Source organism: Centropristis striata, chromosome 8 (genome assembly GCF_030273125.1).
Source record: "Centropristis striata isolate RG_2023a ecotype Rhode Island chromosome 8, C.striata_1.0, whole genome shotgun sequence".
NCBI lineage: Eukaryota > Metazoa > Chordata > Actinopteri > Perciformes > Serranidae > Centropristis > Centropristis striata.
Window position 1 is genome coordinate 5,351,623 of NC_081524.1, and position 121,325 is coordinate 5,472,947.

Below are 121,325 nucleotides of genomic sequence, written 5' to 3' on the forward strand. Positions count from 1 at the left end.
CGGGTTAAGGTTATTTAATAGTCAGCAGCGTGCAAAGGACTCAGGAAGAGGATGCCTGAGTGTTCAACCTCAGGATATGAGGTCAGGAAAGACAAATGATAAGCTAGCAGGGATAAAAAATAGCAAATTAACGTCACAGGAGATCCGACACGGCACAAAGACACGTGCTGCCACAGGTTTGGAACACTGGAAAATTCCTATTATAGCTTTTGTTAAATGCATTTCACTCTACAGTCATGAAAAATGTATAAGACCACCCTTTTTATTCAATTTCTTGTTCATTTTAATGTCTGGTACAACTAAAGGTACATTTGTTTGGACAAATATAATGATAACAACAAAAAAGCTCATAAGAGTTTAATTTAAGAGCTGATATCTAGACATTTTCCATGGTTTTCTTGATAATAACCAAAATCATTATCAAGAAAATCATGGAAAATGTCTATCGATTGACACAAATTGACCAAAAATAGATGTAAAAATGACCAAAAAGGACACAAAATTATCGAAATAGAAACACATTGATCAAAAATACAGTGATGGAAAAAAATGATTAGGCCATTTTTTCTTCATTTTCTTGTTCATTTTAATGCCTGGTACAACTAAAGGTACATTTGTTTTGACAAATATAATGATAACAACAAAAATAGTTCATAAGAGTTTTATTTAAAAGCTGATTCCTAGACATTTTGATAGTGATTTTGGTTATTATCAAGAAAACCATGGAAAATGTCTAGATATCAGCTCTTAAATTAAACTCTTATCAGCTATTTTGCTGCTATCATTATATTTATTCAAACAAATGAACCTTTAGTTGTACCAGGCATTAAAATGAACAAGAAAGTGAAGACAACAAGGGTGGGCTAATATTTTTTCCATGACTGTAGATATATTAGGATATTATTTGGAACTAAATAGGCAGAAAAAAGCTTGTATTTAATGCTGTAAACTACAAGTTGTAACATACGGAATTTATACTATTTTTTTTCAGGTTTTCCACCCAAAACCACCATATGGTGTCTTGATTCTTGAAGAATTCTCACTTCTATGGCAGAGCAGTTGGTGTGAATGCTCCCACCAGGCAGCAGTTCCCCAAAAAGTGCAGTTTAGAGTGTGAGAAGTGAAGTGAGAAGCTTTGTTTGTTTGTTTGTTTGATTTTTGCCAAAGTGCATGCTCCTAGCCAGATTGACAAATCACTAAATGCCATTTGGAATTTGGTTTGTTCTGTTTGCTTTCCTTTAAAAAAAAAAAAGCCTCTTTGGTTGGGTGCCTTAATCTGTTGCTTTCATTAACAACATTTACCAGGCAGTTTATAATGCAACTTCAGTTTAAACCTCTAAAGTCCAGGAGATTTTGGTTCAAATGTGTCAACTTCCTATGCATTAATTTCTGTCTCTGTTCAGCATCTTTCAGTCTGTCCTTACATCACATGCATGGCTCCTTTTTCTACACACAAACTTGGCTACCAGTCAGATTTTTCATTTTATTTTAATCAACAAAGTATAAAGCTGCCAGGAACCCAAAATACAAACAAAAGAGACAGGTTTCTATGGAAATGTACCATTTTAAAAAAACATTTATACACACAAAAACATCAGAAATAATAAATAAATAACAAAACTACAAAACAGTCTATCTGCATGTAAATTAAAAATAGTAATAGTTTTCATTGTAGAAAGAAAATTCACATTTTAAAAATGGTCTAGAAACATAAATGTCACACTGTGAAAGCTCCTATGATTGAACTTTCAACTGGCTTTCTCAGCTTGTCTATATATCAGATATAAATAAGGTTATTACTGTAAATAAAACGTGTATTTTCAATAATAGATGGACTCCAGAGGGTTAAGTGAAACATGATGGGACAAAATGAAACATTAAATTGCTAATGCATGACTTATTTGTTATAAGTGAGGGCTCATTTCCAAGGCTGTAGGGAAGGGCAACATCTGCAAAAGAAAAGCAAATTGGGTCACTTGGAGAAAATGACTGAAAGTTGAGTCATGGGATATTACATAGCTGCAGAGAACAAGGTCTGTTAATAATTTCCTTCATGAGGTAAAACACAAACACAACAAAACAACAGGGCAGGATAATTAGTGTTTAGATGGGCTTTAAACAGGTCTCCAGTCGTCATTAACTACCAGTAACAGATGCCTGGGACCTGATGAAGCTCAGGTTTGCTGCATTCCAGTGTGAGAAGAGGCCAGTTACTGTACTGGTGTCCAGTCATTAACTCTGACCTTGGCTGGAGGAGCCACTGGAGTCATCCGAGCCCTTCACTTTATTACACTCTGAGAAAATAAAGTACAGGATTGTACCTTTAGGGGTACAATGGCTTGTCACTGGGGCAGAAGGTACAGTTTTGTACCCTTGTGGTTTGTAGCTACCTTACAAAGACCAATCTTGTACCTCTGGTGGCAATTTTGTACCCTTATTTTGAAGTACAAAAAATGGACCTTTAAAAAGGGTACAACATTGGCCTTTAAAGGGTACAGTATCGTACCATTATTTATTATTAGGGCCAGGACTCGATAAAAAAAAAAAATCTAATTAATTAGAGGCTTTGTAATTAATTGATCGAAATTAATCGCATTTTAATCGCATATAAATATTTGACCTGAGAAAACTATAATACTTTGGTTTTTAAGTAAAACACAATCCACGCTAGCTACCACACTAGTCTATTGTACCACAGCATGTAGAGGAAAAGGTACACATATGCACCTTTTACCACTTGGGTAGGAGGGATGTTACACATGTCCTTATTCTCGCGACATAGCCTTTATTTTTTAACTTTTTTATAGTGATTTTTCTATTTAAATAAATGAATAAACGTTTCATGTAGCCCTTATTTAGTTGTTTTTGTCCCACTAATGAATTAATTGCTGACTCATCTATATTTAACACATTTAACACAGATTTATTACATCCTTTAAAATCAACTGGGCTTCGCGACCCCTAGTGGATCTTTGGCGCCCCACTGGGGGGGTCGGGCCCCCCCTGTTGGGAATCACTGCTGTAGGGTACAAAAAAAGGACTCGTACTGTACCCCTATTTCTGAGAGTGTTCCCTTGAGACAAAAACAAAATCCCTCCGTGAAAGCCCCACGCTCTCCAGGTCTGCTTGGATAATGATGGATAGATTCCATTAGTAGGGGGGGATTAGGCTCGGCGGGAGGGAGGAGATGAACTTGTTCATAATTGAAAAGAAAGGAAGGAAGCTGGACAGGAAGACGGTGCGTAGGTCCATCCTCGTGGCGCTCTGCAGAAACAAAAGACCCATCGTCGTCTGGCTCCCGTGGGGACGCACGCGGGGGTGGCCTGGAACGCCCGCTGCCATGGCGACCGCTCTGTCACTTAGCCCCGAGCGCTGTCTCGGTCAGGCGCTCTGTAGTGTACATAGGATCTGCCAAGAGTCAGCAAGATCTAAATCTGCCCTGGAAAGCACAGAGGCTCTGTTAAACCAACTACAGCTGGCAGAGGAGCTGTTTCTCCTAAACAGGGCTACAAGTTAGAGAAGTTCACAGCAAAGCATTTTTCACAGCTCAGATCCCCCACCTGGCATCTTAAACACTAACAGCACATTATAGGCCTTTTTTACCCCGTAAAGGAAAGTGATGCTGGGGCTGGTGTTGTGGGATTTCAGGCAGATTGTTTTGCTTTCAGCTGCGAGAGATGTAAAGGATCTTTGGAGTAGCAGGAAAACTTTAGATTTATGTCTCATTAAACTAGTTTGAGGTGTTTTCCTCCTCTTATTCTCCATTCATACAGCAAAAGATAGCATTGTTTAAAAGTGACTGAAATTTGAATTCTCCTTAGTTTTTGTATTAGTACATACACTGCAAAAAAGGTGTGTCCAAAAACAAGATAAAAACACTAAATCTGAGGGAAATGATCTTGCTGCATGGACAGATCATTTCACTTGACAAGATTTCTTAAATGAAGATTATTAAATCTAGAAATAAACAGGTTGAACGCTTAAAATAAGAAATTAACTCTTAAAACAAGATAAATTAAAGCTGCAAGCAGCGATGAAATGGCTTCATTATTTGTTTCTTACCAAGATTAAAAAAACAAAAAGACTTAAGATTTAGAAGTGTTATATAATTTATCTTGTTGTAAGAGTTATTTCTTATTTAATTAATTAATTAATTATTTTAATAAGTGTTCAACGTGCTTATTTCTATTATTTATTTCTCTTAATGTGTTGTAGTCTTTTTGGTCATTTAATGTCTTTTATTGGTCATTTTGTGTCTTTTTTTTGGTCATTTTGTGTCTTTTTTTGGTCATTTTGTGTCTTTTTTTAGTCATTTGTGTCTTTTCTGGTTATTTTGTGTCTTTTTTTGATCATTTTGTGCTTCATTATTTGTCCAAAATTTGTCGTATCAACTGAGTTTGTATGATCTGAACTGTGAGATTCTGTTCAGTGAGTCAACATGCATGTTAAATTGGGGGTCGCAACTCAAAAAGGTTGAGAACTACTGCCCTAATATATGGCTTGTGTCTGTTGTATTGAATTGTATTAAAGTGCACCTTATAAAGTGGCCAGGAAGGGGCACATTCCTGTGTTTTTTGCGGTATGTGCATTTTACCCTGTGCAGGCTCAAGACAGCACAGTTGAACCAGTGAAAAGTGAAAAGCCTGCCTCTAGTCTCCTGCTGGAGCGTGTATCCTGCAATAGGCCCGTCACTGTTTGCATTGCAGACGCCTCACTGAGTTTGGATCTAATGTGGCTTGACGTCTGTGTGTGTGTGTGTGTGTGTCTGTCTCTGTCTGTGTGTGTGTTTGCTCTTGTCTCAGGGTGGCCAAATGAACTGTTTAGCCTGAGGACCAAAGATCACGGGCCCCGATCCAGCTGCAAGGGAGAGAAAGAGAGAAGTGTGATCGTTTTGCATCCATTCTCCGACTTCTCACTGCACTATGAGCTGGGAGTGAGGACGTGCTTCACAGATTCATTTTGTGGTAAGTTTAATCTGTACGCCACTTTGTGTTTACTTGTGCTTTTACAGGGGAATGTTTGCTGTGTTTTAAAGTTCATTAGTGAGCCACATTACATGTGGTTTGCATGTGTGTGGTTTTATACTTGAATTTTACTAAAAAAGAGTCATAAAAGAAGCACAATTGCTGCATAAATCAGAGAGTTATTCACATGATACAAATTAGGCACTGAAGTTATCAATTACTAAAAAAAATACATAAAATTACCTAAAAAAGACACAAAATGACCAAAAAAGACACAAAATTACCAAAAAAGACACAAAATGACCAAAAAAAACACACAAAATGACCAAAAAAGACGCTAAATTACCAAAAAAGACACAAAATTACAAAAAAGACACAAAATTACCAAAAAAGACACAAAATTACTAAAAAAAGACACAAAATTACAAAAAAGACACAAAATTACTAAAAAAGACACAAAATTACTAAAAAAAGACACAAAATTACTAAAAAAGACACAAAATTACTAAAAAAAAGACACAAAATTACTAAAAAAACACACAAAATTACCAAAAAAGACACAAAATTGCTAAAAAAAGACACGAAATTACCAAAAAAGACACAAAATTACCAAAAAAGACACAAAATTACTAAAAAAAAAGACACAAAATTACTAAAAAAACACACAAAATGACTAAAAAACACACAAAATGACAGGAAAAAAAGACACAAAATGACTGAAAAAACACTAATTTACCAAAAAAGACGCAATTTCTTTTTAAAAAGACACAAAATTCCTAAAACATACCCCACTAAATTACCCCAAAAATACACAAAATTAACAAGAAAGACACAAAATTAACAAAAAAGACACAAAATTAACAAAAGAAAACAAATTACTGAAAAAGACACAAAATGACCAAAAAAGACACAAAATTACAAAAAAAGCCACTTTGTGTTTACTTGTGCTTTTACAGGGGAATGTTTGCTGTGTTTCAAAGTTCATTAGTGAACCACATTACATATGGTTTACATGTGTGTGGTTTTATACTGGTATTTTACTAAAAAGTGTGTCGTAAAAGAAGCACAAATGCTGCATAAATCACAGAGGTATTCACATGATACAAATCAGGCAGTAAAGTTATCAGTGGGGGCAATTTGGAGGTAAATGCAAACACAAACATGTGGATTGTGCAATTTGAGGACATGCACATGATCCATGTGTAGGCATTGCGACATGTGGTTCGACTTAGAGAAAAGTGTGCACACGTAAGAGAGGGACGGCTTCAGAGTTCATCATCATTTCACATGAACAGGGTTTTGTTTTTTTTCCCACAGCCAGCCACAACACAAAGCACATGTTAAAGGGGGCTGGCGCTAACATTTAGCAGGAAAGGATTAAAGGGAGCTCCTTTTTATTTTGAACTGGTTTCTCCTCTGTTGCCATCAACACTCTAATGTGTCTCGTGGTGCATCACCATGATGTCATCGAGCCAGGGAGATGGAAAATGTGCACAAAATGGCAAAGCAAAGGGAGGAAAACCAGATTCAGCAGGAAAGAGCTGCAGAGTGGAGGAGGAGGGGGCTGAGGGAGGTGAATGGAGGGAACACAGGAGACCCAGCAGCACAACATGACCTTGGTTTGGTGTCCCATGCAGGCAAAAAAAAAATGAGATGAGAAACAGGCTTGTGTCTCCAGAAGACAAAGGCTAGTGAGTAAAGAGGTAATATGAAGGTAACACAGAGGATGTAGATCAGGGGTCTCAAACTGAAATTAGCTGTAGGCCGCTGGAGGACACAAAAGACACAAAATTACAAAACAAAAGACACAAAATGACAGAAAAAAACACTAAATTACCAAAAAAGGCACAACATTATTTAAAAAAGACACAAAAATACCAAAAAAGACACAAAGTTACTAAAAAAAGACACAAAATTACAGAAAAAACTAAATTACTGAAAAAGACACAAAATGACCAAAATAGACACAACATTACTAAAAAAAGACAAAATTACCAAAAAAGACACAAAATCACTGAAAAAACACTAAATCACCAAAAAAAGACACAAAATTACAAAAAAAGACACAAAATGACCAAAAAAAGACACACAATTACTAAAAAAGACACAAAATGACCAAAAAAAGACACAAAATGACCAAAAAAGACACAAAATTACTAAAAAAGACACAAAATGACCAAAAAAAGACACAAAATGACCAAAAAATTACAGAGAATTACCAAAAAAGACACAAAATTGTTTAGAAAAGACACAAAATTATTTTTAAAAAGACAAAATTATTTAAAAAAGTAATTAAAGGGACCTTCCACACACAACACAGTAAAGTGCCATTCATATAAAACTCACATTAAACTTTCATATCAAGGTGGGGGCCACAAAATATCGTCACGAGGGCCGCAATTGGCCCGCGGGCCGCGAGTTTGCGACCCCTGATGTGGATAATTGCTGAAAAACAAAAAACAGACTGTGGTGGAGAATAAACTTAAGTTTCACTTTAACAAAGACTTCTTTGGGAGTTTTAGGAGTCACGACCGCACACAGGAGTGAGCGGTTAAAAACACAATAGAGGTCCTCAGAGTGACAGGAAGCCAGGAGGACAGACAGCTTCAATGTCAGGGACACAGAGTCCAAAAACACATAAGTCAACAACACACTGCTCTTTTTTTTCTCTTCACAAATTGATGTGGGAGTCCCGTCAGGCAGGAAGGAGTCCTTTGTGGCTTGTTGTGAAATTGACTCCTGACCTCCTTTCTAGAGGCCAGTCATGGTTCACAGTAAATGGCGGTGGCAGAGTGCCATGTGCCAAATGCGTTATGATGATCCCAGATGAAACCGGTACTTTAGGAGGACACAGAGGAGCTTTTGTTTGACACTTGGAGGCCTCACCAACCCACCCAAAGGCACATGAAGAAGAACTGTGGTCAGTGGGTTTGACATCCAGAATGTGACCGTGGAGGAAGTGAGCTGGGGAAATGTTTCAGAGACTTTTAGCACCAGGAGTTACATTCATATGGTGTCTTGAATTATACATCTAAATCAGACGTGTCATATGTTTGTTGTTTTGTTGTTTTGTTGTGTTTCAGGTGTGGATAATCAGAGTCAGCATCATCATGGATGTGAAGAAGAAAGAGATGGACCTCCTGAGCAACAGCATCGCTGCATACGCACACATCAAAGGTGAGTCAAAGGCCAAGTTCAACATGAGTTCTCCTCCTGCTACTCTTCCTCCTCCTCCTCCTCCTCCTCCTCCTCTCGTCTCTCTCCTCCTCTCCTCCTCCTCTTCCTCCTCCTCTCCTCCTCTTCCTCCTCCTCCTATCTCTCTCCCCTCCTCTTCCTCCTCCTCTCCTCTCCTCTCCTCTCCTCTCATCTTATCTCATCCTCCTCTCCTCCTCCTCCTCCTCCTCCTCCTCCTCCTCCTCCTCCTCCTCCTCCTCCTCCTCTCTCTCTCTCCTAGTTGTAGTCTTGTAAATAGTTACCCTGCAATATTCTCAGTCTGTCTAAGATCTCAGTCTGAGACTAAAAACTCTAAACACTTTAAACGTCTTTAGATGTGAGCTGATAGTTTCCCAGAAGTCTTTTCCAAACCTCTCTCTCTCTCCTCCTCCTCCTCCTCCTCCTCCTCCTCCTCTCTTCCAAATCTTCTCCAAGTCTTCTGATGTCCAGGCAGCATTATTGATCTCTATCCAACAAAACAAAAACCACTCTGACATTCTCCTCCTCTTCCTGTCCTCAGCCAACCCGGAGAGCTTCGGCCTCTACTTCGTGCTTGGCGTGTGCTTCGGCCTGGTGCTGACGCTCTGCCTCCTCGTCATCCGCATCTCCTGCAAGCCGCGCACCAACGTGGCGCCCTCCACGCCCGAGAAGAAACAGCTGAAGGACATCAGCGAGGAGGACGAGGAGAGCGAGGAGGACGAGGACGAAGACGACGTGGAGGCTCCGATCCCTTTACCCAGCACGGAGATCCCCGTTGGAAACCACCACACCAGCCAATCAGACGGGACGCTGAGCGTTAATGTCTTCACTTCGGCGGAGGAGCTGGAGCGGGCGCAGCGTCTGGAGGAGAGGGAGCGCATCATACGGGAGATCTGGAGGAACGGGCAGCCTGATATCCTGGGCTCGGGGACGGGGACCATCGGGAGAGTGCATTACTACTAAAAATACACACAAGGCTTCAAGGGAAGGACAGACATGGACCTCTGGGTGGGCCTGATGTCCCTGAAGCCTGTCAGACTTCTGTTATGTACAAAGCAGCATCATCAGCGTAAGCAGTGATGTGCCAATACTCAGCTGTGACTGAGATGAACTCTGTGAGATTGCACTTCTCATGTAGCAATGTGTATTTTACAACTGACTACATGGAATTTAAACCAAGAGGTGTTTTAAAGACTGATTCATCTGAATGGAAAAGTATGAATGTGGGAGTTGATGGACACTTGAAGAAATCAGTCTTTTAAAATGTATGGCGCTTAAAAAACAAAAATGCACACAAAAAACTTTATACACTACAGGTGAGAAGTTTGGAAGCAGCTTAAGTTTTCTGTTCACAATGGCTTTCTTAAGAACCAGTATGGATTCATGATCAGACTTTACTTTCATTGAATTGAACCATTTTCCTCAATTTACCTTTAGGTATACATTGATGTTACCCAGGGCCGGCTCTAGTCCATTTGTTGCCCTAGGCGAGATCCATTCGTGTTGAACAGCTCTGCTTGCTGTTTCACGAAGGGGGAACTCCCGTTTTTGTTTGCCCATGGTGCCAACCGGGCTATAATACAACTGTCTGTCTATATAATTATTAACTTACAAGTAAATTTGCAAAGAATTAACAGCTGGAGACCGCAAAGAAAGTTAGAGACAATAGAGACAATGAAAGTGCAAACCCCGCGAAAAATGTGCTTAACTGTGTTAAGCTAGCATTGCTTTATTTCAACCTAGCTAACAAGCTATTACAAATTAAACGTCTTCACACAAAACAGCATTTAAAAAAAGATTGGGACTTCTTCTCCTTCTCCTCTTTTCTTCTCTTTCGATACTGCTCACCGGAGAGCTTTGACCGCCGTTTTATCTTGTGAGATTTATCCAAACATAACGTGTCTGTCACTTGATGTGACCTGACCTCTGTGACAGCGATCTGACCGTCTAAAGGAGGGGCAAGACAATGATCTGTGACACCGATCTGATCGTCTAAAGGGGGGCAAGGCAATGGTCTGTGACACCGATCTGACCGTCTAAAGGGGGGCAAGGCAATGATCTGTGACAGCGATCTGACCATCTAAAGGGGGGCAAGGCAATGACCACACGTCACACACCACAAGTGACAAAAAGTAATTGTTTATTTTGTCAATATTTATTATTTTCATGATAGAACACGAAGCGAGGGCGACAATGGGCATCGAAAATTATTATTATTTTGTTTTTTTCTCCCTCGAGGGTGACTGGCGGCGCCCCTCCAGCAGATAGCGCTCTAGGCGACCGTCTATGTCGCCTATGCCTAGAGCCGGCCCTGATGTTACCAGCCCATTGACTAAATGCTAACAAAAGAAAATAAGTTTTAGGGTTGAGAAGGTTTGCAAGAGTCACAACTTCAGTGCAAAAATTAAAAACAAATCACAGTTTGCATTTGTCACTCTCTGACTTTTAAAAGATTGGATACAAAAATCCCAACTCAACTGTGTTATTATATCTGACAAAAGAAACAAGAGTACTAATTTCCACATTAAGGAAAGAAGGATACACAAAATCTAAGCAATAAAAAACAAAAGACCTGATAATTATAGTAAAAATGAGTAACACTTTACAATAACAACTAAGTAATGTTTATAGATGGTTTATAAACCAATTATTAACCATTTACAAATTGCTATATACATATATAATCGGTAAATGTTTTCAATCAATTTCATGAAGGTATATGAATGATTTCAAAATCATTAACATACTTAATATGGTGTTAAAAATGTTATAATGAGTGCAACTAAAACTATTAATAAACTATTAGTTTGTTAATGGTAAAGTAACTATAAACTTACATTAATATACCATCTATTTGCCATTTATATATGATTTAGTTAATTAAACATTAATAAATTATGTATTTACCATTCTAAATGGCCTATATATGGTTTATAAATGATGATTAAACATTAATAAATCTGTTAACCATTTATAAATGATGGTTATTGTAAAGTGTTACCTAAAAATGTGTTCTAATAAGTGACTCTTTATAAAATAATCACGTTTATTTTGTTGCAAAGTATATCAATGATGATCTTTTTTTCTACAAATTTGATCCAAACTTCCAAACTTTTGGCCTGTAGTGTATATGTAATAAGTGAAAAATGGATGCATATATGTACTGTATGTTGCAATGAAGATTATGAGTTTGTGGGGGAAATAAAACACTCTCAGGAGTTCTGTTAAAGAAAATTACATTGTTTGAACAAGAACATATCAGTCAATTCTGGGGATTCAGATTACACAGTAATTAAAATCTTTCATTCATGAGTACATTAAATCCATGTCTGTGTTTTCAGGGATAATTCCACCAAAGGAAATGACAGAATTAAAGTATTAAGCTGAAATCATTTCTGTTGACTTTCTTAGTAATGCTCACAAATATACAGCAGAGCTCATTGTCTTTATACCTTTAGGCTGTGGGTTTATAATCAAGATAAAGAGAGGGAAGGATAAAATCTGCTAATAATATTAATAATGGAAAGGTCATTCTTTGTCATTTGTTGTTTCTGCTTAATGTCTCCCTTATGTGCCTTTAAAAGGTTAGAAATACACTTTTCTAATAAAAAAAATTCTGGGAACTCCAAGATGACAGTAATTGTTTTTACAAGGCTCTGGTTGAGTCAGACATTAAGGCTGTGAAAAAATGCTCTGATAAGAGAAAGAAAGAGGAAAGCTAGAATGAAAGTCATTTCCTTTCCTTTTTTAACCCTCTGGAGGACATGAGAGGGCAGGAGCATGATTTCTTCATGACGTCACCCGTTGGTTTGTGGCCCGTTGGAAGCATCGAGTTCAGCGTTATACTCGTCGCCTTCTTGTTTCCGATACAGGAAGCAGACCATATTTGGACTGTGGAGGAGGAGAGGGATCTGATCACTGACTACAGCCTCTCTACACCTCAACCTGACTTTGAGAAGCTGCTGCTAATTCATGTTAGCATTAGCTGGAGCATTAACTGGATGTTTGTTTTGGCTAGCAAAAAACATAAACAAAATGTTCGTTACTGACCTCAGAAAACTGAGCAGCGACTCCTTGGAGTGTCTGTTAGTCCAACCAAACGCTGAACAAGACATTTTTACTGAACAAATCGTTCAAATAAACTGTCATTAAGTGAAAAATACAGTGAAAGGGTCAAAGTTATGAGACCAAACCACTAAACGTCCTTTTTGATATCTATATAACGTTATATATAACTTTATTGACACGTTGCCGTGGATACGCATTGTTCTGCTTCTCTCCTGATGACGGCTCGTCTTGTTAGTGACCTGTCAATCAAAGGTAGCCCCGCCCCAAATCATACGATTCTTTATCTTCTATTTTCTTCTAAATGGGGCCATTATTTACACTATTAACATCAGATTGTCTTGAAGAAGATTTTTTACTAGAGATTGAGACCATAGTGTTGTCCTGAAATTTTTTTCTGAGGTAAAAAATCAAGTCAGAAGTTTTCAAATTTTGCACTGAAATGAATGGGCAGATTTTTTTTGCAGCCAAACTTAGCGCCCCCTGCTGGAATTTTCGGTGGATTGCAGGCTTAAGGCACTTCCTGGTTGTCCTCCATGCTCAGACCAGGAGGTTACCGCCTGAGTAAGAGTCACTAGGCCTGCAGCAGCAGCAGCACTCTGTTGAAATAAAATTGTGTTTTTGTACAATAATGTATCTTTGATCATATAGAAAGCATCACTCATACATGCAAAATATTAAACAAAATATATACATATTTTTTTGTTAATTGCTCTTGGGGGCCCCCTAGTGGCCACGGGGCCATAAACAGTCGCTTAGTTCGCTTATGCCTTGAGCCGGCTCTGAGACAGAATACTGACGGAAACATTTTTCAGCAAGGCAGCATAAATCGACACAACACCAGCTGTGACGTCAAGTATATCACGCGCACCTTTTGTGTCCATTTAACTTGCAACACCTGCTCACTCTATGGCAGCTTCTACTGCTGCACCTGGAGTATTCCCCGGACAGATTCATCGGGAAAATGTCTAACATTGCTACTCAAGTGACGGTTTAGTGGATTAAAATGAGGTAAAATAAAACGCGAGTCATGTCAGCTGTACACGCAAGCAGGTATGCTAGCAGGTAGCTCTAAACAGGGATGCTCAGTGCTCTTAGACTGAAATATTTCAAAGTGTTTTTGATGGATTGCTATGAAAGTTTCTTCAGATATGCAAAGATCCCAGAGGAAACATTTTCATGACTTATCATCCATCACCATCAGCAGGTCTTGCACCACATATTGTATGACTGACACATAAATTCCTGGTTCCAAGAGGACCATGCATCATAATAACTCCAGATACTTTCCTCTAGTGACACCAGTAGTTTGTGATTTTGGGTGAAATGTCATATTTTTCAGACACTCATCTATTTTAGACAGTGAATCCCAATAACTTTGGTGATCCCCTTTATTAATTTTTTTGTTAATCTTAATTTAAGAAATCTTGTCAAGTGAAATTATCTGTCCATGCAGCAAGATCATTTCCCTCAGATTTAGTGTTTTTATTTATTTTTTAGACACACCTTTTTTGCAGTGTAAGCATGCAAACATGCATACTAATCTAAGAAAGTAAGCATGGTAAATTTTGAAAATACATCAAAATGCACATTGATATTGTGATGTTACCTCTCTGATATTTACATTTAGCAGCATATATATATATATATATATATATATATATCTAGCGAGGCTATAAAGTTTAGTCTGTTGACCTGCTGTCTCTTTGGCTGCTCATTCCTGCTGCTATTGTCTGCTGATGCTGTTATTTCTGTGTGTGCTGCTGCTAATCTCTGCTCTTCTGCTGTTTCTCTTCTGCTGGCTTGATTTTGCTGTGCATGTTGCTGATTTCTGCTCTCACGCTGCTACAAAGTGCTGCTTATTAATTTCTCCTCTGATGCTTTCGACATATGCTGGCTGCCAATTTTTTTGCTCTAATGCTGTTGATGATTATGTGCAGGATGTTTGCATTGGTAGTTGTTGTGAATAACTGTGAATTTCTTCCCTGTTGAGTTGATTTTCCCTCTCGGTTTGCTTGGCATGTACATTAAGACGCTTTGATGCTTTTTATAGCGGCTTAATTGCTTTTGCGGCTTGTTTCCGTATTATTATGTTGACATTGTTTTTCAAGGGGCTTCTGGCATGTAAACATGACTGCTGTCCTGCACATTTTCTTCCGACACTTCATATTCGGCATAGTTTGGGAAAAGTTACAGCTGGATTTATGTCAGAGCTTTCTTCTTCTTCTGTGCTGCTGCTGCTAGTTACACTGAACTGATGCTAATCTGCTGCTCTGCTGCATCACATTTTATTATCAGAAGAGTCATCTTAGTTTGCTGGATTGTCTATGTGCTGCAAGTGCTTCTCACTCGTATATTCTCATTGTTTTCTTGTAGGAAAATGGGCCACACATGGGGTCTAGATAATACCTGGTGTCAGGCTCTGTGTGTTTTTTTCTGCATTCACATAATAAATGTGTTCCATGTCTGCCAATAAAGACTTACAGAACATTGATGTCTTACACTGGGTGAATGTTTGTACTGGACATTATCACAAGTCAATCTTTAGTGGTTTGGTGATTTGAATTCTTGGCGTATCATTAAAGCCATACAAAGTGGAAAATCTATCTATAAAAGCTGTGTGTGTGTGTGTGTGTGTGTGTGTGTGTGTGATATCAGAAGCTGCTAATCCAAAAAAAGTTGGCACAGCTGATGTTTTAAGAACTGTAGGGCCTAAATAATTATATTTTATTACATGATTTCAACACAAAATTATCAGAAACAGTCAGAAAAGTCGTCTTCCCGTTACATGTTACAGGGGTGATCCCCTTTATTAAAATGTGTTTCTCTAAGTGACATTTTTTCACAATAATTGGATTACTTTCTTTGCATTTTGGGGCCTTCATTAACTTTTCATCTAATGCCTAATGTCTTCATGTCAAATTCAGAGTTTATATCATACACTTGTACCAAATTTGTGACGTGTGTGTGTGTGTGTGTGTGTGTGTGTGTGTGTGTGTGTGTGTGTGTCTAGTTCATATCTCTCTGTCCGTTAGTCAGACTGACCTCAGATTTCGTATTTTTCAAAATATCATTATTTACGTATGGGCCACACACGGGGTCTAGATAATACCTGGTGTCAGCTCTGTGTGGTTTTTGGGGGAATGTATTATCGTCACTCTGCTGTTCTGACTTTGGTGCTTTAGGTGGCCAATATCAACTCTACTTTCACATAATAAATGTGTTCCATGTCTGCCAATAAAGACTTGCAGAACATTGATGTCTTACACTGGGTGAATGTTTGTACTGGACATTATCACAAGTCAATCTTTAGTGGTTTGGTGGTTTGCAAGATGTGAAAGTATGAATTCTTGGCGTATGATTAAAGCCATACAAAGTGGAAAATATACTAACTACTCATCAGTTTATGGCATGTGGCCACATTCTTTCTGCTGGCCAGAAACTTAGGAACGCTCCGGTTTGAGATGCCAATAGCTTCCGCTGAGTCGTCTTCACAGTCCGGACTGTGCTGGAGGAGCGGACGGCTGCAGGTTTGCATTGGGCCCCGCTATGTTTTCAGACGGAGCCACACTGGAGTCGTCTCTGTTGAGGTTTAGGGGAAGCCTCTCATGTGGTCACGGCCTTTCAGAAATCAGTGGCGTTGATGGCGTGGACTCTTTGAAGGAGCTGTGTAATTATGTTTGTTTAAACCTCTCGTCAAACCACATGGAGCCAAAATATGTTTTAATAGACCCACCATTCAATATTTTGAATAGGGTCTTTTTCATTTTTATAGGATGCAATCACATGTAATGATATGCAACATATCTTAGCCACGTTCTAACTAAAGCATGGGGCTCAAACTCGCGGCCCGCGGGCCAATTGTGGCCCTCGTGACGATATTTTGTGGCCCTCACCTTGATATGAAAGTTTAATGTGAGTTTTATATGAAAGGCACTTTATGTGTTGTGTGTGGAAGGTCCCTTTAATTACTTTTTGGGTAATTTGTGTCTTTTTTTTGGTAATTTTGTCTCTTTTTAATTTGTGTCTTTTTTGGTAATTCTGTGCCTTTTTTGGGTAATTTTGTGTCTTTTTAATAATTTTGTGTCTTTTTTGTCATTTTATGTCTTTTTTAAAATAATTTTGTCTTTTTTGGTAATTCTGTGTCTTTTTGGTCATTTTGTTTCTTTTTAATGTAATTTATTTTTTTTCTGTCATTTTGTGTCTTTTTTTGGTCATTGTGTCTATTTTTGGGTAATTTTGTGTCTTTTTAATAATTTTGTCTTAAGTAATTTAGTGTTTTTTCAGTGATTTTGTGTCTTTTTTGTAATTTTGTGTCATTTTATTTTTAGTAATTTTGTGTCCTTTTGGTCATTTTGATTCTGTCTCCAGCGGCCCCCATGTAATTTGAGTTTGAGACCCCTGAACTATAGTTATGAAACAATACATCAATGAAATGAAGTGAACATCATCATGAGGGAAATCCCGTTATGGAACGCTGTAAATCTGAACCACAACACAGCGTGGGAAAGATTTCCACAAAGATGAACATAGTACGACTCTCTTCTGTGGTTCTTCCACAAACCAGCCTTGATAGATAATTACATGTGTGGCTACATTTAACCACCGCTTTAATTAATCACATTTTATTATCATGGCCAAGTTTGAAACTTTTTTTTTTGGGTCATTTACTTTTTATTGGTTTTTGATTTTACATGTAAATGAACAAACAATCAACATGAAGACCTATAGACAAATACAGAAAATATCAAGGGAAAAGTAAAAGTGTACAAAAGGGGGATTGGAAAACCAACATTCTGTCTGATTGGAATATGATCTCTTTTGAAATGGAGTACAGCAATAGCGAATGAGATTTTTCCATTAATATTTTCTCCAAAGTGAGAATTTGTTGTTTTCCATTTGTTGTTTGATGTCCTTCCAGTTCTCCTGTGAGATGATGATGTTGCCTTCAGTTTCCCATCTTGATTTTACATTAGATACATCTTCTTAAGAGATTGAAGACTGGTGTATAATTTTGAAATTGTCTTCTTAAAAGGTTCATCTTTATAAGCTTTTACAAATACTTGTAGAATATCGTTTTCAGGTTCATAATTTTTTATATTTTTTTGTTCAGGAAGAACTCAGGACGGTCAAAGTGAAGTCGGATCAATGATAGGTATTATGGTTTTGCCAAAAATGCTTTCTGTTCGAGGCCAAAAATTCTATTCTGTCCACCTCTGGCTGCTGTCACTGTTCCGGGACATTGGCAGTTGGTGCCAGTTAATTCTGTTGATTGCTCTGATTGCCTTTGATCTTTGATGTGATTCCAGTTACAGATACACGCACATGCGCGTAAGCGCGCACACTCCTCCAGATACACATGCTTCAAACACACACGCACACACGCACGCACACACACACACAGGTAACTTGCGATACGATTTTCGTCACACACACACACACACACACACACACAAATGCGCACGTAGGCGCGCACACTCCTCCAGATACACATGTTACACACACACACACACACACACACACACACACACACACACACACACACACACTTTACTTGAAAAGGAATGCTTGTTGTAGGTGTGCTCCTTGTATATTATATAGTATCATAACATTACTAGTATTAATTGTTTGAAATCTCTGAAGAATCTCATCATAGTGTACACACACCGGCAGTAGCCCCCGTGGCCCTTTCAGAATTTCCCCAAAGGAAATTTTCTAGTTAGTGAATAGTATGTTGTAAGCCCTAAGGAGGTTCATTCCTTGAATCTATGGTTTGAAACTTTTTTTTAAGTCTCAAATTGCACAACCAATATGATTATGATCCCCCGGAGTAGAACGCCCCAGATATAAAAAAATCTTTCTTAATATGCGGCAGATTTATTGACATTTCCCATGAGGTCATGAATATAATTAGTTTCTGCTCCGGTCTTTGACAGAGGCCATTGCTCTTTGTCAGCTCAGCTCCTTTATTCTCTCATTATTACATTACATGTCATTTAGCAGACGCTTTTGTCCAAAGCGACTTACAATAAGTGCATTCAACCTGAAGGTACTAGACATAGACCACAGGAATCAAGTAAGTACATAAGTTTAAGAGCTAACTGTCATTGCTACAGGAGTGCTATATGTTAAAGAAGAAAAGAAGAGAAAAGAATAAGAATTTTTTTTTTTTTTTTTTTTTTTTTTTTTTTTAATTAAATATATATCTGTTAGGTGACCATGACTTAACCGAGGTATTGTTGGAAGAGATAGGTCTTCAGCCTGCGGCGGAAGATGTACAGGCTGTCTGAGGTCCTGATGTCGGTGGGGAGCTCGTTCCACCATTTGGGAGCCAAGACAGAGAAGAGTCTGGAAGTGGTTTTGAGGCGAGTTGACCCACGCAGGGTGGGAGTCGCCAGCTGTTTGGCTGATGCAGAGCGGAGAGGACGGGCAGGAGTGTAGAGTTTGACAAGGTCTTGGATGTAAGTAGGACCTGAACCGTTAGCAGCAGAGTACGCCAGAGCTAGAGTCTTGAAGCGTATCCGCGCAGCCACTGGTAGCCAGTGGAGGGAGCGGAGGAGGGGTGTTGTGTGTGAAAATTTGGGAAGATTGAAGACCAATCGAGCAGCTGCATTCTGGATGAGTTGTAGAGGTCGGATGGCTTTGGCAGGCAGACCTGCCATGAGGGAGTTGCAGTAGTCCAGGCGTGAGATGACCAGTGCCTGGACCAGGACCTGAGCTGCCTTCTGGGTGAGAAACGGGCGGATTCTCCTGATGTTATGCAGCAGGAATCTGCAAGATCTGGTAGTGGCGGTGATGTTTGTTGAGAGGGACAGTTGGTTGTCAAGAGTTACGCCAAGGTTTTTGGCGGTTTCTGTGGAGGCAACCACTGTGTCCTGGACAGTGATGTGGAAGTCAGTGGTGGGAGAGCCCTTCCCTGGGAGGTAAAGTAGCTCAGTCTTTCCCAGGTTGAGTTTGAGGTGGTGCGAGGACATCCACTGGGAGATGTCGGCCAGACATGCAGAGATACGTGCTGCTGCACGTGTTTCAGACTGGGGAAATGAGAAGATTAGCTGGGTGTCGTCGGCATAGCTATGATAGGAGAAGCCATGAGAGTGGATGAGGGAGCCAAGAGAGTTGGTGTAAATCGAGAAGAGGAGCGGACCAAGGACCGAGCCTTGAGGGACCCCTGTGGTGAGTAGACAGGGTTCTGAAACAGAACCCCTCCAAGTTACACGGAAGGTGCGGTCCTTGAGGTAGGATTTGAGCAGAGAGAGGGCGGAGCCAGATACTCCCAGGAGGTGAAGGGTGGAGATGAGGATCTGGTGATCCACAGTGTCAAAAGCTGCAGAAAGGTCCAGTAGAACCACAACAGATGAGAGAGAGGCCGCCTTCGCCTTGTGAAGCTGTTCAGTCACAGCGAGAAGGGCGGTCTCTGTTGAGTGGCCCTTCTTGAAACCAGACTGGTGAGGGTCAAGGAGGTTGTTCACATGCAGATAGGAGGACAGCTGATTGAAGATAGCCCGTTCCAGAGTTTTGGAGAGGAACGGCAGGAGAGAGACGGGTCTGTAATTGTCCACTAAGGATGGGTCGAGGGTGGATTTCTTTAGGAGAGGATTCACCCTTGCTTCCTTCAGAGAGTTAGGAAAGCAGCCAGTAGTCAAGGAAGTGTTGACAAGATGGGAGAGGAACGGGAGGAGATCCGGAGCAATAGACTGAAACAGGTGGGAGGGAATAGGATCCAGCTGACAAGTGGTAGGACGGGCAGAGGTTACCAGGCTGAGCACTTGAGGAGGAGACAGTGGAGTGAATGCTGAGAGGGAGGAAGACACTGATGGGGAGGGAGGAGAGGCAGGTTGTGAGACTGGATGGGTAAATGACGAGCGTATGTCCTCAATCTTTTTCAGGAAATGGTTGACAAAGTGGGTTGGTAGGAGGGAGGAGGTAGGAGGGGGAGTTGGAGGGACCAGGAGGTTTGTAAATATGGAGTAGAGCTTCTTGGGATTGGAGAATGAGGATTGGATTTTGGTCTGATAGAAAGAGCTTTTTTCAGCTGAGATTAAAGATGAGAAGGCAGCAAGAAGAGATTGGTAGTTGCGTAGGTCCTCAGGGTGTTTAGTTTTCTGCCACTTCCGTTCTGCTGCCCGTAGGGGAGCTCTGGTGGCACGCACAGAGTCCCACAGCCACGGGGCAGGGGAGGACTTGCGCACTTTCCGAGGAGTGAGAGGACAGAGTGAGTCAAGAGAGGAGGAGAGGGTGGCAAGGAGAGTGTCGGTTGCAGAGTTGGGCTGCAGAAGTGAGAAAGAGTCCGATGAAGGGAGGGATGAGAGAACAGTTGAGGCCAGAGCAGGAGGAGAGAGAGAGCGAATGTTGCGGCGGACCAGTGCAGTATCTGTCGGTGAGGGCAGACAGTCCGATCGGGAGAGTGGGAGGGAGAACTTGACAAAGAAATGGTCAGAGATGTGAAGTGGGGTTACAGAGAGATTGGTAGTCGAGCAACTCCTGGTGAAAATGAGATCGAGGAGGTTGCCAGCTTTGTGAGTAGGGGGTGATGGAGTGAGCAAAAGAGCGAAGGAGGAGAGTAGAAGTAGTAGGTCAGCTGACTTCTCGGGCTGGATGTTGAAGTCCCCGAGAAGGACAAGTGGTGGACCATCTTCAGGGAAGTTTGACAGTAGGACGTCAAGCTCCTCCAGAAATTCTCCAAGGGGACCAGGTGGGCGGTAGAGAACAACAATGGTTATTGGTGAGGGAGAGGTTATGGAGACAGCGTGGAATTCAAAGAACCGTGGAGAGAACTGTGGGAGTGGATGGAGGGAGAACTTCCAGTTACGGTTGATAAGAAGACCTGTTCCTCCACCCCTACCAGTGTGTCTAGGAGTGTGGGAGAAGGAGAAGGCAGCAGAAAGAGCTGCAGGAGTGGAGGAGTTGGTTGGTGTTAACCATGTCTCAGTGAGGGCAAGGAAGTCCAGTGATTGCTGAGCAGCAAAGCCAGAGATGAACTCAGACTTGCGACATGCAGACTGACAGTTCCAGAGTCCACCCTTGACGAGGCACTGAGTGTGCTTGGAGCGAGCAGGGTGCACAAGGTTGTGATAAGTGCGACAGGTTGTGCGAGGTCTGAAGAATCTTCTAGTTGAAACTCGAACTGGGATTGAGTACGTTGTCATGGTCAGGGCAGGAGGTACAAAGATGGTGCAAGGGGCCAAGCCACCAGCAGCCCCAACTGCTGGTTTGAAATTTTTTTTCCCAATCTTAAATCAACAATACATTACCAGAGACTAGGAGCTAGGTTAAGTCCAAACAAGATAAATGCACTAAAAGAATCCAGCTAAATTTCACAGTTTTTAAGTGGGGAGGCCACTCCCAGATACTTGAAGACAAAAGCCTCTAAATAGCCAATCAACAGATAAAGTAGAGCTCTGAAAACTGACCTTAACTTTAAACTTAAACCAAGCAAATAAAGCAGAAAGCCCAGCAGCAGAGACACTAACTTAGGCAGAGACAATAACAACCTTAAGTAGAAGAACACTAAGCAGCCTTTAAGCACAACAATTAAAATCTTAAATCAGAAATACATTACCAGAGACTAGGAGCTAGGTTAAGTCCAAACAAGATAAATGCACTCTTTCTATTCTCTCTTTCTAATTTTAACTCTGACATTTTGTTGTGCGTTTGACCCCTGAGCTCCAAAATATTTTAGTTCTCAACACTCCCAACAGTTCCTCTAACTTCTCATACATTCCTCCTATGTTACTGTGCAATGAGTCAAACTGGTGCAAGTGCAGTGCAAGCAGCAGCCATCATCACTGACATTACTGAATATTCTAGAGTTCCCCCAGGGGGAAAAGTAAAATATTCACTTGTGTTTGCAGGATTTTACAACACAGTACATTCATTTTTAAACTCTTGTGATTATTCAGTTATTTCAACTGACCTTTGCTTGTCTAGTTTCATTTATTTTCTCCTTGTCCAAGAGGGAATCTGCCCTTAATGACTTTTATTCAACACCGATTTTAAAAATAGTATGTTCCCATGGAGGTTCCAGGAGCAGCCGGTCCCTGATGAGCTCCAGATGAGCGCCAGATGTTCCTCTACGGTGGGCAACAGGAGCACACCGCCACCACCGCCGCCACCATTTGGAGCAGAATCTATACGCCTTATTCTGGAGATTGCGAGGTTAAAAAGCTCTCTCTCTCGATAGTGGGTGCAAAGAATTTCTCATTAATTCTCTTCCCACGTCTCTGCATCCACTGCGATGAGTCACTGTGTTCAGAGTTTTCAGAGTGAGTCAGTTTTTCTCTGAGTGACACGGGATGCTTTTTCTGCTCAACTGCAAAAAAAAATGCAACTGACCACAAGCTCCATTTAACTCAGGGGTCTCAAACTCAAATTACCTGGGGGCCGCAGGAGGCAGTATCAAAATGACCAAAAAAAGACACAAAATTACTAAAAAAAGACACAAAATGACCAAAAAAAGACACAAAATGACCAAAAAAGACACAAAATGGACAAAAAAAGTAATTAAAAGGACCTTCCACACACAAAACTCACATTAAACTTTCATATCAAGGTGGGGGCCACAAAATATCGTCACGAGGGCCACGTTTGGCCCATGGGCCGTGGGTTTGAGACCCCTGATTTAATTCCTTAAGCATTTCAGAAACAACCATTTTCTTTCATAAATGCAGTCATTTGCTTAAATGTTAACACATTTACTCTTTAAAATGTGTTTTCTTTTCTACTGTGAGGTCATTATTGTCACTTCCACCTATCCAGCATTCACTAAACCAGGGATGGGCAACTGGAGGCCCGGGGGCCACATACGGCCTGCACCCTCACTTGAAGTGGCCCTCAGTACAACTACATGTATTTGAGCATGAAATCTTAAAAGTGCAGTGTAAAAATGCACAAAATTACTTCTTGCTATTAATGTTGGTCTGCTGTTCTTGCACTGGAAAAAAAGAAATCACAGTAAGTGGTTATTTTTTATTTGCTTCAAACCTTTTGTATTCCTATTTATACTGTTCTACATGCATTTGAGCATGAAATATGTTAAGTTACTGCACTGTAAACATATTTAAAATTGCAGTTTCATCATATCTGGTTAAGTGCACGTTCCTATATGTGGCCAGCATTTAAGTTGCCCATCTCTGCTTTAAAAAACTGTAACCCTCCTCTTTATGTAGACTACTCATGCAGTGCCCCCTAGTGGATGAATGCAGCATTACAGTGGTGCAGAAAGCTGCATGTCAGCCCATGTTTTTGACAGTAATACTTCAACAATCAAGTAACAATAAAGGTTATTATAGTTAACAAAAAAAAACAAAATTACTAAAACCAGAACATTTAAATAATTTTGTCTTTTTTTTCAGTCATTTTGAGTCTTTTTTAAAAATTATTTTATGTCTTTTTTGGTCATTTTGTGTCTTTTGGTCATTTAATTTTCGTTTAATGTAAAAAAAATAAAAATTAGGTTTTTTAAAAAAAATGATCTAACTGAAACTGTATTTTGTGAACTAAAATTATAGTGAAAATGTCCTTCGTTTTCCTCTTTGTCAACTTTTTTCATACGTAAACCTTTTTGGTTGATATGAAATCTATATAATCTATCTGGTTTTATGACTTAATAAACTTACTGGGGCTGAGATGGATCAGACAACGGAAATAAAGGAAACATTTATTGTGACCTTATTGAATCTGGCACCCAACAAATGCCCCATTACAAAAACACTAAAACTAATAAAAACTAAACTGAAACTAAGCATTTTCCCCAAAAAATAAAAACAAATTAAAACTAGCAAACTCACTCTAAAAACTCATTAAAACTAACTGAATTTGAAAACGAAAAATCACAATGAAATTAAAACTAAAGAAAAATCCAAAACCATTATAACTTTGGTAACAATGCACCTTTAATTGACTCCAAAGTATATTTCAGGTCTTTGCAAAAGACATCACAATATTTCCTCCTATGTACAGCTGCATATATTACAAATTCTTTGTGTAAATGTTAAAAGTAAAGTAAAACCTATGATAAAAGGAATAAAGGCGACAGATGAAACAGAACATTGTAAAACATTAATTTGCAACCAAGTCACCAAGAGCCAACATTTGTGATTTCCAGCATTCAAATATGTCAAAAAAATGTAATCAATAAAAGTCTTTCTCAGGTCCAGTGCAGGAGTTTGATCCTTTGTCCAACTTTACTTCTGCAGAAGGAGAGTTCGTTCGTCTTCTCCGTCTCCTTTCCATGTCACAAAATTGTTCATCTTATTTAAATTTCCGGTCTCAGTCTGTGTTGGGATTAATGCTTCATCCTCAAACTGTGTATTTCCTCCTGTAGGGGAAAGACAGTAAATTAAACCACAGTCATGCTCTCAGGACCACAGCTTGAAGTTTGAAGTTTTTTTATTTTGCACAAATAATAAGACAAAAGACAAGGATGAAGAGATAACAACAAAAGGAAGGTGCAAGGTAGCGGCAAGAAACCCAAAAAGGCTTCTACAGGCCTCTACCTATAATAAAATTCACAAGTTAAATTAAAACAAGTAACTATGAAATACAAAATGTCTCTACACTGTCAATCAATATGTGCTGTGTGTGAGTCTGTTTTGAGTGTGTGTGTGTGTGTGTGTGTGTGTGTGTGTGTGTGTGTGTGCGTGTTTGTGTATGTGTACATACAGATGTGTATGTGGGGATGGAAGGGGTGGGTTTTGTCATTTTTATTGTCTGTTTTTATTCTTATTTTTTGTAAAGCACTTTGTGTTGCATTTATATGTATGAAAAGTGCTATATACATAGTTTGATTAAAAAAATAATGACATAAAAATGATGCAAAATTATAATATTAAAAGTAAAAGTGTGTGTGTGTGTGTGTGTGTGTGTGTGCGTGTGCGTGCATGCCTGTGTATGAGTGTGTGTGCTACTTAGTGACCTGAGCAATCAGAGCCACTGAACTGCCCTTGTTTGGTTTTTGTGTATTTTTTTGGTCATTTTGTGTATTTTTTTGTCATTTTGTGTCTTTTTTGTCATTTTGTGTCTTTTTTTAGTCATTTTGTGTCTTTTTTTTTGTCATTTTGTGTCTTTTTTAGTCCTTTAGTCCAACATAAAATGAGCATGATAGTGTTTTGAAAGTAAAAAGAAGATTCAAAATCACATTTTATGTTGGACTAAAGGACAAAAAAAGACACAAAATGACAAAAAAAAAGACACAAAATTACTAAAAGAATACACAAAATTACTAAAAAAAAAAAAAAAAGACACAAAATGACCAAAAAAGACACAAAATGAGAAGACAGAATGACCAAAAAAACCCACAGGAGACACAAAATTACAAAAAAAGACACAAATTACCAAAAAAAGACACAAAATGACTTACAAAGACAAGAAAAGGATTAAAAAATGGACAAAATAGCCCTATAAGACTCCAGAGGGCTAAAGTAGAAATTCATGCAAAACTGGAGGCATGCCTCACTGACCTGCAGTGCCACTCGTTTGTTTCTCTCCTCCTTCAGTTCTTCTTTCACTTCCTGCATGTCTCGGCTGATCAAAAGAGACAAAAACAAAAAGATCAGTTTGCAGACATGGGTATGTCGAAATAGGTCAAGAAGAAGTACACTTCCACTCAGTCGAATGAGTAAAAGAAAGAATTTAAAACGTTGATGAACGAGATCACAACATGCCTTAAATCACTTTAATGAAGCACCAGCAGCAAAAACAATCCTTGTTAACCTACTTTCGTGGCTGTAATCAGTATTTTTTTATATTAATAATGTATCAAAATGTGTTGCTTGGACTAAATGAGTTTCAGTTCATTTTTGAGGTGTTTGCTGTGTGATTTTTCTGTTTGTGCAGACAGGAAGTCTGGAGGATTGTCTTATGGGTCAGGTGGCGTCTCACAAAGATTTATTGAGCCAATAAAACAGGATAAAGAGGCTGAGAACTTGATATTTTTTTCATTAAGATGAAATTACACTAAAACTTGTGTTTAGAAATGGGACACCTACACTGTAAAAAAAAAAAAAAAAAAATCTGTTTAATTTACGGTAAAATACTGGCAGCTGTGGTTGCCAGAATTTAAAAAATACGATGAGTGGGTTTCCTATTGTAACTTTTAATGTAAATATTTGCAAAAACTGTATGTAGGGTAATTGTGTCTTTGTGACATTATGGTATTTCTCCATTCATTTTACATACATTTTTTATATAATATTTACAGTTTAAGTTTTGTACTATTCCTTTATTTACGCTAATTAAGTGTCTACTACGGTGATATACAGTTTTTTATTTTACATCCCATTTCTGATGCTATTTGCCAGTGTTTTACTGTAATTTCTACTATGTTTTTATATGTCTATGTATAAATAAAACACACTCACAGAGGTGGTTTTAGGTGGTTTTTTTAGACATCCTGTCAGGTTAAAGCTCGGTGGATCTATACTTAGAATCACATGATGTCACAGAACTCTCTGCACCAATAAGAACTCTTACAGAGTAAGTTGTGACATTTTAGGTTAAAGTTAAACCCCCAAAAAATCTGATGCAGTTGAAGTTAAAGTTGTGTTTTAGCCACGTGCTAAACAAGCACATTTTTAGAAACGTTAACATGTTATCTTTAAATAGAAGCCTCTTACACACATCTTGGCTTTTACAGTTCTTCAGCTGATGGGTGCAACAGAACTAACAGCAGTGATGGAGATGTCAGTTAAGCCCAGTTTGAACACATCTAATCTAAGTGGTAAAATCAGGCATGATCAGTGAATGCAACAGTGTTGGTGGACTCCATATGGGTGTGTAAGGGCTTGAAGTGAATGTAGATCGATGTTTTGTTTTTTACATACCATGCTGTCTAACAAATGTTAAAATGTGCATAACCCTACAGATTCAGGTTTTATTACTTTTTTTTCCTCTTGAAATGAGGCCTAATTTTGTATATTTGACTAAAATTGACCAATAATAATGAAAAAAAATATGAAAATGATATATCAATGTGTTGGCCATGAGTTGCCTTAAAGGTGAAGAAAAAAAGTTGTTAATATTTTTTTTCGACATGTCCTAAAACCAGTCTAATGTCATGGGGTCCTTTTTGATCCCTGATTTCCATGGGTGTGATTCTTGTTTAATTTTTGCTGACATCCAAAATTAACAATGTTTTCAAAACATAAGTTTGACTAAAAGTTGACATAACCTACTCTGTGCATTCCTATTAAGAAATGTTTTTCCACTATTACTATCGGAAAAAATATTCAGGTTTTATTACTTTTTTTCCCTCTTGAAATAGGGCCTAATTTTGTATATTTGACTAAAATTGACCAATAATAACGAAAAAAAAATATGAAAATGATATATCAATGTGTTGGTCATGAGTTGCCTTAAAAGGTGAAGAAAAAAAGTTGTTAATAATTTTTTTCTACATGTCCTAAAACCAGTCTAATGTCATGGGGTCCTTTTTGACCCCTGAGGACCATGACTGTGATTCTTTTTTTATTTATTTTTGCTGACATGCAAAAATGAACAATGTTTTCAAAACATAAGTTTGACTAAAAGTTGACATGACCTACTCTGTGCATTCCTATTAAGAAATGTTTTTCCACTATTACTATTGGAAAAAAAATATTCAGGTTTTATTACTTTTTTTTCCTCGTGAAATGGGGCATAATTTTGTATATTTGACTAAAATTGACCAATAATAATGAAAATAAGTATGAAAATGATATATCAATGTGTTGGTCATGAGTTGCCTTAAAAGGTGAAGAAAAAAAAGTTGTTAATAATTTTTTTCTACATGTCCTAAAACCAGTCTAATGTCATGGGGTCCTTTTTGACCCCTGAGGACCATGAGTGTGATTTTTTATTTTATTTTTGCTGACATCCAAAAATGAAATGTTTTTCCACTATTACTATTGGAAAAAAATATTCAGGTTTTATTACTTTTTTTTCCTCTTGAAATGGGGCCTAATTTTGTATATTTGACTAAAATTGACCAATAATAATGAAAAAATATGAAAATTATATATCAGAGTTGAGGCCTCTGTGGTGTTTCATATCAAAGCAAATCAGTTTTTTTTTTGTTTTAGATGGAGCACTTGTAATCAGTATACTGTTTGTATTGCTAGCCCCTTAGTTAGTGTTAGTAAAAAAGGAATATTATGGAGTCCCTCTTTGAGATTGAGAATGAAAAGACACCCAGCAGTTAAAGTGAATCAGTAGTTCAGGTTTTAAACATGGCCACATTATAATGAGTGGTACTCACTCGTGCTGTGTCTGCAGCAGCTCCACAGCCATCCTCAGCTCTCTGATCTCAGCATGCAGGCTCTCCACAGTGGGTTGGTCTTTATGGGTCACAGTTCTGCCGTCCACCACTACTCTGGGTGGTGCTGGTCGGACTGGGGGGGGCGTCCTGGGTGGCTGATCGGGCTTTGCAGGCGATGTCAGGAAATTTTCTGCACCCTGCAGAGAATTTAGGTGGCTTTGCATGACTGAACTCCATTGGTTTTATGCTAGAACACTGACTCATCCACAATTAAATGTAGAATGAGTAGTGCATGATATCATATATATTATCATATATAGTATCAGGCATGGTGTTGCTGCAGAAATCCAAATATACATTCCATATATATATATATATATATATATATATATATATACACACACACTACTGGTCAAAAGTTTTAGAACACCCCAATTTTTCCAGTTTTTTATTGGTGTTGTTGGGTTAACAACTTAACTCTATGGAGTCTTGGGCTATTTTGTCCATTTTTGAATTCTTTTCATGTCTTTGTAAGTCATTTTGTGTCTTTTTGTGTCTTTTTTGGTCATTTTGTGTCTTTTTTTAAGTCATTTTGTGTCTTTTGTGTCTTTTGGTGTCTTTTTTGTCATTTTGTGTCTTTTTTTAGTCCTTTAGTCCAACATAAAATGTGATTTTGAATCTTTTTTTACTTTCAAAACACTATCATGCTTAATAAAGAATTTTAAATGTTGCAAATGTGCATTAATTTCAGAGTACAGTGAGACATTAAACTGCATAATTTTCAATTAAATTCTGGAAAAGTTGGTGCATTCTAAAACTCTAAAACTTTTGACCAGTAGTGTGTATATATATATATATATATATATATATATATATATATATATATATATATATATATACACACACACATGCCACTGTATCTTACCTACCAACTTATCTTCTTTTTAACTTAAGTGTCCTTGTTCTATTCCGTTTTTTTTTGTTCTATTGTTTTTATTTATTCTACCTCAGTATTTTTATTCTATTGTATTTTATTGTACTTAAATACCAGACTGCTGTGACAACCGAATTTCCGTTCGGCGATGAATAAAGTAATCTATCTATCCATCTGTCCATCCATCTATCTATCTGTCAACAACATAATAGTTATTGTTTACTTGAAAGAAGAAGAATGTGTTACTTCCTCTGTCAAAAGTGCCAAAGCATGCAAAACACACTGCAGCATTCTGCCCTACAGCAAACATTACTGAAGGTAACCAGCCCACACAGCTTAAAGTAGTAACAGTAACAATCACAATTGGATATTTTTTTCCAAATTATTCCACCATATTGTACATGTTTTTTTACTGAATCAGAGCTCAAAACTAGTAAAGGTTTATTTTTATATAAAAAGAGTGTGCTTTAAATGTTTTTGTTCAGGGAGGCATTTTTAGGTTGTCCCTAGATGTTTTTATTATAGTCTCTGCACCTTAATCTATAATAATAATAATAATAATAATACATTTTATTTGTGAAGCACTTTTCATAAAGAAATCTCAAAGTGCTACAGAAACCAGAAACAAAATAAACAAAAGACGAAGAGAAAACTCAGACACATTAAAATCAGCAGTAGATAAAAAAGACACAGGAAGTAAAGTACATTATTAAGAGATTAAGGTGCAGAGACAATAATAAAAACATCTAGGGACAATTTAAAAGTGCCTCCCTGAACAAAAACAATCTCTTAACAATGTACTTTACTACCTGTGTCTTTTTTATCTACTGCTGATTTTAATGTGTCTGATTTTTCTCTTAGTCTTTTGTTTATTTTGTTTCTGGTTTCTGTAGCACTTTGAGATTTCTTTATGAAAAGTGCTTCACAAATAAAATGTATTATTATTATTATTATTATTATTATTATTATTATTGTGTATAGAAAGTAGCATGTCAGTGTCACAAACCTTCTGCAGTCCTGTCTGGAACTTCTTCGGCGATAGTTCTGGCTCTGTTTGTTCACTGGCACCCTGGGCAGGAAGAGCATATAATCCGTGCTTTAAAGGCAATTATTGCTAATTATCATTTCCCACAACCTGCCTTAAGAGCTCCCATTCTCTCACAAAGCCAACTTAACACCTCGCCAGTCCCTGAGCAGCCAAGTTCAAGCCATAAAAAGGAAACTTTAGGGAAAGAATTCCTTAATTTCCCAGAATGACTCTTGATAAACCCCTAGAGATCAGGCTCTAACTTGTTGAGAGTGGGCAAAACTTTCCTCCTGTTCAAACACATCTGAAGTATTGGAAATGCAGAAATGGTTGTGTACGATACAGTGATTTCTACCAGTAAAATGCTGCTGAAAGTTAGTGCAAACTGGGTGAATCTAGGAAATGAGTAGAGCATAGAAACATTTTCTGTTAATGAATTGCAAGGTGTGCAGAAAAGCAAATCACTAAAGAACAAATTATAGGCCTAGAAATGCACTAAATGTCTTAAAGGAGCAGTGTGTAAGATTTAGGGCAATCTATTGGCATAAATGGAATATAATGTTAATTATATTCTCTATCATGTGTAGTCACCTAAAACTAATAATCGTAGTGTTTTTGTTAGCTTAGCATGAGCCCTTCATAATTACATATGGAGCAGGTTTTGTTTCCATGTTGCTCTAGAATTGATTTATTTTATACAGTAGCCCTGAATAGACAAATCAAAGAGTCGCCGTGTTTCCATTAAAGCAAATTTGAAGTGAAATGTTGAAATGTCGCGTTTAAGAAAATGCAAATTTGGGACATTTCTAAATTAATTTTTCAAAATATCATTATTTATGTAGGACGTGTTGCGGCATTGCACTGTTTTTCCGATCGGACGCCTTTTAGGGGAGCTCCGCCCCCTTTTAGGGGAGCTCCGCCCCATTGTGTGATAGGCCTACACCTGGTCAGTAACACAATTCACTCTGCATTTCCACCCTGACTCATCTCATCTGTAAGTCTATTTAGCCTACCTATCTTTAGGAGTTTTAAAGTGGTTACAAGGTTTGATTTTTTCCAATAATATTCTAATAGTTTCCAGCGAATATCAATGTTCAATGTGTATGTGCTGGATGGTGTGGTACCTTATGAAAAGTAAGTGTTTTATGGAGTTGCAGAAGTTGTAGTGGTCTGCATGTAATGTGCAAATTCTGTTATTAGCTATTAGCATGCTAAGCGGAGATTTAGCTTTATTCACTTCTTGACAACAACATGATATTCATGTTGCTTAGCATAATGCCCATAATCATTTGATATGAGATACTTGCATGCAATATAGTATATCAGCTAATTGGGTTCATGTTAATGTACTTTTAGTGCAGCATACTGCGTAATGTGCTATCTAATGATTAGCATGCTAAGCGGAGATTTAAGCCCTTTCTTCTGCATCAGTTTAATCCATTAAAACAGTAAAAACAAAACGTTATTAACTGACAGCTAAGCATGATACGGACAGAAAGATAGCGTTTCTGTGTTATTTAAGGTTACACTAGCGAAAGGCATAATCTCCCACTATACAAATACATATACTTTTAGTGCAGCATACTGTGTAATGTGCTATCTCACCATTAGCATGCTAACGAATATGTACAGGCACTGCACTAGTGCTTCAAAAAGGAAAGGGTGAGGTTTGGGGTTTTCAGTTGTTTGCAATCTGCAACCTCACTGCTAGATGCCACTAAATCCTCCACACTGCTCCTTTTATCACATCAGTACATCCAACACACATGTATGCACAAGATAAAGTGTGGCGTTGACTCTTTGTTGTAGTGATAATCTCAAGTTACAAAGGTCTTCTGCAGAAACTGTGGCTAGCACTACCAATGTGGTTCAGCAGGTTGTGTGTGCTTCCGGCCTCGGTTTAGAGTTAATTGTGTAACACCTGCATGTTCAAGGTGAAGGTTTCGATTAGAAAAAGGTGTTAAATCAAGATTAGTGTGTCACTGAGGTGGACATACTTGTGCTGCTGTAGCCAGGCCTGATGGGGGTCTCCTCTGCGGGGGTTTGGCTCTGTTTGCTGTAGGATGGCACAGCTTTTCAGTCTGCACATCCAGTCCGTCAAACTGGTCCGTCTCCTTCTCCTCCGGTTGTTTTGTTGAAACGGCAGCCACATCGCCATTGGTTCTACTGCAAGTAAGAGTCAGATTTTAGGTGATTAAAATGGATTAGGGTTGTCAAAAGTATCGATACTCAAAAAAGTATCAATACTAAAACGTATCTGGATACGATACTCATTTTCAAAAGTATCGATACCACTTTTACCCCCTAAACTTTTCGTTTCAAACTAACCTATTACTGATGTTATCGTAGCATTAATGTTGGCCGTGTTATTATTAGCCATTAGCCGCAGCTAGCAATTAAAGGCTGACGTCACGTTAATGATTATAAACAATGTAAATAAATAAATCAGACATGTAGTATGCCCATATTACGTTAATTGACACAGTGTCAGTATACATAAGCACAGAGTTAATAAGTTTACATAAATGTTGGTGACTGAAAAGTGTTATTTTCTCTCTTGAAGTCTCAGAATGAAGCAGAGAAAAGTCGACTTATCAAGCTTTCCTAATATTGTGCACAGCATCCAACCTCAAAATATTGTTCTAATTGTTATTGTTTATTGCATTTATTTATTTTGTGCACTACCTCAGACCTGAAGCTTGTTAATATAGTTGCAGTTTGTTTCTGCACAACTGTTTTTTATTATAAATATTTAACATGTGGTTCTGTTCATTTTTACATGTTGCATTTTTCTTGTTAATAATTTTGGGGTCTTTGTTTTTATCCTTGTGGTATCGAGTATGTAATATTTTCCTGAGTATCGGTATTGAGTTGAACATTTTAGTATCATGACAACCCTAAAATGGATGCAGTAAACAGGGCGAGGGAATCAGAGTCTCTCTCGAAACAAATCTCTCATAACATCTTTAGTGCAAGAAAACTGGTGCACGGGCTGTGAATGTGCTTTGAATGTGGTTTCAAGTTTCCTAAACTCTGATGGCTGCAGGTGCAGAGCACAGTAGCAGACGTCTTAAAGTCTCTCTGTGGGTCTTATGTTGTCCTGGCACATGTTTCACTTTCAGAGCTCGTATGCAATGATGCAAGAGTCACAACTCAACTTCAATAACATTTATACGTTGGTTAGATCTGATATAAGGTTTAAAAGTAATCAGTCTCGAGTTAAAGGCCTGTAAGATTGAGACTTAAAAAAAGTAAGAATGACTGAAAGAAACTAGAAAGGTAAAATAATATTGAGGAAAACTTTGTCCTTCATTAGCAGCCCCCTTAAGACAGGGCTGTTTTTGTTTTCTCAGTTTTTTTCGTGTGTGTGTGCCAGTTTGTGTGTGTTTTGCTCAGGAAACAGGAAATGGGCTGCTCTCGTCTGTTTAGGCCCGATCTGACTCATCCCAGAGTTTCCACTGAGCTGCTAAAGGTCGGGCATCCTGGCATTCTTCTTTAAGGACACCATGGCAACCGGTTGGCGGCAACCAAAACCTTTTAACATCTAAAGTCCCCGCTCCCGGTGCCAGACCAGAGAGGAGAAAGTGTTCCTGACATTTCCTTAAAGGCCTTTTGCTTCAGAAAGGTTGCAAATGAATCACTGTTCACGTCCCTGAGCTGGAAGACATATGTCTCCATTAAGTCTTTGGTGGTTTTGCGCGGAGATTAGTCAACATCACGGACGCTTCGGCATCACTCACTTGGGTAAAACCTTGTTGGGTTTGTCTTTGACTGGAGGCGGGCTGGGCTTGTTGATGGATGGCAGCTTGACTTTGGTCGGAGGATTGCTTCTCAAGTCCTTCACGTCTGGTTTTTCATCTGTGGAGCAAATTCGTCACATGACTCAACATCGTAATTCGTCTTTTAAAGAAACGTGTCAGAATAATGTCAAGTCATTGATACCTTTTATCTTTGCTGGACCACCTTTCTCCATCGCTGACGCCTCTGTCTTGACTGAAAAAAAGCAGTGGTGAAAGAACCGTTACCACAAAGTTGCATTTGGTATTTAAATACACAGCTGCACTTGAGATAAATATTAAAAGTATTTCATTTGCTGCACACAGGAAGCAGTAAAATCCTAAATTGAGGTTTCGTCAGACAAATGTTGTCACTTTGAGTCCATTGGCCAACTCAAAGTGTTTGCCTAGCAACTACTTTGAAGGTCCCAATCTGCAGGGCGCCATTGTGTGCAACAAAATGAATATAAAGCAGGTTGATGCTAAAAAGAGACATGCATGCTCGGCAAATAAATCATAGCTTATACACCTCATGCAGATGAGGTTTTACTGCATACATGTAAGTGTTGGTGCACTCTATCCATTCTGCTCATATTGCCATCACCGCTTGTGTTTTCAGAGTCATCACTTAGACCAGAGATGGGCAACTTAAATGCTGCAGGGGGCCACAATTTTTCATGTTTACTACCACAGGGCCACATATAGGACCGTGCACTTAACCAGATATGATGAAACTGCAATTTTAAATATGTTTACAGTGCAGCAACATATTTCATGCTCAAATGCATGTATAATTTTGTGCATTTCTACACTGCACTTTAAGGATTTCATGTTTTTGATCAATGTGTGTCTTTTTTGGTCATTAATAGGAATACAAAAGGTTTGAAGCAAATAAAAAATAACCACTTACTGTGATTTCTTTTTTTTTCAGTGCAAGAACAGCAGACCAACATTAATTGCAAGAAGTAATTTTGTGCATTTTTACACTGCACTTTTAAGATTTCATGTTTTGGTCATTTTGTGTCTTTTCTGGTCATTGTGTGTCTTTTTTGGTAATTTTGTGTCTTTTTTGGTCATTTTGTGTCTATTTGTTTATTTTGTGTCTATTTGTTTACAGTGCAGTAACTCAACATATTTCATGCTCAAATGCATGTATAACAGTATAAATAGGAATACAAAAAAACCCCACTTACTGTGATTTTTTTTCAGTGCAATAACAGCATACCAACATTAATTGCAAGAAGAAATTTTGTGCATTTTTACACTGCACTTTTAAGATTTCATGCTCAAATGCATGTAGTTGCACTTAGGGCCACTTCAAGTGAGGGTGCGGGCCGTATGCGGCCCCCGGGCCTCCAGTTGCCCATCCCTGACTTAGAATTTATACCCGCCGGTTAAAAGCTGCGGGTGTATTTTATTAGTCTAAGAATTTGCTAGAATTGTTTACCCCAGAGGAGAAAAATGCTACTGGTCTTTTAATCAAAGTGTAATCGAGTTTATGAGCGGTTGCACGGGAAGGCAAAGACGTGCACATCACTGGAGCAGAGCAGGTCACAGCTGCAACCAACAGCACTGCAGTAACAGCTCCCAGGGGTCCCAACAAGTTCTTCAGGGACAGCCAGCTCATAGAAAAAAATACGGCCCCTGAGAGGACTTTGCCTTGGAGACTGTGAGAATGGATGCTTTAATTATGCAGCCTCGGTGAACTGTGAGAGATTCCTGTTTGAGTCAACTGCTTATTTCAAACAGGATATGTTGAGGAACCTAGAAGTACTGCTGCCTCCTATAGTTAAATATTTTCTTTAAATTAAAGTACATATTTTTTTAAAAGCTTGTAATGTTCGTTATTCTTTTCTCATATTAATATATTTATTTCAGAAAAAGATTGGCCTATTTTATATCATAGGCTATTTTTACTTAAGATATTTTACTTTGAAAAACCAGCCTTGTCCTGGGTTTCTTGCTAAGGTAGTACAGTTATTTCTCAGGCTTTTTTGGATTGTACTAAACTGGGAAATAACTGCACAGAATATAGTGCTGTGGACGCCACATTTGTTTGTTAGATCAGACACAAACAAAAACAAAACAAAGTTGCAGTTTTTGTCAATTGAGTCTGTTGGCTGAGAAGAGATGATATGTCCTGCTGTGGACAGGGGTGCAGTAAAATGTATTTCAGACACTTTATTTAAAAAAATCAATATTGGATAAAGTGGACGTTATATTTAGAACATTTTCGGCCCTTTATCTTATCTTGTTTTTCTTGTCAGAAAGCTCTTTACTACGGGGAATTCCTGTTTGCCATGCCGAGTCAACTGCTTATTTCTAACAGAATATGTTGAGGGACCTGCTTACAGCTCTGCTAAATACAAACAAACACATCTTAAGAAGTAAATTTGCTGCAAAGGCATAGGCCTTAAAAAAAGAGAACAATACTTTGCAAAAACGCTTCGACTCAGTGATGAATAACAGAGCGAATGACAACACAGGAAGCCTACCTTGAGTGCTCAACGCATTGTGCAACATTCCCTCTCAAGCAAAGCATCCACACAGCAGTAGTGCTGCTTCTTGTGCTGGTTGTGAAAATCTCTGTGACAGAGCTCTCCTCCGCCCCCCCTTGTTTCCTCCAAGACTCCTGAACTGGGTCACATGACCAGTCTAACCATCCCCCATCTAGCTATAGTCTGAGACTTCCTGTCAAATTCTTGTGAGTGATACTGTGTGGAAAAAAATGCTGTAATGAGTGTAATGTGCACTGCAAAAAAAAAGAAAAGTAGGGTGAACTCAATGGTTCAAGGCAACAAACTTGGATAAAAATTTAAGTTGGACAATTAAACTAAGATAAACAATAGCTACTCAATAAAATTGAGGCAACAGATTGCACGCAATATTATTTATTAAATCAAACTACGTTACAAGTTGAGTTAATAACTTAACAGGAAGTGCCTGTCAATTACAAACTAAAGACTAATTCTATTGTGTTGGATTCATTCAAAATTCTCTTGATTTAGAATTACATACACATAAAGATTATATTTAATGTGCTCAAAATAAGTAGATTCTATCTCAAACATTTTATATTAAAGTTACTTAAACAACTGCCACAAAATCAAGGATGTATTTATATTTAATACATTTTATCAAATATATTAAGTAAAATGAAATGACTACAGAACTCAGCTGTAAGTTGTATTAACTTATAATTTTACATTGTAATAACTTTTAATCCTTACTTCTGCTAACTTCTGCAATGTGCTGAATTGGCACGATTGTAACGCCGCTATGAAATGTCAGCTAATGTTGTGACCACAATTTTGAGTTAGCATTGATACGCTAATGGCTACTCTTGTAGCTGTAACAAGCAGCGCCGCTAGCATCAGTTAGCCGCTAGCATCAGTTAGCCGCTAGCATCAGTTAGCCGCTAGCTTTCGCTAATGAATTTCACCGCTTTCCCGCATTTCACAACAAAGAAATAAGAGTTATCAGAACTATTGTCCCTTGTTGTGAACCCCAACTTAAAGATATAAGTAACAACAACTCACAAACTTGTTTTTGAGCAGACAACTGGCTTCCTTTGTTGTGCTAACTTACATTATTGCCCTAAATGTCAATAATTTATATTTCCAAGTTTTACCAAATTAAATCACTGTTTTAGGCCAAAAAATACAAGTTGGCTTTTTTTTACAGTGTGGTGGCAGGGCAAATAATGAGACGGTGCTGTAATTCAGTTAGTTCAGGTTAGGGGTGGGTGATACGGCCCTAAAAGATTATCACGATATTTCAGGGCATTTTTTTGCGATAACGATATTCTTGACAATATTAAAAAATACTGAAAAATATAAAGAAAATATGTTTTTTTTAGTCTGTATAAATAAATAAAAAACATGGAACAAAATAAAAAAATCATAAATCTAAAATGTAGTGTAAAGTACAAATGTACTCTTGTCTCTTGAGTATTAGCAAAAACTGTAATTTAGACTGAATATTCCCGTTATTTTTAGGGAAATTGTGTCATTCATTCACACATCATGGTATTTCTCCATTAACTTTACATGAAAATGTTATATTTTTACAGCAAAACTGTGCGTTTCCTACGGTTTATGACAGCAAAAGTTAAAATTTGGTGCTATTCTTCGATTTACAGTAATTAAAAGTGTCTACTACGGTGAAATACAACTTTTAATTTTACGGCCTATTTCTGATGTAATTTGACAGTGTTTTACTATAATTTCTACAAACATTTTTTACAGTGTAGATATACTTTCAGTAGGTTGAAATGTGAGGCTTTGATTCACCTGCCTAATAGAGCACAGATGTTCTGATGAGCATGCATTTTTAATCTCCAACCAGGGAAAAGAGTTGGAGGTCTTTTTTTGTTTAATAGACGTTTTTTGTGTTTGTGCAGAATTTGCACCTTGCACCACAGACACAACTCCTCAGCTGAAACTTGACAAGAAGCCACATCCTGCTCTGTGTGGCTCACAGATTTGACTTCTACATATTGTTTCAAAGGTTATTAATGTTCATTTGTTCTCTTTTTTAATCACCAAACTTGATTATAGCTGCAGTAACTGTAAGAATACATAACAACACTAATATAGAAACTTTTAAACTTTTACAAGGGAAATATGCATCCAGAGAGATCATCAAGGTATTGATTCAAAGTGGGTAAAAATCTATAACTAGAGCCCAACACATATATTGGTTGACCAATGTTATCGGCCTTTATTGGTCTATCAAAGGCATATTAGTATCCATCTATATCAGGGGTCTCAAACTCAAATTACCTGGGGGCCGCTGGAGGCAGTATCAAAATGACCAGAAAAAGACACAAAATTACTAGAAAAAGACACAAAATGACCAAAAAAAGACACAAAATTACCCAAAAAGACACAGAATTACCAAAAAAGACACAAAATTATTTCAAAAAGACGCAAAATAACCCCAGAAATACACAAAATGACCAAAAAAAACCCCAAAATGACAGAGAAAAACTAAATTACTTTAAAAAGAAACAAAAGGACCAAAAAAAAAGACAGAATTACCAAAAAAAGACACAAAATCACCAAAAAAAGTAATTAAAGGGACCTTCCACACACAAATGGTCTAATATTTTTCTCCATGACTGTATAATGCAGAAAAATATGTTAGGGGTGATTTTAGAAATGGTGTCACTATTTATTTTGTTGTTATATATTCTTTATTTCCCCACTTATCATTTCTAGAATTGGTTGGCAATGGGACACATTCTATATAAAGTATAATAATATTGAATATCCTCTAATAAAGTTATTTGTTTAGGACAGGCAGCATTTCCAGCACTTTTGCATAGTCATATCGATGCAAATTTGGTGCACCGTCAAAACAGGAAGGTCTATTTTCATTTTAATACAAAACTTCAATATATCAGCAACTATATCGGCTACTGAGTCATTCTCGCCTCTGTATTTAGAACAGCAAAAAAGCAGAAATTGCAAATGAACTGAGACTTGACTGGATGGAGGCTGCATGTATAAGACAAGATATGACACAGTATTATTCCAGTACAGTTAAAGATTTTTAAACTGGTTCAAACATTTAAAAAAACGTTTCTATATAACTTTAAGTCAGCTCAATGACAACACTATGTGGTTTGATTAAAAACAACATTGTCCTTTCGATTCAACAGTTTTCTGTGAGGAGAATTCTAGATGTATAGATAGATAGATAGATAGATAGATAGATAGATAGATAGATAGATAGATAGATAGATAGATAGATAGATAGATACTTTGTTTTCCTGATCAGCCACATTAGGTGAAAATGGTCTTTGGTTATGATGAATTAACGGTGTACGAACTCAATTATTTAGGCCAAATTGAAGAACTGCTGCCAAGATTTAATACTTAAGTAAAAGTAGCTGTACCATTGTGTCCTATATTTAAATATTCTTCTTCTTCTTCTTCTTCTTTAAATAAAAGTACATATTTTGTAAAAGTGTCAAAAAAAATCGTAAAAGAACTCATTCAGAATGGCCTATTTTGGATTCATAAGTATTATATGACAGGATTTTAATTGTGCATCTATGGCACATTTTAACTACTTAATATACTGCTGTCCCCTAATCTACGGAAGTCCTAAACGGCCATGCATTCATATATGTTTTTCCCTCCGTTTTCTCGTGATAACGAGTTAATTTCATTTGTTTTCTCGACATCTTGAGAAAATTATCTTATTTTCTCGGGAAAACGACAGTTGTTATCGAGATAACGGGATAATTTTCTCGAGATCTTGAGGAAAACAAATTAAATTAACTCGTTATCACGAGAAAACGGAGGGGATTAAAAAATATGAATGCATGACCGTTTAGGACTTCCGTATTTGTCTATAATATTGCATCATAATATATTAGTAGATTTTTTTGTATTAATTTAAATCTTCAAAATAACTAAACTAAAGCTATTAGATATACTGTATGGAGTAAAAAGTACAATAAATGTGTCTAGAAAAGAAAGTAACTTAAGATGGAAATATTCAAGTGAAGTACAAGGACCCTGAAATTGCGTTCAACACTGAAAAAAATGTCCCGTTGTTTTTACAGAAAAAAACTGGCAGCTGTGGTTACCAGAATATACATCCTAAATCTGTAGTAACTAATTTTTTTTTTAAAGTTATAGATTATACCGTCCTTTACTGCTAATTTAACAGGATGCTGCTGCTTTTATACTAATTATGTATGCCACATTTACATGCAGATTTTGCTTATTGTGCATTGAAAACCAGTAAATTAACATTCAGTTATTATTTATTGTACACTGAATACCAGTAAAATGTACAAGTTGTTCTGTAAAGTTGTTTACATTTGTACTGTATTTTTTGCAGAATTATTCTGGTAACCACCAGAATAACCAGTGTACAATAAATAATAACTGAATGTTAATTTACTGGTATTCAATGCACAATAAGCAAAATCTGCAATGAATTTTGCATAAATAATTAGTATAAAAGCAGCATCATCCTGTTAAATTAGCAGTAAAGGACGGTATAATCTACAACTTTTTTATTTAAAAAAAAAAATTACTACAGTTTAAGGATGTAAAATTTACAAGTTGTTCTGTAAAGATGTTGACATGGTACTGTATCTTTTACGGAAATATTCTGGTAACTAACCACAGCTGCCATTTTTTTTCTGTAAAAGCAACAGAATGTGATTTTAAAAAAAGAGAAGTATAAACAGTGGTATTATTGGCTAGGGTTGTGGATTATGTTGAGCTGTACTAAAAGGTCTTCAAGTTGCTTCAACACATTAAAATAATGATCAGGGGAGCCTTTTGGCTGCTTTTTACACCACATGCTATAATTCACTCAATCAACATTTCTGCCAATTTCTCCATCTGCTAAAACAACAGTCAACACAGTCCAGACTGTCAGCACACGGCCAGGCCAAACACCACTGGAGCCAGAAGTCATGGAGTCAGAAGAGGAGCTCTTAAACAGGAAGTCTAGTTCCACACTTTAATGTCAGACAGCATTTGTTGCAGCATACATGCTAGAGTCTCTTTCTTACCTGAGAGTTTCTTGTCGATGGTGCGTGCAGGCGGTTGGTTCGCGGCCCCAGACTGGAGGAGGAGAAACGGAAAACATCAACAGGTTGGCGAGTACGTCCCCGTGTGAATTAAAGGCATCTCTATTTTCCACTGAGGGAATTTTCAGTGAGTAATACCAAAACAGGAGGGTGTTAACTCTACGGAGTCTTTATGGGCTATTTTGTCCATTTCTGAATCATTTTCATCCTGCCTGTATACACCAGTGTAAAAACATGTTTAAATGCCATGTTGGTGTATTTTTTTCAGCACAACCTCACCCATATGACCTGATAATAATTGTTTTTTTTTATTCTGACTTACTGGATTAAAACATTTTGAACCAAAAAGAAACAAAGAAAAACCAACATAAATGTGATCTTGTGATTGTGTGTGATCCTGTCATCAACTCTGGTTTTTATTCTAGTGGGACTCGATTATATTTGGGTCTTGTGTGTTTTGTATAACTAAAGTCATTTTGTGTCTTTTTTCTGTCTCTTTTGGTCATTTTGTGTCTTTTTTTGGTCATTTTGTGTCTTTTTGTGTAATTTTGTGTCTTTTTTTAGTCATTTTGTGTCTTTTTTTAGTCCTTTTGTCTTTTTTTTTTTAGTTGTGTCTTTTTTGGTCATTTTGTGTCTTTTTTAGTCATTTTATGTCTTTTTTTAGACATTTTGTCTTTTTTTTGTCATTTTGTGTCTTTTTTAATCATTTTGTGTCTTTTTTGTCTTTTTTTAGATCATTTTGTGTCTTTTTTGTCATTTTGTGTCTTTTTTTTAGTCATTTTGTGTCTTTTTTTGGTCATTTTGTGTCTTTTTTTGTCTTTTTGTGTCTTTTTTTAGTCATTTTGTGTCTTTTTTAGTCCTTTAGTCCAACATAAAATCATCATCAAACTGAAACTAGCCTCATGGAGTTTACAGCCAGAACGTTAGAGGTAAATTTACAGTAGCTGCTTTGTTTTTAAGTCTGGATGTGATGAAGACGTCATGCTTTGGTGCTTTTAGTGACTCCAGACGGTTAAACTCAACCCTGACTCACTGCACAGCACTCTGGCTGCAGACTTGATAAAGTTACACAAACACCAGCCAACATGTCTCTGTTGTCAACTCTTGCTTATGAAGAAGATCCAGTCCAACAAGGATATTTCTGTGTTTTAGGCCACTCACTTGCAGGCTGTTCACTAGTGGAATCAGCATGACAAAGTTATCAGGAAAGAAGCCACATCGTCCGTTTAGCTCTCCCTCCCACCAGCCTTCATCTTCTGTTTCCTTCAGATGGAGATTAAAGAGTCACATTAAAGGCTCAAACAGAGTTGTGTCCTTTGGGACGCCTAATTGCTGCACAAGAGGGTTACCAAAGGGTCAAGACAGACGTGGCTGCCTTTATTATCAATTTAATCAAAGAGAGTTTCTCAGACACCATGTGATTTGTGCACAGACATGCATGTCACATTGTGTACCGGTGCAACACATTGTTTCCTTTGCAAGTAACACAACTGGTTTATCTGGATGAACAATATGATGCACCTGCAAGTACTTTGTAAGAAAATTGCACCCGAAGGTGTTTTTAAAAGCATGACATCATGAGAAAACATGCTACAAAAGCAATGCCAGAAAAAACAAATAAAATGTGGTCAAACCTTGCTCACTATCGCAACAACATCTCCCTTTTTCAGATCCAGCTCGTCTTCCGTTTTGGCCTTGTAGTCAAACATGGCTTGGCAACACTCCACCACTGAAATTAACCAGAAGCCTTTATTGTCATTACACAGGGAAGTACAACGAAATTTGTCATCAACCCGTCCAAAACGTATAAAAACACACAAACAATATGACAGAGATGAAGAGAAGGAAATACAGCACAACGTGAGGAGAGGAAAGGAGGAAAAAACAATGAAAAAAACAAACCTAGACATGACGTAGTGGTTTATATCCTTATATAATTACAGTTACAGTAAATGTGTGACAGGAATAACCGGTTTGATGTTTGAGCTTATCAGACTTTAAGTTATCAGTCGCACTACAAGAATGAGCGGAAAAGAGTTTGTGACAAACTGGAGATAAAAGTTGTAAACCTTGATCCCTGAGGGATATTCCACTCTGACGTACCCATGTGATTAATCAGGTCATGTTACTCTGAGTGTTACTATTTCACCCCACCCGTAAGTGTTTCGGGTAAAAGTACAGGAATTACCACGTGTCTGGATATAAATAGACCTGTGTAGTTGCTTTTGAAATTCCGGTCATAAACAGAAACTGTTTAAAATGAGGCTAACCCACATGACATGATAGTGCAAATAGATTAAGAATGAGCAAGCGACTTACCGTTTTTCCCTTTGTGCCTCACACTTGCCCTTTGCTTTATAGGGACAAAAAAAAGTAGAGTATAAGTCAAAGGAAAACATTTGCTGCATTTCAGAAACCCTATCTCTGCATTAGGGCTGGGCGATATATCCTTCATATCGATATAAGAAACACCTCGACCAAGTGTTAAAGTTAAAGTGCAAGTTTTTGCAGAGGTTTTTCAAAATTTGCAGTTTGCATTCAGCATTTTAATGCAATATTTTGTTTTTAATGTTTTTGTGTGATATTTGTCAATTTTGTTTGTTTGTTTTTAATGTGTTTTTTGTCTTTTTTTGTGTGTTTTTGTCTGTGTTTTCTGTGTGTTTTTGTGTTTTTGTCTGTGTGTATTCTGTGTTTTTTGTCATTTTTTGTAAAAAATAAATAAATAAATAAATGTATGTGTTTTTGGTGTGTTTTGTGTTTTGAGTGTGTTTTTATGTGGGGGTTTTTGTAAAAAAAAAAAAAAAAATGTATGTGTGTTTTTGTAATTTTGTGTGTGTGTTTTTTTGTGTTGAAAATGTTGATTCAGTAAGTCAAAATGAAAAAATATACATGTTAACTTAAATAAACAGCTTCATTAAAACTACTGGCTTTGACTTTGACTGAACATTTGCTCTCACGTTGGGATAAAAATATCGGGATATATAACGTATATCGATATTCAGCCTAAATATATCCGATATGACTTTTGGTCCATATCGCCCAGCCCTAATCTGCATTACATACCTCCTTGCTGAACACTGCGTCAGTGAGCTTGGGTCTCGTCTTGCCCTCATTGTGCTTGCCTTCTGTAAAAAAACAAAAAAACATTGCCAACAATAAGTTCAGCTGGTTTTGTTTTTACATTACATGCACAGAAAAAGGAACAAAAAGGTCAGCAAAGGTTTGGGCGTTACCAACCTTTAGGTGCAACAAAGATTTCCTTGACAAAATTAGATGGAAATGCTCCCACTTTGCCATTTTTCACCCCCATCCACCATCCATCTTCAATCTGTTGTGTGGAAAAAGAAATTAGCATTGTATGGCTAATGCTAAAACACTTAACATCCAGTATAATCAGGTGGTTTAGAACCAGATTTAAGAATAATGGGGACACGTTGGACAAAAGCACCACATTTTTTCCGCATGCTCTCCATCACTATAGGTTTTTTCAATTTTTGGTAGGAGCCACTTCATCAAGATGGCGATTGGAGATGGCAGTCATATAAAGTCTATGAGAACCAATACATCTTCCAAACCACTCAGAAGGTCAATCTTGGTGTCAAAATCTGCATTTTCTGGGTCAAGGAATCATTTAAAGCTATTGAGAATATCACTAGATGATTATTTGATCAAAGAGATATTTTCATTTTCGCCATGTTTTTACGTAATTTCAAAGTTCCTAAGCGGCTGAATGTATATTGATATAGGTCGTATATGGTACATTTATTCTGAAAAATGAATAACATGCATACATTTAATTGAGCTTTATTAGCTAACATACTTATCATTTAGTGATATTCTCAATTGCTTTAAATGATTCATTGACCCAGAAAATTTATATTTAGACATCACATTGACCTTCTAAGTGGCTTAGAAGATATACTGGTTCTCATAGACTTTATATGGCTGCCATCTCTGATCCGCAATCTTTTTTATGATTCAAAGTTTTTATTACCTTTTTTTATTATTACAACATACAAACGAACATCAAACAAAACAGACAGGATGGAGGTAATAAAAAATACAATCATAGTAAATAAATAACTACAATAAAAAATAAATAAAATAAAATACGAAATCTGAAAATAAATTCACTAAAAATAAGACAGGCAAGTGAGTAGGCAAATTAACACATCTGTCTACCAAAACTATCCCATGTGGCTCCTACCAAAAATGTACTTATTATTATTTAGCTCCGCCTCCTGAATATTATACATGCCAGAGATCATAATCACACTGTTCAGGATCTCAGAACTAGTCTGATCAGTTCACATGCTTTCCGGTAAAGTTTTATTTTGTTCGTGACACATGCTCTGTCAGCTTGGCAGCAAGATATAAAGAGACTGAAATACCCAGACAATCACTGAATACCTCATATAAAACACTCTTTATTTACCCAGGGCAAATTAACTGAGCAAACATTTAACCAACGCCCAGATTTTTCATACAATGCTCCTGCTGCTGATCAGCTTCAGCTACCGGCAGCAAAATGCCTCGCTGCCTGGCAGCGAAACAGAAAGCTGCTGCAGTGTGTGTGTGTTTGCAGAGCATCATTATTGAGTATTTGAAGGAGATTGATCTTATTTAACTGGATGAAGGCAGCATCGCCAACTCACAAACGATGGGTAGAGGAGGTGATGGCACCCCTTAAATTAGAACATCTTAGATTTACTTTGTTTTTATTCATTTTTATTTTTAGTATTTATTTATTTTTATTTTATTTATTTTTTTCTTTTTAATGTATTTATTTATTTATTTATTTATTCTTTTATTTTTATTTTTATTTTTATTTTTATTTTATTATTACTATTATTATTTTACTATTTTTTATTATTATTATTTATTCTTTTTTTTTTTAATGAATGAATATTATTATTATTGTTGTTGTCATTTTTGTTATTTTTATTTATCTATTTATTTTTAACCCGAGAGTGTCTGGACCACGTGGGTGGTGGGTATGTCTGAAGTCTGGTATTAGTAGGATCTAATAATAATAATAATAATACATTTTATTTGTAATGCACTTTACATTACAAGAATCTCAAAGTGCTACAGGATTAAAAGCATAACAGTCTAATTATAAAAAGGATAAAAAAGGAAAAAAAACAGCTAAATCTAAATCTAGATCTGTCCCTTTTACTGTTTTGTCTGTAGTTTAGACCTGTATTTGTGATGTATATTTTGAATCCTACTATTTTGTCTTGAATGGGATTTTTGATATTTGAATATGAAAATGAATAAAAACACTTTGATTATTATTATTATTGAGTATTTGAGTTGAAGGCGGGACTCTTTACCTCTCTGATGATCTCAATAATCTCCCCGACAGCCAGCTCCAGCTCATCTTCATTCAGAGGGTTGTAGGCGAACGACACCTCGCATTTCCTCGTCTGCTTCATCCTCTTGGCTGGAAAGACAAACAGTCACCAGCCACATCAACAGACGGGTGTAAAGTTTATAATCTCCCGCCAAAGCTGATGAAGAAGCTAGAGCTCAATAATAAGTGTGTCTAGTTCGATCTGAGGCCGAGAAGTCAAGTCTGGACAGGACGAGGCTGAGGAACCCTCGGAGCTCCTCACATGTCTAATCCCTCAAACTCAAAGACTCCGTTTGTTTTCATCTGCTGCTTTTTCATACGTTATAATTTTGGATTTGTGTGGCAAGGATGTGGTAAACATATATTTACACTCAGCTTGCTTGCTGCACTGTCTGCTGAGTGCATGCACCACACTAACAACCAGTTTTAACACTTTTTTTTGTTTTTACATTATGAAAGTTACAGCCGGAAAATCAGCTCTGTCAAGTAGTATCATGGTTTATTTTGGGTCGACTCAAGCTGCAAGCTGAGATAAAGAGGTTCATATGTTTGGTTTTACATGCAGGATGATTATTATTAGTATCTGATTTGACTGACATAATTTACCCAATACAGCAGAGCCGGAAAACAGTTTACTCTGCATCTTGTACACATACAACTAATTTAATTGTAGACAAGGTTTTATTCCAAATGGACCATTTGAAATAATTACTAGGCCGGTCACGATAACACTTTGTTTTAGGACAATATATTTTCCCAGAAACTCTCACGATAAGCGATAGTATCGCATCAATGTCATTTTAATTTTATAACCATATTAGAGGATAATAAGTACATGCTTTTCCACAGTAATCTTGAGAATATTAAAGATTGCGACTGAAGTGTGGAAAAGAAATATTAAAATATCCTAGATAAGTAAAACATAAATAAATAAACTACAACCAAAACAAATAAAATAGACTTTCAGGCAAAATAACAAACAATGCACTGAGATAAACATTATGTATTCTATTATTATTTTTGGCAATTTGTACTGCCTGTTAAATATTTGCAGCATTACTTTAAACACAAAAAGTCATATAAATGACAATATATTGAGTCCAGAAAAAAACCTATCGTGTCCATTTTTATATATTGAACGATAAGATAGTAATTATTGTGACAGGCCCAGTAAATGGTTCCCAACAAAATGATATGTGTGAAAAGTTCACTCAATTTTAGGTAAAATATTAATTTAAGGAGCTGAAATTTGCCTTTTTTTTTTTTAGATAAAATGGTTGTTACTTTGAAGTATTGGCTCACATTGTATAATAAATAACTATTGGGTCAAAACTGTCACACTGATGCAATAAAAAATTATATTTTCAGAAGTCAGATGAAAGCAAGAATCCCATAATGCACATAAAGTCTTTCAAATTGAAACCCTTCACATCTTTGAACAGAGAAAAGAACTACTCTGTGCTGATAAAAGTGAAGAAAACAAAGAATTTAGACGAGTATTGTACTTTTTCTAATGCTTCGTGGTTCCCTCTTGCTGTTGCCTGTCAAATAAACCGGCACCTCCTGAAATGAAAAACCAAAAGGAGGCATATTTTAAGACTGGTGGACAAACATAAAGACAGTAGAGTAAGAGAACAGTGGTGTTAGAGCGTTAACAGACCTTGACGAAGTTAGCAGGGAAGATGCCTCTCTTCCCTCTCAGCTCCCCCTCCAGCCAGCCCTCCTCGCTGAACTTGGACACGTTTTTGACCACATCCCCCATCCTCACTGTGATCTCGTCTCCCATGGTGCCCTCGAAGTCGACCAGCACCAGCACCTCTGCAGCAGCGGCGGCGGCACCGTAAATGGGGCAGAAAATTAGATTCTTTGCACATTCACAAGTGATGCGTCCTGACATTTCAAAACCAAGACAAACCTCTAAGTAGTGGGGGCTAGACAAGGATACGGGCTTTGAGGGAATGTAGATTATTACAGATGAACAGTACAGTTTTCTCCTGCTGCTATTCATTCCACACAAGTGGAAAAACACGTTTTTAGTCTAATACATGTGGTAGAACACGTTTTTAAAAAGTGGTTTCCTGCAGCTTTAACCCTCTGATGCACAACATGGGTCTAAAGTGACCCGATTCAGTTTTTATATTCTATATCTTTGCAATAAATTAATTTCATCATTCAGTATTCCAGGTTTTCCTCAATTAGTTTGTTTTTGATCATCATACATCCTAATTTTATGTTTTCCTTCATTCATTTTTCAATAAAATCCCCTTTTGTGCCACTACTCTTCTAATGCACAACATGGGTCAAAAATGACCCATATCCATTTTTTTTTAGCTAAGTAGCTTGCTAAGCTAACTACTTAGCTAACTTCTTGGCTAAGTATTTAGCTAAACAGCTTGCTAAGCTAACTACTCAGCTAACTTCTGGGCTAAGTATTTCGCTAAGTAGCTTGCTAAGCGAACTACTTAGCTAACTTCTTGGCTAAGTAGTTAGCTTAGCAAGCTACTTAGCCAAGTAGTTAGCTATGTATTAATATAATTTTTACCTCAAATAACTTGTTTTTGATCATCATTCACCTAATTTCTGATTTTCATTTCTTACTTTCTGAATAAAAACACATTTTTATCACTACTCTTCTAATGCACAAGGTCATTTTTGACCCATGTTGTGCATTAGAAGGTGTTATGTTGTCACCAATTTAAAACCTGACAAAGAAGCCACAAATATCAACTATCCTATTTTGTTAAATTGGTGTTTTTCCATTGGAAATTATAATTTGGTGGCTCTAATAACTCTCAAATGTTAAAATATGTGATTTTCCAATGTAATCTGGTGGTTCTAACAACTCTTTTAAAGTTAAACCTTAAAAAATCAACAAATTAGAGAAAAAATCTGCCAGTGTTGGTAGGGCACTGACACTAAATATCTCTGGGAGTTTGCAAAAAAAAAAAAAAATGCTTATTTTTCAGCAGAAATGTACATTTAATCAATGCAAGTTATGTAATTATATACATACAAAGTGCCACTGCTTTAGTTTTAATTGCACGCTCAAATAATATATAATAAAACAACTCATTCTTTGCCTTACTTTGCACAAACTCTTTGTGTTTAACATTACATGTCAATTGAATACCAGCAAACAGACAGCTGAGAGGATTAAAACATGAAGAATTCCACTAGTGTATAAGAAAATGCAGACTCACCCATGGTGTCTTTCTGTCTTTCTCCTTCCGATTTGAATATGTAATTCCTTCACAAAGCAGCAAACAAACTCTTGTGTAGAAGGAGAACTGAAAGACTGCGGCTGTGTTGTCTAACACTGAGAGATATGGCAGCCAAGGCACTTCTTCCTACTTGTCAAACATTAACATTGAGCAACTTTTCCTGAGGCGAGTCATGGCAAGTCAACAGCAAGGAGTAGGATGGGTCATACAGTACAGAGAGAGAGAGAGAGAGAGAGAGAAGGAGGAGAGAGGGAGGGAATAGAGGAGAGGAACAGGTAAGACAGGTTTATAGAGAAAGAACAAAAAGCTCATAAATGAGACTGACAATAGAGCGTGACAGCATAGGTCTTTAGAAAAATATTAGAAGACAAAAGTCAGCATTCACAAGCTGCAAAATTACTCTTAAATCCATTTCTGCTGTGCTTTTTTCACACATCTTCTCACTCTAGCGTGTGAAATAGCTACAGATTGTAAGGCAAGTTTATTTGTATAGCACAATTCAACACAAGGTGATTCAAAGTGCTTTACATAAACATTAAAAACAGCAAGACACACGATTGAAAGCGGTAAAAACAGTCAATTAAAACAGGGGGATAGAAATGAAAATAAGATAAAATAAGATACAGCAGCATAAGAAAATAGATAAAATAATAAAAAGCACAAGTGAAACATTGCGTAGTTAAAAAGTAAGGGCAGTAGAGTAGAGCAGATAAGTGTTAAAGTTAAGAATATGCTGCAATATTTTTTTTAATCTTTATTTTTATTTTTTATTTTTTTTAATGAGCATACTTGGCATCCTGTGTTTATTTATGTATTGCCATTATTTGTATAATTGTTAATGTTTCTGTTTCTCTGCTCTTTTGCCTCCCTTTATATTATTATAATATGTTTTTTTTTATTGTTTTGTATTTATTTTCTTTTTGTTTTGTGGGTTGTCTTTTTTGTGGTTCTTTGTTCTAATGTACCCTTTAAAAAACAAAAATGTGGAAAACAGCTGTGGAATAAGTTATGTCTTGTACTGATGCTTATGATTGCTAATTTCCAATAAAATATATATATATATATATATATATATATATATATATATATTTTTTTTTTTTTTTTAAAAAGAGTACGCTGCAGTAAACAATAGTGTTGTTAGTCCTGATTTAAAGGAGCAGACCTCAGATCTACTGGTAAAGAAATTCAAGCTCTAATCTTCATGTATGTTTATGTGGAGGACTTGTTTGAGTGTGTGTCTGTAATGTTGTTTTTGTGCGTCCCTTGAGGCAAAGTGACTTTGCCGGCCAGTTATAGAAAGCAGAACCAGTGTATGCAAGACTGAATTTCACAAACCAAAATAACACGTGGCCAAGAAAAGCAACAAGGTGCATTTTATAGCACAATAAAAATATACTTTGTTACATACGGGCTGTAGTTGTGACGCAGGCGCCTTTTGTTCAAGTTAATAAGGTAAGGTCACTTCTAATTAGTCATCAGAGACACACAGTTAGTCATGTAGTCCTGCTCCAATAAAGAACTTCCTCATCTTCCCTGTTGAATGTTAGTGAGTGATCCCAGTCTTCAATATTGTGTAGGATAGGATATTGGCTTTATTGGTGTTTTACTGGACAACACTGAGTGACTCATGTCAAAAGAAAATAAATAATAAATTAACTTTATTGTCCAACAGTGGCAGGAAATGATCTTTGGTCTCACCAGAAAACAAAATGTAAACACAGAAGAAACAAACATAGAAGATAGAAAATGACCATTATCATATCAAAGATCTCAGTGGAACAGCATTCATTCCCATTCAGCCAACACTCTCAAATTTAAGTTTACTGTAGTTTCTTGACTTAATTTATTACAGACTGAACCTGAACTGAAATGTGGAAGTGCTTTAAAACCTGCATTCTCTGGAATGAGCAGCAGGGGGCGACTCCACTGACCAAAATACCAGACTTGAGGCTTCAAATCCAACATGGTCTCACAGGAATTTGTGAAATAGCCACGGAATCACTCACATTTCCGTGAAACTGACACGGATTTTGCTACAATGCAAGTTAATGACAGTCATGGCGAGGTCTTTAAGACAAAGTGATTATGTACATTCACTGAGTGAATATTTAGAAAATAAAACATATTTCTTGCGAGAAATGTGATCAAAATCCATTTTTATGCAGAAACTAAGTCAAAATATTGTTTTTTTCACTACATTGCAAAAAAAATAAAGTTGGGTGAATTCAAAATTTCCAGGCAACAAACTTCGATAAAATTTTAAGTTGGACAATTAAACTAAATATTTTAAGTTTTGTGTTGAGTTTGCTCAACTCTGAATTCAGATTTTTGTCAACTCAACTGTAAGTTGTACTAACTTACAATTTTACATTGTAATAACTTTTAATCCTTACTTCTGCTAACTTCTGCAACGTGCTGAATTGGCACGATTGTAACGTCGCTATGAAATGTCAGCTAATGTTGCGACCACAATTTTGAGTTAGCATTGATACGCTAATGGCTACTCTTGTAGCTGTAACAAGCAGTGCCGCTAGCATCAGTTAGCCGCTAGCATCAGTTAGCCGCTAGCTTTCGCTCATGAATTTCACCGCTTTCCCGCATTTCACAACAAAGAAATAAGAGTTATCAGAACTATTGTCCCTTGTTTTGAACCCCAACTTAAAGATATAAGTAACAACAACTCACCAACTTGTTTTTGAGCAGACAACTGGCTTCCTTTGTTGTGCTAACTTACATTATTGCCCTAAATGTCAATAATTTATATTTCCAAGTTTTACCAACTTAAATCACTGTTTTAGGCCAAAAAATACAAGTTGGCTTTTTTGCAGTGTAACAATGAGAGAACTGACTGCCGAGACCTTGAAAGTCACGTGACTTGGAACAAACCAATAGGAAAAAATATCCATGGAATAGCCACGGGATATGACTGTCACTAATTTGGATTGTAGCGAAATCTGTGTCAGTTTCACGGAAATTTGAGTGATTCCGTGGCTATTCCACAGATTTTGAGTTAAGCAAATCCGTGGCTATTTCACGGATTCCTGTGAGACCATGTTGTAGAATCAGTAGTCCATAAACCAATGGGTAACATCACTGTGGCTATGTTCACTTATTTCATTAGGTCTATGGTAAGAAAGTGTTTTTATTTTTATTTCGCCTAATAATAATTCTGGGTACCCCAAACATGTGGGAGGCAGAGGCTGTGAGGGCTCTGAGAAGATCAGTCTGAGGCTTGTTTAATCAAAGACTCCCTGGAGACTTCAGTGATCTTCATGTAAAGCAGGTGATCTTGGCCTTCTGTTGAACAGAGCGGTAAACAAACGAGGATGAATGGCCACACCCCGAGATGCTCTGACCCACAGCATGATTAAAGAGCCGCACCACAGTGTGTTGTTGACACAGGAATCCCTGGATTAGGCCTCTAGTACTTCTTATTGTTGTCACAGTTTAATTGAATCAGTCTAACATGTGATATTTTTTTTTACATAGCCTTGGTGAGTCATCCTGCAGGGTTGAATTGCTGATTAGGCCAAACAAAAACATGCAGGATCTGGTGTTTGCATATGCTAATGTCTGATTTATTTGTGCTGAAACACAAGATGGCAGTGTCATCAGAAGAGTGGAGCTGGTAGTTGTTGTCCTGTGCAGCTGCAGCATTTATTTATGTACAAAGTGAAACAGTATGTGAGGAGACCCCCGAGGGTCTCAGAGTTTCTGGGAGAAAACAAAACTGTTAACTGAAATTTGCAGCCAGCTGTTGGGCACGGGTCTGTTGTTTAACCCCTGATGCTCAACATATAAACACCTTCTAATGCACAACATGGGTCCAAAATGACCCGCATTCATTTCCCATGTTATGTCATGCTGCTGTGTGTTTGAATATCTTCTATGATCTATTTTTATTACAACAGATCATTATATCCATTTTTCCTTTCATACTTTATGAAGAAAAATAGTTTTTGTATTATTACATCAAGTTTACACACATGGGTCAAAAATGACCTTGTGCATTAGAAGCGTAGTGATACAAAAAGTGATTCACTAAATTAACAATTTGAGTAAATGTGTAACTATGTTTGTCTTATTTTGAAGGTTTAACTTTAAGAGAGTTGTTAGAACCACCAGATTACATTTGAAAACCACATATTTTAACATTTGAGACTTATTAGAGCCACCAAATAATAATTTCCATTGGAAAAACACCAATTTAACAAAATAGGATAGTTAATATTTATGTCTTCTTTGTCAAGTTTTAAATTGGTGACAACATATAAACACCTTCTAATGCACAACATGGGTCAAAAATGACCTTGTGCATTAGAAGCGTAGTGATAAAAAAAGGGTTTTTATTCAAAAAGTAAGAAATTAAAAGAATAATGAGGATGTATGATGACCAAAAACAAGTTATTTGAGGAAAAACCTACAATACTGAATGATAAAATTCATTTATTGCAAAGATAAAGAATATAAAAACTTAGTCAGGTCACTTTAGACCATGTTGTGCATCAAAGGGTTAAAATATGTTTAATCATTAGATGGAGTACACTGTTTATTCACTTCCCCTCTGGTGTCATTGCTTTTAGTCCCACAGTGGGGAAATTTCCTGAATTACAGCCGCAAAGTGGATAGCAAAATAACAATAAATAGTAAACAAGCAGTATAAACTAGAAATATTAAAAAAGTATTATCAATTGAACAAGTAAAAAATGTATAAATTATAAATAACTTAGAATTTAAACAAGAAGAAATGTAAAAATTAACAATTTAAACAAAATAAAATAAAAAAATTAGGAGCATTATATTATATACAATGTAGGAGTAATAATGTAATTTGTGTAATTTGATTGTAATTAATTTGCAACTTTTGCTGATGGATCTTTTACAGTTTTTTATTTTTATTTTTTTACATTTTTGTTGTTTTTGAATTTCCCCCATTGTGGATCCATAAAGGAATATCTTGTCTTGTTTAATTCAATTTTCAGGTGGGGTTTTCAATGCAATTTAGCAATCAAGACCATATAGCAATTGAATTTTCCTGCACAAAATCTATAATATTATATTAATTTACAGATTACAACTTTTATCTGTCGGTTAATATTTGTGATTTACTATGTTTCTATGGCATTTGCACTGAAAAAAACACAGGAAAATTCTGTAAAATAACAGTAAATTTCAGTGCATCTAACTACAATGACTGCTATAAAGTGACTTTTCAAACGATAAACCAAAATTGCTCATCTCCCCTTTTTAAAATTGCAATAAAAACCACATCAAGGCGAACATTAAAGTAATCAGTGTCTCTTTAATTTACAGTCTCTAAGAAAAAAAATAAACGGTAACAACACCTATTTAAAAAAAGCAATATTCCCCAAGCATCAGTCTCAATCTGTAGGCCTGTATTGTACAAATAAGACCAGCGGACCCACAGCAAGGCACAATAATCGTGTAATTCAATTGTGAACAGTTAGCAAAACAGACATGAGTGTAATCGTTAAATCAATGGCAACATTCACTGAAAAAACATAATTATTCTAGCTTTAGACACATTGTAATTCTTGATCTACAAACCGCCCTATATGTATTTCAGTTTCTTACAATCCTCAGACTAAAGAAATGCTGATTTTGAGCCTCTATCATCACCATGTGGACACAGTTGAACACATTTAACATGAGAGATTGAACCGTCTTTGGCTGCACTGCAAAAAAGGTGTGTCTAAAAACGATTAAAAAACACTAAATCTGAGGGAAATGATCTTGCTGCATGGACAGATAATTTCACTTAACAAGATTTTTTAAATTAAGATTGTTAATTCTAGAAATAAGCATGTTGAACGCTTAAAATAAAATAAATTATCCAACACTTCTAAATCTAAAGTTTTTTTTTTTATCTTGGTAAGAAACAAATAATTGTTAGGTCACTCTGCTCGGGCCAGTTCATTGCTGCTTGCAGCTTTAATTTATCTCTTTTGTACATTTTTTGTCTTTTTTGGTCATTTTGTGACCAAAAGAAGATGTAAAAAGACACAAAATGACCAAAAAAAGACACAAAAGACGTAAAATCACAATAAAGGCATAAAAAGACAAAAAAATACCAAACAAAAAAGACACAAAAAGACGAAAAAACACCCAAAAAAGATACAAAAAGTTTTTCTTATCCAGGTAAGAAACAAATAATTTGGAGCTTTAATTTATCTCTTTTGTAAATGTTTTGTCTTTTTTGGTCATTTTATGACCAAAAGAAGATGTAAAAAGACACAAAAATGACACAAAAAAAGACACAAAAGACGTCAAATCACAAAAAAGACAAAAAATTACCAAACAAAAAAGACAAAAAAAGTTTTTCTTATCCTGGTGAGAAACTAATAATCATCAGGTCACTCTGCTCGGACCAGTTCATCACTGCTTGCAGCTTTAATTTATCTTGTTTTAAGAGTTCATTTCTTATTTTAAGTGTTTAACATGCTTATTTCTAGATTTAATAATCTTAATTTAAGAAATCTTGTCAAGTGAAATTATCTGTCCATGCAGCAAGATCATTTCCCTCAGATTTAGTGTTTATATCTGGTTTTTAGACACACCTTTTTTGGTACACAAGTTTGCAAAAAACAGACAAAGTCAGAATCCTGCTTAAACAGGTACAAAAACTACAATGAATTTGTTTGGAGAAGAGAAAATATAATCACTATCAATATTATACATTGATTAGTGGTAGCCAAGATCAAGCGAAGAGCAACTGTAACACATAGAAATCTGTGACGGCAAAATGTTTAATGAGAAACATGAAATATACAGGAAGTTATCCTTAGAATCTCCCCTGCTGCCAGATAATATCGAAGATCTGTTGAATGTTGTATGATGAAAGACTGCAGAACTATAACCTTTGACCCCATACAGTTTGGTCCCATGTCAGATCAGGGTCAGAGTGCTGAATTGGCTAAACTGTGATGTCAATATGAACTACAGTGAACTTATTGCTGTTATTTGAATCCAGGCAAGACACTGCTAAAAACCCAAAAAACCCTGTTTTTCTAAAAAAAAAAATCAAAAAAATATTTACCTTGTCACCTACTCACCTACAAAACATTCCTTCATATGTATAAGGCACGAGCTATTTGATCTACAATGTGTTTTTCTCTCCCTACTTACAAATACAAATGTGATTAAGGAGTCTTTTTTTTAATCATTCCTTCAAGAAAAGTGATAATATTACCAAAATGCGGAACAGAAAACTTCCCTTAACCAAATAAAAGCATGAAACATAAATCCAAATTCTTTTTTAAGAAACAGCATTTCACCCTTAAACAGTGCTTCTACTAGTTATGAGTTCTATCCTGATGTGGAAAATCATCGTGTCAAGTCAGAGTAAGTGAAATTAAAGCATAACAGAGTCTTAAAATCTGCATTAACAAATCCATTGTGGTGGATAAAAATCACTGCGTCAGATCCCATAACATCACAGAAGAAAATTAAGATTTTCAGCAAGTATTCTCTCTGTCGATTTCTCCTTCCTTATGGTCCTGTTCTGTCTCCTCCTCGTGCCCGTCTCCTTGCTCCCCGTTGATCTGGAACTTGTCGTGGGCCCATTTGGGCCCGTTGGTGTTGGGGCCCCCGGTGGCTTTGCGGATGATGAATCTCGCCCTTCCACGCGAGAAGCCTCCCCGTCCTCGACCCCGGTTCTCCACCCACTTGCACTCTGCCTCCTGTTCTCTGTCATCGTGCTGAGGGGGAGAAAAAGGATGAAAGTGCGTCAAGAGAATGATTCTTAAAGTATCTCAAACAGAGACAGAATGCATTAATGCACTGCAAAAAAAGGTGTGTCTAAAAACAAGATGAAAACACTAAATCTGAGGGAAATGATCTTGCTGCATGGACAGATAATTTCACTTGACAAGATTTCTTAAATTAAGATTATTAAATCTAGAAATAAGCATGTTGAACACTTAAAATAAGGAATTAACTCTTAAAACAAGATGAATTAAAGCTGCAAGCTGGCCCGAGCAGAGTGACCTGACAATTATTTGTTTCTTACCAGGATAAGAAAAGATTTTGTCTTTTTTGGGTGTTTTTTTGTCTTTTTGTGTCTTTTTTGTCTGGTACTTTTGGTCTTTTGTATCTTTCCCCGGGTCCTATGTTCTCCTGGTCATATGTTCCCCTGGTCCTATGTTCCCCGGGTCCCATGTTCCTCGGATCCCATGTTTCCCGGGTCCCATGTTCCCCGGGTCCCACGTTCCCCGGGTCCCACGTTCCCCGGGTCCCACGTTTCCCGGGTCCCACGTTCCCCGGGTCCCACGTTCCCCAGGTCCCACGTTCCCCTGGTCCCACGTTCCCCGGGTCCCACGTTCCCCTGGTCCCACGTTCCCCGGGTCCCACGTTCCCCGGGTCCCACGTTCCCCTGGTCCCACGTTCCCCTGGTCCCACGTTCCCCTGGTCCCACGTTCCCCTGGTCCCACGTTCCCCTGGTCCTACGTTCCCCTGGTCATATGTTCCCCGGGTCCTATGTTCCCCGGGTCCTATGTTCCCCTGGTCCTATGTTCACCAGGTCCTATGTTCCACGGGTCCCGGTAACATAGGGATGACACCGCTTACTTTCTTATTATAAGTGTTCAACATGCTTATTTCTAGATTTAATAATCTTAATTTAAGAAATCTTGTCAAGGTAAATTATCTGTCCATGCAGCAAGATAACTTCCCTCAGATTTAGTGTTTTTATCTTGTTTATATACACCCTTTTTTTTTGCAGTTTGGGAAAGAGTTTCGCCCTACCAAGTAGTATTTTCTGCTCTTGGGAGTGTATTCGGGGTCCCAGTCTTCATTTTTTGGCTGTACTGCCATGTTTGTCACGGTGTTACTCTGAGAACAGTTTCCTTTGATCCAGCTCCTTCCACGGATTCGGACTTGCTGTAATGAGTGAATAGGAGGAGGCATTGAAACAGATTGATTGACAGTAAACAGTATGTAGAAGCTCTTTAACTGAAATTATATTTTTTAATGCTAAAATATCATTATTATTATTATTATTGTTGTCCATGAATTTTCAAATTGACCATTTTACAAAAACCTGTAAAAATATTAAAGCAAATTATTATTTCTTGATTAAGATGTCAAATTATAGTTATTAACTTGCATTACTGAACAGAAAAATTTGTTTTAGTGGTTGAATGTTGATTCATTTCTGACTTTTCAGAGAAGCCCAGTGAGCTGGCTCACATCTGAGTATAAATTCAGTTTATTTGTCTAATAAATATCATTTTTAGATTCAAACAAGCTTGTAAAAAGATTTCTAAAATATTTATGTTTTCTCATTCTTCTAATAAATGTGTTAAGCACTGTAGATTCAAGTTTTATGTTCAACTTTTGTTTTGGTAAAAAAAAAAAAATCCAATACATTCTGTTTTTATTTACGCTGTATGCAACTTTTTTGGAATCAGGGCTGTGCGCCTCTCCAATATTATGTGATAAACTTACAAATCCTCCACGTGGCCTTCCTCTCTCAACGGGTCCTGGTGACTCTGTTTGACCCAGTCTGGCTTTGTCAAAGCCTTTATCTTTGGCATCAGACTTGCCATGAGGCAAATCTTCTTTATGGGACTTAGAGGACGAGGACGATGAGGAGGAACTCGAGCGAGAACGCTTCTTCTTACTTTTCCTGTGAGGAGAGAAAATGGTACATGCAAGATCCTTCATGGCCGACTGTTTATCATGCAGAGTAGATGAACAACAGTATTAAACATATTTGTAGTTATTTTGAAGCAATTCTGCCATATAAAGTCTAACTGCAGTAACTACGCAAAGAGTAACACTGAGAAAAACAGCTTTAAAGTTTTTTAACGTTTTTAACTGGCCAGCAAAATGTGTTATAGGTAGATAAATGATATGACACTTATTTCTACATGTATTGATGATGTCATTTGTATGCTAAAAAACATGATGATTTATTTGACCTTTGACCCCAAAAATGTAGTTACTGCACTCTGGTTTTGCTGTAAAAAGGTTCTAATGGTAATGCAAAAACAGAGTGCAGTAACTACAATGTTGTTGTCTTCTTTCAGCTTTTATATGCTGTTTTCAGTGAATAAACGTTTTCAAATTGAGTGCATTTAAAAGTGTTTAACCCTTTGATGCACAACATGGGTCTAAAGTGACCCAATATGTGAGTTTTTATGTTCTATACCTTTGCAATAAATTATTTTCATAATTTCATCATCGTTTGTTTTTGATCATCATTCATCCTACTTTTATGTTTTCCTTAAATATTTTTTTAATAAAATCCCTTTCTGTGTCACTACTCTTCTAGTACATAACATGGGTGAAAAATGACCCAAATCCATTTTTTGATGAGCTTGCTAAGCTAACTACTTAGCTAACTTATTGGCTAAGTATTTAGCTAAGTAGCTTGCTAAGCTAACGACTTAGCTAACTTCTTGGCTATTTAGCAAAGTAGCTTGCTAAGCTAACTACTTAGCTGACTTCTTGGCTAAGTATTTAGCTCAGTAGCTTGCTAAGCTTGCTAACTTCTTGGCTAAGTAGTTAGCTTAGCAAGCTACTTAGCCAAGAAGTTAGCTATGTAATAATACAAAAACGTTGTATCTTCATAAAGTATGAGAGGCAAAATGAAAATAATGATATGTTGTTATCAAAAACAAGATATTTAAAGAATACTTGGAATATTCAATCATAAAATAAATTGATATCAAAAGATAGAGCACAGAAACACACAGCAGCATTAAATAACATGGGAAATGAATGTGGGTCATTTTTGACCCATGTTGTGCATTAGAAGGGGTTAAAATATGTTGTGCATCAAAGGGTTAACAACTCTATTCAAAGATTTGTGTATTTTAGACTTAATATTAATACATTTTCATTCATTATTTCTCTGACATAAATCAAAATTGAAATCTAAAACTTTGTCACAAGATAAGACAGACATCAAGGAGTTCATTTTTAGTTATAACTCAATTTCGACCATAAATGTACCGGTAGTTACTGCAGTTATGGGCTTTGTAGGGCAGAATACAGGGCAGTTGTACATACTTTGATCTCTCGCGGGATTTGGAGAACTTTTCCAAAGATCTCTCTCTACTAGAATCTGGGGAATCTCCCACATCTCTTCCCCGATCCTGATTAAAATCTCTGTCATGGGTGGAATATTTTTTACGGCGCTCAATATCCAAACGGAGGTCCATTGGGTCACCCTTCGTTTTTTCCCCGGCGTCCTGAGCAAATGAAAAACAGAACACAACGTCGTGGACAGATTTTGGATTAGCATGTAGATGCTATCAGTCTGCTCTCAGCCAAGCTGGTTTGTAAACTAAACAGTGAGGTCCGTGGGTAAAAGGGGGGGAAACCCGGGTAACAGCCAGCTGGCATGAATAAAACCAAGCCATTCTGAAGTGAATTTTCCAGTGCGCTTAAAGGGCCAAACCAGTGGTTTTGCATGTTTTAGGATTACTTTCAAATCAGAACCATTCCCCAAAGCACATGTTTCTAGATTGGTTGTCCTGCCTTCAAAGCAGCTACTTAAATCTGGTCGGAAAACCAACTTGAAAAGGCCGAAAGAAAATTTGCTTCAAATAGGCAATCCATCACTGTCAATATTTAGTCAGCTATATTTTGTGTTAAAGCAAACCTCCTAGCTGGTGCATTCAAATGCTTGTGGGAATATCCAGCATTCAAGGCTTCAAGAATCTGCAGCAACATAACAGCACCAGCATATTTTACATCATTGTTGCTTGTTCATCTTCCAGGATCCTGGTCCCACATTTAATCATCAGACCCTCATAGGCATCTAAGAACTAGAAGTGTTTTCAAAACAATCCCTGTACGTGTACAGCATGGGTCTCAAACTCAAATTACCTGGGGGCCGCTGGAGGCAATATTAAAATGACCAAAACAAGACACAAAATTACAAAAAAAAGACACAAAATGACCAAAAAAGACACAAAATTATAGATATAAAAAAGACACAAGATGACCCAAAAAAGACACAAAATGGCCAAAAAAGACACAAAAGGCCAGGGAAAAAACTAAATTACTTTAAAAAAGATGCAAAATGACCAAAAAATACACAGAATTACCAAAAAGACACAAAATTACCCAAAAAAGACATAAAATGGCCAAAAAAGACACACAATGACAGGAAAAAACTAGATTACTAAAAAAAGACACAAAATGACAGAAAAAAACTAAATTACTTTAAAAAAAGAAACAAAATGACCAAAAAAAGACAAAGAATTACAAAAAAAAGACACAAAATTATTAAAAAAGACACATAATTAAAAAAAAGACATAAAATTACCTCAAAAAAGTAAGTAAAGGGACCTTCCACACACAACACGGTAAAGTGCCATTCATATAAAACTCACATTAAACTTTCATATCAAGGTGGGGGCCACAAAATATCGTCATGAGGGCCGCAATTGGCCCGCAGGCCGCGAGTTTGAGACCCATGGTGTACAGTGATGTATTTCCTGCTTTGACAAGTTTCGAGTCACTTAAAGTTGACAATCAAACTGTACTGTCATAAACTGAAACTACTGGCTCCCTGGAAGGTGGGAGACCAATCTAAAAACTTTGAGGTATGCTTTGGGAAGTGGTTGCTGGCCTTTTTAAAAAGGTATACACACTTCATAGTTGTTGAGCTGCTACATGACTGGCAAAACAACTAGCATGGTTCTTTAGCATTGGTGAAGAAAAAGAAGATAGGACTGTTCATGCTAATTTAAGTCTACTCAGTTTAATGTATTTTTAGTAGTATTTGCGCCTCACGTTTACAAATGCTTGACCATATGTGTCCATGCGCATCAATAAAGAAATATTGTGAGGATCTACTCAGAAAGTTAAGCATGTAAATATAAGCACAGGTGCATAAAGTGCTTGCTGTTGGTTATTTCCGTTTCTTATTTTTTTTAAAGAATACTTACGAAGACAATTGCTTAGAGTCCTTTGAACAGCTTTGGCACAGTGGCTTCCATTTCTGAACTTATATGATTCATTGGCCTTGGTCAGGCTTGTGCCCACAGTCTAAGCAATTCACCATGTGTGAAGGCGATATATAACAAACAACAAAGTCAAAGTGCCTTTTTTTTTTGCATTTTGCATTTCTTAGACTGTGCATCTCTCCTCAAGGAAAGCCACTGGCTTTCAGAGAGTGCAGTCTAAAGGCATCTGGCTCGCTCACTCGTTTGCTGTTGTTTGTTTTTTTTCCAACATACTTCATACTGCAAAATGTTCAGTCACCTTGTAAGTGCCATCCTCTGAGCTTTTCATCGCCTCAAAAAGTTGAGAGTGTTTCTTAAAAGCTCTTGGTGAAACATCAATTCTCCTGTGAGGAAGAAACACAGTGAAGAAAAGATGATTAAATGCATTTAGTACATGCGCCAATATGACAAACGAGGCCGGACGGGAGACAAATTGAAGGAAAAACCTAAATAAATGAATGCAGATGCACGGTACAATTCAGTAACTAGCATCCAACCGTGCTCTGTGGCATGTTGACCAGTTGATTCTGATTTTTTTTCAAAATGGCAAGAGGAAAAACATCTAAATGACTTTTAAAGAGGGCCCATTGTTGGGGCACTGATGGCAAAACTTCAGTCACAAAGAGTGCTCAACTGGCTGGGATTTCAATAGGAAAATTGACTAAATTGCATTTAATCTATGGGAAAAAACATCAGTAAATGGGGAAATAATGGACAATTCTTTCTCAGTTGACCGAGAATGCCAGTGCAGGAAGTGATCAGACTCTTGCCTGTCCACAGTTACATAGGCGGGTATATTGTAGGTGAGTTGTAGTGCATAAACCCCTCATGAAGGCCTCACCCCTAGAGTAGGGCTGTTTCCACTAGCGCCCAATACCCGGAATGAGGCGGGTCTCACTCGCCGAAACGCCCCTAATTTGAATACAAGCCGTCCAGAGCGGACTTTTGTCGGGACTTTTTTCATCCCTGTGGAAGAGCAGGGCCTTTTTGCTCCCCTGATAAAAGCCTTGTTACTGATTGGATAGATCACTAAGCAGGATGTGACGTAGTACTTGCAGTGTTGCCAACTTAGCGACTTTGTTGCTATATTTAGCGACTTTTCAGACCCCCTTAGCGACTACTTTTCAAGAAAGCGACTGGAGACAAATCCAGCGACTTTTTCTGGTGTTATTGGAGACTTTTGGAGACTCCTTCTTACTCTTCTTAACGAGCTGCGGGGGCCGGCGGCTAGTTAAGAAGAGTAAGAACGAGTCAAAGCGGCACATTCCTCCTGCAGCAGTCTCTCCCAGCTGCAGAGCCGGAGGGGATGTCAACCTCTTAGCATCCAGTCTGCAAATTGCTAACAGGCTAACAGTTAGCTCTGTAGCAGTACAGTGTGTATGTGCTGCTGCTGCAGGAGGTGTTCACTTAGCGATCTCTGTTTGTTTACAACAAGCACCGGACACTCTGTGCACAGTTAGCGATGCCGGTTAATTACCAATCACTATGTTTATGATCAGCGGAGAAGCTGTGCATAATTAGCCATGCTGCCTTGTTTATGAATAGCTGCTAACTTTGTGCACAGTTAGCGACGGCGCCCACAGTTGAGTCTTCCGTGTTTAATCCGTCAAAACTGTCGCTAAGCGATTACATGACGGTCGAAAACCATACGTCACCTCCGGAGTCTCGTAGCTAGCTTGTAATGGAGCCACGCAGAGTGAGCGGACTTTTGAGAGGGTGTGACCTGAGACTTTTCCGGTGGCCACTCTTCCCCCTAGTGGAAACACCGCTACAGTGAGTTGATCTGGTGGGTCTTTTATGCCGTGGGAGTTGGGAGACATTTAGATGTCTTGGTTTGGGTCCATTGCAGATCAATCCAAAGTTGTTCTCAGCGATCACCATTTTCATATGGTGAAACATTTCTATCGTGATGCGAGTCTTTTCCAGGATGACAATGGCCCCATCCACAGAGCATAAGGGCTCACAATGAACCACATATTAGGCTTTCACAGAACCGATCTCAACCCAACTGAACACCTATGGAAGATTTTGGACTGCTGTGTTAGACAGCCTCTCCATCACCAAAACATTAAATGAGGGAGCATGTTTTGGAAGAATGGTAATCATCCGGTAGAGTTCAGAGACGGATTGAAGCTGTACTGGCGGCCCAACACCTTGCTAAGACTTTATGTTGGTTTGTTCCTTCAATTTGACAACTGTCTGCACATTGAACTGCAAGGACGACACAAAACAGACAAAAGAAAAAGAAAAAATGGTGGGAAAATAAAAACTGACCTCCACCGAGCATGAGAACACATAAGCCAAGATAGTCTGTTGATTTTCAGGTAGGAAAGGTGAGAGAAATACCTGAAAGCTGTTAAAAGAGGAGGTGAAGCCACAGCACACTGAAGGTGAGAGGGTCACTCAATAGGCGACTCTACCTGTGTATCTCTGGGCTTTTTCTGGGCTTCATCAATTCCTTCTCTGCAGCTCGTCTTTGGTACATGGTGAATCGCTCGTTTAGAGTCATTCCAGACGATGGAAAGTGCTGAGCTGTGCAGGGAAACAGTAAAAACAGCTGTTGAAGTAGTTAGTGCTTCTAGTGTCTGTCACTTTTCCATCCAGCTGTGGTGCTGCAGTGAATTGAATATTCCCATGTGCCACAGGATTTCACAGACTGTAGGAGGTAAAACATTTGCCTTGTTTCACAAAAACATAATGCTGCTTTAGTTTGCAGAGAAAGGGCAAGCGTGATTATTTCTTTTACTGAAATCTTACAGCTTTGAGTAACTTTAATGGCCCAATCTTACTAAACATCTAGTTTGATTTATCCATTTCTGAAAATGAAAAAAAGAACAATATTAGTGGATTTCTCCACTCTTTAAAAAAAGACAGCGAGAGAGGTGGCGACTCACCTTTAATGTGGTGAACGATGGTGACAATGTGCTGAGCAAATAGCTCAGAGGGACTCCTCTGTAACTGAGCAGTCTGAACATGTTGGAAGATGGAGCGAAACTCCTGATCCTTTTTTGAGGACTGCACAAGATCCTGAGACAACTGTCGCTCCTCAGCTAAAATATCAGAAGAGCTGAACATGACAAAAAGAGGTCAGTCAGTTGCTTTTTGTATGACAAACAGAAAACATGTTCTTCGATTGCTTAAAACAACATCCAAGCAGGGAAACCACTGCAGAAAATGTTTATATATATATATATATATATATATATATATATATATATATCCTTTTGCTGTCTCTCTTCTCCTTCTTTCCTCATTTTTTAACCCAGTAAAAAGAAAGTTGCACAAAAGAATCAGCAGTATGCTAACTTGTTGTTCTCGCTACCAATATTTGCTGTTCTTTTTCAACAAAGTTGAAAAGTTTCCAGCACACAGGACTTGCTTTGACTGAACATTTGCTCTCGCTTTGCAATAAAAATGTTGGTAGGGCTGGGCGATATGGACCAAAAGTCATATCCCCATATATTTAGGCTGAATATCAATATGCAATACATATATATATATATATATATATATATCACGATGGTGACAATGTGCTGAGCAAATAGCTCAGAGCAATATATATATATATACAGCCTAAATATATGGGGAGGTGACTTTTGGTCCATATCGCCCAGCCCTACCGTACACCTGCAGTACTGTAGGAAAACGAGTGCTAATTTAGGTATAAACTTTTTAAGTATCAGTTTCCAAGACATCCCTATATAAGTCAGTGAGGAAAGTCCCGGTATGGGAGCAGAAATCATTTTGGGATGCTCACCTCCTCAGGCTCTCTCCGAGGAAATCCATTCTGACATTTAATTTAGCTTCCTGTTTCCGTGAAGACATGAATGGCGAGTCGTCTCCCCTGAGCTCTCTGTCAGAGTTCCTCCTGGGTGGTGGTGTAGGAGACGGGATGGAGGGAGATTTTGCCATCTTCCTGGCTTTGCCACCCAAATCTGGGGACAACTCTTCAAATTCTCCTGCTAACTCCCTCTTTGCGAGGGCAGCGGCAAAGGCTGCCGCTTTATCCGGCTTCCGATTGAGATACACGTCTTCTGCCATGCCGTCAAGGCCACTGTTGGCTGTATAGGCAACATTCTGCCATTTGCCGAAGCATTCGTCAAACAGTTCCCGGGCGGAGTGAGTGACCCTGATCTTTGGCTTGGAGGACTCGTCCCCATTGTGCCAGTCTTTGTGAAGTGACTTTGAAAGAGGCTTGAGCATCTCCTCGTCCTCCTCGCCATCAGCAGACAGGAAAGGAGAAGCTTTCAAGAAGCTTTTCAAAGACACTTCACCCTCATTGTCCTCCTTGTACTTTCTCGAGTCAGAGATAGTCACGGATGCTTTGCCGTTCACTTTCCCTTGCTCCATATCCACATCATTCGCTTCTGTGTTCTTGCCATTTTCCCAAGCTTTCCCTTTTTTATTTCGCTCCTCCAAAAACCTGAACAACAACAAAGAGATAAAGAGCTGCATCTAACTGGGCATGCAACGTGGGAGACAACTGCAAAAATGAAACCAATTGATTATCCAACAAGATCTTATTTGCAACCTTTACAAATAAGATTGTCTACAACAACAGAGAAAAGGGTCAGATAAAACAGCAGTTTTTCATGTAATGCATTACTTAGTGATTGTTTGTTATTAAGTGTTCTTATGTGTTTCGTATGTAAATTGAATAATTAGTTTCAAGTAATATTCACTAAACCAGTTCATTGGCTTAATTAGTTGATATTTCCAAGTAAAATGTAATTGAGGGACATCAGTGAATCTGCAATTTACTTGTGTATTTTCAAAAAAAACAAGTGGTTCTATTAAATAAATATTACTTAAAAACAGCCTGAGTAAAGATTACAAACACTTTGTGTGGAAAAACTTGCCTAGCATTTTTTAACCCTTTGATGCACAACATGGGTCTAAAGTGACCCGATATGTACAAGTTTTTAAGTTCTATATCTTTGCAATAAATTATTTTCATCATTTAGTATTCCAGGTTTTCCTCAATTAGTTTGTTTTTGATCATCATACATCCTAATTTTATGTTTTCCTTAGCTAACTTCTTGGCTAAGTATTTAGCTAAGTAGCTTGCTAAGCTAACTGCTTAGCTAACTTCTTGGCTAAGTAGTCAGCTAACTAGCTTGCTAAGCTAACTACTTAACTAACTTCTCGGCTAAGTAGTTAGCTTAGCAAGCTACTTAGCCAAGTAGTTAGCTATGTAATAATACAATTTTTCTTCATTAAGTATGAGAGGCAAAATGGAAATAATGATCTGTTGAGGGTCATTTCTGACCCATGTTGTGCATCAAAGGGTTAAGTAAATGTCACTCCAATTTTTTTCAGTGTTTAAAGCGTGCATAGTTTGAGAAAACAGTTTGAGTAAACGAAGATTAAAATAAATCTTACTGTCTGAAGGCAATGGAGATTGCTGTTTTATCTCCATCCAGGTATTCCTCGTTGGAGAAGAAATCAAAGCTGGAAAGCATTGGGTTTAGACCTTCATGTGAGGGCTTTTTGGTTGTGGATGAACCACACGCCATCTTCCAGGAGGGGGCGCCATTGCTGGTATCATTTGGGCTTTTTGGGGCGGGACTAGCCTGGTTAGTAGTCTGGCTGTTCTGCCCAACAATAACAGCAGTGCTTGCCAGAGGACTTGCTCTCTTTGGACTGCTGCTGCAGTCTTTCAGGCCCTGCCAGTTCCCCTCCGTTTTCCCACTTCCTGTTCCTTCTTTGGCGTCTCCCGCCGACACCCCAACAAGCTCCGCTGCCTCCTCCTCGTCTCCCCGTCCTCCCTTTTGGACCTCCTTGGAGGCCGCCAGTTCCTCTTTCACATCTTTGGAGTTTGGGTTAGTCAGCACCAAGGCCGACCTGCATTTGGGAGAGGAGGAGTGTGAGGAAGAGGAAGAATGCTGCGAGTGTCTGGATAGCGGCGAGGAGGAGCGGTCCGAGTGGTGCGAGTGACCCCGAGGGGGGCTCCCCGAGCGCTGCTGGAAGTGTTGAGAGCGTCCTCGGGAGTTGTTTTGCTGCTGCTGCTGTTGCTGCTGTTTCTGAGGGTACTGCTTGTAATTCTTCCAGTTGGGGCGAAAGTTGTTGTTGTTGTTGTTATAGCCGCCACCACCACCGCCACCACCGCCACGCTGGTAGCGTCCACGTGGGAAGTAGCCCCGCCCTCGGCCCCTGAAGTTGTACGGCCTCCGGAAGCCGCGGTGGTAGCCCCGGAACTCCCGGTTATTCTGGTAACCCCTCGTATATTTCTTCTCCCGGTTATGAGGCGGAGAATGAGATCTTGACCGTGACCGCGATCGAGACCTAGAGATGGGAACGAAAGCGAGGGGGGAAAGAAAACACATATTCATTACTTCATTTACAAAGATTAATAAAGTTTTGGAAAAAATATGAGACCACCCTTGTTTTCTCCTTGCTTTCTTGTTCATTTAATGCCTGGTACAACTGAAGGTACATTTGTTTGGACAAAAATAATGATAACAACAAAAATAGCTCATAAGAGTTTAATTCAAGTGTCTGATGTCTTGATCAAAAACACCAAAAATGAAATAACATTCAATAAAAAATGTCTTGTTTTTATATCTTTGCCTTAAAAAAGTGTTGTAGAATACTTTTTCTTGATTTTGGGATGAACTGTCCCTTTAAGACAGCATTTTACAAAAACAACTTTTATTATTGGAGTGAAACCTTACTTTAAATTACTTTTTAATTTTTTTTTAGCATTTGCTAGCATTGAGTTCAGAGTGAGGGTTGGTGGTATACATACTGCATTATATACTGAATATGTTTTTAACATTCTGTCCCCCTAATGAATGTCAAGAAGTGGGACAAACCATTAGGAATATGTCTAAGTATAATGTAGTCCAGTACAGCGCCACCTTTGACTTAAATTAATTAACATACATTCATGGAAAAAAATATTAAACCACCCTTGTTTTCTCCTTGCTTTCTTGTTCATTTAATACCTGGTACAACCAAAGGTACATTTGTTTTGACAAATATAACGATAACAACAAAAATAGCTGATAACATTTTAATTGAAGAGCTGATATCTTGACATTTTCCATGGTTTTCTTGTTGATGATTTTGGTTATTATCAAGAAAACAATGGAAAATGTCTAGATATCAGCTCTTAAATTAAACTCTTATGAGCTATTTTTGTTGTTATCATTATATTTGTGCAGACAAATGTACCATGGTCTAATAATGTAGATATACATAACAGAAATGTTTTAGGGTGTTTCTAATGCAACACTACCTGAAACTGTGACTCACAGTTCCTACACTCTCTGTCTGATGTTTCTTTCTCACTAGATGCTATTTCCTGTGCAGACACCTGCAGTGTGTGTGTGAACATTCAGCCCATTTCCCTTCCTGCAGCCACATGGCCCTTCCATGAACCCGTTTGACACCCATGCATTACACAGATGCATCAAAACCAGGTCAGCATTTATTTTTTCATGTTGGCTATTCTTAACATGAAGAAAAAAAGAATGCTGTAGACCTCTAAATGTTACTATGGCTAAATAGATAAATAAACTATCACAGGAAACATGGATGACTGGGTGTTCTGTATATTGAATCATAAATCAAAATGAAAATGGGCAAGAAGGCACAATAAACATAACGGCAATAAAGGCACTCCAAGATATAGGATAAAATAACAAATGAGAAGGGAATATTAAATCTCCAGGAGTCCAGGAGATTTTGGTTCAAATTTGTCAACTTCCTATTCATTCATTTCTGTCTCTGTTTAGCATCTTTCAGTCTGTCCTTACTTCACATGCATGGCTCCTTTTTCTCCACACAAACTTGGCTATCAGTCAGAGTTTTCATTTTATTTGAATTAACAAAGTATAAAGCTGCCAGGAACCCAAAATACAAACAAAAGATACAGGTTTCTATGGAAATGTTACCATTTATGCACACAAAAACAGCAGAAAAAATAATAAATAATAAAACTACAAGACAATCTATTTGCATGTAAACAAAAAATAATAGTAGTTTTCATTGTAGAAAGAAAATTCACATTTAAAAATGGTCTAGAAACATAAATGGCACACTGTGAAGCTCCTATTATTGCACTTTCAACTGGCTTTCTCAGCTTGTCTACATATCATATACAAATAAAGTTATTACTGTCAATAAAACATGTGTATTTTCAACAAATACATGGACTGTAGGGGGTTAAATATTAAATAGTATTTATTCTATGGGCTAAATCGTTAAAAAAAAAGCCATCATGTTTAAACCACAAGGTCTTTGTCAGGGCTTTTTAACAAATAGACATTACAGGTAAAACAAATACAACAAAATAACCTTATAAAATTAAAAAATGTTATTAAAATTTTTTTTAAATGTAAGACAAACACCCATATATAGGTATAAAAAAGGGTTTGAGCAAAAAAAAAAAAAAAAAAAAAGGAGGTACCTGTAACCACTATAGTATACGTATAATTTTAACATTTATACATTTATGTACATAAACATGTGAAGTCTATATCCTCATTAAAATTATACTTCTGTATTCTGCCTTGTCCCCTGATAACACCTGTACTACAGGAACACACACTGTTTCACTGATAAATCTTTAGGGGAAGTTAAACAACAGCGGTGACCATTTCAAGCCAAATGCTGTTAGCAGACAAACAGATAGTAAAAAAATACTTCTCACATTGACACTGAAAGGCGGTTTGTTCAACTGACTCGAAACATAACAACCATGTAAACCACAAGTCTGGCATATGGAAAAGACATATGTATCACGCTTCCATAAAACACATGATATATACTGTATATAGACGTTAGGGTGCATCCTGCATCCATAAATCATTGGGAATTCACATAACACATGTTGGTAAATGGGAGGAGAACAGCAGGAGTTTGACAGTGTGCAGTGTGCAGGGCCAGACTGCAGGGCCGGACTAGTCCACAAGGTGGCGCTGCTGCACTTCTGATTAAAAAGCCTTGCAACTTTCTCTCAAGTCTGAATCCTTAAACACAGTCTGAAGATTACAACCCTGATCCGGCATGTTTAAAAACTATGATTTAATGAACCGAGCATGCATTTTCTAAACCTAAAACATGTCATCCACATCTTAAGATTATGAATGCCTGCATAGACATCTAATTAGTCCTGCAAAGTTATTTTATTCTCTTCAGCAACTTTTCTATAACTGTGGATAAATAAAAAGTAGCAGCTGTGCCATTTCCCCCTCAATTTGAATCCCATTTTCGTATATAAATACCTGCTGAAATATGTAAGTATATTAAGATATGTACAAATACGCACACCGCCTACAGTATGTAACAGAACAAAAGGCTAAATGGACAGCACCAAATAACACCACACTACATGCAAAAAGCTGCTAAAGCCATATGCAAAAAAGGCTGAAAAAGACTCACCTAGTGTGTTTTTGCATTGGAATACAGAGTGAGTAAAGAAAGCAGCGCACTGAGCAGCACTGCACACTCACAGTGCGAGCTACAGACACTTCATCTCCTCTCGCCAACTCTGGTGGAACAGAGAGTCACATGGACCATGTGAGGAAAAAAAAAAAAAAAAAAAAACTTCTACTCCAATCCTTTGACTCTATGCTTGCCAGCTACACTCGCCGTCCAAACAGTTAACTTCGACATTTTTACTGTTCGGACTGTTCCACCAAAGAAAATACTGCAGATTTCAACATCTTAATGTGGTTTTAATGTAATATTCTGCATGATACACACTTTAGCTTCTCTTAATAAGAGATGAGTCACTGGAGTAGAAAGTGGGTGTTTTGCCTGTGGCTCATTTTACTGGTTAACTCTTTATCAGGCAAAGAACTATGTTTGGTAACTTCATTGGATATCAAAATGAAGTCCTGATGTCTCTCTGTTTGGTCGTAGAACCACATGGATTTCTTCAGCTAATCAGCAAAGATCAGGCTACGTCACAGACAGTGACACCATGACATCTGACCAAAATTGCATGTAAAAATTAAAAATTTCGCAAAAAATCTGCAAAAAACAGTCGTACAAACAGAGTCATTCTTCAATGACTTGTACGAGGAGAACTTTACTATGACAACATATTAGGGCCAAGTATGAATAAAAATACAAACCGGGGAGGGGTAAATATTTCAAGAAAAAAGTTTCAAATTTACTAGATTAAAGTGGCAAACCTACAAAATAAGTCGCAGATTTACGAGATTTAAAGTGGCAAATCTGCACGAAAAAAGTCGCAGATTTACTAGATTTAAAGTGGCAAATCTGCATGAAAAAAGTCGCAGATTTACGAGATTTAAAGTGGCAAATCTGCACGAAAAAAGTCGCAGATTTACGAGATTTAAAGTGGCAAATCTGCACGGAAAAAGTCGCAGATTTATGAGATTTAAAGTGGCAAATCTGCACGAAAAAAGTCGCAGATTTACGAGATTTAAAGTGGCAAATCTGCACGGAAAAAGTCGCAGATTTATGAGATTTAAAGTGGCAAATCTGCACAAAAAAAGTTGCAGATTTAAGAGATTTAAAGTGGCAAATCTGCACGAAAAAAGTCACAGATTTACAAGATTTAAAGTGGCAAATCTGCACGAAAAAAGTCGCAGATTTAAGAGATTTAAAGTGGCAAATCTGCACGAAAAAAGTCGCAGATTTAAGAGATTTAAAGTGGCAAATCTGCACGAAAAAAGTCGCAGATTTACGAGATTTAAAGTGGCAAATCTGCACAAAAAAAGTCGCAGATGTACGAGGTTTAAAGTGGCAAATCTGCACGAAAAAAGTATTAGATATTACCCCCCTCACCAGGCCTGTATGTTTTTTTTTACACATTCTGGCTGTATGTAATATCCTCCAATATTCTCTAGGGTTGAAATTTGGAATTTGCAAGTACTTCAATGAGCCCTATTAAGGGTTAACAATAATAAAAGCAAGAGATGGTGGGAGTCAAGAAACTGTCAACATGTTGGTGGTGTTCTGCCGAGAATATGAAGGGAAATAAAATGTGTGTGTTGCTTTTTGTGGGTGTTTGTATTTGAACGTGTCTTTCAATACAACTTATTCAAATGTGTGTATTCATGCTTGCACAGTTCAATGTCACCACAAACCCATTTGCACATGTTGCAAGGTGGGCTCAGGAAGTGTAAACCATCAGATTCCTTCCATGGCTCTTCTTTATGCCAATTTTAATACTCGCTGCGACACTGCCAGGAAATGAACCGCCCTGCCTTTTTATTGCCATGCCACAGTCATTCTACCAGAAACAGCAAAGGCATCAGAGTGAAGCCTCCCTTCTTATTCCAGACATCAGAGCCAGCAGATAACCAACAGTTTTATTCAAACTAGCTAACAACAAACGGGTGATTCTCATGAACATGGTGCAGCTCAAAGCAAAAATCCAAGAGCATTGAATACATATTTTCTTTGACCCTTTATAACATATACAATCTAAAGTCACTGTTTAATATGAATTTATAATCTATTTAACATTTTTAAGGTATTTTCTGACATTTTTATAGACACTGTGAGCTAAATGCATTACCGTAACACATTTTTAAATTAAAAAAACAATGAAAGGGTTTGTTTTTTTTTCTTTGGTAAGCACTTAAATATGCTCAAGGGTAGCTGGTATCAACAACATGTATTTTATTAAAATATACACATATTTTAACTCTATGGAGTCTTATTTTTTGGTCATTTTGTGTCTTTTTTTGGTCATTTTGTGTCTTTTGGTGTCTTTTTTTAGTCATTTTGTGTCTTTTGGTGTCTTTTTTTTAGTCGTTTTGTGTCTTTTTTTGGTCACTCAGATTTTGTTCTTTATACATTGTTAAAACCATTATGTTTGATTATATTCTGTTAAATTATACATTTTTAAACAAATGTGTATATATTTTTATAAAGTTTATTAAATATTTATTTTTTTATATTTTTTATTTTTATCTGGATGCATTACAGTAATGCATTTGTGAATAAAAAACATGTTTAAAAATATAGAAAATATAATTTTAACACAAAACAATGAATTGTGCCTCATTATGGCTATAGTGTTGATTCATATAAAAGTGAAATATATTTAGTTTAATAAAGTATGTCCTCATAATCTTCACAGACAGAACTCAGACTGGCTTCATGAGAATCACACTAAATGCTGCTCTCATGATTAAAGGCTTGATGAAAAAATATTTTCATATTCCACTGTGGTTGACACGGATGAAAATGTTTTCCGGAGCAATGCAAAGTGCATTTATATTCACTTTAACTGAACTCTCGATTCACAAACCCGCAGCTGAACTCTTTCTCAAACATCAATTTCCGCTTGATACAGAAGCTGACTCCAGTTTGAGTCCCACCCAAATCCATTAATACGCTCCACCAGCTCTGTGAGTTCATGAGAACCAAAGTAATAAAGTCCAGGACGAGACGAGGTCCTGCAGATAGAAGTCAACAAATAAGTAGCTTACAGTAAAAACGCTGTTTGTAACAGAACACAGAGCTGCTTGTTGACCGCTCCTCTGTCCTAACAAAGTTACCAGACTGCCTGCTTGTATTTCTTAAATGTCAGATCTTGATATAGTGCATGCTCAGTCCATTAAGACAATATTTACTGGATAGAATAGGAAGAGCTAAGCAGGAAACAGCAACACGGATCTGTCTGTGTTTAACAAGGCAGCACTTTGCCAGCTGCACCTGCTGCTAGTTTTTTCTTTTTTTTCTTCATGACAACAGACTTTTTCTGGGTCAAAGTCATCCATACTTAAAGCATTAGATCAGGGGTCTCAAACTCAAATCAGGCAGAATCAAAATGACCAAAAAAAACCATAAAATTACTAAAAAAAAAAGACACAACATTACAAAAAAAGACACAAAATTACAAAAAAAATTGTATAAATTACTTAAAAAAGACACAAAATTACAAAAAAAAAAAAAAGACACAAAATGACAGAAAAAATAATTACTTAAAAAAGACACAAAATTACAAAAAAGGCACAAAATGATTAAAAAAGACACAAAATGACAGAAAAAAATTAATTACTTTAAAAAAGACACAAAATTACAAAAGAGACACAAAATGATTAAAAAAGACACAAAATTACAAAAAAAACTAAATTACCAAAAAAAGACACAAAATTACCAAAAAAAGACACAAAATTACCAAAAAAGACACAAAATGATTAAAAAAGACATACAATTATTTAAAATAAACACAAAATTATTTTAAAAAAGACACAAAAATACCAAAAAAGGACCCAGAATTACCAAAAAAGACACAAAATGACCAAAAAAGACACACAATGACAGAAAAAAACTAAATTACTTAAAAAAAGACACAAAATGACTAAAAAATACACAAAATTATTGGAAAAAGACACAAAATTACCAAAAAAGTAACAACAATCAGCCAAAATACTGTGGATTTTTACCAGAAAAACACAACATAGCAAATAGATTGGATTTTCCTTAAAATGGGACTCTACCTGTAGTGGCGCTTCCTGGACCGGGATCTGGAGCGAGTCCTGGATCGAGAGGAGGAGCGGGATCTTGACCGGGACCTGGAGCGGCTCCGAGACCTCGAGGCTGATTTTGTGGATCTTGACATCACTGCAGCCAGCCCTCAAACTGTCACACAAAAGAGTCACACAACCAAGTCAGGAATATCCAAGACGGCATATAACAAAAACAAAAAAATTGGTTATTCAATCACCTTTTTGAGGCACTGGCTGGATTAAATGTATACCAATCATCCGGGTGATAATTCCAACAACATTTAACAATTATCGCAGAAGAAAAAAGAGAGCCGAGAGTTCATGAAATACAATATCCGACAGAAATGCGTCATCCGAGATGCACTTCAAAAGCGGACTTAGCGCAAAAGCTGAGTGAAGAAATAGAGCAGCTGTGAAAAAGGAAAAGGCAATAGAGTGTAGGGCATCCAACCACAACCAGTTTTATTTAGTCACTCATCATTTGCATAGAGGGCCGTCTTACGTCAGTCATCTGACTACTTTCCTGTGGAGCCCACTATAAAATACTAATACACACATATAGTTATCAGTAAGATAAACCATACAGTACTTTTTCTCCACTGCAGAAGATTTAAATCAGCTAAAATCACATAAAATGCACAAAATTACAAAAAAAAGACACAAAATTATAAAATAAGACACAAAATTACCAAAAAATACACAAAATTACTAAAAAAAAAAAGACACTAAATTATTTTTAAAAAGACACAAAATTACCAAAAAATGACACAAAATTACTGAAAAAAGTAATTAGAGGGACCTTAAACAGACACATATTTATCAGTAAGATAAACCATACAGTACTTTTTCTCCACTGCAGAAGATTTAAATCAGCTAAAATGATATAAAATACACAAAATTACTAAAAAAAGACACAAAATTATTTTAAAAAGACACAAAATGACCAAAAAAGGAAACAAAATTACCAAAAAAGACACAAAATTACCAAAAAAATTCACAAAATGACCAAACAAGACACAAAATAACCAAAAAATGACACAAAATTACCATAAAAATAAATTAAAGGGACCTTAAAGGGACACATATTTATCAGTTAAATAAACCATACAGTACTTTTTCTCCACTGCAGAAGATTTCAGCTAAAATCATATAAAATACACAAAATTACTAAAAAAAGACACAAAATTCTTTAAAAAAAAGACACAGAATCACCAAAAAGAGGAGGGCCGTGTTATGTCAGTCATCTGACTACTTTACTGTGGAGCCCACTATAAAAAACTAACACACACATACTTATCAGTGAGATAAATCTCCTGCAGTGGAGAAAAACTAGTGACGTTTTTAAGTTTAAGTTTGTTTTTTTAGTCACAAGGAAATACTTTTTTTTTTTAAATAGGATGAAAAAAGGAAGGTCAGCACTATTTTCTGTTGAGTTTAAACTTGTGAATTCTAACAACTAGGGTGGAGATGTGAACATATTTTGATTAAAACACACAAACACAAATGAGCTGATCATTTGAAGAAGTAATAAAAGACCATATTATGCTTCCTGGAAAATAAAAGGGTCTCGGTCCAGAAAGGCAAAGCTGTGAAATGTGTTTTCACACCAAAAATGTCTTTCCAAAACATTTCAAATTGGTCTTATTTCGCTCCCTTTGCTTGCCATTTATGATTAAAAGCACTGTTTAACTTTGGCCTAGTCATGTGAGAGTTTAATACTGAAACTTCACCTCACTATATTGGAAAATAGTGTATTTCCTCTGTGTTAATCTGACCGTATCACATTTGCATGTGGTTAATGATAAGCTGTGAACCTGCAGCAGGAAGATGCTCACTTTGGACTGCATGCTCAGTGCACTGGCCTCTCTGTGTACTTTTCATTTCAAAGGGAGATCCTTGTCAGCTCCTCTAGAGCAGCTATTCTCAACCTTTTTGAGTGGCGACCCCCAATTTAACAGCATGTTGTCTCACTGAACAGAATCTCACAGTTCAGATCAGACAAACTCAGTTGATACGACGAATTTTGGACAAATAATGAAGCAGACAACAACTAAAACATCTCTCTGTCTGTGCATTTATATATATTTTTTATATATATTTTATTGTTACGATTAATCTAAGTCCTTTGCTATCAGTTTAAAGGTCCATTCTGACCTCCTGAGTGTGTAACAGTCAGCTTCAAGCCAGAGACTCCTTGGAAAGTAATAAGTTGGTACTTTGGGATATGTCAGAAAAGACACAAAATTACCCAAAAAAGAATCAAATTGATCACAAAATGGCCCTAAAAAGACACTAATTGACCACAAAATGATCAAAGAAGACAATAAAATGACAAAAAAAAGACACAAAATGATCAAAAAAGACACAAATGGACCAAAAAATGACCACAAAAAGACACAAATTGACCAAAAAAGACACAAAATGACCAAAAAAAGACACAAAATGGCCCAAAAAAGAAACAAAATGACCAAAAAAAGATGCAAATTGACTAGAAAAGACAATAAAATGACTGGAAAAGACACAAAATGACCAAAATAAGACACAAAATGGCCCAAAAAAGAAACAAAATGACCAAAAAAAGACCAAAATGACCACAAAATGATCAAAAAACACGCAAAATGACCAAAAAAAGACATTAAATGACCAAAAACACTAAAACACATTAACACATGAACACTTTAACACAGTGGAGACAGAGCTGACTTCCAAAATGATTTGGCGACCCCCAGAAATCATCTCGTGACCCCAATCGGTGCCGGGACCCCGAGGTTGAGAATAGCTCCTCTATAGTACGTGCATCTTGTTCTTTCCAAGGTCCACGAGGCTTTATCTACGACATATGATCCTGGGAGTACAGTAAATGCCAGGGATCAAATAATTGTTCTTTCATTATGAGAGTGAACTTCAGGGACTTTGGAAGGAGGAAATTGCCGAGTACACATGACAGGGATTTCAAAACCAGCGCACGATATATCACATGGTGGTCCCAGTGTGCATCCTTGCTACTATTTTGGAGCGTATTGAAATGGATCCGTGTTCCCCCGCCTCCTCCTCGTGCTCTGTGAACTTCCCACTCTCCTCATTCTTGGCAGCTTGTTGTTTTTGGCGTTCAGGGAATAATTTCCTGAAGGTCCAGCCTCAACAGACCGTCAATTTAGCTTACTCTGCACATTTTAAGAATGGCATTCAGATGTGCCCCCTATTTCAGCATGTGCGAGCTAAACAGCAGAATAAATAAACTGGAACAACCTTCTTAATTTTGCTGTATGTACCAGAGGAAGTTGGCCTTGAAGATGGAAAACGTAATTGTAATGGATTATTCGACATTCATTTTAATGGTTGCAATGAAAAACCAACAAATCTGAAAATAGTTTCCGTTTAAAATGTGTTTCAGATGAAACTGTATAGGAAACAGCAACGCAAAGCTGAGGTTGAAAATGACCAGAAAAGACAATAAAATTACAAAAAAGACACAAAATGACCAAAAAAAGAAACAAAATGACCAGAAAAGACACAAAATTACTTAAAAAAAAGACACAAAATGACCAAAAAAGACACAAAACGACCAGAAAAGCCAATAAAATGACAAAAAAAGACACAAAACTACAAAAAAAGACACAAAACTACAAAAAAAGACACAAAATGATAAAAAAAAGACACAAAATTACTTAAAAAAAAGACACAAAATGACCAAAAAAGACACAAAACGACCAGAAAAGCCAATAAAATGACAAAAAAAAGACACAAAACTACAAAAAAAGACACAAAATTACTTAAAAAAAGACACAAAATGACCAAAAAAGACACAAAACGACCAGAAAAGCCAATAAAATGACAAAAAAAGACACAAAACTACAAAAAAAGACACAAAATGATAAAAAAAAAAGACACAAAATGACCAAAAAAGACACAAAATGACAAAAAAGAAACAAAATGACCAAAAAATACACAAAATGACCAAAAAAGACACAATGTAAACAGCAGAATAAATAAACTGTAACAACATTCTTAATTTTGCTGTATGAACCAGAGGAAGTTGGCCTTGAAGATGGAAAACTTAATTGTAATGGATTATTCAACATTCATTTTAATGGTTGCAATGAAAAACCAACAAATCTGAAAATAGTTTCCGTTTAAAATGAGTTTCAGATGAAACTGTATAGGAAACAGCAACCTCAGCTTTGCATTATAACTGTATGTGCAGCCTGCATGCCATAGAGTTCTAATATATCTAAAACTAGTTGGTAGAGTTGAACAGTGGGATGTGTTCTGATAGCTTTTCTCTGAACACTGGATTGATAACCAGCTGCAGCTGTCCAGGCTTCACACTGTGTGGTCGGCAGCCTAATCACTGAGATCTCAGCCTCTCTAAAAGGCCGTGGTAAGCTCGCTCTTTAATCACTGACTACTACTAGATTTGCACACACAAACGCTGTGACTGACTGACACACATGCTAGGGCTGTGTGTTTAAAGAATCTGGGGACCAATGGTTATCATGAAACAGGGGTTATGGTTTAATATATTAGTGCTTTTGCATTAGAAGCTGCCCCTGTTATCACACCATTTTTAGCTGTTATTATCCTCATAGGTATGGGTTAGAATGGGCATGCTCCACCTTCTAGTAGGTCCAGAGAACCTGGTCTCAAAGGAATCCGTGAAATAGCCACGGATTCGCTTAACTCAAAATCCGTGGAATAGCCACGGAATCACTCAAATTTCCGTGAAACTGACACGGATTTCGCTACAATGCAAGTTAATGACAGTCATATCCCGTGGCTATTCCTTGGATATTTGTTCCTATTGGTTTGTTCCAAGTCACGTGACTTTCAAGGTCCCGGCGGTCAGAACAAAAAACATGGCGGACAGTTCTCTCATTTTTAGTGAAAAAAATCAATATTTTGACTTAGTTTCTGCATAAAAATGGATTTTGATCACATTTTTAGTGAGAAATATATGTTTTATTTTCTAAATATTCACTCAGTGAATGTACATAATCACTTTGTATGTTGGAATAGCCACGGGATATGACTGTCATTAACTTGCATTGTAGTGAAATCCGTGTCAGTTTCACGGAAATTTGAGTGATTCCGTGGCTATTTCACAGATTTTGAGTTAAGCGAATCCGTGGCTATTTCACGGATTCCTGTGAGACCATGTTGGTCCAGAAGGCTGTTATCACACAGAAACAGAAATGGTTATTGTTAGTGTCAACTTCTACTGGCAGTTGTAATTAATACAGGAGCAAAGGAGGATGTAATGTTGTGTAAAGAGCAAAAGCATCCGCGCAAGGAGCAAGGTTTAGGGACTTCCACTCAGGAGACTGGGGCTATCGTTGGCGATATTTCCATTTTAAAATGCGGCTCTCCTGCATATCTAATCAAGCACTTTCTACACCAGTAGTCCTCCAACCACCAGGGGGCGAACACAAAGGTAAGGTTTCTTGTATCTGCCTAAATAAATAACGCAAAAGCGCTAAGCAGGAGGCCACAACAACACGCGCCATTTATAAAAGCCACGAAGCAGTGTTGCCAACTAAGCAACTTTGTTGCTATATTTAGCAACTTTTCAGACCCCCTTAGCGACTACTTTTTCAAAAGAAGCGACTGGCAACAAATCTAGTGACTTTTTCTGGTGTTATTGAGACTCGTTCTTACTCTTCTTAACGAGCCGCGGGGGCCAGAGGCTCGTTAAGAAGAGTAAGAACGAGTCGAATCGGCACAGTCCTCCTGCAGCAGTCTCTCCCAGCTGCAGAGCCGGAGAGGATGTTAACCCCTTAGCGTCCAGTCTGCAAATTGCTAACAGGATAACAGTTAGCTCTGTAGCAGTACAGTGTGTATGTGCTAACAGGCTAACAGTTAGCTCTGTAGCAGTACAGTGTGTATGTGCTAACAGGCTAACAGTTAGCTCTGTAGCAGTACAGTGTGTATGTGCTGCTGCTGCAGGAGGTTTTCACTTAGCGATCTCTGTTTGTTTACAACAAGCACTGGACACTTTGTGCACAGTTAGCGATGCCGGTTAATTCACCATCACTATGTTTATGATCAGCGGAGACGCTGTGCATAATTAGCCATGCTGCTTTGTTTATGATCAGCTGCTGACTTTGTGTACACACTAAAAACTGTTCCTATTGTTTGTTTAAAAGCAGTGCAATAAAAATACAGATGTTTTCCCTAACATGATGATGAATAATCGTGATTAATAATCGTGATTACAATATTGATCAAAATAATCGTGATTATCATTTTGGCCATAATCGTGCAGCCCTACTAGAAGGTGCTCCATGTTTTTACTAACCCAAACCTGTAAGGCTGATAACCGCTGATAACGTCCATTCAATGGGGTTGTAATGTTTGAAACGAGAGTCCTGTAACATCGAACCTGGTCTCACAGGAATCCGTGAAATAGCCACGGATTTGCTTAACTCAAAATCCGTGGAATAGCCACGGAATCACTCAAATTTCTGTGAAACTGACACGGATTTCGCTACAATGCAAGTTAATGACAGTCATATCCCGTGGCTATTCCATGGATATTTGTTCCTATTGGTTTGTTCCAAGTCACGTGACTTTCAAGGTCCCAGCGGTCAGAACAAAAAACATGGCGGACAGTTCTCTCATTTATAGTGAAAAAATCAATATTTTGACTTAGTTTCTGCATAAAAATGGATTTTGATCACATTTCTAGCGAGAAATATATGTTTTATTTTCTAAATATTCACTCAGTGAATGTGCATAATCACTTTGTATGTTAGAATAGCGACGGGATATGACTGTCATTAACTTGCATTGTAGCGAAATCCGTGTCAGTTTCACGGAAATTTGAGCGATTCCGTGGCTATTCCACGGATTTTGAGTTAAGCAAATCTGTGGCTATTTCACAGATTCCTGTGAGACCAGGTTGGTAACATCCGACATCATACACACTAGGTGTCTTACTATACTTGTGAGAACTTCTAGTTGGATACATCTTTCCTCTAATATCCGCAACCTCATCCATTTGGTTGTCAACAACTGAAATGACGTTGCTATTAATACTATCACACTTGGCAACTAAATCTATGTCATATCTTATACCTGACGATGCAGTCACAAAGAACAAACCACTTCTATCCTGTTTTAAAGTCAAACTCCAGCCTTCCTTTTTGACTTTTTCACGAGGTCTCCTTGTTAATGATTTTCTAAAGCTTATGTAAGACTTTAAAGGAACACTCCACCATTTTTTCATATTAAAACATGTTATTCGGTCAAGTAAGACAAGTTGATACAGACCTCTTGCGTCTCAATGCGTGCACTCAATCACCCTGGCGCGCGGCGCCACTTGGCTAGCACTTAGCTTAGCCCAGTTCATTCATTAGAATCCAAACAGATGGACAGTTAGAAGCAACCAAACTCCTCCAAGTTTTCCCTATTTAAATACAGCTACACGAGTAGTTAAACGACCAAGTATGGCGACACAAAATAAAACGTGGCGCTTTTCTAAGCGGATAAAAAGGATAACTATAATGTATGGCGGAATAGCACTTGGGAGCACTTCTCTCCTGAGGGGAGAAGATTTTTCAGGAGTGATGATATTACTGCGCCGAGTCGAAGTGCTCCCAAGTGCTATTCCGCCATACATTATAGTTATCCTTTTTATCCGCTTAGAAAAGCGCCACATTTTATTTTGTGTCGCCATACTTGGTCGTTTAACTACTCGTGTAGCTGTATTTAAATAGGGAAAACGTGGAGGAGTTTGGTCGCTTCTAACTGTCCATCTGTTTGGATCCTAATGAATGAACTGGGCTAAGCTAACTGCTAGCCAAGTGGCGCCGCGCGCCAGGGGATTGAGTGCACGCATTGAGACGCAAGAGGTCTGTATCAACTCGTCTTACTTGACCGAATAACATGTTTTAATATGAAAAAACGGTGGAGTGTTCCTTTAAGACGGATACTATTGGGAGATATAAAGATAATAAACCAAATATTTTACAGTAAATATATCTTAAAACTAGGGCTGGGCGATATATCGATATAAAAGATATATCGATATATCGATATATTTTTAAATGTGATATGGAATTAGACCATATAAGCTATGGGTCAGTGACAAATAAGGGTTGGCAAGATGGCAAATGGTGTAACCACAAAAAAATGATAAATATTAAATACTTTAACCATCTGACCAATCAGTATGATAATAATATAATAATATTAACTTTATCGACCTGGACCTCCAATGTAAAAATGAAAAATTTTGAAAAAAAATCTGCAAGAAACAGTCGTACAAACAGAGTTATTCTTCAGTGACTTGTACCAGGAGAACTTGACTATGACGACATATTAGGGCCAATAATATTTCGAGAAAAAAAGTAGCAAATTTACTATATTAAAGTGGCAAATCTACAAGAAAAAAAGTTGCAGATTTAAGAGATTTAAAGTGGCAAATCTGTGCGAAAAAGGTCGCAGATTTACGAGAAAAAAGTGGGGAAAAAGCAAAGTTTTTCTCCCAGATTCACCACTTTAAATCTCATAAATCTGCGCATTTTTTTCTAGTAGATTTGCCGCTTTAATCTCGTAAACTTTTTTTCTCAAAATATTACCCCCCTCCCCCGGGTCCATATGGTTTTTTTTTTACACATTCTTGCTGTATGTAATATCCTCCAATATTCCCTTTATCAGGCAAAGAACTATATTTGGTAACTTCAGGTAATATTTCGAGAAAAAAGTTGCAAATTTACTAGATTAAAGTGGCAAATCTACAAGAAAAAAGTTGCAGATTTACGAGAAAAAAGTGGGGAAAAAACAACTTTTTTCTCCCAGATTCACCACTTTTACCCTTAATAGGGCACTCATTGAAATACTTGCAAAATCAAAATCTCAACCCTAGAGAATATTGGAGGATATTACATACTGACAGAATGTGTAAAAAAAACCCATACGTAAATAGTATTTTGAGAAGAAAAGTTTACGAGATTAAAGTGGCAAATCTACGAGAAAAAAATGCGTAGATTTATGAAATTTAAAGTAGTGAATCTGCGAGAAAATAGCTTTTTTCTCGTAAATCTGCGACTTTTATCGCGCAGATTTGCTACTTTAAATCTCTTAAATCTGCAACTTTTTTTCTTGTAGATTTGCCACTTTAATCTAGTAAATTTGCAACTTTTTTCTTGAAATATTACCTGAAGTTCCCAAATATAGTTCTTTGCCTGATAAAGGGTTAAGGGTTAAACATGTTTTAAACCAACATGGTCTCACAGAAATCCATGAAATAGTCGGAACTTTGAGCGATTCCGTGGCTATTCCACAGATTTTGAGTTAAGCGAAATCCGTGGAATAGCCACGGAATCGCTCAAAGTTCCGTGAAACTGACACGGATTTCACTACAATGCAAGTTAATGACAGTCATATCCCGTGGCTATTCCAACATACAAAGTGATTATGTACATTCACTGAGTGAAGATTTAGAAAAAAAAAACATATATTTCTCGCTAGAAATGTGATCAAAATCCATTTTTATGCAGAAATTAAGTCAAAATATTGATTTTTCACTAAAAATGAGAAAACCATCCGCCATGTTTTTTGTTCTGACCGCTGGGACCTTGAAAGTCACGTGACTTGGAACAAACCAATAGCGACGGGATATGACTGTCATTAACTTGCATTATAGCGAAATCCGTGTCAGTTTCACGGAAATTTGAGTGATTCCGTGGCTATTCCACGGATTTTGAGTTAAGCGAAATCCGTGGCTATTTCACGGATTTCTGTGAGACCAGGTTCTTTTAAACAGTATAACTGACTGAATTAAACCGATAAAACTTCCCATATGCATAGGAGTTGAAGAACGTGCACACACACATGATTAAGAGCCCCCCCCCTCCTCCTCTTGGACTATGGAGTGGCAGCTGTGTAATCCTCATCAGCTGTTTATTTCATGTAATGGCAAAAGTAGCTCTGATCAACAATGGTGCGGCAACTCGATACATCGCTCAAAGCGTACAAGAAGAAACGCTCCACTCAATCAACTGCCCTATCATTAAGACTTGGATGCCACAGTGGCAGCTGGAATCACATTTGCTATCTATATGTGCCCCCGAGACACCCCGCTCGCTATTTCAGAAAAGCCACAGCAACTGTCATTGGCACAATCTTTGCTTATTGAAATGTGGCGGTCCCTCTTAGTGCTCCCTCAAGACTCTTCACATGCTGAGGCAGTTAATGGATAGCAAAGCCACTGGAAAAGCTGTCCAAGACGAGATAAACCTCTCAGCTTCCTTTGTGGGTTATTAAACGAGGGGGAAAAAAAATAAGTTCTTCTGAATAGTCTGATTTATCCAGTTACGTCTGAATGAGCATTAGCTGGGTTTTGTTTGTCTTCAGGGAGCTACTGTAACTGCTACAGACACAAATGGATGACCTCATGCAGGGAGATCGTGCAACATTATTCTTTGCTAATCGCCTACAATGACAGCTTGGCATTGAACTTGAAGTTTAATGATAACCTGGTCCCAGTTTCTGCTTACTTTCTGCTAATGGAGGCAGCTCAAAACAAACTCTACACTCTACAATGTCCCTTGCTTTTACATAAAAAAAATCTGTAAAAAATACAGTACATATGTCAACATCTTTACAGAACAACTTGTACATTTTACATCCTAAAACTGTAGTCATTTTAAAAAAATGCATTTTAAAGTTGTAGATTAAGCCGTCCTTTACTGCTAATTTAATCCTTAGAAGTCGAAGCACTCACATTACTTAACCCTTTGGAGTTTTGGGCTATTTTGTCGGTTTTGGACTCTTTTCATTCTGTTTTATGTTTCTTTTATGTTTAATGTGTGTTTTTTGTAATTTTATTTGTGTTTTTCTGTGTTTTTTTGTGTTCAAAATGTTGATCCAGTAAGTCAAAATAAAAAGAATTAATCAGGTCATATAGGTGAGGTTGTCTTGAAAACAATGATACCAACACATCATGGTAAAGATTTTTAAGTGGTTCATATACAGGCAGAATGAAAAGGAGTCCAAAACCGACAAAATAGCCCCAAACTCCAAAGGGTTAAGACACACTGTAGAACCTGATAATGTAATAAATTCCCGATAATGTAATAAAAATCTGCACTTGAGTCCATTCAAAATCTAATAAAACCTGATAATGTAACAACTTCCCGATAATGTAATAAAGTGCATTTCCCAATAATGTAATACACTTTTTTTACCAATAATGTAATGAAGTATAACCTTATGAATTCTTAGACTTCTAAGGATTAAAGTCAGCCACTGTACAGTTCCTCAGGTGTTTATGAGGCTACTTTTGCCAGGAAAAAGGCCTCCAGCAGAGTGTCAGTGAGGCATCCTCACAGCGACATGCTTCCCAGCTGTCTGTCAACACCAAGTTTGTGGAACTCTCCTGCATACAAGAGGGAACTCATCAGCTAAAGGCCTTTTCTATTTCTGTCAGCTGGAAACAGCCTGCTCAATGATGAGAAATGGTGCTATATTTCCAAAATATGGACAGTACAGTTGCTGTTTGTCCCTTTATGGTCTCTGCAGGAAGCTTGAGACACAGTTGTCAGTTGGAGTGGTTTATCTAGTTAATTATGAGTGGCATGTTGTATAACTAGAATGCTTTCATTTCTGCTGTATGGCGACCAGTAGATTTCATTTCTCTAAAGAAAGGCAACCACTTGTGTCAGTGTTGGCAACCATTCCAAGCCACAAACAGAAAGCGGCTGATTAAATGATCATTACTTCCTTATGAAGAAGGCAGCACATGACAAAAGTAAAGACTGAATGTTCTGCAATGCTACTTCTATATAAGTGTAAACATTAAAATGCAGGCACGCCTTTTCATTGTGTTTGTTCGTGTACTTTTGTGCAGCTAGTGTTTGTTTAACTAGATTAACCTCAGGCAGGATCCAGGAGCCCAACCGGACGCCAGAAATAGTTTCACATTGGACCACAAAACCAATAAGCATATACAGGAAAATCAAGTCTAAAAAGACAACTCATCTTGCTGTATATTTTGAGCTTGGTTCTAGATTGTAGCTGTTTACAGTAGGCGGGGAGACAACTGGGTGAAACCTGCAATCACAACACTCAGCCACACTGTAAAAAGTGGGTTAATTCAGTTTCAGTTACAATGAAACACCCTAAATGTATATATCAGCCAAAACTGTATTTTTTTTTATTAATTTTTTTTTACAGTTTTTAAATAAATAAAAAATACTCTGCTATAAAATACACTGGCACCGTGTTTGTAGCAAAAATATACTGTAATTTTTTTAATTTATTTTTAAAAAAAAATATGTTTTCTTGTACTTAATACTTGTACTTAACACTATATATGTAACAAAAATATACTGTTATATTTAATGCAGCATTTATGAAGTATTTTCTTGTCAATTATATCGCAGAACAGCGTTTCTTTTGACGGAATAACTTTTTATTTTTTATGGTAAAATATGGAATAAAACTGCAATCTTAAATGTGAAATCAACAGTGCTAGTATAATTTTACCGTAATATTACAAAAAAAGTTGCACCGTATTTACAACGGTAAAGTAAATAAATTACTCCACTGTAAAATACACTGGCACCATGTTTGTAGCAAAAATATACTGTAATTTTTTTTTTTTTTTTTCTAAAAATACTTTTTCTTGTACTTAATACCATATATGTAACAAAAAAAATACTGTAATATTTAAATATGGAAGAAAATTTAAATCTTAAACTTGAAATCAACAGTGCTAATACAGTTTTACCGTAATATTACAAAAGAAGTTGCACCGTATTTACAACGGTAAAGTAAATAAATTACTCCACTGTAAAATACACTGGCACCGTGTTTGTAGCAAAAATATACTGTAATTTTTTTTTTTTTTTCTAAAAATACTTTTTCTTGTACTTAATACCATATCTGTAACAAAAAAAATACTGTAATATTTAAATATGGAAGAAAATTTAAATCTTAAACTTGAAATCAACAGTGCTAATACAGTTTTACCGTAATATTAGAAAAAAGTTGAACCGTATTTATTACAGTAAAGTTCTGGCAACCACAGCTGCTGTTTTTTCGGGGTTTTTACCGTAAAAACGGGTGTTTTGGGGGTTTTTTTTACAGTGTAATATAATTTTACCGTAATATTACAAAAAAAGTTGCACCGTATTTATTACGGTAAATTCTGGCAACCACAGCTGCCGTTTTTTGTTTGTTTTTTTTACCGTAAAAAACAAAAAATTTTCTCTTTTTACAGTGCACAGTCATTTGGCTAACCACTAAAAACAACTGGGAAAGTTAAACAGCTCTTTAAACTGAGTCCCCCTTGAATCCTCCGGTGGTCCGAGAGTGCACTCTGGAAATCCTTGAACCATGAAACAATGTTCAAGATATAAATGTTGACTGTGGCTATGACTGCTCTGCTTTATTCAGCCCTTACCTCACATATATTTTCTCTACACTGCTGCAAATGACACCAGTGAGGGGTTTACTTTGCTCCAAAGGAGAGCAAATAGTGAAAGCCGGTGGGGTCATGTCCTGGCTGGGACGCACGGTGCATCCTCGTGGAGGTTTCTCATGCGCATCATTACGACACGTAAATCAAACATGACGGGAAAATAATAAATCTATCAGGAAGACGTGTCACATCAGGAGACCACTCAGTTCATGAGGGTTAACCCTTTATAGGACTCACTGAAATACTTGGAAACTGAACATTTCAACCCTTAAGTGTTATTGGAGGATTTTACAAGACTTTTACTTTCATATTTTTTTCTTTTACATTCAAATCAATTCAGTCAATTGAGTAATAATAATAATAATAATAATAATAATAATAATAATAATAACAACAACAACAACAATAATTTAAAAAGGTAATAAAAACATTATCAATAATAATAAAAATAATAAATTATTATAATTATTATTGATGATGATGCTTATTATCATTATAATTATTATTATTATTATTTTTATTAATGATGATGATTATTTTCATCATTTTATTATTACTATAATTATTTTAATTATTATTATTATACTGATTGGTCAGATGCCATGGTGTCACTATCTATGATGCAGCCTGATCTTCACTGATTATTTGGGAGAAATCTAGCCGTGGAGACACATTTTATATACCTGCTGAAGTTACCAGATATGTTTTTTTTTGCCTCATAAAGGGTTAAATGATACTTTCCAGTCTGTATTTGTGTCCAAAAATGTCATTTCCATGCAGGATTTAGCGCAACAACTGATCCCTGCGCTGCGCAGCGAACCGTAAAAACCTCATTTTCCACGTTGCTCCCATTGAAAAATATTACTTTCTACACATATATGTCCACATTCGACTCATAGCGAGCCTATAATTGCTGAATAAAAGGAAAGAGAGACAAACAAACTCACCGGTCGGCGTTGTCTTTCAGTGTTGTCCCATTCAGGCAGAAATACGCGCTGAAATATTGCAGAAACGACTTAAAGATAATTTCTCCCTGGTGTTCTGTGTGTCTGTGCTGTTGTGTCCAGCCTGTGTCAAGTGTGTTAGTGTGTCTGAGAGTGTGTGTGTGTTTGTATGTGTGTGTGTCTGTCTGTGTGTGTGGAGTCTGCGGTGCGCAGAGAGAAAGGGGGTGTGCCGGCTCCGGCTCCGTGCGCCTCACAGCTTCATGTTTCCTTCCGCCTTCACCGCCGTCTGACTGTCAAACTGCTCTGTGTAGTGGACTAGTGGCTTCATTAAGCCGAGCATTAGAAACACAATAGGCCAATAGATCCGCCGCCCTTTAATGACATCATGGTGTCAAAGAAGCATCATAATCCCTGATGAAAAGTCTCTGTAGTAACCGTGTTTCTGCAGGGAGCAGCAGCTACTGGGCAGAGCTACTGTGTCTACTGGTGTTAAGCACAATCACACTGTTATCTGTGGAATTAGTAAATGTTTTGTTTCTTTTTTTTGAATATGAGCAAATTATAGTGATTTAGTGGGTTTGTGTGTAAAAGTCAAGTGTGTCTTTGGAGTTTGGGGCTATTTTGTTGGTTTTTGACTTTTTTTCATTCTGCCTGTACCATGACGTGTTGGTGTCATTGTTTTTAGCACAAGCTCACCTGATTATTATTTTGTCATTTTGACTTACTGGATAAAAACACACAGACAAAATACAAAAAAAAAAAAAAAAAACCACACATAAAAACCACATAAAACCCCCATAAACCCCCCCCCCCAAAAAAAAAAAAAAACACATAAAAACACATAGAATACACACATAAAAACACCAAAAAAAACACTTTTTTATTTTTTATTTTTTGGCAAAAAACACAAAAACACACATAAAAACCACATAAAACACACCAAAAAATTACAAAAAAACCCCACATAAAAACACAGAACACAAACATAAAAAACACATTTTTTTTTACAAAAAACACACAAAAACACACATAAAAAAACACATAAAAACACACCAAAAAATTACAAAAAACACACAGAACACACACATAAAAACACAAAAAAATCACATAAAACCCAAATAGAAACAGACCAAAAAAAACCAACAAAAAATACACTTTTTTTAAAAAACAAAAAAACACATTAAAAACCCACATAAAAACAGACCAAAAAAAAAAAAAAACACATAAAAACACACAGAACACACACATGAAAAACACACAAAAAACTTTTTTATTTTATTTTATTATTTTATTTTTCAAACAGAAAAAAAATTAACAAAAAACTGAAAAGAAAAGATAAAAACAGAAAAAATCACACACAAAAAACAAACGCACACTGCAAAATTTTTAAAAATCTCAGCAAAAAAAGTAAAATCATGTTACACTTGGTCGTGGTGATTTTTACCTTTGCTGAAAAAGAGTTGACACACTAAACTGGACATGGAATATTCTATGGACTACATTATACTTAGACATATTTAATGGTTTGCTTCTTATTGACATTCATTAGGGGGACTGAAAATTAAAAACATTCTGTATATAATGCAGTCTGGTATACCACCAACACTCACTCTGAACTCAATGCTAAGTCATTTAAAGTAACAATAACAAAAGTTGTGTTTATGAAATGCTGTCTTAAAGGGACAGTTCAATCCCAAAATCAAGAAATAGATTCTTTTTTCAGTCTGTTTATCAGTTTGTATGGTTTTGGCGTGAGTTGGTGAGTGTCAATAACAGCCAAACAAATTATATTAATTAATGAAACTAGATTGCATTGCCTTGAGTCCAACATTTTGATTAAAAGCTTTTTTTCTCAGTCCTGACAATTGTTCTACTGTAATGCATGAAGTTGGTGTTTTGTAGATTGGGTCTGGTTGTGGATTAACACATATTTTAGCAGATTAGCTCTTATAACTGGCTAAGTGGTTGCATATATTAACCCTTTGATGCACAACATGGGTCAACAATGACCCACATTCATTCCCCATGTTATTTCATGCTGGTTGTGTGTTTGAATATCTTTTTTTTTAATTATTACAACAGATCATTATATCCATTTTTCCTTTCATAATTTATGAAGAAAAATAGTTTTTGTATTATTATATTAAGTTTACACTCATGGGATAATAATGACCTTGTGCATTAGAAGCGTAGTGATACAAAAAGTGATTCACTAAATGAACAATTTGAGTAAATGTGTAACTATGTTTGTCTTATTTTGAAGGTTTAACTTTAAAAGAGTTGTTAGAACCACCAGATTACATTGGGAAATCACATATTTTAACATTTGAGACTTATTGGAGCCACCAAATAATAATTTCCATTGGAAAAACACCAATTTAACAAAATAGGATAGTTCATATTTGTGTCTTCTTTGTCAGGTTTTAAATCGGTGACAACATATAAACACCTTCTAGTGCACAACATGGGTCAAAAATGACCTTGTGCATTAGAAGCGTAGTGATAAAAAAAGGGTTTTTATTCAAAAAGTAAGAAATGGGGAAAAAATGAGGATGCATGATGATCAAAAACCTGCAATACTGAATGATGAAATTAATTTATTGCAAAGATATAGAATATAAGAAAACTTAGTCGGGTCACTTTAGACCATGCTGTGCATCAAAGGGTTAAAAAAACGTATCCTAAGAAAAACAGGGTGTGTGTGTGTGTGTGTGGGATAAATAAACAACAACCACATCATTGTCCACCGCAGTATTTCACTGTGGACATTGTAATATGCCAGTTCCATAGAGCTTAACACCCCATGTAAAACACATGTGGTTTTTATATCCTATACACAAACATCCTCACCTACTCACCTGGTCTTTCCTTAGGCTACAGTATGTTTCCTCCCATTTAGTAATGAGGGGATTATTTTTAATATGCACCCACAAGAACAGTTAAAAAGTTGTAAATCAATGACCAGACCTGAGCTCAAAGTCCAAAAAAACAAAAAAACAAGGTTGGTCTAATAATTTTTTCCAAGACTGTATAACCAAATTTACACATTTGTTGTAGCCTGTATAATAAAATTACACATGAAAAAACAAATATTAAGAGACACTTTTACACACAAACATACTACATTACTATAATTTGATGAGGATTAATAGATTATAATGTCAGTCATTACTCTACAAAGTGGCTCACTGGTAGACTAACATTGGCACAAAGTGACCCACTTTATAGAGTAATGATTGACATTACAATTTACCAATCCTCATCCAAATGGAGCCGTTTCCATGGTTTCGTTCACTGCTATGTAGAGCAGGGCTCTCAAACTCAAATTACCTGGGGACTGCTGGAGGCAGTATCAAAATGACCAAAAAAAGACACAAAATGACTAAAAAAAGACACAAAATTGCAAAAAAAAAAAAAAAAAAAAAAAAAGACACAAAATGACTTAAAAAACTAAATTACTTTAAAAAAGACACAAAATGACCAAAAAATGTCACAAAATTAACAAAAAAAATGACACAAAATTAACAAAAATGACACAAAATTATTGAAAAAAAGATTCAAAATTATAAAAAAAGACAGAATTACCAAAAAAAGACACAAAATGATTGAAAAAAGAAACAAAATTATAAAAAAAAGACACAAAATGACTAAAAAAGACACAAAATTATTTAAAAAAGACACAAAATTACCAAAAAAATACATAAAATGACGAAAAAACCCTAAATTACCAAAAAAAGACACAAAATTACCAAAAATCCTCAATAATTCTGAGGTTACTGAGGGAAAACTCTTAGTTAATGTCTTACTGGTTGTATAATAAGGCCATGCAGAATAAGGCATTAATAACTACTTAATAATGACTAATTAAGTACTAGTAGTAGTAGTAGTATTAAGTACTTATTTGCATGCTAATAAGCAACTAATTAATGTTGAATATGTAGTCCCTAATATAAAGTGTTACCAAAAAAATAAATACATTTGAAAAACTCAACAACAATGTGTCTTTCCAGTAATCATTCTATTATGTAAGGTGTACCTAAAAAATGGCCACTGTCTGTATAAATATCTGTGAAATGTTCTTTTCACTCTAATTTTCAGCTGCTAGTTAGAACTTTGCCCTGAAGCTCACATTTTGCATTGACTCAGCCTTGCAGTTAAAGAATGTGTATGCAAAACACAAATGAGATCCATTTCAATCCATACTTGTTGTTCTTTTGCAAATTCTTTCAAATGCAATTTCTAGGAACCACTGTGGCCAAAACAAACTTTTAGCTCCTAATCAAATTCAACCCAGTTTGATTCCACCTGTTTTAAGGGACCTGGTATACTCAAAATATAAATGTGAAGTATTAGGGCGATTTCACACCTATCTCGTTTGGTCTGGACTTCAGGACTTTTCAGTTTGATCCGAACCTAAAATCCAGGTGTGTGAAAGGTGCCTCGGTCCGGAAAGGTGGTCCCGAACCTTTTGCAGCGTGAAAACAACTTTTTTTATAGTTCGGACCTTCCTATCAATGACAGGGAGTTTTTTTCTTCTTCTGCTCTCGAATTACGTTACAGGAAGTTACATCACGCTAATCACCCGTTACAGCAAAACACAATTAGCCCAGCAGATAAAACAAAATATATGACAAAATGAGCCGCGGCAGTACATGGGGAGATGAGGAGATTAGATGCCTGATTCATAAAGAGCCAACTGGAGAAAACACATAAAAATACACAGGGAGATGACGTGTCCAGTAGAATTGTCTTGTAAAGTCCGTTATTCCTTTTGCAATGTGAAACCAAAACCAACAGGACCAAATGTAGACAATGTAACAGAACACAGACCTTGGTTTCGGACCTTGGTTCGGACTTTCAGGTGTGAAAACGCCCTTAGAATCAGAATCAGAATCAGAATCAGAATCAGAAGCCTTTATTGTCATTGCACAGGGTAGTATATAAGAAATTTGCCATCAACCCGTCCAAATGTATAAAAACATACAAGGAAGGAAGGAAGGAAGACAGAGAGGATGGAAGGAAGGAAGACAGAGAGAAAGAAAGAAAGAAAGAAAGAAAGAAAGAAAGAAAGAAAGAGGGAAAGAAAGAAAGAAAAAACAATGAATAAACCTCAGCAACATCAAACAGCCATCCGGTCCTGCAGCCATTTGACCCGCCTGTCTACGCAAATATAGTAGTACCAAAAATTGTTACCGTATGATTGTTAATGAAATCAGTAGAGTTCTGAGTAATTCTGTTTTGAATATGCCAACCACCATTTCATCAGAAATGGATATAACCAGGGCTAACTGGCAATGGAAACCAAACTTTCTAATAGATTGCAGTTGTATTGATGACTAAGCCAGTGGAAACAGCAGATCCATTCAACTCTGAACAGCCTATGAGTTACAGATCATCTGTGCTTTATTTAATAGGAGGGCTTACTGCATAACTCAACCACCATGAGTGGTTAAGATGTGAAATTGAGTTTTTGCATGTTACTTTTTTTGGTCATTTTGTGTCTTCTTTTAGTAATTTTGTGTCTTTTTTAGTCCTTTAGTCCAAAATAAAATGTGATTATGAATCTTTTTTTAACTTTCAAAACACTATCATGCTCTATAAAGAATTTTAAATGTTGCAAATGTGAACACAGGTTGCAAATATAACATATAAGAGGGTTACATCCAGTTCTATCATTTTATACTAAATATATTTGAGCTTGTCTCCAGTTTTACTTGGTATATCATCATCAAACTGAAACTGGCCTCATGGAGTTTACAGCCAGAACTTTAGAGGTAAATTTACAGTAGGGCTCCACGCTGCTTTGTTTTCTAGTCTGGATGTCATCAAGAAGTCATGATTTGGTGCTTTTGGTGACTCCAGAGGGTTAATGGACAAAAAAAACTCTCTCTCCGTTGCACGACGTAGAAATACAAAAGATCCTTTTCAGGCTGTCACATTCTCCCAGAGATTCTACCAGACTAACTGAATTTCCCCTCGGGGATAAATAAAGTAATTGGTGATTGGATTTGATTGATTTGATATGTATCATGCTACATACATTGTTATGTAATCTTCTATCCATCATACTGGTGGTGGCATCAGTCTCCTATCCCACTAACATAATTTCACTGGTATCGCTTTCAGTTGAAGGTTTAATGGCTCGTGATCTGTTTCAGTGGCTTTTCCATCCTGCCAAGAATAGATTTCTTGGGAAAAAAACTAAATCTTTCTAATAGTTTGGCGTGATTGCATTCCAATTGACTGAAACTAATTTTTCGGTTTTTGTTTAAAAAGCTGACAAGGTTACTGAGGCATTTCTGCTTTTTCATCTTATTATTGAAGCCTGCTTTGTAGAGCAAAGACTCTTCGAAGGCTGTTTCCAGTTTGGGACTGTGTGAGGATTTACTTACTCTATAACCAGTAAAAATGTTCTATCTCTTTAATAATAATCATCATGCATGTTAGCATGGGTCTAAAGTGAGCCGACTACGTTTTTATATTCTATATCTTTGCAATAAATTAATTTCATCATTCAGTATTGCAGGTTTTCCTCAAATAACTTGTTTTTGATCATCATACATCCTAATTTTTTATTTTCATTTCTTACTTTTTGAATAAAACCCCTCTTTTTATCATTACGCTTCTAATGCAAAAGGTCATTTTTGACCCATGTTGTGCATTAGAAGGTGTTTATATGTTGTCACCAATTTAAAACCTGACAAAGAAGACACAAATATTAACTATCCTATTTTGTTGAATTGGTGTTTTTCCAATGGAAATTATTGTTTGGTTGCTCTAAAAAAGTCTCAAATGTTAAAATATCAGATTTTCCAATGTAATCTGGTGGTTCTAACAACTCTTTTCAAGTGAATCAATCCATCCATCCATCTATATATCCATCCATCCATCCATCTATATATCCATCATCCATCCATCCATCTATATATCCATCCATCCATCCATCCATATATCATCCATCCATCCGTCCATCTATATATCATCCATCCATCCATCCATTTATATATCATCCATCCATCCATCCATCCATCCATCCATCCATCCATCCAAGTTTAATGAGGTTATTTTTGTTAGTCGGGAATGGTGTCTGTAAGTTGGGAGTCCCACAAGGCATGACTCTAGGATTTCTTATCTTTTATCTACTTGGCTTGTTTTCAGTGTCAATATTTTTGACACTCAAGGGACATAGTTCATTTGGCTGCTGTGTACACTTTATTTTCCTTTCTCTCGGAATGTGCCTTAAAAAAAACAACTATGTCTGCACTAAACAGTAGCCAACAAAAGTGTCTACCCTTCTATTTCAGTCCTACTGGGGAGCAAACTGTTGCTAATCATCCCGATACAAGAGATAAAATATCATGGCATGTTTATGTGCATGCATCAAACCCAACATGGATCATTTTAAGAATATCGTCCATCGTTTCCACGTAGACATAGCCAACTTAACGTCTGCACAAACAACATACTTTGGGACTTCTGGACTTCAAGTGAAAACATCCTTGTGGATTTGGGCCTTTGATCTCTTATTATTCTCCATGAATCTTAATGTAAGCCAGACATCATTTACAGGGTGATAATTTTCTTAAAAGCTGCAGCAAGAAAGACTTCTGTGCTGGATTTACAGAAGCTTAAATTGGGATTTATGTGGCATTACAGTTATCTGTACAATTGCTGGTCTGCATGGGGGGAGTGCATTAATCTGAGTGCAGTCAAATAAGAAATCTCTTTTATTCCTTTACAATGCCTCTCTGTTATGGTTGGAGAAGGAAGATTTTACGGTGAAAAACTGCTAAACCATGACAGTAAAATATGGTAGAATGATAAATGGGTTAATTCAGTTTCAGTAACAATGAAACACTGTAAATGTATATATCAGCCAAAAAAAGTATATATTTTTTATTTTAAATACATTACTCCACTGTAAAATACAATGGCACCGTGTTTGTAGTAGCAAATATATACTGTAATATATATATATATATATATACAAGCCATCATTTTTGCATTTATTTTTTGTAAAAATACTTTTTCTCACTGTTAAATGTACTAAACACCATATCTCTAACAGACATATATACTATAGATATATTTAATGGTAAGATCTTTAATTCATGCAGCATTTATGAAGTATTTTCTTGTCAATTATATGGAAGAACAGTGTTTCTTTTGATCTTTTTTTTACGGTAAAATATGGAATAAAACTATCTTAAACGGGAAATCAACAGTGCTAATATAATTTTACCGTAATATTACAAAAAAAATTTGCACCGTTTGCACAAACTTACTGTTTGACTTTTACTGTTTTTGCACATGTAGATGTCGAGGAACTCTATCAGACATCTATCTCCCTGTCTGCACAGACATAATATGTCATGGTAAGCTACAGCAGTGTTTATTTGCATTGGAAATAAATTCACCCATAAATGACAGTATCTGCATGTCACTACATCCTGGAAATGCATCTGAAATGCTCATTTGATTAATTCAAAACGTGCCCACCAGGATATTGACACACTTGAATACACAAGGCAGCTAATGTAGGCAAAGTGAACATGAGTATCGGTGCGGCTGGACGATGTGAGGGAAATGAGGCAGGAAGTAACATATTGGTCTTCAGTTGAGAATGTCTTTACAGAATTTAGTATTTTGCACTAAATGCACTAAGTATTCAGATCTCTTACTTAAGTAAAGGTACTAATAACACAGTGCAAAGTTACTCCACTTCAAGTAAAAGTCCTGCGTTGGAAACTTACTTAAGAATTTAGTATTTTGCATGAAAGTCCAGTGGTGAAAGAAGTATTCAGATCTCTTATTTAAGTAAAAGTACTAATACCACACTGCAAAATGACTCCACTATAAGTCAAAGTCCTGCATTAGAAACTGACTTCAGTAAAAGTACAAAAGTATCAGCATCAAAATGTACTTAAAGTATCAAAAGGTAAAAGTACTTGTTATGCAGAATAACCCTCTCAGATTGTTTTATATGTTCTAAATATATTATTAGATTATTATTAATGATGCATTTATGTAAGCAGTGTTTTACTGCTGTCAATGTAGGGCTCACTTTAACCGTTTAATATACTTTTATGTAGTTTAATTTCTAAACATGTGTAATCACTTTAAATTGATCATGTTTTTATGTTAAATCTTGACCTGTAAAGTAACTAAAGCTGTCAGCTAAATATAATGGGATAAAAAGTACAATATTTGCCCTTATAATGTAGTAGAGTAGAAGTATAAAGTCACAAATGTGGAAGTACTCAAGTGAAGTAAAACTACCTCAAAATTGTACTTAAGTACAGTACAGTAAATGTATTTGGTTACATTCCACCGCTGCTAAAGTCCCAACAAAAGGTTGACTGTGCTTAGTTTAAAAGGGCATGAAGCTAAAAGTCAATAACCTGCAGCAAATGAGACAAAACAGCTTGCATTGGTCTGGGGTTATTTACACAATCCCTTAGCCTCACCCAGGGCCGTCGTGAGGTCAGAATTTGTCCAATATTAGTTTAGAATGATGGTTCCCATAAGCCTCAGCTGTAGCGTTTACTTCTAATTACCAAATGCCCGTGCTAAATAAGGCAGTGAACACGGGCAGAATCATACCTGCAAAACATTCGTATGTTAGGATTGCCAATGTGACAAAGAAGGGTGAACATCTTATAACTTCTGGACTCCCAAAACTGGAATCAACATGGTCTCACAGGAATCCGTGAAATAGCCACGGATTTGCTAAAACTCAAAATCCGTGGAATAGCCACGGAATCACTCAAATTTCCTTGAAACTGACATGGATTTCGCTACAATGCAAGTTAATGACAGTCATATCTCGTGGCTATTCCAACATACAAAGTGATTATGTACATTCACTGAGTGAATATTTAGAAAATATATGTGATATGTGATCAAAATCCATTTTTATGCAGAAACTAAGTCAAAATATAAATTTTTTCACTAAAAATGAGAGAACTGTCCGCCATGTTTTTTGTTCTGACCGCCGGGACCTTGAAAGTCACGTGACTTGGAGCAAACCAAAAGGAAAAAAAATCCATGGAATAGCCACGGGATATGACTATTGTCATTAACTTGCATTGTAGCGAAATCCGTGTCAGTTTTACGGAAATTTGAGTGATTCTGTGGCTATTCCACGGATTTTGAGTTAAGCGAATCCGTGGCTATTTCACGGATTCCTGTGAGACCAGGTTCACTGGAATAGCTGTCTTTTTTTCTGATCAGGATATTTCATCATACAAAGTATCCATCATGTCTCACAAACAGATCTACTACTCTGATAAATATGACGATGACAAATACAAGTACAGACATGTTATCCTTCCCAAAGACCTCACAAAGCGTGTACCCAAGACCCATTTGATGTCGGAAACCGAGTGGAGAAACCTTGGGGTGCAGCAGAGCCAAGGATGGGTGCATTATATGATCCACCAGCCAGAGTATGTACGTATTTGATTCCTGTGGTCTAAGGCTAGTACCTTCAAGTTTAATGCACTTATTGTAAGTCACTTTGAACAAAAGCGTCAGCTAAATGACATGTAATGTAATGTAATGTAATAGGTGACTTGTAATTTGGGCTGATCATGTTGGACCTGGAGACAGACTGTCACTTTTATGAACAGTGGTTGCAGAATGGAGTATCCGCTGAAGGAAAAAAACAAACCACCACCCCTCTCTTGGGAAAAAGACTTCTTCATGTGTTGACAGCAACACGACATCTGCCAGAAAAACCTTCTTGACTGATCCGTCCAACTTGTTGAACCTGCTTGGATATTCCAGCTTCCAATCCACTTTATTTATATAGCACAATTTTAGTGCTATATAAATAAGTGCTGCACAAACAATAAATAGATAACACTATACAAAGAGATGTAGAAACAACAGAACAGTAAAATACAATAAGATAAAATAAATTAAAAATAGGTTAAAAATAAATAAAATAAAATGTATTGCCTGCACAAAATAAAATATGCATGTATACAAATAAAAACATAAAATCATAAAATCAACACTCTACTTGGTGTTAAAAGCCAACGAGAAGAGGTGGGTTTTAAGAAGAGAAGTAAAATGAGACAGTGAGGAGGGAGGCCTGTCTGATGTGCAGCTGCAATTCATTCCAAAGTTTTGGAGCTGCAATGGCAAACGCTCGTTCCCCTCTGAGCTTCAGCCTAGTGGAGCGAAACCATTCAAAGCTTAAAAAGCAAATAAAATAATTTTAAAATGAATCCTAAAATGAACGGGCAGCCAGTGCAGTGAAGCTAAAACAGGTGAAATGTGCTCATACTTTCTTGTGCCAGTTAAAAGACGTGCAGCAGCATTTTGTACCAGTTGAAGGCGGGCAATGGAGGACCCACTAACCCCCATATAAAGTGCGTTACTGGGGATTTCCACCGGGCGCGTTACAGCAGCAGCACGTCAGTTTAGCGAGCCGGCCGTATACACGCGAGATAACGAGATCACGCGATAATCCTGACCATACGGGAGACCGCAAGATCCCGTGATAAACTCTAAACTCTATTTATACAGTCTATGGATAAACTGTGTGTATAAAGTAAACAACAACAACAAAAACCAACTTACTTTGCTTCTCTGAGGTGAAAGATATGTTGATCTGACCATCTATCCTTATAAAAACAATATGTTATGTCATAAGTGATTGTATGATGTTCCACTTCAACAATCAGTCTCTTGTCGTCCGTGTCGCCGATCCTCTGAGACCCTTTGATTGATTGATTGATTGATTGATTGCTGATCTGGTGCCCCGGTCATAACATAATGTTGATGTGTAGTAGTTTTAGGCTGCATGAACTGCGTATTGTGTTTTATTTTGAAAGGGGCGGAAGTGTTTTACGCTGATTCTGAGTCAGACTTCCTGTCTGGTGATCTGCTCTGTTGAGATTCACGCAGTTTGGCAGCGTCTCGCGGAGAAATAGAAGTCCTACCTAATGCTCGCGTAGAGACGCTGACGCGACGCTGCTGTAACGTTACGCAGCGCGCCCGGTGGAAACGCTCTCATTGATTAGAGTGTTACCTATTTGCAACGGCATACGCGACGCTGACGTGACGCTGCAGTAACGCGCCCTGTGGAAACCAGGCTTAAGGCAAGTACCTTTATTAGTTTAATGCATTAAAGTAGTTTAATGCACTTATTGTAAGTCACTTTGAACAAAAGCATCAGCTAAATGACATGTAATGTAATGTAATGTAATAGGTGACTTGTAATTTGGGCTGATCATGTTGGACCTGGAGACAGACTGTCACTTTTATGAACAGTGGTTGCAGAATGGAGTAACCGCTGAAGGAAAAAAACAAACCACCACCCCTCTCTTGGGAAAAAGACTTCTTCATGTGTTGACAGCAACACGGCATCTGCCAGAAAAACCTTCTTGACTGATCCGTCCAACTTGTTGAACCTGCTTGGATATTCCAGCTTCCAATCCACTTTATTTATATAGCACAATTTTAGTGCTATATAAATAAGTGCTGCACAAACAATAAATAGATAACACTATACAAAGAGATGTAGAAACAACAGAACAGTAAAATGCAATAAGATAAAATAAATTAAAAATAGGTTAAAAATAAATAGAATAAAATGTAAAATGTATTGCCTGCACAAAATAAAATATGCATGTATACAAATAAAAACATAAAATCATAAAATCAACACTCTACTTGGTGTTAAAAGCCAACGAGAAGAGGTGGGTTTTAAGAAGAGATTTAAAACGAGACAGTGAGGAGGCCTGTCTGATGTGCAGCGGAGCTTCAGCCTAGTGGAGCGAAACCATTCAAAGCTTTAAAAGCAAATACTTTTTTTTTTAATGAATCATAAAATGAATGGGCAGCCAGTGCAGTGAAGCTAAAACAGGTGAAATGTGCTCATACATTCTTGTGCCATTTAAAAGACGTGCAGCAGCATTTTGTACCAGTTGAAGGCGGGCTACGGAGGACCCACTAACCCCCATATAAAGTGCGTTACAGTAATCCAGCAGAGTGGTCACGAAGGCATGGATTACTGTCTCAAAGTGCCGTGTTTGCAGAAGTGGTTTTATTTTTGCCAGCTGCCGTAGCTGGAAGAAACTGGACTTCACCACAGCTTTAATCTGGCTGTCAAATTTAAGGTCAGCGTCCACTTTAACCCCCAGATTACTCACACATATTATAAGGTGTGGGGAGTGAAACTTGTTCAAACATCATTCCGACAGATTGTATTCTGGGTCAAGCTCAGGTGAAAACACAAGCCAGACAGAATAACTGGATCCTAAATCCAGTTTGACTCTGAAACATCAAAATGCGCTTTTAAGTGACATACTGCTGCTTGGTTGAAATTACACAGTAAAATGGCATTTAACACTTTTGTCATGTGCGTGAAAAGCCACACCTATAAGAGTCACCTATAAGGAAAATAAAGTTTTGATTCCCTTTTCGTAAGAGCATGTTATTAGTTTGGCCTTCTTCTTTTTAAAGCAAATCTCTTTGATGGTTCTGATTGTACCAGTGAGCTGCTCAGTATTTATGAATGTGTTGCCCTTTCTGAAATAAATGTCAACTTTTAAATCGTAAAAAAAACACACCAAAAAAAACAGGATTGCCAATGTGATGGTCACGTTAGCATTTAGCTCCTAGAGCTGCTAGCATGGCTCTTTTGTTTTATTTTATTGTGTTTTATAAGAAGCTAACAGAGAAAACAGATGTTTTTAATAATGTAATAGACTCATAGATATTTTTTTTCTGGCAATTCCTTTGTGAGGAAGTCTTTCAGAATTCTCTGACTAATGTTCCCATGCCGCCGAAAATGAATCCCAGAACATGCATTGTGTGCTACAGTCGCCCAGTTTTGGTTATTATAATTTCCAAATTGGATTTGGAATATTTCCTCTAATATAAAAAGTCACTACCTTTTTTTTCCAGTTCACTTATTCTTTCTAATCCCATTACAGTTGCATGGCCTCAAGCAGGATGCAACATTTAAAAAAAAACAATTTCCTGCTAGTTTATAACCTTGACTGTGTTTGCTGACAGTCAGTCTGGCCCCAGCTTTAGCTCCTCCACTTTGTCCTTTTGGCCTCTTCCCATCCATCTCACTCGCCTGTTAGCTCTGCATCATATCGCCACTGTCCAGACACCAGGCGGGTTATTTTGGGCAATCCCTCTGACACCACTTTCTCCCTCTGTGCCGGGATAAAAGGGTTCATACTCCCCACACTTTATATCCTCCCCACCTGTTGGAGCTGTCTGTCTCCTTGCTGACATGCCTGAACACACAGAGCTTCAACATTACTTCTCATTACTGCACCTTAAATCCCCCAGCAGGGTTTTAGACTGTGGTGGACCTTGAGCCACATGTTCCTATTGCCTTTATAAAGACTGCACATAAGAAACCACTTTTCACACAGTTTAGCTATTGGTTCAACTGGATTTTGGAGCTTTTTAGAATATCTATCTATAAAGCAAGAAGCGTCTGTGTGTGTGTGTGTGTGTGTGTGTGTGTGTGTGTGTGTGTGTGTGTGTGTGTGTGTCTAGTTCATATCTCTCTGACCGTTAGTCAGACTGACTTCAGATCTCGTATGTGTCTTGCGCATGGCACAACGGTGTGCATCCTCGATTTTGAAGATTTTTGAATACATTTTTGAAAAATATCATTATTTACGTAGGACGTGTTGCAGAATTGCACTGTTTCCGATCGGACGCCTTTTAAGGGAACTCCGCCCCCAATTTAGTGGAGCTCCGCCCCATTGTGTGGAAGCCTACACCTGGTCAGTAACACAATTCACTCTGGATTTCCACCCTGACTCATCTCATCTGTAAGTCTATTTAGCCTACCTATCTTTAGGAGTTTTAAAGTGCGCTACAAGGTTCAATTTTCCAATAATATTCTAATAGTTTCCAGCTAATATCAATGTTCAATGTATATGTGCTGGATGGTGTGGTACCTTATGAAAAGTAAGTGTTTTATGGAGTTGCAGACGTTGTAGTGGTCTGCATGTAATGTACGAAATTCTGTTATTTGCGATTTGCATGCTAATCGGAGATTTAGCTTTATTCTAAGTCTATTTAGCCTACCTATCTTTAGGAGTTTTAAAATGCGCTACAAGGTTTGATTTTCCAATAATATTCTAATAGTTTCCAGCGAATATCAATGTTCAATGTGTATGTGCTGGATGGTGTGGTACCTTATGAAAAGTAAGTGTTTTATGGAGTTGCAGACGTTGTTGTAGTGCGATTAGCATGCTAAGCGGAGATTTAGCTTTATTCACTTCTTATGTTGCATTACTATGTAATTCAGGGATGACATTCATGTTGCTTAGCGTAATGCCCATAATCATTTGATATGAGATACTTACATGCAATATAGTATATCAGCTAATTGGGTTTATGTTAATGTACTTTTAGTGCAGCATGTTGTGTAATGCTATCTCACCATTAGCATGCTAAGCGGAGATTTAAGCAGCTTTCTTCCGTTCTTCAGTTTGATCCATTAAAACAGTAAAAACAAAACTTTATTAACTGACAACTTAGCATAATACGGACGGAAAGATACTTCCTCCGGGCACTGCATTAGTATTAACCAAAGCAACACTTCACATAATCGTATTCTACTTTATAGGGATGTTTTTTTGTAGATCTCTTGAATCTAAGACGTAGTTTTAGGTGAACAAAGACATATTGGCAGAAACAATTGGTTGTTAGGCCATTCCTTGCCAGTCTGTTATATTGCATAATATAGTCCCATCTGGTTGCGGTTACCTCTTATAAAGGGCCAAACTCTTGTTAATAATGCTGCTGTTGGCTGAATCGCCTTATTCGTGTTTAGGGCACTGTGATGGCAATTTCAACAATTAATTGTTTCAAAATAAAGCTTCAATTGTTCTAAAGATGAAAACTCTTTTTTCTCTCTTTCACAATAGCCATATTCAAATAAGTAAAATCCCCTCCATGCTGTTTAAAACATCACTGCTTGTAAAAAGCACTCGGCCACATTCAGTATGACTCAACAGAACAAGTCTGTGTCAAATCCCACATAAGTTCCAAGTTCTCAGTCGACTCAATTTGTATGATCTACAACCCTGGCACTGACATTTCTGCTGGTCGTTTTAACAGCTTTTCCCTGGACCACTAAGATCCAAAGGTCAACTTCTAAAGAAAAGGATAAATGCCTGCTTTGAATTTAATGAACTGCAGAAATAATACTTATGTTCTGGCAAAGAGAAGCTCAGATTTTCGAAAGTGCTGTGAGAAGTATTCAGAACCATAGTAAGGTTGCTAATACAGCAATATAAAAATGCTCATTTACAAGTAATAGTGCATTAAAAATCCTACATAAAAAAGTAAAAGTACAGAAGTGATTATTTTCTTATGTAAAATATTAATCTGAAATGTAACTATTCACACTGTATAAAATATAATGTTAGCTGACACAATTTGACCAAAAACACACTTTTTGTGTAGTTTTCTGCAAATAATGTGTTTGATTTCAACAACAGGATGTACACAACCTGTGTTAAACTATTGATCAATCACATCTGTACCGGAAATGTTTGTGTCAATTTACCTCAGTGAAACACCGAAACCGAAACTTTCTCAGCAAATGGAGCATAAAATGAAAATATTTACAAACACTAGAAAATTGTACTCACCGTATATACAATACTTGAGTCAATCAGGCGGCAACCTCCGGGTCTGAGCAGCAGGGAGGCAAAACAGGAAGTGACTTAAGCGGCATTCTACCGAAAAATCCAGCAAGGGGCGCTAAGTTTGGCTGCAAAAACATTTCTGTCCATTCATTTCAATGCAAAATGAGAAAACTTTTCACTTGATTTATTACCTCAGAACATTTTTTTAAGGACACTATGGTCTCAATCACTAGTAAAAAATCTTCTTGAAGACAATTTGATGTTAATAGTTCTAATAATGGCCCCATTTAGAAGAAAATAGAAGTTAAAGAATCGTATGATTTGGGGCGTGGCTACCTTTGATTGACAGGTCACTAACAAGGCGAGCCGTCATCAGGAGAGAAGCAGAACAATGCGTATCCATGGCAACGTGTCAATAAAGTCATATATAATGTTATATAGACATATAAAAAAGGACGTTTAGCGGTTTGGTCTCATAACTGACTCTTTCAATGTATTTTCACTTAATGACAATTTATTTTATTATTTATTTTAACATTTTGTTCAGTAAAAATGTCTTGTTCAGCAGATGGTTGGACTAACAGACACTCCAAGGAGTCACTGCTCAGTTTTCATACATTTTGTTTTTTGCCAAAGCTAACATCCCAGTTAATGATCCAGTTAATGCTAACATGAATTAGCAGCGACTTCTCTCAGTCAGGTTGAGGTGTAGAGAGGCGTGTAGTCTAGAGGTCGGCCGATATATCGGGCCGATATTTGCCCCCTCAATGAGCCCATTTCACTGCCATTCTCTGGTGAGCTGCTGCTGATACCGGAAAAAAGAAAAACACATCAAATATGTGGACTCATCTGAGGCGGAACCACCTTGAGGCCTAAAACAACATACACATTGTTTGCTATCCAACTGTTGACATGTTTTGTTTGTTTTGTTAATAAATGTTCCTTTTTTTGTTTGAATTGAGACTTGTGTAACATTTGTTATCATTGTGTCAATTTTATCATGTAAATGGAGAGAGAAAAGGCAATATCGGCCTCAAGAATCAGCCCAAAAAAATCAGCAGCACATATCTGGGATTGGTTAAGACTGAAAATAATCGGTATCGGCCTTAAAAAACCTGTATCGGTCGACCACTAGTGTAGTCAGTGATCAGATCCCTCTCGCTCCTCCACAGTCCAAATATGGTCTGCTTCCTGTATCGGAAACAAGATGGCGACAAGTGTAACGCTGAACTCGATGCTTTCAACGGGCCACAAACCGACGGGTGATGTCACTAGAGGGTCCAGCAACAGTCAGCTTTCAGTTCCTCACCCAAGAACAAAGGCATTATTTTTTATCTTTTATCTAAAGAGCAATTACTCTGTGGAATAATCTGCCTCACTACCTCTGTTGCACTGAAAGTAAACAGGTATTTAAAAAAGAAACTGAAATCTTATTTTATACAAGCTGTACATTTTTATATGTTGTTCTTACCTTTTCTTTTCTTTCCTTTTCTTACCCTTTTTAGGTATATTGTGATTGACTTCACCTGTAAATGTATGATATGTTGAGAATATGTTTTTCTTCTGTACAGCCTATTCTGTGTTGTTCCTGTGGACTCCAGGAAGACTAGCTGGTTACTAAGGTACCAGCTAATGGGGATCCTTAATAAATAAACAAACAAAATAAACAAATAAACAGTGACTATGTCCATTATTTATATACAGTCTATGGCATCAATGTACTCATACACACTGCAAAAAAGCCAACTTGTATTTTTTTGGCCTAAAACAGTGATTTAATTTGGTAAAACTTGGAAATATAAATTACTGACATTTAGCGCAATAATGTAAGTTAGCACAACAAAGGAAGCCAGTTGTCTGCTCAAAAACAAGTTGGTGAGTTGTTGTTACTTATATCTTTAAGTTGGGGTTCACAACAAGGGACAATAGTTCTGCTAACTCTTATTTCTTTGTTGTGAAATTTGGTCATTAGCGAAAGCTAGCGGCTAACTGATGCTAGCGGCGCTGCTTGTTACAGCTGCTTGTTAGAGTAGCCATTAGCGTATCAATGCTAACTCAAAATTGTGGTCACAACATTAACTGACATTCATATCGGCGTTACAATCGTGCCAGAGAAATTCAGAGTTGAGCAAACTCAAAAACAAAACTTAAAATATTTAGTTTAGTTGTCCAACTTAAAATGTTATCGAAGTTTGTTGCCTTGAAATTTTGAGTTCACCCAACTTTTCTTTTTTTGCAGTGCAGTAGCTACACAGCACACCCTTTTTTTTTCAGACAAAGTAGATTTTCCATTGGCAACCTCTTGGATTTTATAATCTGACACAGAGGAAAATAAGGTTGTTTGTAAATCATTCAACACTTGCATCACTGTCAAATGCACCTTAGTGTTTACGAGCATTGTATTTTGGGGTTTAATCTCCAGTTAAATACGGCTCCTCGATTCAGCTCCAGCTTTCCCACTCTATAAATGATCATATTTGGCCGGAGCAAGTGAAAAGACACTTGCAATGCAACCCGCCATCTGCAGAGTCCTTCACCGTCACCATCAGCGTCAGGTTATGTGACACCTCTCCCGCACCAGATGGATGTCTCTCTTGTCCTCTTTGTTGTCAACACGGCCGACGCAACTGGGTCTGATAAGAAGAACACGTAGGCGAGACAGCTGCCTGAGACTCCAGAGGCTTCCATGACCCCTGTCCAGAGCCTATTATCGCCTTCTAGATGTTCCTGCAGGGCTTGGATCCCACCCTGAACCATTAGACCCCATGTCAGCAATAGCAGAGGAAGGTTGGAGCTGCTTGCTAGGGGGGCTTTAACCCTCTGGAGTCCATCTATTTATTGAAAATACACGTTTTATTTACAGTAATAACTTTATTTATATATCATATGCAGACAAGCTGAGAAAGCTAGTTAAAAGTGCAATAATAGGAGTTTTCACAGTGTGCCATTTATGTTTCTAGACCATTTTTAAAATGTGAATTTTCTTCCTACAATGAAAACTATTACTATTTTTAATTTACATGCAAATGTGCCAGTTTAAAACTATGATAACCAATAAATATGCCTTTCACTGTAACTGTTTTTAATGTTTTTGCAAATGTTTTTGTCTGTGCTGTTTTGTGTTTTTTTCTCTGTACTCTCGACATCATTGTAAATGCGGGGCTGCCCTCAATGATTCCTCGAGAAATAAAAAAAGGATAAATGAAATGAAAAAATAGACTGTTTTGTAGTTTTATTATTTATTATATTATATTATATTATATTATATTATATTATATTATTTAGTATATGCTGTTTTTGTGTGTATAAATGGTTTTAAAAAATGGTACATTTCCATTGACACCTGTGTCTTTTGTTTGTATTTTGGGTTCCTGGCAGCTTTATACTTTGTTAATTAAAATAAAATGAAAAATCTGACTGATAGCAAAGTTTGTGTTGAAAAAAAGGAGCCATGCATGTGAATAAAGGACAGATTGAAAGAGGCTAAACAGAGACAGAAATAAATGCATAGGCAGTTGACAAATTTGAACCAAAATCTCCTGAACCTCAGAGGTTTAAAAGAAGCTCTGATTATGAGCAAGAGCCCGATGTGATTAGTAGACAAATAAAGGGAGCCAAAAGTCATAAAAGTTTCAAACAGATTTACAAGCTGTTTGAAACTAAATAGCAAGGACAGTCTGTCCCTCATATACTGTGTCTCTAATGTGTCAGGTAGAACGTAATGAGCTTGTTTTCCTTTTATTTTTCTTACGGAGGGAAGATTATCTCTGACCAAATGGCCACACTGAATCCTTAGAAGTCTAAGCATTCACATGACTTAACCCTTTGGAGTTTGGGGCTCTTTTGTCAATTTTGGACTCCTTTTCATTCTGCCTGTATAAACAATTTAAAAATCTTTACCATGACGTGTTGGTAACATTGTTTTCAAGACAACCTCACCTTTATGACCACAAAAAAATGACAAAAAACACACATAAAACACCAAAAACACACAAAGAAATGACAAAGAACACACAGAAAAACAGTAAAACACAAAATATTGCATTACAAATGCTAAATGCGCAAAGCTTAATTAGAAAAATCTCTGCAAAAAAAGTAAAATCATGTTATTACACTTGGTCGAGGTGTTTTTTTTTACCTTTGCTGAAAAAGGGTTGATGCATTAAATTGAACATGGAAACTTCAGGAAAAGCCAAAACTTTAGAGAAAAGCTGACAGCAGCACAAAATAATATATTTTAGTGTCTTGCTGGAGTTAAGGGGCAAAACATAAGGTACACCTTACAATAGGGTTTAATAAAAATTCATAAATATAAATCATCACCTCTCACACACTGTAAAAAAAAAAAAAAAAAATGTTGTTTTTACAGTAAAAAAAAGGCAGCTGTGGTTGCCAGAACTTTACCGTAATAAATACGGTGCAACTTTTTTTCATATAACAGTAAAATGATATTGGCACTGTTGATTTTACATTTAAAATTGCCATTTTATTACATATTTTACGGTAAAAAATAAAAGTCAAACAGTAAGTTATTGCAACTGGTGCAGTTAGCCAATTTACACTAAATGACAAAAGCACAAATAGTGTATTTTAGATACTATACATTGTTAAAAAAAATGAAAAACTGTTGTTTTTACGGTAAAAAAGCGGCAGCTGTGGTTGCCAGAACTTTACCGTAATAAATATGGTGCAACTTTTTCTAATATTACGGTAAAATGATATTAGCACTGTTGATTTCACATTTAAGATTGCCATTTTACTGCTGCATAAATTATTATTTTTTTACCATTAAATACTACAGTATATATTTGTTAGAGATATGGTATTTAGTACATTTAACAGTGAGAAAAAAAAGTATTTTTACCAACAAAAAAAATGCAAAAATTAAAGTCATGGCTTGTATATATATTACAGTATATTTTTGTTACAAACACGGTGCCAGAGTATTTTACAGTGGAGTAAGGTTTTTTTGTTTTTTTTATGTAAAAAATACTGTTTTGGCTGATATATACATTAACGGTGTTTCATTGTTACTGAAACTGAATTAACCCATTTATCATTTTACGATCTTTTACTGTCATGGTTTAGCAGTTTTTCACCGTAAAATCTCCAGACATTTTTAACAGTGCAACTATTAAACATAATGAGCATATAATCACAAAGCTGCTGTTTATTTCAGGGCTGTTGCATTATATTACACGTGCTGATTTTATTGTATCTACCCCGTTTAAATGTTTTGGCCTTTAGCTTCTGAATAATGTTGACTGTGAAAGTAATTGCTTATTATTGTGCTCTGGGGAGCGCTTTTCTTTTCAGACCTCAGACTTTTTCCATCCCTACTGTTCTAATATTAGTTTTTTATTTCATTTTTAAAGTGACCACTGGAAGGGCAAGAAGCCTTTTTTTCAGTTTCTTACATTGTCTTTTTATATCTATTATTTTTATATGGTTACTAAAGCCTGACTGGTATGAGATTTTTTTAGACCTATCCCGATTTTTGGAGAGGAAAAATTATTATTATTTTTCTTTTAGATGGAATCAAAATAGATCTTTTCTATGACGATTGTGTAATCATTTTGCACTGATATTACTATGCAAATATATTCAGAAGAATAAATAACAATTTTTTTTAAATTAAAAAAAATAATACATTATTATACATACAATGTACTTACTTTGTCAATCATTTATAGAAATGTTAACTGAGGAAATTCAGAATAAATACAATTAAAATAAATAGCTAAACAAACAAGTTCAGTGTCAATTATTGACCATTAAAATAAGGAGTAAACTAACACCATTTCTAAATCACTTAAAGCATTATACAGTCAATGAAAAAAAAATATTAGACCAACTTTGTTTTCTTCAGTTTCTTGTTAATTTTAATGTCTAACACATCTTTCAAAATAAGAGCACAGGGATGTGTAAACAGAATCCACCACATAATTTACAAGAGGACTGACAAAATATGACTCCTTAAATAAAACACACAATAACCCTTATTCTCCTTTACAATAATTCCCTACATGTTTATAATCAGGTCAGCAAACTCATTAAAATATGCAATGATTAAGATCAGTGTATATGATGGAATCGGGGCATTAGAATGTAAGATGTGAGAGGCCATTTTCCATGGTTTTCTTGATAATTATTTGGGTTATTAACGAGAAAACCATGGGAAATGTCTAGATATCAGCTCTTAAATTAAACTCTTATGAGCCATTTTTGTTGTTATTATTATATTTGTCCAAACAAATGTACCTTTAGTTGCACCAGGCATTAAAATGAACAAGAAAATGAAGAAAACAAGGTTGGACTAATCATTTTTTCCATGACTGTTAATTATATTGTGTAAAAACGGTTGTATCATATAAGGGCATATTGGAGAAAATATGTACAGCGATACCATAGATACAGATATAGCTTTGATCGGCCAACATTGGCATATAAAATTGGTCAAACTTGGACTCTCTAAAGTGGAGAACATAAAAAATGTTTTGCAATATGTGAGCTGTTCCCTGGTCAAGTCTCTAAATTCTTGCCAGAAATTTTCAAAATAAAATGGAGACCTTGTTATGCTTATGGAGGCAGATTATTTCTGAGTTGTCCGGCCGCCTGACCCATCCTCGTGAATCTGATTAATCAAGAACATCATGAGGGAATTTGTTAAAATTTGGCACAAACATCCACTTGACTCACTGTCAAACTGATTGGATTTTGGAGATCAAAGAAGTCAATGTGACTTAAACTTTTAACTCAAGAATTCATACGTCTACTGTCATAGCTACAAATGAGCAGACAGACCTAAAAAACTGAAACTTGGTGGGTGGATGGAGGCATACAAAGTGATTGTAGTTGCATTTTAGAATTTACTTCATTTCATATCTGCAATATAATGCAAGTCCTTTCCATGCCATTGCTTTTTGACAGATTTTTTAAGGTACTACACACTGTAAAAAAACAAAACTGTTGTTTTTACGTTAAAAAAACAGCAGCTGTGGTTGCCAGAACTTTACCATAATAAATACGGTGCAACTTTTTCTAATATTACGGTAAAATGATATTAGCATTGTTGATTTCACTTTCAAGATTGCCATCTTATTCCATATTTTACCGGTAAAAAAAAACAACTAAAAATTAAAGTGATGGCTTGTATATATATATAACAGTATATTTTTGTTACAAACACGGTGCCAGAGTATTTTACAGTAATGTATTTTTTTCTTTTAAATGTGTAAATGAAACTGAATTAACCCATTTATCATTTTATGGTTTTTTACTGTCATGGTTTATCAGTTTTTCACCGTAAAATCTCCAGACATTTTTTTTTTTACAGTGCAACTATTAAACATAATGAGCATATAATCACAAAGCTGCTGTTTATTTCAGGGCTGTTGCATTATATTACACGTGCTGATTTTATTGTATCTACCCCATTTAAATGTTTTGGCCTGAAAGTAATTGTTTATTATTGAATTTACTTTATTTCATATCTGCAATATAATGCAAGTCCTTTCCATGCCATTGCTTTTTTTTACAGATTGATTCTGTGGTCTTGCATTATCCTGAAACACAGAAACATTTTGTGTTATTAATCTGGATGGAAAATCAAGTCAAATTACCAATCATGCTTCTGTCTTATATTATGGGATCATGATCAAGTTGCTCGATCTCAAATAAACACAAGCATTAAAAAAATATGTTTTGGAACAAAGAGGCCAGTGTGTTCTTAAAGATACCTTTCAGCATTGAAAGCATATGTCAAGAAGAGAATCCAAAGGAAAGCTCCAGCTACTCTAACTGGGATTCATTTTGTACATTTGGGTTGTGTTTTTTCTTTTTCTTTCCCTCCAGCCTAAAGTACACACTGTACTGTTTTAACTTGAGCATCACGACTGGCATCGTAATGAATTATTAGACATGTGCAATTACCATATCGACCAGAAATAAGCTGAAAGAAGTTGGGAGTTGCTCAACTTTCCTATTGTGAGTCACTCATAGGTTTTTCCCAGCTACCCATCATAGTATTGAAAACCACATTGTAAGACAAGTTCTGCCTGTTTGTCCAACTTTCAGCTCCAGAAACTTAAAATACAGCATTTAGCCCAGTGATTTCTTTTGTCTTTGTTTCAAGAGATAGTTGCTTTGGTTTCAGAAACCTAACCCCGTCTGGCCTCCGATCAGATCCAACCAGAACATTCTCCTGTGTCTTCACGTCTCCTCCCTGAACTCCCACTGTCTCAACGACAGAATCAAAAAAAACAGAAGGAGAATGAACCGCTCACACCTCGTACTCTAGTCCATAGGAACCCAGACCCAGTAATCCATAACCCTTTGGAGTTTGGGGCTGTTTTGTCAGTTTTTCTATAAACCACTTAACCCTTAATAGGGCACTCATTGAAATACTTGCAAATTCCAAATTTCAACCCTAGAGAATATTGGAGGTAATAGGGGTAATATTTTGAGAAAAAAGTTTACGAGATTAAAGTGGCAAATCTATGAGAAAAAAATGCGCAGATTTATGAGGTTTAAAGTGGTGAATCTGGGAGAAAAAAGTTGCTTTCCTTCACTTTTTTCTTGTAAATCTGCAACTTTTTTCGTGCAGATTTGCCACTTTAAATCTCTTAAATCTGCAAGGTTTTTTCTTGTAGATTTGCCACTTTAATCTAGTAAATTTGCAACTTTTTTCTCGAAATATTAATTTCTCATTTATTGGACATGGAAACTTGACAGCAGGGCTCCATGCTGCTTGGTTTTTACGTTGTGACGTCATGAAGAAGTCGTGCTCCGGCGCTTTCATGAACTCCAGAGGGTTAAAGGAAAATTATGGGGGATAAACCACAGACCAAGTGGACCACATAGAACACATTCTGATTCTGTTTTTAAAAAAAATACTACCCCTAAGACAACATTTTCTTTTTCAGATTTGTTTTTAAGTAACAAAATAATAAATCAATAATAGATAAAAACAAACAACCATTTGTGGCTCAGTTGGTAGAGCGATCGTCCAGTGATCGGAAGGTCGGTGGTTCGATCCCTGACCATGGCAGCTACATGTCGAAGTATCCTTGAGCAAGATATGCTGCGTTAATCGGTGTGTGAATGAATTCCCAATGGTGGCAGGTGGCACCAGTGTGCCCTGGTAGCCACTAACACCAGTATGAATGTGTGTGTGAACGGGTGAATGAGCGTAGTGTGTAGTATAAAGTGCTTTAGGTAAAAGCTCTATATAAGTGCACCCCATTTACCATTTTTTTTTACCAAATGCAATAAAGGACACCTTTTTAACGGATTAGAATTGTTAAATGGGTTTTAACTTAGCCAAGTAACAAAAAATAAGCTTTTTGAAATTAGCTACTTTTTTAGATTTCTGTTTCCAGTCACAGCCACATTTTGGAGAAGTCACTTCCTGTCACAGTCACATGACCACAACACCAGGGTGTTGAGTATGTGTTGCTTAGGGACATAATGAGTTTAGGTGAAGCATGAAGCTGAATATGGGAGATCCTAGAACATTTAAAATGTCTGTTACTTCGGTGTCACCGTGGGATCTTATGGGCTAGTGATCAGTTTCCCCAGCAGGGCTTCTTCTTTCAACTAAATTTGGTTCTTAAGTCTCTACTTAGAGTCCCTGCCAGCAGCAGCCTAGACCTAAATAGACTAACCAGTATGATGCAGCACACCAGTCTCATAAAAGAGGAACTCTCCCTGTGCACACACGCAGCCCGGCAGCTGGCTCAGTTGGAGTTACAGTTAAGAACGGTTTGCGTCAAGTGGGGGGTTGTTAGTGGGGGGGGGGGGGGGGGGGGGGGGGGTCAAGGTTTCCATGTATGAGGTTTTGATGAATCAGTACCTGGGGGACTTGGAAAATGTTGTGCTTAAAGTGTTAGCCAAATACATAACCGGTATGAACCGCCGAGCTGTGTTGGAGCATATGGGGGGCGGCAGGGGTGGTGGGCGCTGTGGCGCAATTTTTCTCTCAAATACAAATACAGGGGTCTCAAACTCGCGGCCCGCAGGCCAATTGCAGCCCTGGTGACGATATTTTGTGGCCCCCACCTTGATATGAAAGTTTAATGACAGTTTTATATGAATGGCACTTTACCGTGTTGTGTGTGGAAGGTCCCTTTAATTACTTTTTTTGGTAATTTTGTGTCTTTTTTAAAATAATTTTGTGTCTTTTTTTAGTAATTTTATGTCTTTTTTTGGTCATTTTGTGTCTTTTTTAAATAATTTTGTCTTTTTTAAATAATTTTGTGTCTTTTTTGGTAATTTTGTGTCTTTTTCAGTAATTTCTTTTGTGTCTTTTTTCGGTAATTTTGTATCTTTTTAAAATAATTTTGTGTCTTTTTTTAAATAGTATGTCTTTTTTAATAATTGTGTCTTTTTTAATAATTTTGTGTCTTTTTCTAAATAATTTTGTGTCTTTTTTAATAATTTTGTGTCTTTTTTAAATAATTTTGTGTCTTTTTTTAGTAATTTTGTGTCTTTTTGGTAATTCTGTGTCTTTTTTTGGTAATTTTGTTTCTTTTAAATAACTTTGTGTCTTTTTTAGTAATTTTGTGTCTTTTTGGGGTCATTTTATGTGCTTTTTTAAGTAATTTAGTTTTTTTCTGTCATTCTGTCTTTTGTGGTCTTTTTGTGCCTTTTTTGGGTCATTTTGTGTCTTTTTTAAATAATTTTGTGTCTATTTTTGGTAATTTTGTGTCTTTTTAAAATAATTTTGTGTCTTTTTTGGGTCATTTTGTGTCTTTTTTTAGTAATTTTGTGTCTTTTTTGGGTCATTTTGTGTCTTTTTTGGTCATTTTGTGTCTTTTTTGGTCATTTTGTGTCTCATTTTGATACTGCCTCCAGCGGCCCCCAGGTAACTTGAGTTCGAGACCCCTGCTCTAATGCGATTAGATTCCTGAAGGCTTTATTTGTAACTTAACTCAGGAGGAAGCCACAGCAGGTGGCGCAGCCATACAGACAGCCAATAATTGCTTCTAAATGACCAGAAAGTGAACTAAGTCAGGGTCTAAGGCCACACGACACCTCTTGTGGCATCTCCCCAAATACTTTGCAAACCGAGGAACTGGATCAGTTTGTCAATTGCCCTCTGCTGCTTTACAGCTTCTCAAGTTTGATATTCTATCAGCCTACTGAGAGTTAGCGCAGTGAGCCTGGCTGTCTGGGAGCGAGGTGCTTATTATGCTCTAGGTGTAGAAGGTGACTATGGCAACACGTTGGCAAGTCTGACAGCATTTTGCCACAGAGATACTATAAAACAGATGTTGTGGTGGGATTCAGCTCTTTTAGCAGCTGACACGTGAAATTTCCATCCACACTGTGCTGACAAAAGACATTCAGCGGTGCATCACACTCTGCAGACTTTTTAAGTTAATCTTAATTAAGCACAGATACAGATCGTCAGATTATAAGAGGAAGTGACTTCTACTAGAAGGTTTCTGCATCAGCCTTATCATTTTTTTTTTTCAAACTGTTTCCCTCACTTCACATGAAGTAATTCATGAAATGGTGTATGTACACTGAAATAAATTGGAGTGACATTTACTAAAAAAAAGCAAGGCAAGTTTTTCCACACAGAAAGTGTTTGTAATCTTTACTCAGGCTGTTTTTAAGTAATATTTATTTAATAGAACCACTTATTTTTTATGAAAATACACTAGTAAATTGCAGATTCACTGATTCACCCTCAATTACATTTTACTTGGAAATATATTAGCCAATGAACTGGTTTAGTGAATATTACTTGGAATGAATAATTCAATTTACATATAAAACTGAGGACACATAATAACAAACAATCATGGTGCCAATCATGTCAAGTAATGCACAACATGAAAAACTGCTATTTTAAAGTAAAAGCGCTGAATTTGTATTTCTTTGTAGAATTTATAAAGATGATTGAAATAATAATTACAGGGCCAAAATTTTTTTTTTTTTAATGTATGTGGACGTGGATGTATGCACTATTTATTGTTTGTTTTGTTTTTAACTCTCCATGTTTTTTTTATCCCTTTATCTGTTTTATTTATGTTTATACTATGTGTTTATACAGAGAACATACTTGTATTCTCCTGCACTGAGTATTGCACTTAATTTCGTCATGCATTGCATCATGACAAATAAAGATATTCTGTTCTATTCTTATTTCAAATCAAATCAAATCAACTTTATTTATAGAGCCCTTTAAAACAGCTACAGCTGTTACAAAGTGGCAGGACAGAGCAACAATAAAAACAGAGAACAAGTAAAAACAACTAAAACAGAGTGAGTCTCATGCTGGGTAGAAACCAGTAAATAAAAGTTCTGCAGAAAAGAAAGGTTGTTTTTGTGATTTTTAAAATAATAAAAAAACAAAAACAAATTAATTTTAAAAACCACAAAAAAAACCTTTCTTTTCGGCACATTTTTAATCTAATTTGCACTAAGTTGTATATAGTATATTGTAAATTGTTAAATGTCTTTTTCTATTAGATTGTTTATTTTTTATTTTTTATCTTTATCTAAAAGGGAAATCATTTTGTGTGCAATTATTGTGGTTGGCTGTAGCAAAGAAATTTCCCCGTTGTGGGATTAATAAAGTCGAATCTAATCTAATAAAACACTAAAACAGAGTTAAAAGCCTTCGTCTACCTGCAGAAAGCCACAAGGCAAAGATCTTTGAACTGTCGAACTCTAACTGTAGAGTTCTAGGTAGCAGTGGACAGCGTGCATGTATTCCTGCATGCAACCCTCTGGACCACATGTATTGTTTGTGTGTTTGGAATGCACGTGGGAGTTTATGGTACATAAGAGAAAAACACTTTTGCTTCCATCACAGCTGCACTTTCTCAAACCCAGAGGATCCATCCCCGAAGGCAGCGAGATGCCCCGAGGATGGTCTTTCTGCAGGAGAGCAGCTGAGGCTGCCACTCTCTGCCAAGCCATCCAAGACTCAGCTCAGTCCCTCAGAGGGCAGTTTGTGATCTGCTACATCAATAAAAAACATTACAAATGGAAGGAAGCAGCTCCTCCCTCCTGCTCACATTGGCTCAGAGACATGATATCCTGCATGAATCTAGAGAAGATTAGATACACTATTCAGGGATCGGAGAACAAATTCTACAAAAATGGCACCCCTTCTTGGTATTTTATGAGAGACCCTCAACAATAATTTCTGAGTACCCCCTTTTTCAATTTAATTTTAATTTTATTTTTATTTTTATTTTTTTATTTTCTTATTTTTTATTATATTTTTTTTTTATATTTTTTTTATTTAATTGTACTTTTTTTATTTAATTTATTTTTCATTAGTATTAGTCAAGTCAAGTCATGTTTATTGACATGGCTCATTTATACACAGAACGGTAGCCCAATGTGCTTCACATAATCATAACAATCACATATTAAAATATCTAAAATGTCATGTCATAAGAGGTCAAATCGATTAAAATAGTTAAAATAATTTGAATCTAAAAAAAATGAAGACATGCAAATTTACAGGCAACATATTACACAGAAATGACAAAAGCAAAATAAATAATTACAAAACAAAATATTTATTTTATTATTTTCTAT

At 36.7% G+C, this 121,325-nt stretch overlaps 3 protein-coding genes across 6 annotated transcripts in view; 1 reads left to right on the forward strand and 2 right to left on the reverse strand.

Annotated features, from left to right (window-relative positions):
- The window catches only part of eva1ba (eva-1 homolog Ba (C. elegans)), a 21,960-nt gene extending 11,952 nt beyond the window's left edge, over positions 1-10,008 (forward strand). The window contains exons 2-4 of one of the 3 annotated variants that reach the window (XM_059338564.1): positions 4,803-4,964; positions 8,048-8,141; positions 8,698-10,008. In XM_059338564.1, coding sequence (XP_059194547.1) covers positions 8,075-8,141; positions 8,698-9,119 — 489 coding nt within the window. In that variant the 5' untranslated portion in view covers positions 4,803-4,964; positions 8,048-8,074 and the 3' untranslated portion in view covers positions 9,120-10,008. Of the gene's footprint in view, positions 1-4,361; positions 4,965-7,180; positions 8,142-8,697 lie in introns of those variants that run through there. The other 2 variants (XM_059338565.1, XM_059338566.1) reach the window with 2 other exon arrangements.
- Positions 10,009-24,098: 14,090 nt separating this feature from the next.
- Positions 24,099-53,136, reverse strand: sh3d21 (SH3 domain containing 21). The gene is made up of 18 exons (XM_059338557.1): positions 53,013-53,136; positions 50,307-50,487; positions 48,767-48,924; positions 48,612-48,669; positions 47,087-47,196; positions 44,988-45,078; positions 44,814-44,875; positions 44,070-44,103; positions 43,385-43,479; positions 42,912-43,013; positions 41,733-41,784; positions 34,356-34,406; positions 34,154-34,271; positions 32,411-32,579; positions 30,393-30,455; positions 28,453-28,649; positions 25,679-25,742; positions 24,099-24,537 (listed from the first exon to the last, which is right to left on the reverse strand). Exons 2-18 carry the CDS (start codon positions 50,308-50,310, stop codon positions 24,505-24,507), a joined length of 1,461 nt encoding a protein of 486 aa, XP_059194540.1. The 5' UTR covers positions 50,311-50,487; positions 53,013-53,136; the 3' UTR covers positions 24,099-24,504.
- A 3,796-nt stretch (positions 53,137-56,932) lies between these two features.
- thrap3a (thyroid hormone receptor associated protein 3a) lies at positions 56,933-91,537 on the reverse strand. Of its 2 annotated transcripts, XM_059338547.1 has the most exons (11): positions 91,123-91,537; positions 76,741-76,882; positions 68,690-69,592; positions 67,065-67,730; positions 66,202-66,374; positions 65,728-65,839; positions 63,567-63,651; positions 61,362-61,543; positions 59,793-59,973; positions 59,091-59,225; positions 56,933-58,045 (listed from the first exon to the last, which is right to left on the reverse strand). In XM_059338547.1, exons 2-11 carry the CDS (start codon positions 76,860-76,862, stop codon positions 57,803-57,805), a joined length of 2,802 nt encoding a protein of 933 aa, XP_059194530.1. In that variant the 5' UTR covers positions 76,863-76,882; positions 91,123-91,537; the 3' UTR covers positions 56,933-57,802. The 2 variants fall into 2 exon arrangements, with proteins under 2 accessions (XP_059194530.1, XP_059194531.1); XM_059338548.1 differs by lacking the exons at positions 76,741-76,882; positions 91,123-91,537 and adding an exon at positions 72,695-72,810.
- Positions 91,538-121,325: the final 29,788 nt, after the last annotated feature.

Excerpts from the sequence above, each read along its gene's own strand:
- sh3d21 (XM_059338557.1), bottom strand. Across the intron at positions 47,197-48,611 it reads ACCACGAAGCATTAGAAAAA|CCAAGAGGATGAAGCAGACG; the intron begins GTACAATACTCG and ends TTGTCTTTCCAG. Across the intron at positions 28,650-30,392 it reads TCCAGACAGGACTGCAGAAG|GGTGCAGAAAATTTCCTGAC; the intron begins GTTTGTGACACT and ends AATTCTCTGCAG.
- thrap3a (XM_059338547.1), bottom strand. The coding sequence starts at position 76,862 with ATGTCAAGATCCACAAAATCAGCCTCGAGGTCTCGGAGCCGCTCCAGG. Across the intron at positions 59,226-59,792 it reads GAAGGCCACGTGGAGGATTT|CAAGTCCGAATCCGTGGAAG; the intron begins GTAAGTTTATCA and ends CACTCATTACAG. Across the intron at positions 58,046-59,090 it reads AGAGCAGAAAATACTACTTG|CACGATGACAGAGAACAGGA; the intron begins GTAGGGCGAAAC and ends TCTCCCCCTCAG.